The sequence below is a fragment of the Brachyistius frenatus genome, unplaced genomic scaffold (genome assembly GCF_029030835.1).
Source record: "Brachyistius frenatus isolate BFR_SWC_R1_liver_20210118 unplaced genomic scaffold, ASM2903083v1 Contig_108, whole genome shotgun sequence".
Classification (NCBI taxonomy): Eukaryota; Metazoa; Chordata; class Actinopteri; family Embiotocidae; genus Brachyistius; species Brachyistius frenatus.
Window position 1 is genome coordinate 1,099,673 of NW_027210707.1, and position 142,713 is coordinate 1,242,385.

At 40.4% G+C, this 142,713-nt stretch overlaps 9 protein-coding genes across 12 annotated transcripts; 5 read left to right on the forward strand and 4 right to left on the reverse strand.

The window, feature by feature from the left end:
* Positions 1-379: 379 nt before the first annotated feature.
* mtrf1l (mitochondrial translational release factor 1-like) lies at positions 380-5,099 on the forward strand. Its single transcript, XM_069712291.1, has 8 exons — positions 380-1,478; positions 1,779-1,858; positions 1,981-2,085; positions 2,268-2,346; positions 3,012-3,175; positions 3,554-3,671; positions 4,593-4,729; positions 4,871-5,099. The coding sequence occupies exons 1-8, from the start codon at positions 947-949 to the stop codon at positions 5,096-5,098; spliced, it is 1,443 nt and encodes a 480-aa protein (XP_069568392.1). The 5' UTR covers positions 380-946; the 3' UTR covers position 5,099.
* Positions 5,100-6,271: 1,172 nt separating this feature from the next.
* On the forward strand, positions 6,272-25,217 carry desi2 (desumoylating isopeptidase 2). Its single transcript, XM_069712217.1, has 5 exons — positions 6,272-6,674; positions 14,468-14,540; positions 14,745-14,838; positions 17,552-17,693; positions 21,189-25,217. The coding sequence occupies exons 1-5, from the start codon at positions 6,627-6,629 to the stop codon at positions 21,465-21,467; spliced, it is 636 nt and encodes a 211-aa protein (XP_069568318.1). The 5' UTR covers positions 6,272-6,626; the 3' UTR covers positions 21,468-25,217.
* A 208-nt stretch (positions 25,218-25,425) lies between these two features.
* LOC138628890 (cytochrome P450 3A56-like) lies at positions 25,426-32,911 on the reverse strand. The gene is made up of 13 exons (XM_069712215.1): positions 32,693-32,911; positions 32,494-32,587; positions 32,201-32,253; positions 31,248-31,347; positions 29,891-30,007; positions 28,991-29,076; positions 28,741-28,883; positions 28,517-28,641; positions 27,614-27,698; positions 27,133-27,293; positions 26,802-27,028; positions 26,031-26,193; positions 25,426-25,946 (listed from the first exon to the last, which is right to left on the reverse strand). The coding sequence occupies exons 1-13, from the start codon at positions 32,758-32,760 to the stop codon at positions 25,872-25,874; spliced, it is 1,497 nt and encodes a 498-aa protein (XP_069568316.1). The 5' UTR covers positions 32,761-32,911; the 3' UTR covers positions 25,426-25,871.
* A 330-nt stretch (positions 32,912-33,241) lies between these two features.
* Positions 33,242-36,713, forward strand: mrpl57 (mitochondrial ribosomal protein L57). Of its 2 annotated transcripts, none has more exons than XM_069712213.1 (2): positions 33,242-33,363; positions 34,689-36,711. In XM_069712213.1, the coding sequence occupies exon 2, from the start codon at positions 34,704-34,706 to the stop codon at positions 35,007-35,009; it is 306 nt and encodes a 101-aa protein (XP_069568314.1). In that variant the 5' UTR covers positions 33,242-33,363; positions 34,689-34,703; the 3' UTR covers positions 35,010-36,711. The 2 variants fall into 2 exon arrangements, with proteins under 2 accessions (XP_069568314.1, XP_069568315.1); XM_069712214.1 differs by lacking the exon at positions 33,242-33,363 and adding an exon at positions 33,920-34,140 and having other exon boundaries at positions 34,689-36,713.
* Positions 36,714-37,348: 635 nt separating this feature from the next.
* kcnh1a (potassium voltage-gated channel, subfamily H (eag-related), member 1a) lies at positions 37,349-79,787 on the forward strand. Of its 2 annotated transcripts, XM_069712211.1 has the most exons (13): positions 37,349-38,140; positions 41,063-41,089; positions 43,217-43,340; positions 48,169-48,275; positions 48,650-48,778; positions 50,434-50,552; positions 50,952-51,344; positions 58,699-58,856; positions 62,170-62,441; positions 66,192-66,391; positions 68,629-68,881; positions 72,778-72,974; positions 75,253-79,787. In XM_069712211.1, the coding sequence occupies exons 1-13, from the start codon at positions 38,068-38,070 to the stop codon at positions 76,114-76,116; spliced, it is 2,916 nt and encodes a 971-aa protein (XP_069568312.1). In that variant the 5' UTR covers positions 37,349-38,067; the 3' UTR covers positions 76,117-79,787. The 2 variants fall into 2 exon arrangements, with proteins under 2 accessions (XP_069568312.1, XP_069568313.1); XM_069712212.1 differs by lacking the exon at positions 41,063-41,089.
* Positions 79,788-84,535: 4,748 nt separating this feature from the next.
* On the reverse strand, positions 84,536-99,794 carry hhat (hedgehog acyltransferase). The gene is made up of 12 exons (XM_069712293.1): positions 99,681-99,794; positions 98,470-98,618; positions 98,309-98,373; positions 98,079-98,192; positions 97,776-97,970; positions 96,090-96,302; positions 95,547-95,724; positions 94,381-94,531; positions 92,577-92,612; positions 89,579-89,780; positions 88,957-89,101; positions 84,536-84,912 (listed from the first exon to the last, which is right to left on the reverse strand). Exons 2-12 carry the CDS (start codon positions 98,588-98,590, stop codon positions 84,764-84,766), a joined length of 1,569 nt encoding a protein of 522 aa, XP_069568394.1. The 5' UTR covers positions 98,591-98,618; positions 99,681-99,794; the 3' UTR covers positions 84,536-84,763.
* A 975-nt stretch (positions 99,795-100,769) lies between these two features.
* myoz1a (myozenin 1a) lies at positions 100,770-106,056 on the reverse strand. Its single transcript, XM_069712281.1, has 6 exons — positions 105,815-106,056; positions 104,147-104,233; positions 103,318-103,505; positions 102,586-102,847; positions 101,755-101,920; positions 100,770-101,673 (listed from the first exon to the last, which is right to left on the reverse strand). Exons 2-6 carry the CDS (start codon positions 104,229-104,231, stop codon positions 101,439-101,441), a joined length of 936 nt encoding a protein of 311 aa, XP_069568382.1. The 5' UTR covers positions 104,232-104,233; positions 105,815-106,056; the 3' UTR covers positions 100,770-101,438.
* A 3,739-nt stretch (positions 106,057-109,795) lies between these two features.
* Positions 109,796-121,082, reverse strand: synpo2la (synaptopodin 2-like a). The gene is made up of 4 exons (XM_069712261.1): positions 120,712-121,082; positions 117,036-117,187; positions 116,085-116,803; positions 109,796-114,291 (listed from the first exon to the last, which is right to left on the reverse strand). Exons 1-4 carry the CDS (start codon positions 120,811-120,813, stop codon positions 111,701-111,703), a joined length of 3,564 nt encoding a protein of 1,187 aa, XP_069568362.1. The 5' UTR covers positions 120,814-121,082; the 3' UTR covers positions 109,796-111,700.
* A 2,324-nt stretch (positions 121,083-123,406) lies between these two features.
* LOC138628912 (arylsulfatase I) lies at positions 123,407-134,397 on the forward strand. Of its 2 annotated transcripts, XM_069712285.1 has the most exons (4): positions 123,407-123,481; positions 124,940-125,105; positions 131,770-132,102; positions 132,191-134,397. In XM_069712285.1, exons 2-4 carry the CDS (start codon positions 125,053-125,055, stop codon positions 133,269-133,271), a joined length of 1,467 nt encoding a protein of 488 aa, XP_069568386.1. In that variant the 5' UTR covers positions 123,407-123,481; positions 124,940-125,052; the 3' UTR covers positions 133,272-134,397. The 2 variants fall into 2 exon arrangements, with proteins under 2 accessions (XP_069568386.1, XP_069568385.1); XM_069712284.1 differs by lacking the exons at positions 123,407-123,481; positions 124,940-125,105 and adding an exon at positions 130,117-131,002.
* Positions 134,398-142,713: the final 8,316 nt, after the last annotated feature.

Sequence of the window (142,713 nt, forward strand, 5' to 3'; positions counted from 1 at the left end):
TCTCCTTTCTCACAGTTTCTAAGACAAGCGGTCTCTTAGCAGGTGGGAGCCTGTCTTTCTAGTAGAGCACATTACTAGCAATGATATATGATATTTACGCCATGCTATTACCAGTCATATTATATTTCATATATATATATATATATATATATATATATATATATATATATATATATATATATATATATATATATATATATATATATATATATATATATATATATTCCACACAAAAAAAAGAAAAAAAGAAGACGTTTATTTAGGTTTTTGAAATCGACTGGACCAAACTGTAACAGAATTTGATCAGTAGTAGACAAGTAGAACCTAAAGGGGGCAGTAATGTGACTAAAAGGATGCAAACTACCGGAAAACTCTAGAAGAGAAGAAGACGTTCAACATGTCTGCGCCCCAACAGCAAGGTGGTAAAGGAACAATATATTTTTTTTATAACACACACGAATAGTCAGTTTAGACCGTTTTTTTAAACAATTCATGAGTGAAACCGTTTTCGTTGTAGCCACGTGGATGTTTCCGATAGCGGGGGAAAAAACTAAAATAGGTATTATTTGATTCTAAGATGACATATTAGCTCGCTGTTAAGCCCTCAGAGGTTGTTTTACTTTCTCAAATATTCTTATGTTTTGTAGGGTGAGCCCTAATTGTAACAACGCACCAAAGCAGTCACATGCTTTTTTAAATTACAACTTCAAATTTTGTAGTAGTCTCAACTTCCGACATGGTAAACACGGCGGATGGTAACTGCTGACGACGTGAACGTTTTTACAAAATTTAAAGTTTCATCGATATAAACATCTGCCTGTCGTGTGATACACACGCCGAATTCAACAACGCCTATATTGTGTGGAGATCCTGTCATCATATGGCATTTGCACGCCTTGTCTTTTTTGTAAGGAAATGAAAACATGTAAAATCATATAACTTTTGAATGAAGTTTGGCTCGAACATTCCTAGACTTAGAGAGGGGCATGTGCCAAAGCCAAGTCTTTTCAGGATCTGTTCGCTACAGGGCTACGAAGTGACTCTTCCAACCAAAGCTGAGTGTGCAATGGCCTGCAGAAGACTCGTAAACCTTCTTCCAAGAGGACGGGAGTGTCTGTGGATACCTCGTTTTCAACAAACACAACATGTCGTCAGCCACACTCTTAGATTTCATGCCAGTAAGCACTACGTCAGAGCCAAAAGAACTCTTCACACCAGTGCACCTCTGATGGTGAAGCTGCTGTCGGTGGACGAGCTGTTTGCCCGGAGGTCTCTGCGGGAGCACCTGAAGAAGATGGAGGCGGAGTACAGCGAATGTTTACGAGCAGTCAGCGGCAGCGAGCCGGAGGAGCAGTGCAGCGAGGACGAGCTGAGGGCCAAGAGGACCGAAGTGGCCCTGCTGGCTCCTCTCATCCAGAGCATCAGAGAGCTGGACACCAAACAGAAAGAGATGGCAGAGACCGAGATGCTCCTGAAAGGTGAGACAATGAGTAGTTTTCGAGTGAAGGTAAGTGGAGAAATAGCTCTAATCACTAAGTCACACTTATTTTGTGAGACAGCAAGAAAATTACTCTCAGATCTTTGAGTTAGTTTAGAAATACAGAAGCAATGATGGAGTTGGTAGATTGGATTCAAACACTGAAGTTTCAATAGATGTGGGCAGTTTACGCCTGGCAATATCCTGTGTGTCGGTGACCAAATAATGCCAGGTGTGCACAGGCTCAGAAATATTAAAGGAAAGACAACACAGTATAAAGATGGTCTGTTCTTCCTCCAAGATGAAGATCTAGCCCTGCGAGAGCTGGCAGAGCTGGAGAGAGAAGGCTTTTTGCAAGATATTCAAGATCTTAGACAAAAGGTAAATTGTCACATTATATTTTCACTACAAGATCCTGCAGCATTACCCTAATGATCTATTTTTGTTGCTGTACTTAATTGCACGACTGATATCACATTACATCTCTGTGTTCAACCAATCAGGTCCTCGATCTGTTGGTCCCCGAGGAGGAAGCTGATCTGAGTGACCTCGTCCTGGAGGTCACGGCCGGTGTTGGAGGTCAGGAGGCAATGCTGTTCACTGCTGAGGTTGGAACGTACTTATATTTACTATTTATTTTAAACTATTCTTTTTTTTTAATTTTTTTTTTATAAATGACTACATTTATTAACAGGTGAGACACACAGGAAGGGGCACCAAAAAAAAAAAAAAAATCAATAATATTTTCTGTGTATTTACATGCTGCTGTGCGGTCTCGCCTCCTCTGAAGGTGTTTGACATGTACCAGGGCTTCGCTCAGCACTACGGCTGGTCCTTCGACGTCCTGGAGCACATGACCAGTGAGATAGGTCAGTGGACGCTTTGATTACAGCCACATTAAAGCATCAGTTCTGCCAGAAACAGAGTGAATTCATTATCGTGGGGTGTTTTCATATGAGAAGGATGTTGAGTAATTGTGTTTCAGCTCGTGACTGTAACATAGAGCGTGGAAGGAAAGTTAATACAGCTTCATAACTCAGTGATAAAACACAAAGTCCTGCTGTTTCTACTTTGTTACATTACTGCATATATTGCAATAACAAGTAACAAACACAAGGGGGAGTCTGTGGTCAGCCACAGACATGGAGAATGGTCAGTGCCCTCAAATACTGCCAGGAAGAGAAACAGGGAAGAAATGTTTGAGAAAAGTTTTCATTGTTCATCCACAAAAAATTAATAAAGCAAAATCGTGAATTAAACACAAATTATTGCCATCTCTGTTTTATTGTGGTGACAACGTTATAGTGGTATCATAAAACTGAACCGTGTCTTTTTAACTTCAAGTAAACTGACCTTTCAAGACAATAGAATATTTATATAAAGTGAATTCAAGAAATTAAACATCTGGTCTTTGACATAAACTTTTTCAATAACAGTATTTCACCACACCATTTTACACTGACAGTGTAAAAATCACCCGCTTTATAAATCACTCACTACTGAGTGCTGATACTTACTGCTCCCTTCTGACCAGGTGGACTACGTCACGCCTCGGCCAGCATCAGCGGCCCGCAGAGCTACAAGAGGATGAAGTTTGAGGCCGGAGTTCATCGAGTTCAAAGGGTTCCCAAGACTGAAAAGCAGGGCCGAATGCACACCAGCACCATGACTGTGGCTGTGCTGCCGCAACCCACTGAGGTACGGCTGCACGAGCGAGATGGACGGCACGAACAACCTGCTAATCTGGGTTGTGCTCAGTCTTGCTGTCAAAACAACCCAGTTTCCCCACAAGAAACAGTGCAGATCAAGTAAAAGAAAGATTTGGAGATCATGTTGTTTCGTTAATATGTTGTACGTGCTCTTGAAATGGGATGTTGGAGGGAAAAAATTATGAAAATCAGAGATGAACTGCAGAAATATAAAAAAAAAAAAAAAATTGGCTTGACCCAATAGAGGTTTAGATAAAATCTTAAAATGTTAACACCTGCTTTGTCAATTTTTTTCATTAAGTAGGTTTGTTCTTCTAATATTGATCTAAATGTACATGATGACAGAGCGTTTGTGTGTTCTCGTCAGATCTCCTTCACAATAAACCCAAAGGACCTGAGGATAGACACGAAGAGAGCGAGTGGAGCTGGAGGTCAACATGTGAACACCACTGACAGCGCAGTCAGAATAGTTCATCTTCCAACAGGTAAAAAAACAAAAAAAACAACACCTGCTGCTGGAGAATAAACAAACTTCACAGTTTAGCTGAATAAACAGTAGAACGTGAGTCATCGTGGGCTGCAGGGCTGCTTTTAGTCCGTCCTCAAATAGAAGCTAAACTCAGCCTTTGTTGGACTTGTCTCTGCTGTGTTTACAAAAAAGTGACAAATTGCCCTTCATCTATCTTCTGAGTAAAAGTAATAAGTAAGAATAAGACAGATTAAACATGAGAATAGAAACACCAGTGCAGTGTAAGATATGAAGGAATTAACACAAATTTGATTTAATTATAGGCAACAGCAAACGAAACAAAAACTATCGACCCTTGATTCTAGAGAAAGGAGAGTTTTTTCTGGTAGTTTGTTCCAGATATTTGGTTCATAAAACCTGAATGCTTCTCTATATTTACTTGTCACTGTGAATTGTTTCAGCAGATTTGTCCCAGATGACCTGAGATGCCTGGATGGCTCATAATGAAGCAGCAGATCAGAAATATGTGGGAAAAACTGTCATTTAACACAACAGAAAACAAGTGTCAGGCCATTTGTACTCTGGATTTATCATTTTAAATATCTCCAACCCTGGAAAGACGACTTCCTCCTTCCCCCATGACATTTCCTGAAGTTTTACGCTTTACATAGCAACATTTTTGTATTTATATTCTTAGAAAATAGATACAGAAAGATTTGTGTATACGAACATAAATCCTTTCTGTTCCAGCAGGCTGGTCAGAGGCCATGTCTGAACTGAGCCCGATGCTTGATGTTGCCTACATCTGGGTCACTTTCAGCAAAACAAAAAAATTGTCTGAGGTCTGACTTTTACATAAGAGTAGTTATGAAATGAGCACCAGTCAGTGGGAAGTCCTCATTAAAGTCGTTCTCTAACGCCTCTGTGTGTTTGTCAGGCGTGGTCGCAGAGTGTCAGCAGGAGCGGTCTCAGCTGAAGAACAGGGAGAAAGCCATGAAGGCTCTGAGGGCAAAACTGTACAGCATGAAGCTGGAGGAGGAGACCAGCAAACGCTACAACCAGCGTAAAGTACAGGTGAGAGAGATGTTGGATTCAAGTGGGTGCAATTAACCAGTCAAAAAAAATAAAATGTTGTTGGCTAAAAAGAGGTGAAAAATGAAGAAAGGGGAGGGAAAAAGGATGCTGGGAAAATAAGAGCTTTCTTTTCCTCCTTAGATCGGCACCAAAGGCAGATCGGAGAAGATCCGAACTTACAACTTCGCCCAGGACCGCATAACAGACCATCGCATCGGCATGACGGTGCACGACGTGAAGAGCTTCCTGCTGGGGGAGGAGCTGCTGGACGAGATGAACTGCTCGCTGCAGGAGTTCTCCAACCAGGAGACGCTCGTGGAGCTGCTGGAAGAGAGCAGCCGGGAGGCCTCGCGACAAGTTCGACCTTGAAACTTCTGTGATAAACTCTGTAACGTTGGTCGTTCCTGCTCTGCCTTAAATTGTGCAGAGAAAACTGAGGAAAAACACCACGATGGACGACAAGGACGACTAGCCTTGATACTTCTGCTCATCCGGAGTCAACGCATTTTTTTTTTTTATTATTTCAATACACACGGAAAGAGATGATAAGGAATGTTAGCACACACACAGAAGTGGCCAATAAAAAGACTGAAGAATGGAGTGATCATAAAGTCTTTTGTTTTGATGACTCATTAGTGAAGAGAGTTAGATTCAGGCCACATTTATTCAACAGCAGTCACTCTCAGTTACTAAAATATTTCTTCTGCTACTCTGATGTTATGCACTTTATTTAGCTTTTTTTTTTTGCCTTTTTATTTTAATGCTGATGTAATACAACATTTTTGCTTGCGGGACCAGAAAAGTATATATCTATTTACATCACCACTTGATAATGATTTCTCAAACCCACATGTTCCCATCTAAAAATCATAATTAAATCAACATTCTTTCATTATATCTCTGAAATCCAGCCATTTGTATCAGATTAAATTTTACTATCATAAAAAAAAAAATTATAATAAATCCAGCAGATATTCACATTAAACAAACTGGAACCAGTCAAATCTTTAGCATTTTTTTTGTTTTTGTTTTAAAAATGACTCACTAAATTAAATTGATTGTTAAATTACTGCAGGTTAGTTTTCGTAACTATGGTTTCATAAATGTGTCCTAATTTTTTTTTTTTTTTTGTTTAGTTTCAAGCTCAAATAAGTTAAAACGGTTTGTTTGGCAACGTTCAGTTCACGAACTACATTACCCACAATGCCCAGAGCGCTGAGGTTTATTAATCGAGTGCGGACTCATCGTACCGCTCCACTCGCCCACTCTCACCGGGCAATTTTCTCACAGCAGCAGTCGCATCCAGCCAGCTACCGTTAGCTAGCCAATAAGGGAGTAGCAAGTCATTTTTTTTTTATTTAATTTTTTTTTTTTTTTTTTTTTTCCAGAGGAAATTGCGTCTTCGTATCTCAACATTATGTCATTTCACTGACTAGTTCTTTTGGGAAAATGAATTAGATTTTTTATTTATTTCCCCCCCCCTCTACCAATGCCAACACGTCTCCTGGAAGACGCATTTTCCTGTGTAAAGTCAGCTTTTTTTTGTTTTTTTCCCACTTCGACCTCGATAGCCGATCCGGGTTCGTTTTGACAAGCGAGAGGCTCGTCTGTCCGCCGCCGCCGCGTCGTCGCTCCGTCAAGCCGGGGAGGTTTGGACAAAGCCAGTCAGATGTTGGACGGTAAAAAACACCCTCGGAACTCTTGGGTTTTCACTCCGGGTCTCGAAATCAAACTATCGAGCTGATCATCCGTCGTGAAAGTGCCAGTAACGAAAGAGGGGAGGTCTGTTTCTGGGGAGGGCGAAGAGTTTTTGATCTCGCACCGGGGTGGAAGGAGGAGGAAGACCCGCAGAGAAGAAGGGACGCAGGGGGTGGAGGGGGGAGAAAAAAATCTCCTAATGCCAGCGATGGCAAACGAGCCGATCATCCTAAACGTCTATGATATGGTAAGTAGAAAAGGAAACGCTGGTTTTTTTTTTTCTTATTCATTTGCTGCTATTTTGTCTACAAACTGTGGCTTTGAGAGTGTTGTTTTGCCATGTCAACATAGCCAGGACGCCACGCCAAACTATATTCTGAAAAGGGCTTTTTAATGTTGCCTTAGTTATCAGAAAATATATAACGATTAAAGTAAAATACTTAGGACTTTTTTCACATGTTTAGGAACAACTCTTCAATTCGGCATATCTTTACAACAACAAGCTTAGCTAATTTTCATGCAAATTCCCCCTCTTTTGGTAAATTGTTCACCTGTTTCTCCTCACTTCCTTTCTTCCAAAATACACAACGGAACATGAGGCTGAATCAACTGCTGAAAGTTTACTTGACATACGGTGCCGTTAGAAAGGCCTTTCAGCTATATGTGTATATATATATATATTTTTTTTTAATCCAGAGCTTTGTAAGTGTACTCAGTGCAGTTATAATACACCTGCGTTTTCAAATGGGGCCATTTGAAGCACTGTGGAAAAGTTTTGAGTACTTGAAAGCCAAAGCTGACTCACATTTAATGCTCCCTTGCTCTGATAACATTTTATTTCCATATTAGGGCTGGAGCAAAAATGGTCTTAAGTGGACTTTTTTTTTTTTAAGCTACTGTTGCTCCATCACAATAGAGACACAAGTGAAATCAGGAGTCATTCTTTCTTCACGTTGTAAAGGCAGCATATTTTTTTAAAGAAAAGTAGATGGAAGAAAACTCCGGGATTCCCACTGGAGTGAAGGTAAACTACAAGCGTATGTGACCATTTACACTGGAAAGGAAGCATGTTTGTTGCAGAATGAGGTTGAATTTGAGTCACAATGTTGTCACCACTCAGGGGTGAGTCAGAGGGGAGGGAGGCCTGAAATTGACTTGATGATGAATCATTGATTGATATGGACTCCCTGAGGCGGACAGACTCCACTTAAAATGGGAATTGCCCTGTTATAAAACAGATGGGGGGGGAAAGTGATTTTTGGGACAACGTGAATGACCTACTGGCTTGAAAACCACAACTTCCTGCATATGTTCACAGGCCTTCGTTCCTCTCTGTACACCCAATGGTGTTTTTTTTTTGTTTAAATCTCCTTTTCCATCCCCTGTTTGTGTTCTCCATGCTCCTGCTTTTCTTCTGTTTATCGCTGTCCCCTTTTAGCTGATAGTCAATATATCATACGAGACCTGAGGTCACGTGTGTGTGAATGGATTAACACTGAGAGCGATAAAGTCATTAAGCAGGACCTTGGAGAATCTGTACAAAGATGATTTTCTTGTAGAGTAAATTAGTGCAGTGAACATTACCTACACTGTGTGAAATTGTTTAATCCTTTTAATCTCTCCATCTTCACCCCCCCTCCATTCGTTGAATCCCTCTCTTTCTTACTTCCTTCCCTCCTTATTTTCACCTCTCCTTCAGTCTATCCCTCATTATTTCCCCTTTCTTCTGTCCTCCCCCTCTCTTTCACTTCCTCTTTTTTTTTTTTCACTCGACTCGTCAACCACATTAGTTTCTTCTCGGTAAAGTCTTGGGAGAGCTTTTCATCTCCGTCTCACTTCCATTCATGTGAACGGCTGCGGGGTCTTCGTCACACTCTGACATGCAAAAGTTCACAGAAGCTACTCATACATATCTAACACGCACGCACACTTTTTTTTTTTTTTTTAAATATATTTGTGGGAGAGACAGAAGCAGTGTGCACACTTCATTCATTGAAGGAATTTTGTGGTTTGTGCTTGTGCATGCAGATCAACTCACACACCCATGCGTACATTTGGTGTCTGTATTTATTTGGGTGCTACTGTGGGAACATGATTTTGGCTCGTCTGCAGCAGTAAAGAATCACAGTGTGGCTGCGGTCCATTCATTCATCCCGGCACTTTTTAAAGGCGTCTTCTGTCTTTTAATTCGTCTGCTCAGACCCGAGTACATCAGGAGAAATGACGCTTCGGAAGCTTTAGATGGGGATATTTAGGAATTTGGGAGCAAGCCAAGCTGACGTTTCCCTCTACTTCCACTCTCTCTGCTAAACTAAGCTAATAATCTCCCTGATGTAGCTTCATACTTTGCTCGCTGAGTCAGGAGTGGTATTGATCTTCTCATGTAACTCCTGGCAAGAAAGTAAATGCTTTTATAGAGTTGCAACAGTTAGTTGATTCATTGATGAGTCGATAAAAAAAAAAAAAGTCATATCAACAGTTATTTGATAGCTCCAACTTCTGAAATGGGGGAAATGTGTTGATTTCTTGTCTTGCTATTACAGGAAAGGGGATATCTTTGGGTTTTGGACCATCGGTCAAACAAAACAATACGTTAGCTCGTCTTAAAAACAGTCCAAGATTGCAGGTATTCAGTTTATTCTCACACGGGTTAAAGAAAAGAATAAATTCTCACAGTTCCAATAGCTGGAGTCAGGAAGTCTTTGTGTTTTGCCTTGAACAGGGCCTTTCTTTGTTGGCATGTTAAGTGACTGGTAAGGTGACTGTCTATTTGCATGAGTGGAAGTCGGAGCTTTAAAGGTCAGAAAATGGCAGAAGTGAAGACGGTGGCATCTCGCTCTGCAGGATCACCGCCAGGTGTCCAGGCCGTTGCGGCGGCAGCGATTGCCACCACGGGAGTCGCGTGAATCTCTCTGCCATCTTGTGCACCTCTCTGAAAGACTCCGAGCATCCACTCAAACAGGACTGATGAAAAGTCCCCTCTCCATTTGAGGATCAATATTGTCATGTGACGTTCAGGAATATATGTGCAGACACAAGTCCAGGCGCCCCCACCCCCAATCCTCCACCCACCTCCCCTTTCTTCTTCCACAATTCCCTTTCTGTCATGGCCTCCCCGCCGTCCTACTCCCATCTCGGCTAAGTGGATTTCCCGGCCAGCTCTGAGTGCTTTAGTACGCCGCTCTAATGAGACGGCATTATCTGCACACCACCTGTCTGCCTGCCAGCCAGCACCGTGCGCTGCTTTATCTGCGAGTGCGATGGAAGGTGTGAGGATATTAGTTTCAACAGTGTCATGTAGCCGGATATTCAGCAGAGCAGGTTGTGTTACTCTGTGTTGGCTGCAGCGTCTTGCTGTGGATGCTGCTGTGGATCAATTAGCGTCATACAGCCGACACGATTCCTTCCTTCCTTCTTCTTTTTTGTACCGTCTAGTTCACAGGCTAACGTGGGCCCAGACAAAAGGAAGGAGTCGGGAGAATACACGGCTGCAGTGCTGCAAAATAGTCCAAAATATTTGACAACTTTCAGATATTTGTCGGTGCTGCTTATGCCGAGGTTATGCTGAGGTCAGTGAGCAGGACTTTTGTATTAATCGGTTAGTTTTTAGTGCTTTCGTTCACCAATTAGCCAACAACAATCAGGCCAAACTGGGGATTTTACTTTCTTACCGGAATGTACTGTAAGTTCGGTCAAATGACCGTCAGTTGTTCAGTGGAGGTGTGATAAGAGTTGCAGTGTGTTTGTAACATTTCCTTGTTTTAGTTGGCAACCAAAACTGTGGGATATGTACGGAAACAATCTCAAATTGGATCCAAAGTGGAAAAGTTAAACCTGCCTGACCATAACTTGGACTGGCAGCCAAATGTTTGACGACCAAAGGGAATTAAGGCTTTTTTCCTTCATGCCCCTGAAATGCCATCAAACAAACGTGGACACTGGGTATTTTGAGGTATCTTAATTTTTATGTTTATGTGTGTGAGCAGCTTATAGTGATTGTAGAGAGCCTTTGAGAAACCAGAAGTAACTCACCCGGGTTTTTGACTGTCTGAGCAGGAGCCGTTCAGCCAAGCGACGGCAACAACACTGACTTTCAAATCGATGGAAAAATTCAATTTAGCTCTTCTGTAATGAAGTAAATGAGTTAAATATGCTTTGAAATTTAGTTTAGAAAAGGAGAAAGTATTTAAATGCTTATCAATTCAAGTCGGAGGGTGCTGGTTTCCCAACACGTACAGTGGAAGAAGTTCAATTCATTTAATGTCAAGGGTTACAGGAATGTCAGATTAACCATTTCAGAATTGGTGTTCATAAACATCACAGACTAGTCAGTGACTGTGATAGTAATATTTATCTTACCATGCTACCACGTAGCCTAAATGTCATATCCTAAATATGATCCAAACCAGTATGATCAGGTCCATCTAACATTTTCGGATTCGTTCCACATCATTTCCACTTTTTCAGTCTACTTTCAGGAAGTCTGTGTGACTGCTGTAACACTTCAGTCAGGCATGTCTTCTTGATTTACATATTAAAAACAGGGCTGACTAAGAATATCTTTGCAGCTAAAAGCAGAAGTGACTTCTCAGTACACTCTTAATGTAGAAGCAGCAGAAATTCAGAATTTGTTTTGTGGCTGGCAGCCAGTTTCCTTCCCTCAACGTGTGTTTTCAGCTCGGTTCCAGTCAGCTCGTTGCCGCTATAGTTTTGAAGCGGCGATGAACACGCTTGGACTAAAAACAGAGCAAATTAGAGCAATAATCTAACTGCAGTTTCTCTTCATTCCTCTTCCACCTCTGTCTTTCTCTACCTTCTGTTGTCTGTCTTTAATTCATTAATAAACACTCCGGCTGCTCTCTGTGCTCTGCAGGATGCAGCTTTTAACGAGCTCTGAAGTAATGACGGCCAAGATAAGAGTCTTATTTCACCATCGAGGAGGAGGAGGAGGAGGAGGAGGAGGATCAGGATCATCTTTTTTTTGTAACTCCTGTGAATAGACAGGGAGGTAATCATTTTTGAATTTTCTCGCAGATTAGCTTTCTTGAAATATCGAGATTCATCCTACATGGAAGTTCTCTCTGCAGCAGCTGCTTTTGCAGTTAAGTGTTCAGGAATTAGGATTTAGATTTATTGTGCTAACTGTTCATGCTTTTTCTTTGTATAAAGTAAATTGCGGAGGCTTTTGGGGTACCAGACAGCTGCTGGTTTCTTCTTCAGCACATACGCATTTGCGGATTTTTAAGACTCTTCAGTTTTTCCGGACAGGATCTTCATAAAGCTCTCCACTCTTACAAAAAGCCCGGGAAAGAGAATCGAAGCAGTTAAGAAAAAGCCTGACACACCGACTTCCCATAAAGACCGTTTATAACCAGCAGGTTGTAGCAGCCAAGGTTTCTCCTCAGTCTGTGAGAACCAGCTGTTGTGGACACAGACGGCTGTTATTCCTGGACTCCAAGAAACAACTGCACCACTGATACGAACAGGATTTCGTATCCGATCAGCTGATGCGAGAAGTCTCTGGTGGTAAAAACTCTGCCGGTGGCAACGTCAGGAGTCACTGATTGAAGCTGATGCACATATTTTTAGATTCAGGGTGGTTTACACTTTCCATTTTGGATTTCTGTTATAAGAACATCCAAGAATATATTAAGAAGTCATTGAAAAATGTGCTTTTCTTTTTTAGTTTTCTTTACTGACAGAGTATTCCAGTGATTTTTTTTTTCCCCATCCATGAGTACATCGCAAGAGCCACTAAGCTTTTTCATTATGCCAATTTGCACTTGATTTTGTCAAAAGAGGCGTCCACAGCATCGAACGTTGACACCCCTTGGTTTAAATGATTACTCAATTATCAAGAGTGTTGCCTGTTTTTATGCCTCCTTGTTTTTGGGTTGTCCATGCGTCTGTCCTATTCTGGTGAATGGGACATCTCAATAACGATGAAATTTACTTCAAACTTGGCACAAATATTCTCTTGGTATAAAAGATAAACGTAATAGTTTTTCAGGGTCAAAGGTTCAAGTCATTGTGACCTCGCATCTATTCTAGGAAACTAAGTATTGGCTGGTTTCCTCTGTTTTATATCATTGTTAAAAGAATATCTTTGGAGATTTGGACTATGTAACCTCACCTTAGGTTTTGGGAACAGTATTGGAAATTGTTAGTTTTCTTATTCCCCCTTTTTTCTTTTTTTTACGTGTTGAAATAGCAGTTCCCATCAAGGAGCAGTCGGACCTGTTTTAAATCCAAATTAATCATTGCAAGATTGTCAAATCACGTCACTGTTAACGTTGTATCCACATTTGACGAGGGTTAAGCCCTTGCATTTGCCTGCAGCTGGTGGAAGAATACACTCTGGACTGAACACCAGTGATGTAGAACATTGTTTGTGTGACTAAATCTGCCAACTACAGTGACGATAATAAACACATTAGATTCAGCGGCCGGGGATGTCGCGTCAGCTTCCCACCCCTTCCCCTGCTGCACTGTCCTCTGTGATTAAACATCTTTCGCACACTAACGAACTCTGCCTAGCAACAGCCTGCCCAATCAGCTTGTAGCCCCTGGATGTCACACAGCCACTATTGAAGAGATGGGTAGTAATGTGAGAGATCTGGGCTGCTGCAGTTATTGATTTTGTGTGCTCCAGCTTATTGTCCGTGTGTGAAAGAGATCTTGTGTAAACATCAGGGGCTCAGACGTCGGACAGCGGCTATCAATTCTGCCCCTTCAGTTTCCGAATACATTTCTCTGCTTCAGGTGTATTTTATGCGATTCTTCTGATGTATCATGCTCGGATTCAGCATTTTGTGACTCTCCTCTGCGGAATTATGTACTGCAGTTATACTGTATATGCAGTATGTAGTTCAAAAAGTACAAAAAGGCAGTGACTCATTGAACACTACGGTATGCATTGCAGTACGGATATATTTCTTCTTCAGCTGCCCTCTGTGGTGTTAATGGAGTGAAGGGTACATTTAGAGACTGACCAATTTATCGGTTGGACGATTTTATTGGCGTATTATTGACCTCACACAGATATCTGTGTCGGCGTATATGAAGACTATTTTTTTTTAAAGAACATATTGCAGAACATGATGCTTGCGGTAATTTATACATTTTTCTTTTGGGGTTTTTAATTATTCATAGTTATTTATAATTAATGTTGTACAATTAATGGATGAGTTGATAAAACATTTATAACTGTAAACATTTTTGATTACAGAGTCATTGTTTAAGTAGGTCTGGGAAATATATTGGTATTATATTAAAATCTTGACATGAGACTCGATATTGTCAAACATTTTGAATATGGTATAAGTTTTGTCAATTCCTGGTTTTAAAGGCTCTATCACAGTGAAGTGATGTAATTGATGTAATTTTCTGAATTTACCAGACTGCTCAAACTTCATCCACTTAGTTATTATATCCATATTGCTGATGGTTATTAATAAAAAAAAATCTCTGTGTAAACATTTCGTGAAAGTACCAAATTGCTGCAATATCGATGTGAAGCTATTACATTTAAAATATTGTGGGGTTTGATTTTGTCAATACTGCCCAGTCTTAACTTGTATATCAAGGAAAAAGGCTTAAATATTTGCTGGTTCAGACTTGTTAAATATTATGATTTTCTGCTTGTTGGCTCTTTTATATCGTAATATATTTGCATTTGGGCCTCTTAGTTCGACAAAATACACATTTTCACAACATGATTTTGGCCTCTGGGGAAGTGTGATAAATGTTTTTCACTATTTTGACATTTTATAGACTAAACAATAAATGTATGTGTTAAAAAAAAATACATCTAAATTTCTTAAAGGAAAACGTGTACTGATTATACAGAAGTTTCTGTTGGTGTCGACCCATTACAGACAGACATTTTGTGGACGCCACACACATTATTATTCAGAGTGGAGTTAGTTAGAATAACTGTGAGTCTATTTTGAAAATACAGCTTGTTAAATCAGTTAAAAATGCAGCACTGAATGCACAGAAAGTCGTGTCTTATTCTGTGACTTTGTTTTCCGTCCTTAGTACTGGATCAATGAGTTCACCAGCTCTCTGGGCATCGGAGTCTTTCACTCAGGGATTGAGATCTATGGAAGAGGTAAGGTTACCCAGAAATATGACACCACCTACATCAGCTCATCTGCCCGAGGATGCAGTTTCAGAGAGGAGGCTGTTTTTATAGCTCACAATACATAATACACACGTCACTGTGTTTCCTCCCAAATATCGCTGTCTAAAAATATGTGTTTTATAACGTTACCGGCTCAATTGTGTGTTTTCTTCTTGTGTGTGTGTGTTTAAGAGTTTGCCTATGGCGGACACCCGTACCCATTCTCAGGGATCTTTGAGATTTCACCCAGCGATGCAACTGAACTCGGCGACACCTTTAAGTTCAAGTAAGTATGAGATGTTTGGTGCGTGTGCGTGTGTCCATTGCTGTCAGGGACTTTGCTGGATTTATTGAAAGTCAAACAGTCATTATCCAGTTCTTCAGTGAGTCAGTCACACAGTCAGTAATTCAGTCAGGTTGCAACTCCTGAGTCTGTCAGACCGTCTGCTAATTCACTTAATAGTGTGTGAATCAGCAAGAGAGTCAGTCACTCAGTCCACTGGGGCGGGGCGATATCGTGGTGATCCTGGTGATTTATTCGGGGAAAAAACAAAACCCTCAATAACAATGAAAAACGGATGACTAATTTATGAAAAATGTATTCGACCTGCACAATCACCCCATCGTATCGGAGAGATGCATCAGGCCAAAACAAGAAAGTAAACACACACATGATGTTGGAAAAAGTAAAAATGAGCAACCACAACTCTCCTTAATTGTTGTGGTCTGTTGAAATGAACTTTAACAAGCCTTTTCCAACTTGTAAAAAGGTCATGTTAGCATCCCATCGTGTGTTCACAAAGCTAAGTCTGCGCTGCGAAACCTGCCATCTCTACCAATAGGAACCGAGCTATTGTTGACATCCAACAGACATGTTGAATTCATTATTAAAGCAGATTACTGCAGTGTAATCTATGTTGTCCGGTTACATGGGTAGCCTGGTTTCTCTGAGTAACCTTGTGCATGTAAAGGTTAGCGAGTCAGCCAGCTATTTACCAAGTCATGAACTGCTGGATACACTCGGCACTTTAATGCTGGCACCGTAAGCTTGTGTCAGGTTTGGGTCAGAAGTTACCGACTGAATTTAATTTTTTTTTTTTTTTTAAAAAGCACCCATCAAATAAACATCATACAACGGTCGCTTTGTTCATGACTCATTGATCTGTTCACGAGATTACAGGCCTTGTCAGTGAATGCTGTTCACTGCTGCAGCTGGAAGAACAGACTCACGAAACACATGGGTAGAAAGTACAGCATGTGACAGACATTCTTTTTCTTTTCACACTTTTTCCTCGTGGTTCACAGCCGCTGACGCGTACAAAGTGAAAGAAAATGAAAGATTACGCAGCGAAAAAGTAGAAAATGTCCTCACTCATCATGCGCGTAGGATGTTGTGGGCAAGTTAAAAGAAGGAAACTGAGAATGAAACTGCTGCGGAATAATTTTCATTTCTTTGTACCTATAATGCAGTACAATACATCTTTCTACTGACCATGTGGTGTTTGCATATTGGACTGCAGTGTGTTGTACAGGCTCAGTGATATTTTTTTTGATCCTGCACACGATTAGATGAGGTGGAAAAGAACAAGCTGCATGAGCATCAGGACTGCAAAAGCCAACTGTGTAAAACCCAGCGTGTGCTCTCAAAAAACCAGAGGTGTCGGGGCTGAAAACAAGAAGCTTTCGCCGTGATTGTGGGACCTTTGTTTCACAAGAGTGCAGCGTAAATGCCGGATTTGTTAGATTTGTACTGCGGCTGAAGTAGAGTCGGTGAAACGGTAGAGAAACCAGTCGGTTCAATATGTTTGGTGCGATTCTGTCTATCCTGAGCTACTGTGCTGCGGAGTATTACTTCTGCTCTAGTTGATCTGCCCTGTGGCTTTAGACAGACTCTGCCCGTCACACACACACACACACACACACACACACACACACACACACACAAACACACACTTGCCGTCTCCATGCGGGCCACTAGACCATAAGTATGGATCATCTGGGACAAATGCCTGCATATTATCCCACTGTGACGTGTCCCAGCCAAGAGAATCCAACACCGTCAGACTAAAATCATGTGTTTTCCTGTCGGTAATGCAGGAAATGAGCAACAACTCTGATCATCCTAATCAACTCTAACCGTTCTTAAAGTATGAAAGAGAGACGGCGGATGTGAAGAATTGTCATAACTTTTTCCACAGCAATTTTTTCCATGTCTGAGTGGAGCTTTAGTTAACATTTAAACGATATCTACTTATGTCTGACTCGCTAAAATCCTTTCCTTTAGCAGGTAAAGTAGAAGCCAACATCCCATGTGTGAAAAGGCACAAACCCTTTCCAAGACTTATTATTGTACAGACATAATGTTTTTGTATTTTTCTCCTCCAACCGTTATTTCCGTGTCACTCTTGACAGATTCACCAAATTCTGTACAATGCAAAAACTTGTCATTAATTTCTCATTTGAACTTGAATGCCATGTGATAAGAGTTTTATCATTAGATAATCAAAACCTCTTAAATTACCACGTAAGGCGACCAGTTTGGAAATCCTTGGACAGAAGCACTGCTCACCAAATAGCAGAGTATTAAAGTTTTATGTTTGTTTGGGCCCGTCACAATTATTAAATAATCGTTGGATTGCAATTATTTGAACTGTCTGCGATCATTTTGCATAATCATCAGAATACATTTGATTCATGTGTATAACAAAAAGAATCCATAAAACTAGCAAAAATATCACATTTCTGTTTTCCCCGTTTGAGATTTGACTGCATTTTCTTCTTTTTTTTTTTAATGATGTCATCTTGCTGCGCCCCTTTTTTTGGCACGAGCGGAGAATTAGTGCCCCTTCTTTATTCTTCGAAGGGTGCATATGTATAATTAAACTATTATTAGGCTTATACTTACTTATACTAACTGTAGAATAAAATGAAACACAAATGACAAATTGTTAATTGCAGTTATTTTTTTGATAAATAATCGTCTCCCTCCGTCTTTGTAGAGAAGCCATCGTCCTGGGCAGCACAGACTTCACAGAGGAGGACGTGGAGCGGATCGTGGAGGAAATGGGGAAGGAGTACAAAGGCAACGCCTACCACCTCATGCACAAGAATTGCAACCACTTCTCCTCAGCACTGTCGGAGGTACGTACTTCGTAAACGCCCCCGCATCGCTGCGGAGGAACTCACGGCGACTTGTTTAGTTCTCCTCACCCGCACCTTCAACCGAGTCCTGAAATGTAATCCTTTACTTTGTGTGAAAAGAAGTAGAGTCCCCACAATGTGACGAATAATACAAGCTTGTGGACATACAGGCACATGTAGATGACCTGATATGAGGTGCAAAAAAACAACAACAGGCTCAGTTAAGTGTACATCTTGATTTTTTTTTTTGAATTTTTTTTGAATGCCTCCACAGCAGCGACAGCCTTCGCTAGAGAAATTATGTTTTTGGTATGTGTTGGCCTCACTAAACACGCTTGTGGCCCATAACGCCATAATTCATGAGCTAATTGTGACATCATTTCACACAAATGTCTAACGGGATGAAAAGACGAAGTGGTGACATTTAATATCCAAAAGGTCAAAGGTCAACTTTACAGGAACATTACAATTTTGCTGCAAAAGCATTCTTCTGGCCATTATTTAATACATAACTCAGGAAAAGAAGGAGCGATTGTGACTGTATTTCACATTTGGTGTGATACCATATTGGTGACACTAATCTTGGGTGTCGACCTTTAAATTTTTATGGCTCTTCCGTGTTGTCGGGTTAACGATGTGTGTGACTCAGCCACGTCGGTAGAATTTGTGTCACCTTGGCAGCAAACATCCATATGGAAAACTCTGTGTTCGATCAGAATCGGCTTTATTGGTGAAATTCTTTCAAAGTCTTCCCTTCGTATATTATAGGAGTCCAGACAGACATGAACGTAAACTGCAACTTTACTGGAGGCATAAAACAGAGGCCATAATTCTAGTTTCCGTCCTCTGTGTGTGTGTGTGTGTGTGTGTGTGTGTGTGTGTGTGTGTGTGTGTGTGTGTGTGTGTGTGTGTGTGTGTGTGTGTGTGTGTGTGTGTGTGTGTGTGTGTGTGTGTGTGTAGATGTGTGGTTCCAATCGGCTTATCCTGGTGTGACTAATGAGCAGAAGTCTTACAGTTAGCATCTAGCACTGAGATGGGGATTAGGACACTGATACAAGCCCAGACACGCCGAGCCATCTGGGAAACACACACGCACGCGCACACACGCACACGTATACAGTGATAAAACACACATCTAAATAAATGCGCCCTTTCAAATGCAGATATTGAAACCAGGCACACAAAACTGCATCACATCAATATAACATTGACACCAATTTAAACGTATGCGGTAGTGACACGTGGGCGCACACAGTTGCCATCGGGAGGCAGACTTTCCCTCTGGGTTTTATTTTCGTGTTTACTGTCACCTCATTACCATGACGTAAAGAGAGAGCGAGGAGGAAATGATTGGACGCGTTGACGGTTGTTGCAGTTTTGAAAGATCAAGCATAACAATGAATTCTCCAGAGAGAGCACGTTTGATGTGCGCGACTCTGACGTCAGTCCCCTTTCTGAGCAGCGAATCAACACACCGAACCCCGTCAACACTCCGGTTCTGTCTCATTATGCGAGTCCATTATCTGGAGACATCTGTGCACTGTTGTTCATCTGAGAGACGGACGGGGAGGCACAAAACCAAAACCAGGAACTCCAGGACATTTGAATGTAGGACGGTTTAATTGAAAATCAGTACACCTGCTGCAGTGGCGTCTCTACTGGGTCAGTTTTCCCCTTTTGGCTATTCAAAGTGGACATATTGAGCATCACAAAGGGATCTCAGGCTAGATACCGCTCTCCTGCTGTCACGTGTCATCAACTGCCAATCTTCTGCTCTAATAGCTATTTCTACTTAAACAGTGCATAAACCGACATGTGTAATCATGGTAAGTCATCAACTTAAACCCTTGCAGAACATTTTAGCATCTTTTGAGCGACTTGCTTTGGTTTTACATCCCATAACTTTACTGCTTTGGTTCACTCATACACACCGCTTTCACAGATCATACCTGTAACCTGCCCAGCAACAAACTGCAAACGGACGAAGTCAGCAAACAGCTTAAAATGCATATATTTTTCCTTGGGAGGTGGTAGAGACCGAAAACTGAGCAAAAAGTAGAGTATCTGATGGATGTGTTGACGAGCCACTGTTGGCTAACGTGCTCGGTGTAGCTTCAGACAAGACAATTCAAAAGTGCTTTACATGAGGCATAAAAGGCATAAAGACAAGACGTGAGACTGGATTGTGTAAAAAGATAAACCAAACGTAGGCTATAATTGAATAAAACAGATTAAGCGCAGAAAAAGCACCACGGCTGCAGTAAAGTGTAATATCGCCAGGAAGGAGGTAATATATGTCAGGGCTATTTACAGCTTGTTGTACTGCCTCCAAAGTGGCCAAAAGAGTGAATGCAGGTTTTAGGTGGCCTGAAAAAGATCCCCTGTTGCGTTTCCTTTTCCTGCCTCCTATTTTTCTCCTCTGTTGCCTCCTGGTTATTTATTTTTTTATTTTTTTTATCAGGAATCACACTCGCCACCTGCTATAAAGGGCAGCTTATCTGTCATGAGGAGGGCCTGTTGGCGATTTGAAAGCTAGTTTTGAGAGCATTTCTGCAAGCACATAACAACAGTTTGAATTGCTACAGTATTTCTGTGTCAGTCAAAACACTAATAAACAGGTGATTTTCACGGATTAGCTTTGTCTCTTTGCTGGATGTTGGCCTCCTCCTCCTCCTCCCTCAGGTTGTGAGATCATCAGTGATGTAGTCATAATACAGAGGAGGCGCTGGTGTTTTGCATTTTCTTCTTGTCAAAACATTCCTGAAGAAAGTGAGGAATCCTGTGGCTGCAGCACAAACAAACTGTTTAATCTCGTAGCTTCTGTTTGGCAGCGTTTGATGTGCACAACATGCAGAATCAGCTGCTTTGCAAGGCGAGTGTAGTTAAAAGCAAATCCACTGTCCCCCGTCTCGTCGTGCATCTTAAAAGGCCGCCTGTCAGCAGCTTCGGTAAATGTACTGATAAAAGCACAATTAAGCCCTTTGACTGGGAAAACACTTTGAGTTTCTTGGAAGCCACTTGATGATAATTATCCTTCATGCAGACGGAGTTGCTGCCTGTGCCGGCATGCTGGTATGTTAAGAGGCGAGAGAAATATCCAGCAGACCTTTCAAAAGGTCCAACCGGACCTGCTCATGTACAGTTGGATAAAGCACCAGTTTCTTTAAAACGGAGAAAGTCAGGAAATTCCAGGGAAGGGCAGGATGTATTTTCTGGTTATGCATTTATTGTTTCAGATTTATTTCTTCCACAACGAGCTCAGCCATACGGGCATACTTCTGACTTTATAAACACGTAATATGTTTACATATGTATGAAATTATTTCTAATGTCGTCTTACTCTCTGAAATATTGCATCCGAGAGCTATAAAGTGATGATTTACTTGGTGGAAGTTGGATTTTTGTTCATCCATTTGTTCCCACCATTTAAAGCCGTGTTAATGAACCCCTCTTTCTGTCTTTATTTTCCCTCTTCCTTTCTCCCTCTCTCCTCAGATCCTGTGCGGCAGGGAGATCCCTCGCTGGGTCAACCGCCTGGCCTACTTCAGCTCCTGCGTGCCATTTCTCCAGAGCTGCCTGCCCAAAGAGTGGCTGACCCCGGCTGCCTTACAGTCCAGCGTGAGCCAGGAGCTCCACGCCGGAGGAGAGCTGGAGGAGGCGGAGGACGCCGCGGCCACGGCCTCCCTGGCCTCCATGTCGCCCTGCTCACCTTCATCCTCCTCCAGCCCCTCCTCCTCTTTGCCTCGTCACTCTCGCCACCAGCCCCGGCGGTAGAGGTCTTGCTGGGAAACTATGGGCTGGACTCGGGGTCACAGAGACGGTCAGGGTAACGGAACACCTGCAGCAGCTGACACGGTCCAGCTGCAGCCAAAAGTCACGTCGGAGTTGTCCTCGAGCGAGGCGCTGAGCCGCCGCCTGCTCTGGGTGAGAATGTCAGCCAAACCTCTACAGCCATCCAGAGCACTGGAAGGGGGGGGTTCTCCTTCGCAGAGGAAAGGCGCTCACGCTGCTCACAAAGGCAGGAAACTCACTTTCATCTCTCCCACCCTGTTCGAAATCCAGACGAGTTCCCCTCGGGTCTCTTTCATTATTTTACCTGCCAAATTGCTGCGTGTTTGCCCAACCAGAGTGTTTCAGGATTTATCAGCCACGACCAGAGTTTACCAGCGTTTAGTTAGTGAATGGTGCTGATACCCACCTCGTTGTAACCGGTGAGAGCGGATACTGATAACGAAACACAGGTTTGCGTCGGTTTTATAACCACGAACTGGTGCTGAAAGTCTGACCTTCAAAACGCTGATTTGGCAAGAAATCAAGGTTTGTCTCTGGTTTCTTCTTGTGACTGTGTTTACATCAACCTCTGACTGGTTTCACTTTACCGCTCGTTGTTAATTTCTCAGTTGTTTGGAGGTGATTAATCAAACTCATCAGCCACATAGAGCTGATTCAGGACCTATGAAAAGCCGCCACAGCTGATTTTAATGGCCTGAGAGACCTGCCAGTTATCATGTCTCAGAGACACCATCAAGACACACCTCAGAACGTCCTCTGAACAATGCTGCATTCATTTTGTAGAGAGACTTGAAGGCAGGCAGGCAAAGGGTGAAAAGTCAAGCGTCATAGAGCGAGATGTGACGAACTTTAAATACTAAATTCTTCAAAAAAAAAGTGGCAGAAATAGTTGTGTGATGATTTAGAAACAAAACAAAAAAAACAAGCAGAAGAGTTCAGGAGTTAAAATTCCTGCTCCTTCTTCGCCTCTGCACAGCTGGTCAGCCACTGCGTGATTAGGTTGTGAGCGATGAGTTGTCCGTTTTGTAAAGTTGGAACATTTTAGGATTCAATACTGATGTTTAAAAAGTGCAGCAGGAGGTGACTTCTGAAGCTGTTGATCGATCTGAAAGATTACCACATGCTCGAAGAGACAAGAAAGAAAAATGTTCTGTTACATAAAATCCAAATTTTTATTTGTAACTTTTTATTTCTTTCGACCTCTAAAATCCTTTCAAATTAAACCCACTTGGAAGGAAGAAATTGAGGACATTTTTGTCACAATTTAAATAATGAGGGGTCCCAAGTAAACCTTATTTACTGCTATAAGTGTCTTTTCACGTTTAACATTCACATAAATGTAGGGGTTTTATTTTTTAATTTTTTTTTTATTGTTTTTGGAGAATGCAATCAACGTTAAAGCACTACTGTCCCGGTCAAGACAGTGAATCCTTAACGGAAGCAGAAGAAACCTTTCCAGGCTGCAACTTTTGACTGTTATCGTGGGTGTTAAATGTGCACAAGCCGAGCGCCGGTCCAACTTGATCTGTGGCTGGTAAATGTCCTGAACGTTTGGCTGCTAAAATCCTGAAAGTAGCAGGTTGAAGTTTTAAATCTCTACACTTTGCCTCAAAATGCTGTGTGTGCATCAGGACCTCAGCCTTTTTTTTTTTTAATTTATTTTTTTTATATATATTTCTATCAAAGCAGGCTGTAAGTCTGTGAGCAGCTCGAACTAGAACTACAATACGACCAGTTTTAGTTTCTAAGGATCCCTGGACGGGTTCAGCTGGGGGTTGTCTTTACTTCCCAGGTCCCCGTCTTTGTTCTTTGATGTCAAACCTGTAGCAGCTCTTCAAGTCCTCAGTCACATCCCGGAGTAACCGTGCATGATTTGATCAGATGGAAACCAATAAAGTGAATTTATCAGCCTGTAATCTCATAATCATGAAGTAGCCACAATTATTTCTTCCATCAATATTGTTTAGAAAAATGTTATAAATAATTTGAGAATTAGTGCAGGCAGTTTTGTAGAGATTAGACTCTTCTTTCTCAGTGAGCAGCTGCCAAGGTGCCTTTGAACAAGGCACTTCACCCACATGTGTTCCAGTGGGCAGCAATGGACAGCTGCCAGGAGTTTGTTGACAGCGAGCATCGAAACATTTCATTTTATGTGAGGACGAAACTCATAATTTCCTCAGACAAGTCTTTTCTTCTAAGTACAATTTTACACTTTTCACAAAGATGCTGCTTTTCCAAAATGATGAGCACCTCGTTTGAAACTCTACAGATGCTGTTAACAACAACACAAATGCTGCATAAAGTGTATTGTCCCAAACAAGAGCCATGGAAGCAGAAAACTTATTATGATGGAAGTAAATGGACAGTGAAATCTGACAAATCTTGTTTTTCTTTTTTTCTTAAGAAAAAAAAAAATCCTTATTGTATTTCTATGATATAAAGACTCTGGCCTTTTTTGTCTGTTTTGTTTATGTTCGATAAACTCAGGACTCTAAAAGGCTTTGTAATATAATCCTTAAAACTTTTTTACCCCACAACCTTACGTTTGCGTTGTCGTTGCTTTTTCTAATGCAGTAGTCACTCCATAGAGCTTTTCAACAGCGCACTGTGGCGGTGCACTTTTATACTCTTCTCTTTGATAAGAAAAAAACAAAACAAAATGCCCAGAGCTTTTGTTTACAACCTGTTTGTTTGTGAGCCTGTGCTGCTTTTTGTTATCCTGTTGTATGTGCATGAATGTGTGAGTATGAGTGCACACTTGTAATGTAGAAGATTTAGTATCAATGAGCTGTCAACTGGGCCAAAGTTCCCTACAAGACACACACACACACACACACACACAATCATATTCTGCGAAAAGGAAAACCACTATTTTTTTCTTATTTTCTTGGCATATTTCTCAAGATATTGCCACATCTTTACGAGATTTGACGTCTTCTTTGTGTCCTCATGCTAGTTCTGGGACGTCTTTAGTAATTTGGCACCGTGGCAACTATTTATGATCATAAAGTTATTTTCAGGATGTTATTTTCAAATGAATAAAACGGGATCAGTGCTACAGGAAACAGTGAAATATATTGATTCCTCTCGAACCAGCATATTTGTCTGATTTGGAGTGAAAGGATTTAACTCAGTTTATTGTCAGCTTAATGTTACTTTTCAGGTTTCAGTGACTGAGCTTTTATGTTTAATGCACAGACTGACACACACACACACTGGTACCACTGATGACGTCGCCCCCTGCTGGCTGTTATTAGTACTGTTACTGAGGTTTCCTGTAACCTTCATAGCTTCAGGTGGTGTTCTGCTGTTACACAATCATTTCGGTCCACTGACGAACACACAGTATCTCATCAAATCCCAATTATCCACCAGCTTAATTGTTACTTCATAATCATAGCACCACGTTTAAGATTTAAAACATTTAAATGACCAAAGATAGCTTTAACTTCACCACACTTTCCCCTTTTGTTTTTGTCAGCAGCCTTTGAATCATCATCACTTTTTCATTCTTTGTGTCCATTTATTTCATTTTAATCGTAAACATCCTATACAATTATTATTTGTGAGAAGCTTGCACCACTTGTAAATGTGCTATGACTGCAGACCGGGAAACCTCAAACCCCAGAAAAAATACTGACTCACTGTTTTACAGTGAACTTTCAGAGACTTCAGAAGAGCCGAATACATTTGTACCATGTTGGCAAGTTATTAAAGAAAGTATACAATCTGTGACTTCTCTTCAGTTTCATGACTGTTGTGATGTCTTAGTTTATTGGTCATGCTTCATTTACTTCTAGAAAATGACTAATGAAACCTCCTTTTTTATAACTGCATGAGAAATTTGTTGGGGTTAAGACATATGAGTCATTCAGTCACTTATTTGGCTTAAAAGAACTGACTTGACATGACATCATCTGACGCGAGATCATGACAAGACTTGCAAGTTGTGATTGTATTTATTAGATCATGAAGCTCAGATGGTTAAATATGTAAGTAGATAGACTTTGGCACCAAAATACCAAAAGATTACACGTTAGAAAAAATAAGACACTTAAAAAAAAGAAAAGGCAACTCTAATTTTAAAATGACAAAGAAAATATGGATGTTTGTATTTTTTTGGCAGTCACAAAACCACCATTAAAAGATAACTGATTTTTAAACCATAAGACACTCAAATTACACATTCAGACCAAATGTAAGTAGAATACATTAAATTCATCAACAGGTGAATCAAGGTGTATTGAGTTATTGAGTTTTTAGTTTCATTAGTGAAAAATTTTAAAGCGCGAAATATCCTGCCAGCAGCTTCCACACGTTATAAGGACGACTACAAAATACTCCGAACGATAGGAATGCAGAAGCAACACATTCTTCCTTCTTCAATTACGGTCGTCTGGGAACAAACTTGAGTGTTATAGGCTTAAGCGGCTGAAACTTCCAGTCAAACTGCAGCGGAATCTGAGGAAAATAAATTTGTGTAAAATCAGGGTAACGACAGGAGAGCGGTGTGACAGTCTGCACGCAGTGAAGTGAAACTCTTACCATTGTCTCTTTGCAAGTTTCCAAAGTGTAATTCTGCAGGAGACGGACCAGAACCACCTTCATGACGAGGACAGCGTAGCGCATTCCAACGCAGTTACGAGGGCCGGTGCCAAATGGCATGTAGGCGTACGGGTTTATCTCTTCCCCGCTGTCTTTACTGAACCTGCACATTAAGACCAAGTAGCAATTTGCCAAATTGAGTTAATTGTGGAGGAAGAGAAGGTTCTCTCTCATAGGTGCATGAACAGCCAGGTAATACACCCATCAGTCCACCAGAGTACTTCGTGTCAGTGTGTCCTTTTGTCTTGCCAAGGTATGAAAAATACACACATGCATGAGCAGGGTAAAGAATGAGATCACGTAACAGAGGTTATGTGACCAAGAACAAATACTGACAGTCCATGTGAGGATTAGGTCAGGGGTGGTAGGACGGAATAATCAGAAGCCTTTCATGTGATAGATGTATCTTTAAGTTCATGACCTCTTTTCTAATGCGAGCTTATGTTCATTATCTAACGTACGTCAAGTGTCTTGCGTGACATTGCTAATGAAAAATTATTTATTTGAACTCAAACATAGATCTTTTTCTAACCCTAACCAGGTGGTTTTTGGTGCGTAAATAGCAGGAGTGCACCTTTCACGCCTAGGTGAGTCAAAACGTGCCACTGACACGGTATCCCGTAATGGACTGACGGGTATATTACATGCTTTGGTGTGATACTGGATTGGCGTTAATGTAAAGAATGACAGGTTAGAATTGCGTGTATTTACCTCTCTGGTCTGAAAAACTCAGGTGAGCTCCAAAAGCGTGGGTCCATGTGTAACAAGTGCACAGGAATTGAGACCAAGGTTCCCTCAACGATGGTGAGGCCGTGAACCTGAATTGTTTTTTTGCATGTCCTTTCAAGTCGAGGCGCAGTGGGGATGAAACGCATTGACTCACAAATAACCTGGTCCAGGTACTGTAGATCGTTCAAATCGTCGTACGAAATGGGGTCCTGGAGGGAAAATTCAGTCAAAGGTAAACACAAAATAAAACGATAAGATTGGTGCCAGAAAATGGATCATAAATGGTAACAAGTCAAGTGCAGAATTACTGTACATCTTTCTGCAGCCTGGCATCGATCTCTTCGTGCAAGGTCTGCATCGTGTCCGGGTTTGTGGCCAGATTGTGCAGGATGTAGGAAAGTGTGGTTGAGGTGGTCTCATAGCCACCAAAGATGAAGATGATGGCCTGAGAAAGGATCTCGTGTTCAGTCAAACCTACAAAACAAAATAAAGCCAAACATCACCCATTTAAAAGATCTAGTTGGTGTTCAGTATTCAAAGTACTGCTGGTGTAATTAGTGGCTATTGATTTCAGCTCATCTCAGAATGACCAGTGGGGTTGAAACTAACGACCAGTTGAGTTATTGTCCAACAAAGAAGTATCACTTCATAAATGTATCATGAATGACTTGACTGAAGTGAAAAACACTTTGAATGTAAACTGAAAACGGAGTGATGATGACTTTTAGACGCAGAGCCTTTGATTGTTTGTGTTGCCTCAACTTTCACTCATCACTACTGTGGTGAAAACATACCTTTACTTGGCTGTTCCTCTGGGTTCTTTGTCTCCGTTTCTGGTATCTCGTTCTGAATCATCACCTGCAGGAAATCTGCTCGACTCTAGATCGGCACAGAGATCATTCAGCTTTAGGAGAAACGGCAGAAAACTGCCCATTCCTTTAAAATTGTATTACTTGAAAAAGAGGGAACAGAAGCATGTTGGCAAGTCTGTAATTTGTAATATTTGTAATATGCCCCTTTTCAAGCCCATTGTATGTGAGGGTCAGTTAAAAGACTAGTCAGACATTTTGGGTAATACACCTATTCCTTTTCTTGAGAGGGGTTCAGAAGAAAAGATTGGCACCACTCTCGTGTAGCTTTCCGCCAAATATAAAAGTAGGAGCAAGCGGTTAGATCAGCTTATCTTATTTGAGTTTAGTGTAAAGACTGGAAGTAGAGGGAAACAGCTAGCCTGGCTCCGCCCCCCAGAAAATCCACCTACCAGCAACTCTACTGATTATCACTGTATATCTGTCTGTTTAGAGTGTATAAAGTGTAAAAATTACAAATGGTTTCATTCGAGGTTCAGTCTATGTTATACCAAATTCTGCAACATATTTCTGTGACCTGACAAAGAAAAAAACGCAATCTCTCATTTTTACTCTACATGTTTTGTTTGAATTGAACAAACAAGTTAGGACTTTAATTTGTGGATAGAGCCAGTCTAGCTCCTTTCCTGTTTTAATGCTAAGCTAAGCTAAACTAATCAACTACTGGCCAAAGCATTAAAAATAGGCCTAAGAAACATCAGTGATATATGGATCTTCTCACCAAATGTTTCACCAAGTAAGAGAAAAAGGTACAATTCCAAATATGTTGAGCTCTTCCTTTAATTTGCTGCAACTTTATTTCTCACTTGGTGCAGATTAAACACTTACAGATTCGTCTTCAATATGCTGGTCTTTAAATCTCTTGATGATGTTGTAGAAAAAATCCACGCTGGGTCTGGGCATCACTTCAATATTGAGGAGTTTGATCAGAAAACCAGCAAAGGGAAATATCACTAAAAGGAGACAAAGAGGTGTCAACATGAAATGTGCATGCTGCTGATACTGTGTGGTCAAATGATCGTGTGCCTGAATTAGTCAAAAGGAAAATGTACTTGTTAAAATAAAAGGCCATAATCTGAAGTTAAGAATCTTCTGCATGTGAACATTAACGGGGTCCTCTGGATTGTTTATGGAGTCTGTGTCAACACTGAAAGATGCACTGGTTGTGACGTCCAAGCTGTAAGGTGCCACAAATCTGTGAGAAGAGGAAAAAGAAAGGTGGGTTAGGTTATAAGTGCTACCAAATTGATTTATTTTACAACAAACAATGCAAAGCTAGAATATAGCAGATTAACCACATACTTTTTAACATTGATGGGTTCATCCAAATTATTTTGTCCAAGTTTTTCAACAAGTCTGTCTGCGTAGCGAGCCACCATAGGAAAAACCTTGAAAAAGTTGGGAGAAAAAAAAAGAGACATTTATGGTAAAATGGTCAATAGGTATAGTCAGCAAAAACATGTTCGGACGTGGCTATTCTCGTTGGCACACTCGAAGCTCAATGAAACAACCCTCCATTTTTCCTGAAAATTGTTTTCAAGTGTCGGCATGTCTTTGGTTTGCCTCAGAATAAAACAAAGCCGCTGTAAAAATAGCGGATTTCTTGCCTATCCTACAAAGATCTTCTGAAATGCGCAGGACCGCTACCTCTTGGAAGTAGCGATAAATAAGTGGGTTGTTTTCATATTTCAAGCAGACTATTGTCTTCAGTTAGCATCACAAGCTTTCGTCAGTCTTGTACTCAGTGATTCAGCCTATTTAAAAGGAGAAAGGTACACATTGTGTGCACCAGAGTGCTTAAAGATGATGTGAGGCCATCAGTCAGAAAGTTAAAGTTTAACCGGAAGTGGACCTTTCACTTCAGTAGAATAACGAGCCTAAACACTTGAGCAAATCCACCAAGGAATGTCTCATAAAGAAGAAATGGTTACGGAGCAGCCGAGTCAAAGCCCAGATTTAAGTACCGATGAAATGTGAGGGGATTCGAAACAGGTAGTACTCGCACAAAAACCCTCAAACATCTTGCTACTGGAGGAATTTTGCATGGGAAGAAAATTCCAGCAAGTCGATGCCAGACAACTTTGGAAAACTCCTACAAGTTTTTTATGTTTAAAGGGGGCAACACTCTGATGCCAATGGTGTAGTTACTTTTTGCCCTGACAAATTGCAGAAGTGGTCATTGAACTCCGATATAACACCTACCTTTTTCAGTCTCCCACTGGTGAAGCACGGAGATAATGTGCTCCTAATTCGTTTCCACTTTTCATCTTTAACTGCTGTGATTGCATCATCCAAAGGACCTGTCATTACAACCGCTTCCTGTGAACAGAGGAAAAAACATTATAACACAGACATTATACAGTTAAAATTCCTCCGACATTTCTCAGTCTCAGATGACACAACTAATGAAGCCCGAGGCCAATAATGTAACTTCTTACACCACTAACACTTCTTGTTACATTTCCTTGCTCACAGGGGTCTCATCAAACTGTACAAATGCATACTGATTTTTACTACAGGTGGATTATTACACACTAATCCAAGGAATAATATGTTCATATATACAAATTTCCAACAAAGTGACTCAAGACGTGACAAATTTTTTTTTTTTTTTTAAAAATTATAGAGTAAATCTAATAAATATCGATGCAAAACCAATAAATATCCACATCAGTACACAAAAATACTACACAAACAGTTTGGAGAGGCTCACGTAAAAATGCATTCATAACCTGTTGCCTTCCGCCAACCATGTTTGATGTTTGATGATTAGACTTTGAGAGAGTTTCCCTGTTTCTGTTTTTTCTATTGAGGTCAGTTTGCCAGCTGTTGGCAGTAACATAACGGGAGTTTGTGTTGTGAATCTTCTAATCTAACTCACTCTCCAGCAAGAAGAAAACAAATTCAAACTATTCCTGCCTTCAAATGAGGGCCAATCAAATTAATTGTCACTCATTGTTTACCTTGAGCTGTACGGGCACAACATGAGTCTGAAGAGAAGCATTTCATAAATACACAACACAAGACAGGACGTGTCTGTTTCAGCAGAGTCACAGTGGATTTATATTTCCACTAAAACAAAAACACACGCCTTACTTCTCCGGTTTGTGTTTTGCTTGCAGTGAAGAAACTTTTTTTTTTTTTTTTTCTCCGGTTGTGTGTGACCCGGTGTGATTCATGACCTTAAATGTGCGAGTCAAACAGGACACGGCTACAAATCCAAACTACCCGACTTGAACTTTTCTTCACATGTATTTAAGCAAGTAAAAGTTTGAGATGTGACTTTGGTAGGTTCCTGTGGATTTCAAGCCCAAGAACATATGGTACTATACGGTAAGTAGTTGTATCTTTCCAATAAAACTAATATTTCGTCATTGCAGACAATTGTTCTGCCTTCAGTGTGAAGTGTTGCACAAGACTTCCCAGGGTTGTGTAATTTAACGAATGATGAAACTTAGGAGAAACCCGATTGCAAATCTTACCGTATCATTGAACATAATGTGATGAATTTTCATACTCTGATGGTGTAAAATGACGTGCAAAAAGATGAGTCTCTTACCCTGCGGTTGGTAAATGCTGAGTAGCACTCCTTCACCATCACAGCTTTAATAACTTCAGGATCTGACACAAATAACACTGGCAGGCGTGCATCAAACAACCTCCATAAAAAAACAACAACATCACAGCAATAAGTCTGAGCAATTGTCCAATATTTTTTAAAGCATCCATGTCAACGTGAAGTCAGACTTAAAAATTTGCTGATTTAAATTTTAGCCAATTCATACAAGGGGTGAAATTTCTATTGTTTTTTTAAAAAAATTATTATTATTATTTTTTTATCAGCATATATTTTAACAATAAACACTGCTAATAATTTGTGTTGTTACATATTGATGCTTGCTCTAATAAATGGTTTACAGGCAGTAAAAATACATAAAGTCACGTTTTCAAAGGTAATTTCTTCATCTTTGTATCCTGCATGTCAAGATAATATTTTATTTAAAATATGATACAATGTTAACATTTAAATTACGTATTATTTTGACTTGAGATCCCTGTTAATTTTGTTAAAAGTGCCATATTAGACTTGTAATCTTTCCATCATAAGAGATATTTGCCCTTTTAATGTCTCAGATCAGATTTCAAGTCCCAAAAAGAGGAACAATTATCCTGTATTTTATAGAAATAAAGTAACAATTGTGATAACAATAGAGATTTGCACTGATAAATTGTATTTATTCTCCTTTCCTGTTCCAATAATCACCTGCTCAGATTCATCTTTTTAACCCTAGGGACATATACAATAAAAATGTAAACTGTCTTTGCCACAATGAGCTACAAGAGTAAATACTGTTTGCACACTGATGCATCAGTAATCTGCAAAATGCTTCTATCTTTAATACACTACTTGGATTTTGCTGATCATATTTATGTCCATTTCACCGTGCATGGACATGAAGTACTGATATGTTAAAGGTTTTCTGCGGGCTAGTTTTTCAAGCAACAACTCACCCCCACATATCCCCAAACTTGGCCTGGCACTCACGGTCAAAAGCAAGTATTCCCTACAAGAAATGACAGAAAAATAAGATACGAACAGGCACTCTCAGACTGTATAGATAGCAGGTTACTGAGACTTATCAACTATGATTTAGGTTAAAAAAGAAAAAAGACTTGCACTATCTTTGAATATACACATAATAAGAACTTTATGAACACCATCATGTATAATTCTCAATAATCAGACCAACCAATTCTTCAAATAGTAGTCTCTAAACTTTGTTTGTTTGTTTGTTTGTCAATACCTTTCTCGCGCCCAGCATAGTACCAATAAAAGGCAGAGGCCTTGGTCCAGGTATCCCCAGCTTTTTAAAATGCTTGTATGGCCAAATTCCATACCTGTGATAGCAAAACGTAAGAGTTAAAAAAAAAAAAATAAATCAATATTACTACAACATAGCAATAAACAGTTATTGTAGGAGAAACAAGGTGCTGAATACTCACAGCAATAACAGAGTGAAACAGAGAGCCAGCAGAGCCCAGGTGGTTGCAGAAAACATGACGAAGAACATTTTGACTTCTCTTCGACACAGAACCAGACAACATGAGAAACGAGGAAGTGCGCTGGAGAACAAGCGGTCTTAAAGCCTTAGTAGGAGGAGTTGTTTATGTAATACACAGAGGATCAGAGACCGCTGGTGATTACGTCTACTTTTTATTTATTTATTTATTTTTTAAACTTTTGCTACGTGTTTTTGATGTCTTTAAAGAGACCACACTTTATCCATCGTCTCTAATCTGTCTTTTCTCACCAAGGAGATCCTCTTGGGGGAAAAAACAACAACAACAACAAAAAAACAACATAATATGAGCAAATTTTTCACCTTGCAATAAACAACAAACAAGTGCATATGAGTGTGCTTCTTGATGTTACATTTTGTATCCTACGCGCAGTTTTTATTTTTTTTTATTTATTTATTTATTTTTTACGCGAATAGTTTTAAGCGCGTACGAGCCTTCTCCCGCTCCGTAGATTATAACCCGGAACTAAAAACCGACGGGACCGCTGTTGCTCGCTAAAACGGTCTCTCACGTTTCCGCCGTTCTTGTCTATTTAAACGACTTTTCGGAGCGTGTTTTCATCGCGCCGTCGGAAAGTTTACTGCATTTAGAAGGTGAGTTCAAAAGCATTGATGTGATTTTTTATTATTTCTGCCGCGGGTATCAAATGAGCCTCGTTAAGCCGCCCTCGGTCACGCTGCGGTTAAAACTAGCTTCAGGCTAGCCCGTAAATTAGCCTTCTGCACGCACAGTTTGTTTTGTCCTTCCGGTGTCATAGTTTTAAATCGTTTAATTCAGCTTCAGAGGACTCCATCAATCCTATATAGGAACATCTAATCATACACTTTTATTTGCAAAAATCCAATTAAAAAATAAAAATAAAATAAATAAATTTGGAGATTCGCTGGTAATGAAAGTTATAAAACAAATTATAATCTTAAAAAGTTACTCCAAACTAAAGCTGCCAGACAAATGTTGTAAAAAAAAAGTGAATTTTTTTTTTCTGTGATGTAATATAAAACTGCAAAAAAAAAAAAAAAAAAATAATGGAAACACTCAATTATTTGAGTAAAAATGGTCATATTTCATCACAACTTAATGTACTAACCATTAAAAAAAAATAAAGCAGTCGGTTAAGTAGCTGCAGCAGCATTTTTCACCACATGACTGATAAACTTCTGGCCTTTTTCCCCCCCCCCTCAATTACCCAGAAAACCCAGCGGAGATTAAAGTCGTGGATGTGATATCATCTGTTATTAATCCATGACTCATCGGTGTAAATGCTCCGGGTTCAAGGATGGCAAACTAATGAATGACAGGGATGTAATTTGCAACCTCACAACAGAGTCGTCCGACATGCGCCCCGAGAAGAGTCCATTTCAATCCTTTAGGTTTGTGTTTGACCTAATGTGACTTTTTTTTTTTGCCAACATAGTTTCCACAACGGGAGCTTGAAGGAGTACCTGCATTTTATGACGCACAGATTAACGGGACCGAAAGGTCAAATTACTCTTCGGCTGTAGTTTAAAGACTTATGCCCACATAAGTTGTGTAAATGTCATTGCCACTTTGACCACACTTTAATTAGTGCACGGTAAACGTTGGTTACCTTGCGAGGGGTATCTCTGCAAACGGGTGTTTACTATCGCGGTGTCAGTGGGAAACCATCCGCCGCCGCCGTAAAATGGCTCTGACCAGGCATGAACGGACTCGGGAGCTGACGGGATAATGAACATTTTCTACTCACGACTTTTGTGCTTTCTGCAGTTTTAAGCACGAAAACGACTTGTCGTGTTTGTTCTCCTCAAAAGTTCGGAGTTGTTTTGGTTTGTCGTCCACCGCGTGCGCTTCACCATGACCACCTGACTGTACCCGGTGACACCGGTCGACCTGAATTCATTTGAACTTTTTTTAAATTTTTTTATTTTGACCTTTCCAGAGAGAATTCGCGGCCATGTTCCTCACCCTCACCCTGCTGCGGAAAGGGATCCCCGGGAAGCAGTGGATCGGGAAGTATCGACGTCCGCGGGCGATCACGTGGCAGATGAAACGCAACATGGTGAAGCACCTGGAGCGCGAGGCCGAGAACGAATACTGGATCAGCCGGCCGTACATGACGATGGAGGAGGAGCACGGCCACGCCACCGAGCGCAGGGCCCAGAGCTGGCTCAACATCAAGCAGGCCAAATTCGCTAATTTTCCCGAACACAAGCTCATCGCGGATCACCTGAATCATCTGAGAATCACCAAGACGTGGTGAAGTTCACGTGGAATGACATGCGAAGACCGTCTATATAATTTAACTGAACAACATGTTAAAGTGTGCAAAAGAAAAACAAAAAAAAAGTTCTGTTTGATTGTTAATGTGAAGCGGCCTTCGTTCGACAGCTGGAAAGCCTCCATAAAACGTCCGTTACAGACTGTTAACCGAACTCCTTCGGCCCGCGATGTGCGGTGAAACTGTAAAGTGTTTGTGGTTCTCGGTCACAGAAATCCCCTCGGCAACGGGACGTTCATCGCAGCCTCTTTTAGATAAAATCAGCTCAACATGCTACACCTGATTTGTGGGTCTTTTTTTTTTTTTTTTTTTTAATAGAGCTCATTTAACAAAATACACTTTCAAGTTAGTAAAACCCGTTTTCCCCACTGGTTCTAAGAATCTGTATAATTATATGAACTGCTGAGGTTTATTCCGTGAAGGAAACGTTGGAGGAATTATCGAAACTGTCTGGAGAGGTTTGGGCCAAATTATTCAGCCCACACAAAGTAATACTTGACAAAGTTCATAGTGGTGTAGCGTAGGGCGCCCGTGCCGTGCCTGATAACATTTATTGCCATTACACGGGCTTTTATGATTACAGCACTAATTCATATCTCCAGGAAGGGCCAACATGTGACCTGATATCCTTTTAAGGAAAGACCGAAGGAAGTTGTGCGCCATAAAACGCTGAGGCAGAAATCATTGAGCCACAAACTAATTTGTCTTTATTTGATAACGCTTTACGTCATCGCCCAGTTTGCTATTTAGAAACGGTGAAGTCACACATGCGACGAGGAGTGTTTATCAAAGTACATCATTGTGCGCATCAGCACTTTTATTTTGATAATGCTGTACGCCGCCTGTAAATGCGAGACGAGGGGTTAAAGCAAAGTGCAACCAACAATTATTTATAAAACTAGTGCGCGCACCACTCCGGCGTGGAAATACCACGGCTCGGCTCGGCTCGGCTGTTTTCAACCCTTTTCATTGGTTAAGCATGAAACGGCGATGCTCTCCGCAGCACCCCTGCCGGTTTCCATAGTAACCATCCAGTCTGATTTATACCTGCAACAACAGGTGCACCCAAAACTGCGAGGACAGACAACCCGCTGTCCTCCGGGCTCGCAGGTGTGAGGAGACCTTCTGTGACATTTCTTTGTTCGCACCGCGACCGGTTTTCAATCGTTTAATTTTGTTGGAAATGTTGGCAGCAGCAGGAGCAGCAGCGGGTTTTTTTTTTTTTGGAGCTCGGTCTGAGTTTTGGGCTCCGCAGGGTCCAAAATAATGAAACAAGATTAATGAGCCGGTGGGGAAATGTTGTCTTTGAAAAAGCCAGTTCTCCTGCAGGGAAAGAGAAAATCCACGTGGTTCAGTATTACTTTGAAAAACTAGCTAACCAAGGATCCTCCTGGGTAAAACCGCAGGAAGCTTTCCACCTGCCATTTTTCTTTATTTGGTAGCGGCCGTTGAACTCGGCTCACCGCTCTGATTGGCTAAATATTACCACCTTGATAGTAGAGATGGCTTTGATGACAGGGACAGTTAATTATTAACAGGACGAAAAATGAAGTCATAGGCCACCGTCTAATAATACGAGAAATGTTTTCAGCAAAATGTACTTTATTATTACTGTACTTGTTTATGTATTATTTCTATTACTGTCATAAAAAGCAAAAGGACTTGTCCTGCGGGGAAATTGTCTGGATGTCATATGTCGCGTTGTTATTACTACGACAGCAGATGTCGCTGAGATGATCTCGTGTTCTTTCAGCTCCAGTTGTATAGTTTCATCTGGTGGTTCCCAAACTGAGGAGTCACAAGACTCAAAAGAGTCACAAGATCAGTCTGAAGGGCCGTCGGATGATTCACGGGAGATTTCTGCTGCACGGGTCTTTTTGTTTTAAAGAGGGAAACGGTACATAATCATTAAAGAAGTGGTTTTCAGTAGCTCCCGACAGATTAACCCGTCCCTGTCTTTGAGAAGAAAAAAACCAAACAGATGTGGTTTGTGTCGTCGTGTGTTTTTAAATCAAGTCTCTTAGTGATGTTTGACTTTTGTCTTTATAGATATGTCTGCGTCTGCAGTGGTTTTCCGTCTATGTGTGTTCATATTGCATCAACAAAGACGGTTCTTTTTCCCATTTATTTGCATCTCTTTAAGATTGTTTAACATCTTCGTGTGTCTTTGCACTCATTTTGTCTGTTCGTAGACGTTTCTTGGGTTTTAGTTTTTGTTCTCTTTCTGGCAAATTTGCAGGTCTTCATAGTTGTTTAGTCTTTGTTGTTTAGAGTCTTTTTCCAATTGTTTCGAGTCTGCAGTTACTCTTTGCAGTCATTTTGTCCGTCTTTATTTGTCGTTTATCTCCTAGGTTTTAGGACTTTGCAGGGATTATTGTGTCCCTTCGTGTTCATTTCTCTTTCATCTCTTTGTGGTTGTTTATTTGTCCGTTTGTGGTCGTTTTTAGTTTCTTTGTCATTGTTTTGTTTCGGTCATTTTGCGTGTCTTGGTCGGTGGTTGGCTCTCTGTGGTTGGTTTGTATCTTTTTGTGCTCTTTAATGTCACTTTGTGGTCATTTGATTGACTTTATTTTCGGGGCCTCCTATACCCTGCAGCCCCTGGGCCTGTGCTTGTTTGGCCTGTTCAGTAGCCTAATCCCCCAATGACTCGAGTACATGCACTTCCTTCCACCACTGGAGTTGGTTGGAAGGCAGAAACCACTCTGAACTGTCGCATAGTGTTGTCCAGCAGATGGCGCTCCAGGTCCTGTTTTTGATGAGAGCGGAGGAGCCGAGCACGGCCCCTCCTGTGCGCTGAGCCCCGGCGTTGTTTCCCCCTCCTGGATGATGAGATGAGGTGCGTAAAGAGGCGCCAACGTAGCGCACCGGACTGAGAAGGTAGCTGATGAGCCGACCAGACAGGCAGCCAGCCACAGTCCAAAAAAAAAAAAAAAAAATCAAAAAAAAAAATCCACGCAGCATCTCAGAGCCGGGGACACCATGAAGACAGACAGATGGAGGAGTAAAGATTCACCTGCGGACGACTGAGCGAAGCGGCAGGATGGCGGGTGGTCGGAGGGGACTTGTGGCCCCCCAGAATACTTTTTTGGAGAATATTGTCAGACGGTCGAACGGTAAGGAAATCTAGTCGGTCCTAGAAAAGGCACCTAAATTGTCCCGACAGCCAATCAACTAATTCAGGAAATTAAAACGAATGAGGCTAATTTGTGAACCTTCACCCTTTTTGTGCGTTAAAAAGTTCATTTTTAGGGAGCCGCCGTGCATAAGATAAAATACAAATACATTTAAAAAAAAAAAAAAAACTACTGGAGTGTTAAACACTGGGTTTACAGATCTCACGATTTGTGTTGGCTCGATCCCATTAATTTAATGATTGAATGCCTGATTGGATTTCTAATCCTCCAGTTCCCATTTGATGCCTTTCGCTGTACGGAGATCAGAAAAGACAGCAGATTGCTATTGATTAAGACCAATGATACGGACCAGAAATGTTTATAGGGGCTAATTGTTTCTACACTTTCCAGTGTTTTCAAGCTTAAATATAACGATATCTAAAAGAACGTAAAGGTGCAGCTCAGATCGATATACGGTGCAGAAAACACACTCTTATGCTTTTGCTATTATTTACCGTAATTCAAACTACAGATTGGTTTCAAATATGAACTATTACGCTTTTGTTGCAAATGTCTGAAGCTTTAAAGAACATTCAGTGTCTAATATTAACCAGCAAAACCTTTTTGCTAAACCAAAACTCCAATTAAGACTTCTACGTCCATGTATTGTTGTTGTTATTATTATTTTTTTTTTTCCTGGAAGCCCCTAAAAATGTCTCACCATTGTCTGATTGAAAGTGCGGACTGCATGAGCACGACCAATCTTGTATCTTGATAAAAATCGATTGAAATCAATGATTCCTTTTCATGTGTGTACCACAGCTTTAATCTAATCCTGTTTCCAGACACACATTCCAGCCCTCTCAATCAAAACACGTTTGATATTACAGTCAGAAAGATTACCAGCAGTGATCTCTAAAATATGGACATTTCCTTTATCTTCTTACATGTCAACTTTTCTTCACAAAATTAAACTATTACTGGGTTAAATGAGCTTCATTTAGCCAATTCGAGTACAGCATTGATGTTCTGATGTGAAGACATTTAACCACATTTAAAAAGCCCTGATCAAAGTATTACTGTATTTTTGGACATTGGTGTCAGTAATGCTTTGGCCTTACTGTGTTATTAGATCCGATAGGAAGTGACAGGACGGACTGGAGAGTTATGACACTAGACAGCGAGCTGAGAAACAGAACCTGCAGCGTTTGTGTATGTGTTTGTCATGAGCCGCATTTATTAGCTATAATGACTTGTTTATTTAAATGGGATTTGGTGAAAGTTAGTTCAATAGTTTGTAATCAGTGCCTCCAGCTCTGCCAAACCAACATGTGTCTGTGCACATGTTGGACTGTCAGCCTGCCTCCGCTGCACATTTCTACAGCAAAGTGTGTTATGACAAAAAGGGAACAGCCTGCTCAGAAATGGTAACTTCATCTCTCCAGAGTGAGGCTTTCTTTACGGTGGGATATCTGGATATGTTTGAGATGTAGATCATGTCAGGAAAAGAGAAAGAAATGCACATGCATATGTTTTCTCATGACCTTGGGCGGTCCATGGATTAGTGAGCAGTAAATCTCTCCCAAGCTTGACACAAAAGAGCCAAGACTATAATCTGCGGGATGCCACCGAGACACAATGGTGGGTGGGCATTCACAAACAATGAAATATTCCATTTATGTACCAGTCATTCATAGTTGAACCAGCTCTGCGCTACACTTGGATGACAGTGTTCAAGATTATAGTGCTTACTTTTTGATTTCCATGTTCGTGCCCAGTGGTTTGCCACCTACATTTGACTCTAATTATAAGAAATAACATGCAGAAGTCTGCTGATAATATAACCGACATTTTCACTTGGGCAGGTGCAGACAACAACATTATTGATGGCTTTCTTCCATGTGTCAGTAAATGATGCCAGGAAGTAAACACGAAGAAAACCAGGGACTTGGAACGAGCTAATTAAATGTGGCCAGTGTGTGAAATGAGGGTGTTTTGGTCCACTTAATTAACCCTCCTCGAATCCTCAAAACTTTTTAATGCATCTCAGAAAAATAAGCTAGTTACTGTATATTGCAGAAGCAAAAGTACCTGCAGAGAATGAGGAGGCAACCGAGGCTCTTGCTGGTGAAGCAGCTGCTGGCATGAATATCAGATTGAGGCCGGATATGTTTGTGCATCAGCCTCTGCAATCCTGCTTCTCTGCTGCAGCTTCAGCTCATTTGAAGACTTTCAACCTGCAGTTGCTGATGCTTTTTTGAACCCTTTGTGAGGAGCAGAAACGAGCTGTGAACACAATGTCAACATGTCACTTTTTAAGTTGATTCAGTGAACTTGTTCGCAAATAGTTGCTGAATTTGACATCCAGCAGTTATGGCCACCTGTTGTCCAATATGCCTCCTTTTTTTAGCTCTGGTTTTGGTCTTGACTCGTCTTAAACTGATAACTGCTCCAAAACATTTCTCTCAGAAGCTGGTAGAGACTAAAACAAAGCTAAATGTAAAGTGAATGTTGGACATCTATTCATTTCGATGACCAAAACCAGGATTATTTAAGAGCGCCGGATGTGTAGGTAAGTGTATGCTCACAATATGCTACATTTCGTTAGTCGCCAGAACAAATATGTCGAGCTGTGTGTTTCTAAGCTTGTTTCTAAGTTTAGCTGCCCCTTTGTGGACAAAAATCTATTGACACATTTTTAATTAGCATAACTAGAAAGTGAGGGTAAAACATATTCCTGTAATTTAGTTAAATAACATATGTTTCAGACAATTGTGTGCAAACCAGATGTTTTTAGCCGGTAACAATCCTTCAGATTAGAGCTGTGTCTCTCTTGGTTGATGCGAGACACCTTTTGTCTGGCATTCAGCGAATGTTTCTCACTGTGTTTTCTTAACCCTCTTTTCTTTTCAATAATTTCAGTTTGGACACTGTCGCATAGACAGACAGGTACTATGAAGTTTAATTTGGCGTGCTGCTTATGTTTTCTTTACGGTATCTCTCTCTTTGTAGTGGACCACTAAATGTTCTATACCAAATGATGTTAATTTACAAAGCATTTGAGATTTTCATAATGTTTCTGAAATATTTGCTTAAATTAACAGATGGACTTTATGCCGATCCTTTTTCACAAGATTAACATTCGTGTGATCATTGTAAAATAACACGTTGGCATGGAACGTCTTGTGCGTCACATTCTGTCGGTGTTCTCATGCTTTCAGTTTTCATGTTTTATTTTGATGTGATCAAAGAAATGTTTTTCTCTGTGTGTGTGTGTGTGTGTGTGTGTGTGTTCATATTAACTTTTCTGTCTGTGTCTAATGGTGCGGTGCTTTCAATTCTTTCTCCTGCTCCTTCACAGCTGTGTCATCAGATGGTTGTAGTCTGTGTGTATAGCGGAGTGTTTTGTTTATGTTTATTTTTTTAGGTTTGATCTTCAGTTATCATGGCTTCTTCTGTAACCAATACATTTACCCCTTTTTGCCTTTTATCAAAATTATAGGCTACAGATAGATTTGAGATTGCTTTACTTTTTAATATATTTTTAATATTATGTCAAAAAGTAATCTAGAAAAAACCCACTGTAGACTGAATTGTTGATTGGAGTATTGTTTTTGATTCGTGCTATGAAACAAAGTTTTTCTTTTGCTGCTGTTTTTGTCATTTCCATCCAGCTGGCGAACAGTTTTTTTTTTTTTTTTTTTTTTTTTTTCAATTTTAAAATGTTAAATCACAGCTGCAACTCCTTAATTTTTTCCACAAAGTAAAAATGATCGTATGACACTTCAAATCAAAGTAAAAAATGTAATGGCTTGTTCATATTCACAATCCTCTCAACAGCCATCATTTATTTTTCTTACTTTTAATATGATTTGGTCAGGAATTTAAAACAAACATTCTGCATGTAGACATTTGTTTGAACTTTTCATAGTTTTCCAACACAGTCCCATCATGTACTTATCAATTTTAGTTTAAAAGCCAGCTGTTAAAAATAAAAACATTAATATTATCTTTTAATGCGTTATGACATGAGTTTGAGTAATGACACTGAGTAACAGCATGTGAATTAAATAACCCCCGACAGGTATGAAAAATAGGATGGAAGCAAAATAGGTCATTAAAATGTACATGCAACTCTGATTATTCAGGTTTAATAACATTTTGGTGAACCAATAAATTTTGCTCTGAGGCCTTGCTAACATTTGAATATGCAAAATTTGTGAATTAATGTGGTCTATTTTCCATAAAAGTTAGATGTTAGAATTTGTAGACTGTATTTGACAATAAGGAATACCTTCTCATAATAATCTTTTAAATTAATGACAACACTACTCACTGTTTCCCTCCCAAACACCTGTGAAACAGCTAAATAGGCCTGTCACAAACTCCATGTTAACAACACAGAAAGGCAACAGAAGCTGTTTGTACTAACAAGCAACTAAAAAGAAAAAAGTCTAGGAAACAAATATGTGGATGTTTTTTGTGTAATTAGAGAGTGTGTTTGGGCTGCCCTGTGTGGAGTGTGTAATGGGCCGTAGACCATCATGGACACTAATGAAGAGCTCGTTCTAGCCCTTAAAGGCAGAAATACTCCATCTTCTTAATGATAGGGGTAACATTACAAGATAAACACAAATTTCAAATGAGAAATTAGTTTCAAAGGACATTTTAATAATGCAATGTGAGGGGATAAATTACATAATTTTATCCCTAAAGTAGTCAGATTGCTACCTGATATTTAGATAGCCTGCCCAAAACAGTTAAACTTGTCAAATTAGAGGTGATAATTTATGACGTTTTTGCGTTTATATCTCTGAATGCAAATACTTGTTCATAGTTAGATGCTTAAAAGTTACATTCTACAGATGCTTTTGCTGTATCGTTTGCAGTTGTGTCTTTCTTTCAGTAACTCTTACTTCTTCTGAAAATATTTCAGCAGTTCGTCTGACTGATAGGCATCAACCTTTTCCCAACCCAAGCTATAGTTTAAGTATATGTACATATGCTGTTTTCACAAAATAGTGTCACCTGCAAATTATTTGCCCCTTTTATGTCCTTTTATTTCCTCTGAAACAGATACCAACTTTGTCCTGGGAAACGCTCAGATAGTCGACTGGCCCATCGTCTACAGCAACGATGGTTTCTGCAAGCTGTCGGGGTACCACAGAGCAGAGGTGATGCAGAAAAGCAGCACCTGCAGGTAGGCAAGAAGAGCTGTGTTACAATGTTAAAATGCAAAAGGCGGAAACTTCACCAATTGAAATTTATCAATAGAAGTTCAAGAACGTATCAAATGCTAACGTTTTTTTTGTTTTTGTTTACCTCCACCAGATTACAAAGTAGTTTAGAAGATATAACTGTATATAATTAGTAATTATTTTATCGTCTGCCCACTTTAAAGTTTTTGACGTATTTTGCAGTTTTAGATAAACAAGATTAGCCAGTGTAAAAAAACCTATTAAGACTGCAGCTGTTTTATTAATCTGGATGAGCTCCATTTTAAACTATGCTAAAATAATCACACTGCTGCTGTTGTACCACTAAAATAGAAAGAATGCATTTATCTGCAAGATTTGTTTTAATCAAGCCAGTTTAAATGGAGTAAAACGTTGTGTGGCGCTCTCGCTTAGATGTTTGCATCATATACGGCATTTCTCACAGTGACTATGGCAGAAGGTTTGTAATGAGCTGGCCTTGTTTTATCTGAAAATACAATCAATTTACTTTGTAGTTGTGTTGCACTAGGAGCTATTTTTTGATCTATGAATCTGTACATCTGTATTTGCACCTCCTACCACCAAGCAGAGCATGCTTCTGTTGTCAACTTTAAAACATATTTAAGATGAGTAATGTATTCAGGCATTTTGACGGAGATGTTCTTATGTGGTTTTATACCTTCTATGAAGATTTGGACTTGTTTTAAGTGAAAAGAGAACAATATATTATGCTGATTATAGTTCCTACATGTCACAACTGCCTATAGGCAGTGTTTTCAGGTTTGATTTCTTGACATAGTTTTTTTTTTTTTTTTATTATTAATTAGCAGGATGAGAGGAGGATTTAAGGCATTAGCAGTACAACAAAAACAGTTTAGCTGCCACTGTTTGTTCAGATTGTGAGTTTTGCTTCTGAGTTGGTGCGATGGCTGGTCTAACGGGGTCTGTTGAGGTTAAGAAAAAGACTACGAATTTACAGCGACGCTAGCGGCTTTGTGAAGCTGTATTTAGACACAGTGGTGCTTTGAGCTAAATGCTAATGGAAGCAGTTGAAGTTAACCAGTTTAGTTAGCATGCTCGATGAAAAGTTAAGGGATTACCAGGGTGATCCGATGGTTGTGAAGACATTTTGCTCAAAAACAAAAGGGTTTTTCAGGTTGTTCCAGAAGAGGAAAAGTAATGGGATCACAAAAGTGATCATGATTCATCCTCTGGGGAGCATGAAGGTCTATACCAAATTTAAACTTCCAGTAGTGGTGGACTGGAACAACTGAACGACACTGCCATCCGTTGAGCCAAGCCGATAGCAATGGCTAAAAGGCTGAGATATGTATGAGGAAGCTTTTAATGTACAGGTCGTTATTTCAATACCCCAAATACAATCGTTAGCTCGGGGTCATGAACTCAAAGATGAAAGTTTGGATATGCTCTTATACTAGATCTGGGAGGGGAACCTGGATCGACAACTCCATATTCCCTCCGGCAGAGCATTTCTGCATAGGAAGTAAAAATCACTATATATTCTGCTGTACTGAAGTGAATAAGAATACTGCTTAGTTAGAATTTGATATGATATTCCCATAGTTAAAGACATTGTCTTTCTCTTACAGAGCCAGAAACCAGATAACTGAGTAAACAAATCTGTGATGTAATCAGGTTGTAAGAGCTGAAACTGCTTCCACATCACTGTGAGTGTGGTGTCCTCTGGATGCTTTCTCCAAAACTGTACTCATAGAGGAATAAAAAGTTGTTCAAATGAATAGGATGCCTATTTGAGTGAACACTTTGTGGGCTTGTGTTTATTGTGCCCGTTATAGGCATGTCAGTAACCACCATAATAATAGGATCACTGTGAAACAGTTAGTGCTGCCAGATTTGAAAACTGTGGGAGATTTCATCTGTTGTGGGAGATGGTGTTTGACACAGCCAGCACTCCGGGTATTACTGATTTAGACCCTTGGGTCCCCAAACATAAGCTTCACAACTCTTGCCAATACAAATACTGAAGAGAGAGTGTGATGATTTGTTTTAGGTTTATTTACAGGTTGCTAGACAGAATGAAATCTTGTCTGTAAGTGGAAGGAAAACAAACCTAAAACCTCTCGACTGTATTTGAGAGCCGACAGAAAGCACTTTGCTAACACTTTATGATACAGCACACAAAACGATTGAGGGACTAGAGGACAGACTGGGAGACACTGTTTTCATTATAATTACTTCATCATTAGCTGCTCTTTTAGTGTAAAGTGACACATCATGATAAATACTAACAAGTTTCTGTAGAAGCAAGATAGGGAGTCCTGGCACAACTTCACCTCCTGCCAAGCTGCACGGAGAAGAAAAGGAATCAATAAGCGGTCAAAACTCTAGCAACACTTGCTGTATTTAGAACAACTTCAATGTTTTGGGCCAAAAATAAACACTTGGTGCATAATGGCCCTGCAAAAATAAACTTGAGTGCCATCTCATAGGTGCACTTCTCCAGTCTATGGACCAAATGGGTCAACCATTGGTGGACACTCCCCTTTCTCTCTGCCAAGCGGCAACCATAGACTGTAGCCTATATAAAAGTGGATAGCTTCCGGGCCTGTAAAATGAGGCAGATGTGGAAGTACCTTAGACTGCAGTACCACAAAGTGCCACTTGAAGTTGGCTCCAAAAATCCCCCGGCTCCATAGACTCCCATTCAAATTCTATCATGAAATACTAAGTCAATACATTTCTCCACAAGTTATCACGGTGTTGTTAGCCAAAGTCTCTCCATATTACTTTTCTGGCAGTCTATCCGAAATTACTTGTATCATTAATTTGAAAATATGCCTCAAAAGGTCATGGTTTGCTGGGCTTCCTGTTTGATTGACAGGCCTGTGATGTAGTCAGGTTTCCATTATTGGAGGGCTGAGCGTACTGCGCTTGGGTTTCCAATCAGACTGAGTCTGATCTACTGCTTGCTCCTCCCCAGATCGTCCAAATATGGTCATTCGTGGCTCAAAACCACTCCGAACTATAGCAAGATGGCAACGACCAAAATCTGAACTTGAGGCTCACCATCTTGCTATGTAGTCTATTTGGACGAGCTGGGGAGGAGCAAATGTTGGATCTGACTCGATCTCCGATGATGCCACACACCCCCACCTATAGTGGAAACCTGACTGCACCACAGGCCTGTCAATCAAACAGACACGCCCCCTAATAAGAAGAAGGGACTTTAGCTCACAACACCATAATCACATGTAGAAAATATTTATTGACTTTGTATTTCATGAGAGAAGTCTATGGAGCCAGAGCCTATTTGAAGCCATCCCCTAGTGTCCATCTGTGGTATTGCAGTTCATGGCACTTCTGCAATGGCCCCATTTTTCAGACCCGTAAGCTACGTCCACTTTTTTATACTGTCTATCTTTGCCAGTGGGCGAACAGTGATACTATAAAAATTAAATGGAAAGAAAGACAGAAACTCAGAATAATTTCAAACAGTTTTAATACTAAAATTGAAATGGTGTTTTAGTTTTGCCTCTAAATTAGGCTAAATAAAATGTGACAAAATAACCGAAATAGAATTCCATGTTACAGCGTTTTGGCTGATTAATATCCATCACTGTCACATTATGTTTTCCCAACATGATATAAATTTGATGTTGCTCTTCTGAAACATCAACAAAATACGCTTCACTATCAGTATCAACCCTTTTAAATACAGCATCTTTTAGTCCTCACTCTTCGTTATTTAATCTTGCACATTTCTCTCGCATCATATTGACCTTCTCTATTTTGAAATCCCTTTTCAGATAATTTTTTTTTTTTTTAATGTGCCATTTAAAAAAAATTGCATTTGTTGATTCTAGTTTTCCGTTAAGTGTCACTACCAATTTCTTTACTCTTTAGACATTTAGTTATACCTTCAACCATCATGGTCTTTCTGCTTTTAAAAAAAATGTTCTAACAAAAAACATCTTAATGAGGCCATAAAACATTCACACAGAGTGGATGTTTGATCTTTTTGAGGATGACTCAGACATAAAATGCATACTCACTTCCTCACAGTCTTAATACATTTGTTTGCCATAGATGTGTGCCATTCAAAGATGTTATTTACATCCTAACTGTTCTTTCTGTGTACCTTCAATTATGCATATGATATTTTTCCACACTGGATAAACATACAGCGGCAAACCTGTGGGAATTTTCATGCATGACGAGAAAGTAATTTGAGATATTGTTCTTTGAAGCAAGTCAGACTCCTCTCGGCTAAGAGAGGACATTAATCAGTGATATTTCATCAAGCACTGGTCTGAAAAGTCTCTGCAGCATCAGAATGTAGTCTCATTAAATTTAGCCTTCCTTTTGTATTTCATAACAAACGGAGTTATATTTAGATCATGCTGGAGTAGGCTGCTACTGAGGGTGGCAGTAATAAGTAAAGTGAGATGAATGTCTCTGCAGCGTCGTTAAAAGTGTTCATGGTTGCTTGACCCATCTTCAGGTATAATTTGTTTTTGAGAGGTACTTTACATTTGGCCAATTAGAGACCTGTCTTTGTTTATGCTTTCGGGCTCATCATCGTTTTAATCAACTTGTACTCTATATTTGATACACCCTGGTCTGCACAATTTAGGTGTAACTCTTAAATTAATGTCTGACTGAACAAACAGCACGAAATCCTATAATCTATTTTCGCCAGGGAATACACATTAAGATACTCACACATTCAAGCCTTCCCTCACCTCTCTTTAGTGCAAGAATGAGCATGCTTGCTCAATGTAGTGCTGTCCATTAAATATTCAAATTGTCATTTCCCTTTGTGTTTTCCAGCTTCATGTACGGGGAGCTCACGGTCAAGGACACGATGGAAAAAGTGCGACTAACATTCGAAAATTATGAGATGAATTCGTTTGAAATACTGATGTACAAGAAGAACAGTAAGTCGCGGCGCCACATGTGAGGAAAGAGAAAAAAGTGAACTTCTCTTCTCTTGTCATGAAATGTATTCAGAGCCAGTGTAACATACAGCATAGTTCAAAGGCAGAACATTTCTACCTCTCTACAAATGTGCTAATTGGTTGAGCGACAGACCAGAAAAATCCTCCTAAAAAGAAAATGTGGTGTTGTGTTTGTTTGGACTTGCAGTTGTAACCTTGCTGTGCTTGCACCTGTGCAGGAAAACAAAGTCCAGAACATCTCAGTTTACATTATGCAATCGAAATTCCTGCCATACAGTATGCACACTCTGAGTCATTTCCTCTAAAAATAAGGTGAAGCAGCTAAATATGTGTTGTTCTTTTTGTACTTCCAGGGACGCCCGTTTGGTTTTTTGTGAAGATTGCTCCCATTCGAAACGAACAAGAGAAAGTGGTCCTGTTTCTTTGCACATTCAGCGACATCACAGCCTTTAAACAGCCAATTGAAGATGACTCTTCAAAAGGTTAGAGTCCACAAATTTGATTTGTTCAACTTCATGCCTTTTATCAAACAGGATGCCTACATCAGAGATACTAGAAGAGGAAAAATTAATTTACATCCGTACTTGGGTGTCAAATGGCCCAGTAAAACCACGTTAATTTGTTTTTTTCACAATGCGTGACAGGCATGTGTGATCTACAACTTTTCATCCCGAGATAGAGGTAAAATTAGTCTGCCAGCCATCACCATTCAACCCTATCCATTGTGCATTTGCTCCGGACAGCACCCAGTCAGTCAAATACGCACCCCGTCATGATGGTTATCTGCACACAACACAAAAATGAAAAAAATTGGACTGTATAACTGTTGAAGACAGCCAAAATAGAGCATGAATTAGTGCAGGAGGGCAACTACATACGAGCAATAGAGATAAAAACAGGGATGTTCAATTATAATGAAACAGATTTTACTCCAGGTATGAGCAGCAACAAGTAGGACTTTAATGAAGACTTGAGACAGGCAACAGTAACAAGCAGAGGTTTCTGCTGTCTGAGTAGAGTGTAGACTGGACTTTCACAAAAAATGCAGTAGACCATAGGGCACATTTGTACAGTATTCAGTGGCAAATTAAAAGTGATACGATGGACTACTACAGCAGTTAAGGAGGAGGTCGTGATGGATCGATGCACCTCAATGCACACCAGCAACAGTTTTGTTTCTTTCAACCATCACCACAATCACTGTTTAATCTTGACAATAGTTTAAATTTACATGATTTTTTGGCCACATGGGGTCAGCAGAAACAGGCTGTTAACACAACATTGACCTATTAACACCTTTTTAAACAATTATTAGCAAATACTTGCCTGTTTGCACTTCCAGCAAAGACAGAACAGCATTGTCATTCTTTTGGAGTCATGTTTTTTTATCCACCGGGTGAACATAAGTCCAATGCTGACTCTCCTTGCAGCTCTGTTTTTGGTCTCCTCCAACTCAAATGATGTCTGGTTCCTGGTAAAAATTACTACTAGTTCAGCACACACACATCTGTAACCGAACTGTCTGTGATTAAGTTTTGATGTGTGTCCCAGGTTTTGATGATATCTGCTTTTGATCCTGTCTATCATGATTCGGACAGTTTTTTTAGGAGCACAATGCCAAATTGATTCAGTAATTTTTTATTTCGTGGTTAGATAATATATTTTACAGTTTTTTGTGAATCAGTACCAGACAGTTAAATGTTCTTCAGTTTGCTTTAGTTAAAAAGACAAAATTATTATTATTTTTTTAAACCCAGACAAAACACGTCCTTGCTAAAGGCTTATTTGGCTCACATGAGTCTGCTGGCCAATTTGTGTCAGAGACCTTGAAAATGTGTTTCTGAAATTGATCTTTTTCAGCTCTACATGACCAAATCTTCCAGATAAAATCAGTCAGATATTGCAAACACATCAAAATACAAACCTGGGGCTTGTTTAGGCCGATGATACCCTGCATGATCTACAATAATCGAGGTTTGATGAGCATAATTAGCAATTATTTAATCCTGAAAAAGGCATTTTTAGACCCTGATACTTACATGCTGGGAAAACTTGCTGTAGCCCCAGGAATTATACAGTACCAGGAAACATGATCATTTTAAAGATTGCGCATACTGTATGTGTATGTAATCCTCAGGCTGGGGAAAGTTTGCTCGACTCACTCGAGCTCTAACAAGCAGCAGAGGAGTCTTACAACAGCTGCAGCCCACGGTTCACAAAGGAGAGAATGTCCACAAGCACTCCCGCCTGGCTGAGGTAATGGTTATTCATGTGATTTTCATATCGGATTTTGTTCAGCTAAAATAGATTAAACAGTGGTACATTCGGAAGAAATTATCATGTTAATTATAGAAACTATCACTTTGCTTTGCTTTACTTTGCTTTGCTTAGGGTGCAACATTAAACGTTAAACGTTGGGAAAGCTGAAGTTTAATAAAAAACTTGAATGCTGTGTACAAAGTTTAGACACAGAGAAATTGTGAACAGGGGAATTTTTTTTTTTATTTCAGGCCAACAAAAAAGACTTACACCACTTTTTATGAGAGGCTGAGCTCTAGTCACCATCAGGATGACGTAATTTAAATCCTAAACTGCAGTATTTTTGGCCTCCAGCTGTATCTTTGTGTTTTGTCATGACACACTTTGTTTTGGCAGGTACTGCAGCTCGGCTCAGATATCCTACCTCAGTATAAGCAGGAGACCCCCAAAACCCCTCCTCACATCATCCTGCACTACTGCCTCTTCAAGACCACGTGGGACTGGGTCATCCTCATCCTCACCTTCTACACCGCCATCATGGTGCCCTACAACGTCTCCTTCAAGATGAAGCAGAACAACGTGACGTGGCTGGTGGTGGACAGCATCGTGGACGTCATCTTCCTGGTGGACATCGTTTTGAACTTCCACACCACGTTCGTGGGACCCGCTGGCGAGGTCATCTCGGATCCCAAACTCATTCGAATGAACTACCTGAAGACCTGGTTTGTTATCGACCTGCTGTCCTGCCTGCCGTACGACGTCATCAACGCTTTCGAGAATGTCGATGAGGTAAGTGTGACATTGTAAATAGAGCTGAAATGATTAGTTGATTAATAAGACAGTTGAGCAAAAGGAAATTCTTCAGATTTGGTTTTGGTAATCTTCAAACTTCAATGCCAAAATGCAAAAACGTCTGCTCGTTCCCGCTGCTCAAATGTGACCAGTTGCTGTTTGTCTTTAATGAGGAAAAGGTTTTGTGATGACTGGACCGGAAACCTGGGCAGAGAGCACACATCAAGTTTTGTGTCAAATTGTTAAGGAACAGAAAGAAGTCACAGGCAAGTTAAATTTGGCAAGTAGAGGTGGTAAGTGCATTGTGAAGTTGTTCACTTGACACAACAAGCTCATTATTCCAAATTATATTCAGGATAATCAGACAGCCACATTCACTGGTGTGAACAATAACAGCCGGACATAAAATGGAAACTGTACAAACAAATCAATCAGCAGGAAGTCAATAGCAAATAGTGGCTGTTTTTTGCCTCTAAATTGGAGCAAAGTTATAAAAATTATGTTTTCTAAGGTGACTGACAGGCTGTTAGGTTTCCAGGCACCACATTTAATAACCGCTGTTGATCAAGTTGTCATTGGTTGTTATTTTGGGCAGCAACAGTGAAAAAACAAGTTTGAACGAATGGCATAATAACATGCTTGTTTGTGAATTTATAAATGTTCTTCCAGTGTGATGAGTGTTTGCTGGAGAGCCATCACAGGATCTTGAGATAATTGGCACATTTTAATTGGGGAAAGAGCGTTATGTTGTTAAACTGGGGCACTTCTCCAGCGCTCTGCTGTGCGAATGATGCCCTAAAACCATTAACACCTTATGACAGCTGACAAAAGGGCCTGAATCAGGGGAAACATGTGGTTTGAACAAAAGCTTACTTAATATTTTACCAGACAAGTGCTTAGAGATGTAACTGGATGTATTGCAGATTTAACATCTTTTCATGTGGTATGTATGTGAATAAATTCGGGTATATGGTGGTGAATGAAGGTTTCCTGATAGTCTGTCTGTCTTTGGTCAGTCCTCTGGCTGTGATTTAAATTATCTTCATGGTTGTGACCACAGCTTCTGAATCTGGTCCAGTTCCTGGAGATCACTGTTGTTTTTTTCCAGCAGACACAGTCATACACATTGATTAAATGGAGCCACGGGCTTCTGCATTTGCCGGTTTTCATTATGTCAATGCATCATTGTGTGTGGCTGCGCGTGGTTTAATGTGTCACGTCTCATGATGTGTGTGTGTGTGTGTGTGTGTGTGTGTATGCGGCAACGTTGGTGTGTAAAATGCTGTGATAGCACTTAACAGCGCAGCGTGTCACGCAGCGAGCAGCCCAGTGCATGTCGGCTCTAGGGAACCGTCGGGCAGCACACGCAGTACACAGTAATATGAAATGCAGTGGTAAAGCTCGTCGGTGGACAGCGAGCTCGGAGTCGTATTTGCAGGTCCAGCGTTTTGGCCCTTTCTAGTCTTTCAATGCTTCAGCATCCTAAACGCTGACAAGTTCAAGAGGCCAGAGCAGAAGCAGTCAGAGGTCAGCAGGAGGGAAAAACAACAGCCTTATGTGGTTTAAAGGGTGGAGCTCGTGTCGAACTTGTGAGCAGTATCAGGAAGAAGAACAAAACAGAACCAAACTCTCTGAATAGCTTGTGTTTGTTGTCTGAGAAAACCTGTTAAAAACACATTAAAGAGCAGCACTGTTCCCTTTTGGAGACCTTTTTTTTTTTTTTGTCACTATGATGAACACAGGCTGTTTGAAATCTGAAATTAGTCATCAAATTGGCAACAATTTCCATAATTGACTCTCATTTTTTAAGCAAAGATGTCGCCAGTTCTCTGGTTCCACCTTCAAAATGTTCATTTTTGCTGGTTTCCTTTCTAATGTTTGATAGTAAACTGAAAATCTTTTGCATTTTGGACTGTTAGATGGACAAAATGATAAATTTAAAGATGTCCATCGGACCTCACGATGCGCGTCCCCATACATGAGTGGTTAGGGCACCTGCTACACGATCTTCAGCAGAGTCCCCCGTTGATTTGTTGATTACAGGTGCGCGTTGGAGATTTTTGTAAACAGCCAGGTTATGTTTACATTATGTTTACATTCATTCGCACATTATGTGTTTCCTTGAGGTACAACATTAGCAGAAATATGTGCTATGCCCCCTACACTATCAGTTTCCGCCCCCAATTTGTCAAAAGTCAGGTCGATTTGTACGAGCAGAACTCAACTTTGAGATCAGAGTTAACCTGAGAGAGTGTGTTTCCCGTCCAGCGCTCACCAAGCAGAAACTTTCTCTCTGGTCACGTGGTGGCTGCTTTGTGCGCTCGCTGCTTGGCTGCGTACTTGCAGGTGCCATTCTGTGCCTCTTCCTTTGTTTTGTTTCTTTCGAGCAGCTGCCTGTACAACTCTCGGTTGTTGAACATGTGTGTAAAGACTCGTGTTGCGCAAGTGGCAGGTAATATCTCTGCACCTGAAACAATATAATTTGTTGTAACCTGATTACGTGATTATAGTCTGGAACACTTGTTTGCATTAATGTTCCCTCAGCCACTCTTAGGGGAGGACCAATCAGCCACCAGTGTCGGTGGTTTAGTGCGATGACATTATAGTCAAGCGTCTTTTTCTAAATGTATTTGCAGTAGAGTTTCGGCACACTTGGTGTTTAGTGCTGACCGGCTGCGCCCATCGTTTCAAACTTAACTCGAGGTTTTGGTCATTTATTTGTGCAGTCAATTTGGGTCTGGTATCGCCATGTTAGTTTGTTGCACTCAGGACATGTGACATAAAAACGATATCATAGTTTTGTCCTTTTGCAGCTTATCATCCAGCCTGTTGTTACCATACCCAAATTCACCGTGTGAATCAGTGGGTCTGGCCAAGCTTCAGTGGGGACTGTTTCCTCTTGTTGCATCCTAATGGGCCTAGACCTTGACTTAATTTTAAAACTATTGGAGCCTTTAACCAATCAGCATTGACCACCATATATCACTTTTTTCTGCCCTGAAACGCTGCTGTGGAACTACTTTAAGGTCGTCACACACTTAGCCACACCCACTGGTCACTGATTGGTCCGTCATTTAGAGTAGCTGGCTGTGTGCAATAGTCGGGTGGAGCCAGGACAGGTGTCCCTTTGGTCTTTTGGGAAATTGTGATGAACATTTCTCACAATTTTCTACACATATTTTATGAATTTAACAGCAAAGAATTGAAGGAAATATCACTGTACACTTGCAGCCATGACGCAAAAATATTCAAAAACTGACGTTTCACAATGAGTCGTCTTCTGTGTTTTTATCACTGCGTACTCTGAAGAGGACTGTCCCGTCATAACTGTTTTCGTCGTAGTCAGCACCTCTTCAACACTGGTGTGCTTTCCTCTTCTCTGTTACAGACTTAACAGTGATCAGTTCACTGAAAAAACAAAAAAGCAAAACGCCTCTACACTCATGACAGTCATTTTTAGTTGCAGCTGTTTGCTTGACGGTGCAGCATTATGCTTTGGCTTCATGTACAGTGAGGATCGAATGTGATATGGTTATGGAGGCTGTAAATGGACATCAGAGCTGTGACCACACTTCCAGGATCGTCTTCCGCCGTGCCTCTGCAACAATTCAGCAACTCCAATTTGTTCCAGATTGCTTTGAGGCCATCCGTTGCAGGGGTAAATGAGAGCGAGTAAACAATTGCCTGCGTTATTAAGCCGGCGCCGAAACGTCTTGCCGCTGCTACAGACCTTAACGACTGACATGAATAACTTTGATGGCTGTTTTCCCAAACAGGTTTCCAAATAGGGAAGGGAGGATCATTAACAGGGAGCGGCTGTCAAAGTTATTCTTGGCAGCCTAAAAGCGCCGTATGTCACCTTGAGTCTGATGATTTCAATGACTGATAACCCACAATACATGAAGCCCGTCGTGCTTCAGAGTGATAAAGCTTTCAGTGCACGCTTTAGCCACTACGCACTCGCTTTACAACAAAGACGAGATGTTCTTTTATGTTTCATTTTGTTTGATTATTGAATATTGATTTTGCCATGTGTTTTGTTTTTTTTCATCGCTTACTAATGATCAAGTGTCTTTTCTCTTACTTGTGCTTCATTTTTGTTTTTGTTTTTTTTCCATCCCTCCATTCTGTTTGCATGGCCCTCCTCCCCCCCTCACGCCCTTCTTCCTCTTCTGCCTGTATTCATGCATGGGACGCGATGGGAAGAATTGGAACCACCGAGCTGTCACTCAAGTAGGCTTCAGTTTGATTAGAATATGATAATGAATTTGTGTTTTATTTATTTTACCTGTAGACGCACATGCACACTTGACAAACACGTTACATAAACTCTACATCAGGCTTCAACAATAATAACAGTCGCTCGCTCTCCACATTTCCCGTGACATTCACCCTCACACAAACATTTCAGCTGTAGTGCTCGATGAGAGTACGACAGCAGGCGCATCAACGCATGAAATAGATGTCAGAGAAAACAAGCTGAGATATGAGTTGCTTGTTGTTTTTCCTGCCACAGCTTTTTATCGCCGGGATCGCCTCCTACAATATTTTGGAAATGAACATCAGCATCTTTAAAGCATCATGAGAGAGGATTCAGTCCTCACATCAGAACTAATGTGACAGTTAGAACTGATTACAGCTGAAATTTCCAAATATAAGTCGTCCTGGCTTTGAAAATGTGCTCTAATATGGGAGTTTTGAACAGAATGTGCCGTGTATTGTAAGAATCTCTTCTTTTTATTGGCCATCTTTAACCATGTATTCTTGGTTTTCTTATTTAGCTAATTGAACCTTTTTGGGTGTCACAGGCTGAGATTTTCATCATAATTTTGGAGTTGTAATCATTGCTGCCAGCTGCATTTTACTGTGAACACCTTTGATATCTTGCATTGATTTTATTTACAGTGTTTTTGATTCAAATACAGACCCTCATTGGGCAGAATTCATTAGTGACCTACCTGATGAAGGTCTGATGACCTAAACTTTGTAAATACAGCGCAAAGGGATAATAAAAAATGAAACTTTAAATGATAAAAGGTTGCTAGTAATACATAATAGAGCAACTGCTGTTCAAACTTTGCTTCCCAGGAGAGATAGAATTTATTTTTCAGGAAGTTTTAAAGACCACTGTCTAACATAAATAAAAATTTTAACACGGTGATTGCTCCTGTTCAAAAAAAGCAGTCTGTCCACATCCACTTTGCATCTGCAGTGTACCACTGACAGCCTCAAAACACAGATTCAGACAGTCAGGGTTTTAGATGTTACAAATCTGGGCTTTCCATATCATCGAGCAGGCAGCTCAAACCGCAGGTGAGTAGTGGAGGGGCGGGTGGAGATGGCATATTCATAGAGTTGTGCATATTTAATGAAGGCAAAGATGTACAGTCACAACTCGGCCACTTCAAGGCATTAAGGGATTTTTTTTTTTTCTTGGAAAGATCTTTTAAATATATAATGTTGATGAACTGAGATGAGTTTTAGGGTTTTAATCAACGCCAGAAGAGGAACTTTAAAAACGATATCTTTAACATATTCCTTTGTAAAATATTTAACGAGTATGAGCTCTATCTTCTTTATTCACTGAGCCTTTGTTAGTGAAAAGGAGACGACTGCTGAGAGTTATTCCATCATGTTGTCTTCAATCTCAATAAAAGTCAGCTCCATCAAAAACACAAGCAGCTGTCTCATCTTCATTAACAGTACAGCCCCCAACAACAAACAAGACACGCTGTTTTAATTGATGAACTTTTAAAGAGCTGCTATGTATATTCTGTAACTGTTTCCACCTTTCTTTATGCTGAGCTAAGCTAATTTAGTGCACAAACGTGAGTCCCATAATAGCATCTTGGCAAAAAGGTAAAAGCACCATACTGTCAACTCCCAACCATTCTTTTATTTAAACCTCTTTTACACCCATTCACTGGTGAACTTTTCTTCCAACTTGTATTTGCAGAGTTTGCTGCAGACCTCAACAGCAAGATTGCCCTGATAATTGAATTGTGTCGGAGCTCAGAGAGCTGTAAAGGGATTTCAGAGAAGCTGAATCTGAGGTGTCTGGCAGGCAGCTAGATCAGATCAAGTGGCAGCGAGCGCTGCAGTTGTACTCGCATTGCAGACCACAGCACATTAGCAAAATCAATACCCCTGCCAGCACACACTCGCACGCACACACTCACACAAGCGCACACAGAATACCACCAGCATTGCAACTGCAAAGCAGACTGATGGGATTGCAGTTGTCTGTTTGAATCAGAGTGGGTGTTTTAGTGAACAATTGAGCTGAGTAGACATTTAGCTGCTGGTTATGCAACTGATAAAAGTTGTAAACTTTCATCAGGCTGTTCAGGATCGTGTTTAAGAATCTATACATTTTTCTCGTCGTCTTTCTGTATTCTGTGTTTGCTGTTATGTTGTGGTTCGTACACGTTCATATTGATTCTTTAAAATGCTTTTTTTTTCTCCCAGTGCTCTGAAATAATGTTTCACAGAGTTTTTTTTAATGTCTTATCTGGATGTCCGAGTTTATTTATTAGTATTATGTTCACAGTAAATTTCACTGCTACTTTTATATATTAGATAAGATAAGTAAAGAGTTAAAGATTTTTTTAGGGGAAGATTATTGTTACTGAGGTTTGTTTTCTGACATGAAAAGCTATTTTACCCAGCGAGCACTTTATTACTCCCAAACTGCAGCTTTACTGATGCCACATCACTCATGAATCACAAAGTGTAAAAACACACAGAGGTGGATAAGAAAATAAAATAATAAAATAATTTTTTTTACCAGCAACTGAACTAAAACAAAAAACTAGAATCATACTTTAAATATATATATATATATATATATATATATATAACAATAGCACAGTAATATGTATAAACAGCATTTATAAGCAATATATAAACATGTAATGAATGGATTGTAGTACAATATGCAGTTGTTAGCCGATATAAGTGATTATTCATTTATTTTTCAGAAACTATAACTGCATTATTAACACAAAATGAATGACAATATTGTCGGTATGATGATATAAATTAGCTCTTAAAACATTGGTAGTTATTATTGCGGACAAATACTGCACATTCATAAACACCTAAATGTCCTTATAGCTGCACACAAGTACAATGTAATGTTATAATGTGTATTAAATGTTAAAAAAGGTATACTATGTATTAGAGCAGCACATTTTTTGGTGTTATAAATACACTTTCAGGTGTTCGGTGTAGCATTCACAAAAGCGAAACTTAATTTCAACTTTATGAGTGCTACTTTTTATCCCCATTAAATAATGTTTCTAATCTCTTGCCTCTCCTTCTACGTCTCTCCTCTTTCATCCGGTTTTAGGGGATCAGCAGTCTGTTCAGCTCTCTGAAGGTGGTCCGGCTCCTCCGTCTGGGTCGGGTCGCCCGTAAACTGGATCACTACATCGAGTACGGGGCGGCTGTGCTGGTGCTGCTGGTGTGTGTTTTTGGGCTGGCCGCTCACTGGCTGGCCTGTATTTGGTACGTTCACGTCACCAGATAGCACTGAACAGTCTCCACCTATTCCCCAAACTTTTCTCTTCCACAGAGTACTCTGCACTCCAATCAGGATTTAATTAACATCCATGCAAATGACAAGCAGGGAATAAAATTAGATAGACCCGGAGTTACTGTACTTGCGCATATAAATTACATAACACACTCTGATCGACTGCTATATTCAGCCATCAGTGTGATGCATTAATAGCACAGTCAATTAATATAAATGAGGTCATTGATTAAGCTAATTAGTGTGTTAATTAGCAGTTCCCTTTTTTTTGTCAACACGCTTGTTTTCATGCATTAAATCGGTATGTTTTTCGTATCTTAAAGCCAGAAAGAGTTATAGTATTAATGAGAGAATTAGTTTTTCTCTCATTAATATGCAAATTTATGGAGCAAAGGGCCTCCAAAGTCGAATCAGATCATCTACTCTACAGGGGGCAAGTGTGATGGAAGCATTAGGTTTCCATCATGTGTTGTGCTTGATTTATCATGTTTATGAGACTGCCTACACACGCACACGCACACACACACACACACGCACACACACACACACACACACACACACACACACACACACACACACACACACACACACACACACACACACACACACACACACACACACACACACAGAGATACTGATGCTGATGGCATGACAAGTTGGAAGTCCTTCATGCATATAAAAACAGAGAGATTAAGGTTGATAGTTGATGATGAACACAAATTTTTCATGTGCAGGTTTCCTTTTATGTTTATAGTATTTTTTCAGCAATCCAAAATGATCACTTACAGTATATAAATATTTATACATTTCCATGCACACACCCAGTTCAGTCTTTTTCCGATATCCATAATTAAAAGAAAACATAAACTTTATTATGATGTCCAACTACAGGATTTATAATTACATATATTAATGTATAAGATTTTAAAGGGAGACTAACAAACGTCATAAATATTATCTACTGGTCTAGACAGCGGTCAAACTTGAATGAAAGAAACTGGTGTTGCTCCAAAAACCAGACTGCGATACCAGTAAAAATAGCTCCTGTATCGTTCCCCTCAGTGTGGTTTCTGTGGTTGCCATGGTCACACGTCGAGCCGAGTCGTTGGCTCGACAAAAGTTAAACCATCATCAACTCGGATGGCAGCAGCAGCAGCAACAGCGGCAGCAGCCTCCCTTTCTCCTTGCAGCTGTCTGGTTTTTTGGTTGGTTTTTTTTCACACAAAAACAAACAGAGGAGGTTGCAGCACCATATGAACCGCAGAAAATCATCAACCTGGTGTACAATCAAAATGCTGGTGAGTTTAACGTCCTCTGGGCTGTATATGAATTATTCAAATGATACAGTCGGGTGAGGGAAAACATGCTTACAGCTTAGAGACATGCATCCTGTAATGAAGGAAAGCCAAAACAGAAATGAGGATTGAAAACAACAAGGAAAGTAAACAGTTTTTGTTGCATCACCAGATTCATCTAATTTATATTCTGAAGATTTTGTTTCATCTTTGAGGCTTTCTGCAAGCATCCAGGTATCTCAAAGGTTTTACATGTAAATGCCAAACTCAGTCAGGTGACTTTTTCTCCACTTATCCTGTAAAATGTCTCGACAATTACTGTCATTGTTCCTTTGAGTTTTCTTGTTGCGCCATGAAGTTGTCAATTTTGAGTTTAAGAGAAAATTGCTAAACAATTGGATGGAATAAATTAAATTTAAAAATGTAAAATCTATCATGAATTGTAATATATTTGGTGATCCGTGGACCCTACACACTCGACATTCTTATCAACCTCGCTATACCCGCTCGACGTCGGCTGCATCTCAATTCACAGATTTCCAGTACACTCACATGTTGGTACACTTACTTGTGTATTGCGTGAACTTCGACAGTCGCACACGTACACAGTAAACATTCACATACTTGGTTTCAAAATAAACACTTGTAGTTATAGTGCGGTGCAGCTGAAGCTTCGTCTGCCGCCAAGTTCAGCAGTTTGAATCGGCCGGTCGTCCTCCCCTCCTGCTGCGTAGCCAACATAGAGACCATTTAGCAGTGCTTCAAACAACTTTTTTTTTTTCTGTTGTCCAGGTACTCATGTAGTGCACGACATGTTTCCCTACTTATCGGTATGAACGCACTTGTACACTCAAAAAAGCAAAGTGTAAGTACTCGAATTGAGACGGCCTTCATCATGTTAGCATTGTCATTGGGAAAGTCAAACAGCTGGATATCTTACTGGATGAAAATAGTTTTCGTGTTGGCTCAGCGGGAATATATCTGCAATATTTTTATATATGGATTCAATGATTTTATTTTTTTTGGTGTGGATTTTTGGAGCCAGAAACCGCTCAGTGACACAAGGGAGCCTGATGAATCATTACAGACACCATTAAATAGTTCACAACATGTAAACAGCAGGAGTTCTGTGAACTTTAAGCAGCTGTCAGTGGGGATTTCTCTTCACTTGTACACTAGAGAATCAAAAAATAGGCCCAAAGCGGACTGATATGTTTGATAGAAATCCAGTGATGTGTGCTCAGAGTCGGCAGAGCCTCACCAAAGCTAAAAAGAAATGTTGATATAACATGATAGTTGTGTCTATGTCAATTATTCATGTTCAATAATCATAAATGTATGACTTCTATTCATTTATAATAGTCATTGTTCATGAATGGACTCGGCGTTACACATATTCCAGTAAAACTAGTCAGGTTTAAAAGTATTGTTCGCTCCTCTTGCCTCAGCTTGCCCATAAAATAGTTCAGGTGCAGCCATTTCTCTTACCGTGTTAAACGGTCACCAGTGAGGCAGAGAACAACCCTGCTTCAGCTCTACAATCTACCACGGCACATATTATCCACTCCTTCTCGCTGCGGGTCGCGTCCTTCCCAGCTCGAGTGTGGTGATAATCACCGGATGATGACTGACCTAACCGGCTGGCTTGTTACATGTAGCGATAGCTGACAGGTTTTAAAGACCAGTAGAGTCTGTTTATAAGGACATAATGTGCTGACACCGAGAACTCTCTCCATGTATGACATGAACTTGAGCTGCTGCGTCAATTCAATGTAGACATATGTCACATTCAGAGGTCGCTGCCTTCTCAGGAACAGATTTCACCACTGAATGTCAAAAAGAGGCTTTTTATGTCAATTGGATTTAGTGTTGATTTAGACTTGATTTAATTTTCAGTTCTTCACTGCAACTGTTCACCCCTGCAGTCTAATAATCAATCATAAAGTGTGAAACGCAATGTTTAATCGGTGCCTGATTATTTTCACCTCAGGTACAGCATCGGTGATTATGAGGTTATCGACGAGGAAACCAACATCGTGCGAATGGACAGCTGGCTTTACATCCTGGCCGAGACGGTGGGCAGGCCGTACCGCTTCAACGCCAGCGGCTCAGGGAAGTGGGAGGGAGGGCCCAACAAGGACTCCGTCTACATCACTTCCTTGTACTTCACCATGACCAGCCTGACGAGCATCGGCTTCGGGAACATCGCCCCGACGACAGACGGGGAGAAAATCTTTGCCGTGGCCATGATGATGATTGGATGTGAGTGGGGGCGATTTATCTTCTCTTTAATGTCACGGATACATGATACATGAGATGTTCAGCTATGCTCTTTAAACTACAATCCACTGAGTTAGGTGAATAAATGAATTTTGAATAAAGCCATCGAAGTTCCGAAAATAGAACTTTACAGATGATTAGCTGAGCAATATTTCTAACTCTCCTGTAACCGTAACCGAGTATGCTGCTCAGGTTGAATATTTTTTACTTCCAGAACTCCCGACTGTAATCTTTTTTTGAATTTACATTAACATAAACCTGTGTCCTCAGTGGTGCTTTTACTGTCTGATCCCTACTGTGCAGTATATTGGTTTAACATCTAAAAACCTGGAGTCATTCTCAAACCACAGCCACTTTTACTGTTTTAGGTACTTTTAAACTTCCATTTAGGAGTAGAAATTTCTCCTGTAATGATATACAGTATGAACGTATTATTTCATTTCAAAATTTTATGTCTACAGACTGAAATGAATGTACATACTGTATGCTCATGGCGCATTCTCCGTCCAGCCGGTAGAGAGCTGTTTGAGGTGGCTGACGTCGTGTTGGCTGTCTGCACACATAAATGGGATAAAATACGATGATTATAGAAACCCTTTTAGACACATTTTCACATTTTCACCCATTATTTAGCTGAATGGATCAAATTATGATTATATAAAGAGCCATTTTGCCACTCCAAAAAAATGTACTCACCATTTTACAGCCTCTTTTCCTACCACTGTGTGTGTGTGTGTGTGTGTGTGTGTGTGTGTGTGTGTGTGTGTGTGTGTGTGTGTGTGTGTGTGTGTTGTGTGCAACGCGTTACGAAAATGAAAGTTGTACTAACAAGGTTTGTCCACGACACCAAACTCGGCGCACACTTCAGCACTGCTCCCTGGGGCTTTTCCTCAATCCTTCAAAACTCTGTCGCAGTGAATTGCTGGGAAATAAAATCAGAGATGTGGGCAGGTTTGAAACAGGCTACTGCATCCCTGTTGTAACTGGTGTTACGTAACAGCTTCTTGTGGAAGTAAAACTGAAAAAAAAAAGGCATTGGTACAGTCCATTATTATGTAAAATAAGAAAGCTCCAATGAGTTTCAAATTGTTATTTTTAGAACTCATCAGCACTGCTGTCAGCTCCAGTCAGTGCAATTCAATACAGTGACATATACAGTACAGTGTTATTGTTGTCCACACTAGACTCTTCACTTCGGTCTGCTGTGTGATATTGTGCTGATTATAGCGATCTTCTGGGGTGTATTTTGTGTCTTACTGGTGATTTTTAGACCTATAAATAAATATATGTTGTTACACTGAAAACACATTAATAGTAACAGTTTCAACAATGACTGTTTATGTCACCTTTTATGGTTTACTCAGCCAGTTTTTTTTCCAAACAAGTAACAACGACTGGATTAAAATTTAGTAGAATCATTTAATAAAGCATTTAATCTGCAGAGGAAGGAGGCAGATTTTTACAGAATGCCCTTCTTTCCGCATTTCAATATTTATAAGGTAACTCCTGCTTGTGTTGCTCATGAAAACGGCAAACAGCATGATGCCATTATGTGTGACTGCACGTGGGGAGCAACACCTTGCAGCAATAACTGACACTGCCAGATCAATTTAGCACAGCGCTCCCTCCGATCCCTCTGCAATCACTGCTCACCTCTGTTGTACTTTTTTCAGCCACAATCTCAAACCCTGATACGAGAGGGCAATCGTGCCCTCCTCGCTCGCTCTCTCTTTTTACCTTTTGGCTGTTCAGATATATGAATACAGTCTCGGGGGAACTGGCAAAAAGCTCATCTGCAGACTTGTCTTTGTAAAAAATGTTCATTGTGAGATACAAATCATCTTTAAAGCGTAAATATCTAAAAACCAGACAGCCTCGGGAGGATTCGGTTGTAGATGCAATCTAGTGTTCATGGCTGTTCTCTATGAAATATGGATGCCCTGATACTGTTCTATTTTTACCAGCAGCACTGGATCAGTGCTGGCAGTAGAAGATCACAGTGTGACGAGGAATTGCGGGGTGGCATGGGGAAGCAGCGGGGGGGGCATTATACATATGTCCTGTTTCTATAGCAACTGCTGGCCTGGGGCTTGAGTTTCTGAGAACTGTCTTTTAACTACCTTCAAACAAGCCAGCTGTTGGATGGCGAGCAACGTGCGATGAAGTTGCGTACGTCAGCATGTAAAGAGCGGCGTTGTGGACTGGAGGAAGCTCGGCTCTGCAGGGACCGATTGAGTTTCCTTTGTTACAGCATTTTCTGCTTATCAGAGGAGTGAGCATTGCCATCTGCACCCAACCTCGAGGTAGCAGTCATCCCAAAACTTTGGCAACTTCAAACGGAGACGGTTGTCAAATCATCTTTTTTTACAGATTTAATAGGCTCAGACGTCTTTTTGGTTTATCCGTTAACTCTGCTGATTTTGATGCTTCAAATGTTACGACACCGAGAATATGTGACGAAGAAAAACCTTTTCTTTGTGCTAAGGCGATAAAGAATCTCTTACTACACTGCAACGCTTGAAAACATAGCTGAACAACTGAGCGATGGTGATGAAAGGATGAAAGTTGCGGTTATCCTCGCCCTTGAGGAGTTTTGAGTGCTTCTTAATTAGTATTATTCCCTGTGCAGTTTTTCAACACTTTGATTGTGCGCCGCGAAATAAACAAACACACACAAACGCATGCACAGGTTACTGTCATCATCTGAGGATAATTGAAATGTGTGGCTGGCATGTTTCCTCTCTGTCCCTTCTAGCAGGGCTAATTAGGGCTCCATTGCCAGGAGAACACTGCACACACAGAGCAGACATCTGATGGCTTTGATCCACACACACACGCCAGCTGTTGCACCAGTTCAACCACCTCAGAGATGCTCTGCTCTTCTCTTCCTATCCCTTTTCTTTAATTCTTCTATTACAAGACACGTTCAGAGAGAAACATCCTCATTTAGTTGGATGTAGCTGCATGCAGATGGATGGTTACACACGCTCAAAATAATGCTGTAATTATAGTTTTCCCCTTTTGGCGCGAGTTTTGTTGATTATGTTTGGAGGCAATGACGGGTAGTAATTGTTCATTTCCCACGTGATTGATTAAAACTGTTCAAAACACCAAACAATGTTAGGTCTTAAGGCACAGTTTCTCTGATGCATCATGCGATGTAGTGTATTAATATTGAAACCAACAGTGTCAGTAGGAAACCTTCTATGTCCAGTAGGGGAACATTTTGTGTCCTTGTGAACCTTATTTGCGGATTTACAGTCTGTCCTTTTGAATGCACATCTTGGACATTTATGTTATATCTTTTTAAACCCTCTTTTTAAGTCCTTATTAACCAGGTTTACGAGATTGTTTTGTCCTTGTGAAGGCACCAGCTTTTTAAGACTCACCAAGAGTCAAGCTTTGGAGATCTTAATACCCTCCTGAAACCAGTTTACATTTTTATGTAAACCAGGGTTTGGAGATGTTCATGTCCTTGTAAACCAGTGTTTGATCACAGATCACACAGTTCACAGATGTTAAATCTTTCATCGTATAGTTTGCCTTTTCTCATAAGGTCATAACCCATATAAGCACCAGAAAACGTAATATTTACAGTATATGTAATATCAGCTTCAGCAGCAAACAGCAAGAACATTTTCTGAATCATTTTCAAGTCCCATAAATAATCATCAATTATGCCTCAGATTTTCTCTTAACTTCTCTTTTCACATCTTTTCTTCATTTCTCCAGCTCTGCTTTACGCCACCATCTTTGGTAACGTGACAACGATCTTCCAGCAAATGTACGCAAACACGAATCGTTACCATGAGATGCTGAACAGCGTCCGGGACTTCCTCAAGCTCTACCAGGTGCCCAAAGGCTTGAGTGAAAGAGTAATGGACTACATCGCCTCCACCTGGTCCATGTCGCGGGGTATAGACACTGAAAAGGTACATCAGCTTGTGATTACTGGCTGTTTCCTTGCTGTCTTGGTCTTTTTTGTCATTTCCAATAGAAATTCGCTATAATTACACTAATCTCTATAACAGCTTCCTCTTACTGTTAAACCACCACAAGCTACAGGAGATGAGCTCTGAGTTGATGGGATCATTTAGAGTGGGGAAAAAACAACTCATAAAACTCAGTTTTACAAACCAAATATCACTGTTAATTCAGTAGCTGTAGAGGTGGACTTTTGTTACCTTTAAATAGAGATAAACTAGCTGTTGCTCTTGTTTCCAGCCTTCATGCTAAACTAAACTAACTGGCTGTTGGCTGTAGCTTCTTAATTAATAGACTGGTACCCAACAAGAAAGCATGTCAACTGAATTCCCAAAATGTTGCACTATTCCTTTAATAATCCAGTAAGTAATGTAGTATGTTTAATGTTTTTCTCTGGGGATTAGGATTTTTTTTTGTATGTTATACTACCATTGCTGGGAAAAGGTTTTGATATAGTGCCTTAAAAGTGAGATGTTAACAATACACAAATGCCTTATAATTTACATAATGTCAATAATATATTATATAATAGCATTTGCATAATTTGTTTGGGGTTATTCTTAGAAGAACATATAAACCATGGATGCTGTTGATGCTGCCTAAACAACATTATGCATAAAATATAGTTTTACTAAAAACGGTCAGTCTACTCTAATTTAGCAGCTCGCTATCAAAAAGAGAAAGTGGTGGGTGGTGTTCATGGCCCAGTTATCAACAGTCACCACCAGTCATCTCCCTGAATTCAGATGACTCTAAAATGATCTGAGTGTGTGGAAAATAACCATTTAAACCTGGAAGCAGATACTGAACTGGTGCCACTGACTGATTTGAAGCCAGGAAACATTCCTATCACTGCATCCCATTTACATCCACCTGTCCAAAACCCAGTCACTGAAAAACTTGTATTATTTCTCTTCAAATTAGAAGCATAATTATTACCAGGAAAATGTTAATGGTTAATCTATAACCAAAACATAAGTTCATGTTTACTGTGTCCTCTTTCTATGTTGAGCTTGCACCGCATTTATGTATCATTTATTTGTCTGGCTCTTGGCAACACTAAAGGGTCTAAAAATGGCACATAATCCCTCTCCGCTTGACATTCATCTTCAAAGAGATTTGTTTTAAAGGAAGGGCCCTGTGACGGCCTGGCATCCTGTTGATTAGGTCTACTCGAACAACATGCTGTCACTCAGTGACACTCAACAGAGACCCTGCTGGACTCAGCTGGTTGCACCTTCCATGTTGTCCTCTTGTGAAAATAAAACAGGCTTCAATCATGTTGGACAATTTCAGTCCTGTTCGACTGATAATTTGACTCTGTGATGTAATTCTCAAAGAAAGAAGTACTTTTTTTTATCTGCTTTGTAAAAAAAATAAGTAGATTTTTTTTTCAGGAACAGTTAATTAATATTTTCTGAACAAAAACATGAACTTCTGAAAAACTTTGAAGTGAATACTTCAGAAATGAACCGGAGACTTTACAGTGGAATTGTTAAATTAACGTTCACAGTCATACACGTCATAACAACTACCTGCTGAGTGTTTACGTTCGGGCTGGATTTCACCTTGAAAAGATACTGATAATTTTAAAAAGTATTAAGTTGTTTTAAAAAAAAAAAAAAAACGTGTTAACATTATTTGCACGCATAACAGCTTCAATATATTTACTGATTTCCTCTTTATCACTGTAAAAATGTTCAGTGAAGATTACAAACATTTTTGTATATTTATTTTGTGCCAACTTAAGCATATTTTTTAAACTCTCAGTAAGTTTCTCTCTTCTTTACCTCAATACAGAAGCAAAGAATCTTTTCTGGATTTATTTTTCCACTGCAGATTGTACCCCCTCAATGTGGCGTCATTACCACAATGGCGGGTTTGTGACCAATCAGTGGTCTGGAGTGTTTTTGGTGTCAACTCAGCTCGTTTGGAACCTTGATACAGGTGATACCAAAAAAAAAAGAAGTTCCCAGTACTATCCACAACTTTTGCCCAATAAAAAAACAAAAAGAAGTCCAGTCGAGCCGTTACCAGTAGTGGAAAACGGGTTTCTTGTGACCTCATAATGTGACAGAATAACCATCTTCAAAAATCAAAGTACTGTAGAGGCTGTTCACTGTCTAACATCTAAAATCCTTCAGCCTTCTTTAATACCCAGCTCTTCTCTGGCTTTTTTTTCCAGGTGTTGCAGATTTGTCCGAAGGACATGAGAGCAGATATTTGTGTTCATCTCAACCGCAAGGTTTTTAAAGAGCACCCAGCTTTTCGGCTGGCCAGCGATGGGTGTCTCCGAGCGCTGGCCATGGAGTTTCAGACCATCCACTGCGCCCCCGGCGACCTGATCTACCACGCTGGTGAAAGCGTGGACAGCCTCTGTTTCGTGGTGTCAGGATCACTGGAGGTCATTCAGGATGACGAGGTGGTAGCCATTTTAGGTGAGTTTTATTTAAATATCCTGAAAGGTGAAAACAGTATTGTTTAAATGTGGAACTCAGAAAGTATGCTTTGATTAGAACTTAATTTAATTATTGTTCTTTTTCAAATCATTTTGACCCAAACAAATTTCTGCGCTAGTTTAAACAGTAATAAAAAAAAATTCTTTATATAGTTTTAGTTATTTTTATGAAACTGGGCACAGTATTTATCAATTCATGAGAATTGAGTTTTTGCTTTAAAGACTGAGCTCAAAGGCAAACAAGTTCTTTACTGACTCTGAAGAATAAGACACATTTATCCTCTACTTACAGTTAATTTCTTTCATATGATTCTTAGTATCTCTTGATAAAGAGATTTCATTTTGAAATACATTAATGAAGGAGTTTTACTTTCACCTAAATTCAAACGTTCACTGTTTAGCAAATTGATGAATACAGACAAATACAAACTTTTCAGACGTTTTAAAGATATTTGAAAATTACTGATTTGTTTTGTCTCCAAATGATTCTGGGTATAATACATAGTTAATGACAGAATTCACCACTTACAGTATGTTTATTTAATGAAATATGCAGTCAAGGCTTCCTGCTCACCCAAATGTCCAAGGACCTGCCCCAGATCTGCTCAAGTGTCTCATAATTTAAAGTTCTGGATGTCTTAAGCTGTGACACAGAAACAAAGGTTTTAAGATGCTGATGCTCAGCTACGAGTTTATTATCCTCGAGGCAGATCAACACCGAAACACAGGCATTGACAACAGAAGAAAGGTTAAAAAATGAAAGGTTTTTGCATCACAGCAACAACATCATTTTTTTCTTTTTCTTTTGGAAGACTTACTTAAAATCCTCCTTTTTGTCTTTCTGTGTAGCAGCACTTTACAAACTGTTTTTGACTGCAGTGAAAGCTGAGCTGTTTGGGGATCATTTTCTGCTGAGCGATGGATTTGGACAAGAATATATTTGTCACAGATACACAATCCCCTCAGTGACAATGTGAATAGAGTCTGATATTTTCAGCCTTATCTGAATCCTTTTCAGTAAGCTCACTTATTTTGGAGCTGTGGTCGATGTATTAATATCAAGTACATCAACTTATGACATTTAATTTTCCATGTGAGTGAGCAGAAGCCACAACCACAGCTGTGATCTCTAAGTCCTCAAAGAGTTAAGATCAATATCTGTGCCACACACAGTTGACAGGGACATGTTCAGAACATATGACTGTGGCTCTGGTCCAGTTTTCATAGATTTTTATTTTGTTTTCCTCACCTATTTGCTGTTGGTTAACTAAAATCTGTCAAATAGAGGATCTTTGAGGCTCTGAGCGGATTCTAATAAAGAAAAACCAACCATCTGCGGTTCAAATGACTTGTAATATGATGATAATGTACCCAGGATTAAGTTATGGAAACTAATTTGAAAAACAAATATTTGTAATAAGGCTTTTATGTTAATATATTTAAGACCAAAAATAAAACATTCTGTAGCAAACCAGGCTAGAAACAGGCCATGGTGATCTTCTCTTTTTAGATTCTTAAAAATTTTAGGTGGCAAAATTCTTTATTTTTGTCAAGTCAAGTCCAGACAGATTTATTTAAGAAGCACATTTAAACACAACAGAGCTTGATCAATGTGCTGCACACAATTAAATATAATTAAAACAGCCTGATAGACTTAATCATAAGAGGAAATAAGCAATAAAAAACTATTTAAAAAAAAAAAGCATGATTAAGCTAGTGTAAAACACAAATGAATGTAGAAACAGTGAATGATAAATTAAATGGTGGTTAATGTGGAAAAGCCATTGAAAATGTGACCTCATACATTTGATGCCCTGATATTGACTGAGGTTGATGTGTAGCCTACTTTACATCAGCTGTATTATCAGTGCAACAGTGTGAAATGGTTTGATTGTTGTGATGGGCCTGTGGTGAATTGATCACCTGAATGTGCGGTCCCGCTTCGCTTCACAGAGCGTCACAGCCAATGTTTCAGCTCAATGTTTTGCAGTCTGACAATGACTTTACCGTTTTGTTTTGGCACCAAACCGCAGAAGAACACCGCTACTAACTATCAGGTGAACATAGTGGAGCGTTTAGCTGTGAAAGAGCTTCATATTTCGAGGAGGAGACAAAAACCAGAGCTAAAAGAGGGTGAATATTGGACTTAACATATATTCAGTTGGCCATAAAATACATTATTATGTTGCCCTGTAATTGCTGAGTGTGTAAATAGGAAACTGTTGGTTAACAAGCTCAATCTATCAACTTGACAGTATGTCAATGTTAATTTCATAGTTTATTTAAACTGACCTCTCAGTGCAGACTCTCACTCAAATTACAAAAAGTGATCTTCCTTTAGTTATATGTATTTTTTGGTTTGTACTGATTTCCTAAAATATTTCCTCCCTCGGTGGTTATGACGTAGATCCATTCAGATATGTAGATAAATTGACTGCAGACCTGTGACAGTAACTGAGACCCTACTCAACCTAACAAGCACAGTATGGACCCTGTCCAGCCAACTGTAGTGATCCATGCCTAATGAATATTGATGACTGAAGCAATCACCAACTACTTTGACACTTTTAGTGTTTGTGAACTCGGTTCTTCTTCCATTGCAGTTACACATGTTCTTATTTATGCAAATTTAGAAAGACAAACCTTTTGCTTTGGCTCTGTTTGCCTGGTTAAATCCCAGTCTTTTTAAAAGTTTGTGCTTTACTTGGCCGAATGATGGATTCAGTGAATAAATAATGGATGGGCTGGACTGTGAGGTCCGGAGACAACATCTTGGCTGGGTTTTTTTTTGTGTCGATAACCTGGTATCGGTTCCTCTTTGTGTAAATCAATATACTGTCCGGGTGATTCCATTGACCAGGACGGAGACTGTAATGGAGCCTGAAGTGAAAAATAAGTTGCTGCTATGAATCAGATTCTCATTAGCTTAATGGCACTGTAGAGCAGAAACAACATATGAAGTACGTCTGCAAACAAGGCAGAGCATCTGGCCTTATCTACTTCCACTCCACAAATAGCTGCTGTACAGTGGCTCATCTTGATACCAGTGATGGTTTGATTAGTGCTCTAGCAGCATGAAGGGTTTATTTTTTCCTACCAGACAGCTCGCTGTTCAAGATGTCATCTGGTGTTTTAAGTCATGTAAAACCACATCTGTGAATCTTTTCTGTTGTCAGTCTTTGTGAGAAGTTGTTGATTTAAATGTTAGTTACACTGAGTCATGCTGCCTCATGATTAGCAGTTTTTTTTTTTTTTTATGGCCACATCAAGCATTTCAAACTTTAAATACTGCTGCACATGAGTCACTAATGACATTATATTGAGCGTTTATAAATACCTGATGTTGATCAAATGTGCTGAGGACTATACTCAGACATTAGATTGAACCTTTCAAAGCTGTAATGCATAGATTTATTCATTTTTAATAAACGACTGACGTACTGATGCTTTCGTGATTAGTTGTTAACTGGAACAACTTTCAGGTTGTGGGGGAAATCCTCTTCCAGTGTGACACCTTCTTTGTCTTTTATAGCTTTAAATCATCTCAAAAGGCTACTTAAAAATATTTAATTAAAATGTTAATGCAAGTACGTTGATCACAAAAGGGTCAAATATGGGACTTTTTAAATAAAAAAAAGCCCTAAAAACACACTACTTGCAAAAAAAGATGCAGAAAATACTAACTCCCAAGAATACCCTCTGACCCCATCTCAGAAAGAGACCTTCCCAACCTGGCAACCCAAAATGTGTTTTATTAGAGATGCTTTATTTGAAGATGATGCAGAATTGAAGAGTTGTTTATTTGTCTGCTTGTTTACCTTGAAGAGCAGATGTTGTAGAGGAGTGAGCGGCTTAAGCTGTGTCCTCTCTCTGCAGGTAAGGGAGACGTGTTCGGGGATGTTTTCTGGAAAGAGGTGACTTTGGCTCAGGCCTGCGCCAACGTCCGAGCCCTGACCTACTGCGACCTCCACGTCATTAAGCGTGACGCTCTGCAGAAGGTGCTGGAGTTCTACACAGCGTTCTCCAACCACTTCTCCAGAAACCTGCTGCTCACCTACAACCTGCGAAAGAGGGTGAGTGACTCGTCGGAAAGCACCGAAAAAGAACAACATACATTCAACTCTCGGCTTCACACAGTAGTTTTTATGTCCAAAGACTTCACATAACAGCTGCGTACATGTATAAAAAGCTCTTTAAATAAAAGTTTTTTTTGAAACCGTTTTAACTCTCATTTGGTATTTAACACTAAATACAAAAATATATGTAATTATTTACAAATTGCCATCGCTATGTCCTGTAGCTTCTTCACAATCATCACCAGCTGAAAGATTTTACTTTCAAGCAGCAGCATTAAATGTTGATTTTACATTAGCTGTAACTTAATTAGCAGAGTGATAATCAATGAGAATGGGCTACAGACTGTGACCCTGGATTACGTGTAGGCATCGTTTTCTTTTAAATCCCTCATGTGTTAAGGTAATTTGAATTTAACGGGTAAATGGGAAACTTCACTGCTAACAATGAACACTTACAACTGAATGTAAATACAATGGGATGTCACTACTGGTGAAAAAAAAACGTTACACCATTAATAATTTAAGCAGGATTTGGGCTCATTTTACATCAACAAAACCAAAGACTTTGAATAAAAAAAATGAAACAGAAGTTTTTCCACATTGTTTGTCTGCATCTTGAAATATGGGTAAGACTGGGTGAGAGTTTGAACATCCCAGAGATGTTAATAAAGGCTGCGCCTCCCAGAGATGAACCCGGTTACTCAGGCTGTTGTTCATCATATTAAAGGGAATCGTTTGACATTTAGATGCGTCTGTGCTGAGAGTCACGGGAGACGATTGATAACCACTGTCAGCTAAATATGAAAATACAAGTCAGGTTAGCACAGCACAACGACTGAAAACAGGCAAAAGCAGAAAATATGTTTAGAAAAATAGAAGGCTTTTGGCATTACTTGAAAACCAGGCTACTGAACCATCTCGGTACTTTCTGCCAAAGGAAATTAAATGTGTGTGAACTCATGACGTTTTTTCTCTTAATATTTCGTTATGTGTATATACAGTATATATCTGTTTTGTTTTAATTCTTGTTCCCTTATTAATTGTGGATAAATATCCCCCAAAATCTATAAATAAACTGATAAAACAAGCTAAATCCTGTTTGTAGTTTCATATCTACCAAGCGGATATGAGAGGGGTGTCAATCTTCACCAGTAACTCTCAGTAGGAAGGCCAATAAACACATTTTCCAAAATGTCCTTTTATTACCCTTCTTTTCATTCCCAGCTGCTGTTAATACTCCCAGAAACTTCACACCCAGAATTCCTTTACAAAATAAAGGCCAGGCAGGAACCTGTGCAGCCAGAGATCATCCATGTTACATGCTAAATAACATGTAGCCCACTTCATACAACAACAAAAAAACACAGTTCTATCAACCAGTCACCACATATTGAAACCACTCTCACATCCTCCATTCAGAAATGAGCAGCTGTGATCAACAACACAAGTGTAGCTACCGATCATTACCTCATTCATAATAAGGTTTGCCGGCCCAGGAGAGTGCAAGTAGGATTGAATTGCCTGCATATGAAGAGGCAATCTCATCCGCTGCATTAAAGTCACTATTACCAGGGTCCCGTACTTCCTGAATGTATGCAGCAGGGAAATCCAGAGATGAATAAGGGAGGAAACGCTGCCTTCGAATGGATCGCGTGATATTGTGTTTTTGACTGCAGATGATGTGCGTTTAAGTGCTTGACGTTATGAGCACGGTGTTGCTACGAAACAGAAGAAATACTGACGTTGTCTTACCTTTTCAAAAGTGAGATTCACCGTCAGGACCAGCGATGAGGGAGAGAGTAAATGATAAAAACTCCCAAAATAAACACAACACCTGGACTTTCTACTCTTCTTACGAACACGGTAAAAGACATAAACTACAATCTGCCGAAAACAGTTGCCCATTAGCAGCAGCCGGGTGGTAAGCTAACAGTATGTCTTCACCCACTGAAGCCAGAAGCTCCATATGAACTTTCCCTCTGTGTCGTGGGAATAGCCTCTTTAAGGTGACATTTACAAAGAACACACTTTCTGAAATTGACACTCCTCTTCGCACAAACTGTACCATCTGTAAGACACAGAGACACAAAATGATATTGATCTGGGTTTAAACTAGTATTTCTTCACTTTAAAAGTCTGAACTGACTTCGAGAAGACGCCTCGCGGTATCATTTTGCTTGTGTGCTGTCAAACACTGATATTTCTGATCTTTAAAATCTACCTGATGGTTGTTATGATGGTGTTTTAGTCATAAGAACTTTAAATTCTCTTGTAGATTGTCTTCCGAAAGATCAGTGATGTCAAACGGGAGGAGGAGGAGCGACAGAGACGTAAAAATGAAGCCCCTCTAAACTTACCACCGGATCACCCGGTGCGAAAGCTCTTCCAGCGCTTTCGGCAGCAGAAGGAAGCCCGCTTGGTGCCCGATAAACCGGAACTGGATGAGCTAGATATCGAAAAGGGTCCGGTCTATGTGGACGTCCCATTGGCCAAAGCGGCCATCACAGCTACCAGCGTCGTCACGGTAACAGAAAGCCCAGCAACGCCTTCGTCCTCAACGCCATCGTCTTCAACATCTCCCCACTGCACCCCGACAGACAAGGCGAAGCTGCAGGTGCCGACGCCTATTTCTTTGGTCGGAGGCCGGGCGGCTGAACCGGTCAAAGTCAAAGGCTGGGGTCGTTTCAAGGAGTCCATGACCAAACCCGACAACTGGAACAAAGTGTCTAAAGCTGAGTCCATGGAGACTTTAGCTGAACGGACGAAGGCGCACGAATCACAGACGTCTCTAAAGAAGACGGACTCGTGTGACAGCGGTATCACCAAAAGTGACCTGCGCCTGGACAAAGTGGGCGATTTCCGCATGACACCTCAGGACCGCAGTCCCGCCCAGCCTCCAGACGCCAGGCACGCCTTCTACCCCATCCCAGAGCAAACGCTTCAGGCCTCGCTTCAGGAGCTCAAGCTGGAGCTGAAGGACGACCTTAAGAACCTGAGCGTTCGAATGTCCGGCCTGGAGGAGCAGCTAACAGAAGCGCTTCAGCTCCTCAAAGCCAGGAAATCCAGCGCTGGCTCTCCTCTTTTTGACATTTCTAGACCTGCTTCGCCAGAAGTGGACAAAGAGGACATCTTCTCTTGAAGGATGGAAGAATCAGTGAACCGCAAATTCGGCTGAAATCCAGTAATATCCAGATTTACTCGGATAGGTGAGGCCGCACCGGGCGCACCATTTAGACTCGCCTTCAGTGCGGTTTGTGAGACGCACTGGCCTTCATCGAGGGGGTGTACCTGCTGCTTAAGAAGGGAACGTCGTGTTGGCGTGTCGAGGTCGTAGCTCAGATTTTTGCAGTCGTAACACTGAACGTTCCAAGGTTACATAGAAACTGACAGCTCTACGTTTGTACATAGGTTTGATTTATTTTTCCACTGCACTATGATGGAAAAATAGTTTGAGCGCTTCGATTTTATCCAAAATCTGTTCCGATTTCGAGTCTCAGCAGAAGAACTTACAGTGTATGTATCTGTGTTGGGAGGCTCCAATGGAACCAGCATGACCTTCTGGTTTGTTCCTGAATCATTTGTATGCGATTCTTTGCATGTCACATAAACTAGACGTGTGCCTCAAATTGCAGATATTTGATTAATTGAGGCTGCACGGGGAGTCATTTGCATTATTCCACGGTGACAGTGAAAGAGGACCGTCTTTGCAGATGTCGAAACAATCTCTTGATTAATTTCCTCAAACAATTCTCATATTATATCAGCCGCCAGGATCATTATGAATTATACAATAGATAACTGCGGCCAGGCAATCTAATTTTCAAAAACACGTTTGAGCAGATCTTCTAATTTCCATAAACCATAGATAGATGTGCTTGATGAAAAATTGAATAAAATGCAAAATAGTGAGGTAGCAGCGAGCAAGTTATCCATCTTTCCTAACGTCTAGTATTCGCTATTCTCATATGAAGACTACAGCCACACACGATACAGTTTTAGCTTCAATCATGCATACATTAATGACGTTATAGATAGTATGGATTATGGCTGTGCCCCTTACTTTATTTTGAAACTGTCATGAACATAGTAAGGAATGACCTTTTACATAATATTTCTGAAATCAAATTTATTTATGTAAAATAAAACAGGCTCTCGCAAAGTGGACTGAGTCATGGAACTGTTTATAGTGATGGTTTTTGCCTTTAACAGTCCCTGACGTACATGTTTACAATTTTAACCCTGCATGATTTAATGTCTCTGTCTGTCTTCACTTTCACTCTAAAAAAAAAAAAAAAAAAAAAAAAGATCACCCCGTGACATCAGACATGAGTTCACTATAAAAGAGGCAAAGATCACAAATGTGAACATCCTTTTGGTGCACATAGTCAGGTTGAGTGTTTGAAATGCAGATGATCTCTTCCAGGGATTATTACTTTTATTTTAGGTCAATATTTGGAGAAAATATCAAACTGCTTCTGACACACACATGATCCTTAAACACACGTTCAAACTGGGAGACGACCGGGAGACATTGACTGCGGACACAGTAGATGATCAAAATGTTTGAAATTATGAATGAAATTATTATCAGAAAAAAGTAAAAACCCTCTGAGTTAGACATTTACATGTACTTCTATTATATTTAATACACAAAATGAACCCCTTTCAGCGGTGCCCGTTTTGAACCTCCTTCCACTGATGTTGCATTTTTACATTACATTACATTTATTTACATACTTCTGTTTAATGCTTAAATTTCTCATCACAGAACCATAGGACATGGCTGAAGTAGACCCTTGCACCAGTGAATGCAAAAGCATTATTTAGTTTATATGAAACTATAGGACATTAAATACAAAAAATTCTTGGCAGAAAAAGTCACACTTAATTCTTAAAAAAAAATTTTTTTACAGTGAACTAATCCATCACTACTAAAGCATTTTTTTGGAACATTTTCTAATGTCTATAAAATAATAAAGATGGCATTTGCATTCAGAAACATAATTTGACATATTTGTAACTTGCAGGGGCTAAACAATTTAACACCTGCATTTATATGATGCAGGCCTTTAATTTATGTTAATTACCAACTTGTTTTACAGTCATGTACACAAATGGTACATACCGGCCTCCACACACCAGGGGGCGCTGCAGAAAGGGATTAATCAAATTTGTTGTATTTTTAAGTTTGCAAAATATTATGAATTTGTTCTAAAAAGGAATTGAACAGCAGCGTCAGGCAGAGTAAGTCATACAAAATAAATAACATTGTTCAAGAACGAGCAAAGTGTTTTAAAATGTTATGACTTTAAATTTTGTTGCGCATTTTAACGCAATTTCAGTTTCAGCAAAAACAAACTCATTTAAATTCTCTTCATTGTAATGAGGATTGTTTCAGCTGTCACACTAAAAATTATCTCCAAATAAAACTACTGTTATCCAAAGTAAATCTGTGTAAATAGATGCACTTTATTTGTATTGTGCTGGAAATATATAAGAAAATAGACATCAGTGTGGAGGACAGGCAATTACAATTGCTCATTCATTCTTTATGGAGGTCCACAGAAAAATATGCATTGAACATCAAGTAAAGCACAGCAATGACTTCTGGTATAAAGCAATATAAAGGCACTTTTAACTGTTTAAGTACAACTTTCTAAAACATTGAATGACGCATTTCAATACACCACAAATAATGCAGGCGAGTTTAATAATATTCAGTGAATGTGACTAATTTTTTGAAAAAAATGTCTGTTTTTGCAGATTGCAGGTGAAGAAGTCCAGAATAGATTGATTGCAATCAGCAAAAATATTGTATTTATAGCACTAATAATGAAGTGTATTTTTAAAACATGTGATAATAGACCAGAGCTCAAAAGTGATGTTGGGTTTACCTCTGGTAGAAGCTGGAGCTTTACAGTATACAGTCACAGTATTCCTTTACGGGACAAAAAACAACAACATTACTCTATATTATTTATTATTCATATGGATAATTTATGTTTCCTGCATGCCTTCTCTCTGATCAAGACAAAAGACAAGCGGAGACGGACGCAGCTGAGAGGAAAAATAGACGCTGGGGTTTTTACTCTTAATACTCTCCGTGGCCTCCATTTCCATCAAAAATTCAACTTGCTAAAAATAAATGGGCATGTCATCACAGAAGTGAGAACTCATTTGGTTTAGAGCCAGTGTTTGTGTCTTTATGGGTCTGCATTCGCAAAGAATTTTGAGTTCAGAACAGAAAGCACTAAAAATCGCCTTGCTGTGCCTCATCACTGCAGATAATTCACAAGGTTGCTGCTCCTGAGCGAAAAGAGTTCACAAATCAAAGGGAGAGAAAAAGAGGTCAGATGGCGTCGCGGAGGAATTTAGTCACTCCTCTGAAAGAAAGGATCTAAAAAAAAAATGATGTATTGTCACAAAGTTATCTTAGCAGTAAAAATCAATCTTCAAATGTTTTGAAAGTTTTAAGACTACAAATTCGGTGAAAAGTTATTACACATTATTATTGCATGACCTCTTCCCGAGTTATAATAACTGAAACTGGCAGAGTTCAGTACAAAGTGAGGGATAACTACCGACTTTCAGTTTATTAACCTGCAACTTCTTCAAATTATTCATCTGTCTAAAAGTCACAGATGTTAAAATGATGACTTATAACGTATCCAAAAGCCTTGGATAACCACAAAACAGGAGGTGCTGTCCTTTATCAAATAAAAATAAGTTATAGTATTGCAGTAAACTGTATAATATTGTCTGGACAAAAAAAACAACTTCTATTGGTCAAATCAGTCAAGCCTGAATCTGTTACATACAGAATGTATTCAACCAGGTTATTAAGTACCAGTTGGCATCAGTTTTTAGAACAATTTCAAGGAATAGTTTGACATATTTGGAAAGTAGGTTTATTTGTTTCTTTCCAGGGAAGATTGATACCTCTCATCTCTCCACATTAACTGCAGATTTATGGCTCGTTCAAACAGACTCTAAAAGCTGCAGAAGCGACGGGCTCCCCTGTGCCGACTGCTGAGCTACAAAGATTCAAGCTCAGCTTTATGTAAATGATCCAACAACAACCAGGCGAGAGCCGAGGTTAGGCTCATTTTAATGCCTGTAAAAAACGAAGCCAAGTCGTTCACTGCTCTGCTCCACAAGGTCGCTCCAAGTGCAGATGCAGGACTGAAATGTCGATCAGTCTCGTCATTGTCGTGCAAAAATATTTTCCACAACGTGTTAAAAACTGCGAAACGGTAACTGAAGTGCGCCGTGCAGCAGCGTCAGAAAACAACTGTATGTAAAAAATACAAAACACACAGAGCTGCAGGTTTATGAGAGGATTACTACTTTGTGTCTGTTCGGACCGGCATCACACCTAAGTGTGTAATACACCGGCCAGTCCATTATGAGATGATACAAAAAAATGAAGTGACAAAGTAAACGGTCTTAAGTTCTATCAAACCAAGAACTTTTTTGGGAGAAAACGATATGGTTTTATATTAATCAACCTTTCCCTATCCCTAACCGTGTGGTTCTTAAGCTTCGCAGCGGGGAAACAACTGGCTTGGCTCTTCTCAAAAGTTTGAAATCTGCAGCCAATCCAAAGTCCACCAGTTAGCACAACATATTGCTTGTTTTAGTTGTACCAAATCTGAAATGTAAAACCAACAACTTGAAGTTTTACAGGGATGTTTTTTTTTTGTTTTTTTTTAACTGGAAGCTGTTCTCAGTCTCCTGCAGCCGTTTGACAGAGACAGCATTTTGCTGGTTACTAAATTTTCTGCTCGGTTGGACGTCTGCAGGCAGCTCGCTTTCTCAGCAGGTGTAACCATCAGCCAGCTGACTGAGTTACTCCACCGGGTCCATTCTGAGTCGCTCTAATCTGACAGCATTCTCCAGACTTTCTCTTTTTAGCTCAACGTTTGTGATGGCTGTCATTCATGGCTGTTTGTTCTATTTAAATTTTCTCCTCGATTCATTTTAGCAGTAAAGACGTCGGGAGACTCGATGAGCTTGTTTTCACTAGTCATTAATTTATTTCCAACACTTCAGCAAAACACGTTGCGAAAGCCTTTTAGGTGCTGACTTTACGCTGCGGTTATTCACTGCACCATCTTGTGGCACAAAGTGGTATTACAAGACAGTCCCGGGCCGGGACTTTTTTTTTTTTTTTTTTTTTTTTTAATGCTTTCAATAAAACATCTTACAAAATGTTAAAAGCAACCTATAATGCAACACTCACTAGGGAGGACCCTTGATACAGCAAGGCTAGTTGTTTCCGCCAGCTTCCAGTCATGATGCTAAATTAAGCTAGTTGACTTCCAGCATTATGTCTGTATAATTCATCCAAGAGAGTGCCATGGATCTTTTCATTGAATTCTCAAAAACTCTTCCCTTAAATGATTATGTTAAGACTTTCTTTAACAAGTAAGTGAGTTTAAAAATAATTTTCTCAGAGAATAAAGTGTAGAAAGCCAGTTGAGGCTTTTAAACTTCCTGTGATGTTATGTGGAGGTCAAAACTGTAAATCTTTGAATGTCAGGCAGCAGTTTTAAATTGAATGAAAACAAATGAAACCCCCCCAAATGGACTTTAAGGTGCTGACTGTCATATATATATTATTTTTTTCTTCAAATTTTTATGAAAAATGTAAATTGTTTTCTTTGAAGTTACTTAAGGTGGAATATTTCCATTGAAGCCACAATAAGCTGCTGTTTCACTTCACCAATGACACAGATGAATGACAGAACTCACACAATTTTTTAATCATATTTAAAGCTTCTATTTTGAACCCAACCGATGACTTTAATGAGCTCAGTCTTTATTCTCTCGTTATGTGATTGGTTATATTTACACTGTAAATTTACTATTTTCTTTTCAAGTTTCTTTATATGTCAGTGTCCAACAGGAAGAGATCCAGATCTGCTTAATTTTAAAATAAAATCTGTGAAAAGAACAAATCAGTTCCGGAGAAAAATCTGGTTTTGTGTCGCTATTTGAACAACAAAGATATAGCATGCGGAGGGTACTTTCACCTACGCCTGTGTGAAGCCAGAAATATACGTTACTAAAATGGGATGTAGGCGCACTCTAAAACTCAGAGACAGAATCCTCGAAAGCAATATCTAGTTCTGTGCAGTGACATTTATAAACAAACCAAACAGGGACAGAAATATGGAAAACCTTAAGCGACCAGGTTATTAGATTACTGCACTACCACTTGATCACATTAACCCCGATATTAATAAAGTCATTACCTTTGATTGCTACTAAAAAGCATGCAAACACTGTGCCTTCGTGATTTTGCCCTATATGCTCTGTTTCCAGCCCTGCAGGGAGAAAGGCAGTGTTAAATATCCAAACTCCTGTTGCTCCTTTGAAACGTTTCGAGCACAGATCTATTTTTGTGGTCAGCCCTAGAAAGCTGCCTCGTTATAAAACCCCACACATGGATACAAATATATATATATATATATATATGCACAAGTTATACTGCAATGTTTAGATTCCTAAAAAGACCCAAGTTTGAATTCGGTGTATGGTTTATGTAATATGCACATGCCTCTATGTTCACACGTCATATAATGAGAAATGTAACTATTTCAAGCACAAACTCTTTGTTATGAACTGTGACATACTGTGCTATTCATAATAAATATTTTATACTTGCAGGACCCTGTCTGTTCTCTTCTGGGAACGCATGTCGTTCTCTGCCGGCGGTGAGGACGCATCTCTAAGAAGGTGTAACTCAGCAGGTTTATTCTCCCGCTGATCTTCTTATGTCAGATAAACCTCACAGTTTTGTGCTCATTTAAGAGGCTTCCTCGCTGACAACACCCCCCCCTCTCCTCCCGCTCACACTGATCCTACTTAGTGCCACAGATGTGATAATCCCAAAGACAGAATCAAACTAATGGGAACACTGGAGGCTCACCAGAACAACAGAGTCCAGATCATTATACTCACTGAGAGAAAAGCTCATTTTAAAAACTGTTTATTCAATAAATTGCAAACTTATGCAGGTGAAAAACTGAACGCTGAGGTATGATAATGAAAAAAAAAAAAACCAACAACAACAAAAAAACGGCAGACCAGAAGCGAAGCGATAGTTTTATTTTAATGAGGAACTTCAGCGATGACACTTCTGTTTTAAAATTCACTAATTCTCAAGCTAATCTTCCTGAATACACACCCTGAAGATGTTTGCTTCACTTATTGTGTGCCATGAATAGCAAGAGGATCAGATTGTTTTTGCTACTTTGCTAAACTACTAAACTCCCAAGGTACAAAAAAAAAAGCATAGATAAGTGTATGGCAGCAGTTTTCTATTAAACACAGTTTAGAAGTAACGAGCCACATGCTTTCAAGATGGGTCACATGTCTGCTTGTTGGTTTTTAAAGGTAAAAGCTTTTAACAGGTCATCTAAACCCGCTTCAATAGACAGCCACACATGATTCATTACAGACTAATCTGCAGATTATTTTCCAGGTTAATCCATCACCTGTCTGGCAAACGAGAATACAAAAAAATTAACCCTTCGTATTATTTACAATAATATAAAGTAGTGAAAAGATGAATCAGTTATCAAAATGATTGCATAATAATGAACCTATAGTCATGTGAAGACATCATTGACCTTGATTGAACCTTCCCATTAAACTCTCCATAGTTTGGTGATTGTCACTTGATGCTTTCCAATACTTTTGACAAATCTCTTTAAGGGCTAAACCGGAGGTTAGGCGGGTCACCCGACGGACGTCTCATGAGAGGATCGATGCCACTCACGTGTGATAGTTCGCATTCATCCAGAGCGGGAATGTCTCACCAGACACCAGATTTAAAAACTCTGTATACTGTGAAATACAGAGATATATCAAGCAGTTGATCAGCATTGGCAGAACTCATTTGGCGAGAGCTTGAATGTAACAGACGTTCATTTAACGTGTCCTCAAAGGATTCTGATATCCATTTTTTTGGGTAAGTAAATGTTTGTTTTCTTAGGCGTTTCCAATTTTGATGCCATGTCTAGGCCCTTTCAGTCTTCAGTAGAATAAGCAATGCAGCTGTTTGATTGTGGCACTGAAAAATTAAACTTTTTAGAGCTACAAGCTGATGGGCTCTGTTACACATTTGCCCAAAAACTTTTTTCCGCTCCATCACAGCAGTTAAATGTCAAACATTTTATTCTGTTTTGAATTCAAAGTTGGTGCGTAGGCGCTCTAAAGCTTTTTAGCACTACTTCCACTGATATTAGTGTCATTCGGCTTCACCCAAAATATTTCCGTAGGATAAAACAAAGCCATTGATCAGGTCCCAACTGCTCTGTTCAGTCTTCTTTGCCTTTGGTTTACCTCTGAATGAACAAACTGCTTTTTGTGGCTGGCTAGAGGAGGACAATAAATATAAAATGTGTCCAGTTTACCGCACCACTGAGCAATACCTTATCAGAGTCGTATAACCACGACAGATTCCGGGTCCACATTTTCTTTTACAGTTTCTTAGAATAACAGTGATTTGGTGTAGCTTACTGGGTAGAAAACACACCTCAAGACTTCCATTAGAGACTTCCTGAATGTACAACATTTTATTAAAGCTTGTGTGAACTTGTATTTTAAACAAAGTACAGACATTTCTCTCCGTTGGCTTATAGAGAGGTTTTGTGTGGTCCTGCAGGCTGAGGAAAGTGGCTGCTCAGCTGCACCTCAGCCAGGTTCGGACAGCTTCCGTGGCCGTCAGCCAGGTTCACCACAGAGGCTCTGAGCTGGTGAGGGACGAGGCGCTGGAGTCAGCAGGTTGTTCTGGTTGTCCGGTGGCAGGGATTCTCACTCCGAGACAAAGTCAAGGTGACTCGTGGTGGGTTAGAAGTCCGCTCAAGTCCAATCTGAGCAAAGCAGTAGAGGAAAGCTAGCATCGGTGGGAACATGGTGCACCAGCCTGAAATGAAAAGAAAACCGACATACTCATCAGTTTTAATCTGTGGGAAATATTTCGACAAAAAAAAATAAAAATAATAATAATCTGGATTCCTTTACAAATAGTGATAAAATTGATTTAAGCTGTTTTGGTCATTTCACTGCCGTACTGTGTTGTGTTACAGTTTTTCTCTTTTTTCTATTCATAGCAGCTTCTTCGAGGGTCAAGCAGGCAGGTAAGGGCAGCTGTCTGCACCTCCTCCTCGACTGGCCTGCCTCCAGATCATCTCAGGAGCCTGCACCTGCACCCACAATGCTTTTCACTGCTCTATTCTTTTCTATTCATGTCAAAATCTAATTCACGTACGCACTGGCTGCTTTATGCACAGCTGTATTGTCAGTTTCCTGTCAGCGGAAGAGAAAGGTTACATGAGCTACGGTTAGCAAAGCCATATTTTGGTAATAACATTTGATGTAATTCTGAAAATTTCCCCTTAAGGGCTCTTATGTAAATGCCAGCCAATTATTAATGTAGGTTTAATCACATTAGACACAATTTGAACCATTTTCATTGAAAGTATTATGATATTATTCATTTCTGACATATATATTTATCATCCAAAGCCTTTAAGCCCGGGGCCCTGCATGCATCATGAGCCAAGACATCCCAGTGTTCAGTCTTCGCAGGTATGTACATTTCATTAACGCCCTCAGTGTGAAATCCATTCTCCAGCCAGGCGTCCAACCTTTGCTGTTACTGAAACTAAAACTCTCAGAGTGAAAAGTCAAAGATAAAGGAGGCAAACACCACGAGCCAAATATGAGAAACATTTGGCCAAAACTCAGAAATTAGTTGGCTCTCCTTGCAATTTTGGAGCGTAGCCGACTTACTGGCAAGGAGACAGAGAGAGGAAACAAAAATAAATGAATAACCGGTTTTCCTTCAGCTGCATGTTACTATAGCTCCAATCAACCAATGCTGTGATTACACCGTAGTTTCATTTACCACTTGATTAACAATGTGCTTTGAGTTTAACTGAGGAGGAAGAAGCCACTTAGAGGCAACTAACAAACTAAACGTACAGTAAGGCCGGTAAATGAGAAAAAAGAAAAAGCGAAGGGCCCTCTCTAGAGCCAGTGTTTGGTTTGTCCCTTCTGGGCTACTGTAGAAACATGGCATAGCGGGCTCCATGAAGGAGGACCAGCTCCCTATGTAAATTACATGCGAATGAAAATATAATTATAAAAATAGTATTGTTTTTCTGCCAATACATCCTCCCAAGCCCAACACAGTGAAGCTCTGAATTAGTGATTTACTTCACAGGAAACGTTTTAGGACGTAATATTTCAAAGACTAAAAAGACACTTTCAATTAACCAGTACATTATGTGATGACCGATGGTTGTGAATGAATCATCAAGGAGGCCCATCTGCAGGTATAAACACAAACAAAGCTGCTCCTCAGTTGACAAGGTGTGAACAGCAAATTGGCTGTTGTTGTCACACTCACCTTAACCTGAGACCTTTTGTAGTGGAAACTGTTATTTCCATTCAGAATTGAAGTAGAACAAGATAAGAGCGGGATTAGGAATTTGTGTTTTGTGCATTTCACCAGAGAGGTCAGAGAGCAATTATGCTACTGCCTGCACCACTAAAAATCTCAGACAGGCTGATTTAAAAGCATTGATCTCATGTAAATGAAAGCACAGCTCACCCTCGATGATTTGTTATTCAGACACAAGAAACTGGCTCAGGCATTTCTGCTGGATTCATTATATCTCAATTTAGAGTACAACAAACACAGTGAAATCAGCAAATGCAGAACGATTGATAAATATATATTTTTTTAAACCATCTATTCCAAATTTTTTAGTCTTTATTTTTACTATTTAAAAAAAAAAATCTTACTAAATCACCATAAAAGCAAACTGAGATTCTTAGTTTGGTTTCCAGCTCTTGCTCTGAATAATTCACGAAAGAATAGTTTTTTCCAAACGGCCTGCTCTTATTTTTAGGTTTCTCTTCACTTATTTACACTGAGTCTACAGTATTGTGTGTGTGTGTGTGTGTGTGTGTGTGTGTGTGTGTGTGTGTGTGTGTGTGTGTGTGTGTGTGTGTGTGTGTGTGTGTGTGTGTGTGCCTGCAGACTGCGTGACATAATTGGAGGTGATGAAGTAATAAATGGCAATAAAGAAGAGGGAAAACAAAGATTGTGCAGGAGTCCAAAGTTTTGTAAATGTTGCGAAATCTGAGCCCATTGTTTTGTTTGTGTGTGTGTGTGTGTGTGTGTGTGTGTGTGTGTGTGTGTGTGTGTGTGTGTGTGTGTGTGTGTGTGTGTGTGTGTGTGTGTGTGTGTGTGTGTGTGTGTGTGTGTGTGTGTGTGTGTGTGTGTGAGAGAAGGGTGGACTGAAAGAAGCATAATGTTACGCATCATTTGCTTTGGGCATGCCAGGCTTCCAACAAATTTTTACTGTCACAATAAAGCTTAACAATTGACTGGAATATGACCTTTGTGAGGCTGCTTAGGCTCAACTTTAAGAGGCCCGCAGACTGTGTGACATAATTAGAGGTGATGAAGTAATAGATGGCAATAAAGAAGAAGGAAAACAAAGATTGTGCAGGAGTCCAAAGTTTTGTAAATGTTGCGAAATCTGAGCCCGTTGTTTTCCGCTGCAGAGGAAGTCATCACAGAGCTGCCTTTAGTGTCGCACATCATTCAGGTTTTACACAAAGGGCAACCTCCGGGGCTGAAAAATTAAGTCAGTGCGGAAGAGCCAAAAACCGCAGTTCCTCAAATGGTCACTTGAGGCTGCCTCTAAAAGTGAGTCAATCCCCATTGACCGCCATGTTAAAATGCCCAATTACAGCAGATATAAACATCTTTACAGCCTGGTACAAAACACTGTTTTTGTCTCTGTAGCTGGTGTCATTTGCTAAAGTCATTTGTTCTTTTGAGTTTTCTGGCGGTTCATCTGAAAATAATCTCATCATTAATTAGATATTAGGCCTCAAAAAGCGGTAACAGTTCACATTACTTGACCTTTAACCCTGATCACAGCAAACCCTTCACATCAATACCAGCTATATACTGTTATTCTAAACTAAAGGTGCACATCAATATCTTTATATTAACAATGGGTCAAAAAAAACCTTGTATAATGCTCTGTGTAACATTGTAGCATCTTTTAGCTCATTGTTTTAGTTTTAGGGCCCCAGAATTTAATGTTTGGGTTCACTCTAATGATCTTCATGAACCTTATTTCCAGCAGACTGACACTGTTAGCGATTAACTGTGGAACACAGTAGCAGCTAAAGAGCTACATATTTCCCTCAGGAGGTGGTGGAGACAAAGAGAGCAACGATGAGAGAGATAAATAGGTGACTGTTTCCTAATGTGTATCACTTGTATCAACTCAACAAGGTAATAACATGTCATTATTTGTTTCCAGCTTCTTCCACTGCCCCAAACAAATATGTTAATGCCACTTTAAAATATGTGTAAACTATGTATTTCAATTCAGCATTAATAAACAAGTTTTAGTTAATAGATTATATGACGATGTATTGCCAGTGAGCTGCCAGCCCTGACTCTGCAGTCAGCCCAGCGGCGAGTGCAGCTCAGACTGCTTATCATAAGTAGGCAGGCTTCAGGAGGGCCTGCCATCTTGCTTTAGGTACCAAATGAGCCAAATAAAGACACAGAGAGCAAAACAGAGACTGGCACAACCATGAAGCAGATGTCTCTCTATTTGGGAGAGTTTGCCCGTGCAGATGCATAAAATAGCCTTGTTATCTAATACTGCTTGATATACAGACCAACTGAACAGAATAATTTTAATCATTTATTATATCTTATCTATGATTTTATTTTCTTCTCGATGTAAGCTGGCCTCCCTCTAACACACTTTAAACATACTAACCTTAGCTGCTGCCACTACCTAAAGGGAAAAAGTGATGTACTATACAACTAAACTGCCATATTAAAAGTCGGATACTAACAATCCTCTAAAATAAAGGCACACGTGCACATCCCCGTCGAGTGAGTTTTGTGGAAGGCAATTTTTACCTTGAAAGAAGACACGCTTCCAGAAGATTCTCCCCACATGTATGCCCCCAAGGAACACCAGATTAGAGAGGATGAGCATGGAAGTGGAGAAGGCAGAGAGAAGGGCAATGCAACGCCTTTTCATCCCCGTGGAGAAACTCCGCTCCTGGGAAATCAATAAATAAATAGGCAAAAGGAGAAGCACAAGAAATTTCCCTTGTAAATGTTAGAAAGAACACAGGAGCACCTGGCGCTAATGAACTGTGTGACCATAAACTCAGAGGATTACACAGTGTGCCATCAGAGTCTTGTACTATTTTGAGAACATGAACCGTCTCCCAAGGCTACAGGCCCAAGAAGCAGCCTGAGCATCTCTGTTGTGGTAAAGTATTGCAAACAGACTTTCACTCACATGGATATTATCTGTATGTGGCTATTAGATATGACAGGATCCAACCAGTTTTCGCCTAACTGTAGTTACCGTAGCCTCTTTAGGTGTTATCTCTTATTAAATCAGATTCTATGACCCTTTTGTTTTTTCTTGCTACAGGAAAGATTTAATTATGTCTGACTGAACATCCAATCTAACCAGGGAATATTTTGTATTCTAATGTTTTTAGACTACCAGAGGCCGGAAACTTACGACTATGGAGCGAACAACAGAAGAAGCCAAGAGAGACTTCAGTCCATTTTCCACCAGAACTCCAGCCCAGTTCATCAGGGCCCAGTACTGTAAGTAATCGTGACCACCGTGCCAGAGGCAGACGAATCCGAACGCGAGGCCAGTGGAGAACATTTTGTAAAGAAGACCGTGCTGTGAACCTCCCAGCGGCACGTAGATGTATCTGAAACACGAGTACATAACATGGAAACAATAAGCAATTCAATTCAACAATCCAGTAGGATGAATACAGTGTTAAAACTGAACAACAGTCATAGGACAGGACAGGAAATGGTGTACATGTAACACAAAAGATGGTTAAAAATGGCACCACAATGCACCGGTGAATTGCAAAGACCACCTGACACAGAAATGATCATGTTCATTGAATCGTTTTAAATCAAATAAACATGGCTCAGCTGTCCACTTTAGAAAATAGAGGCACTCCAGGGAATGTCAATCGTGCCAAGTTTTTAACAACTGCAACTGGGTTAATCGCTCCAAAGTGTTTTCTATGATTCCCACCAAACCCTTGACACCCTTAACTTTTCAGCAGGCTCGCCCTTGTTATTTTGTTTCGGTCTGATTTCGGCATTTTGGTTAATAAACTGATAAAAACTGCAAAAAAATGTCCCCTCGGGGATTAATAAAGTAACTACCTAACCTAACCTAACCTAACCTAACCTAACCTAACCTAACCTAACCTAACCTAACCTAACACACAGTTACATGAAGTAGACATATCTGTCATGAGGTAATTTATCAAACAGTAAATATGCAGTATATGTCATTGTGCAGTGGTATAAATGAGATTGCATTGTTTGCGGTACACAAATAGAAGCTGCACGTGATGGCCCACTTGATGTGAATAATGTCCCCCAAATCACTAACAAATGTGGCGCCTGTCGCGAAGAGAAATGGCCCCAGATACTGTGAGAACCTCGCCTGTCCCAGAGGCACCGAAAGCGTCTGAACACGCTACATCAGTCTAACACACTTAACAAACATCTCATTGTGTGTTGTGTTGCTGAGCTGGGAACTAATTATTTCAGCCACCCTGTGGCTAATCAATGTTCCTGAAAGATGAGCCAGCATTTTCTGAGCCTTAAATAGAGTGGCCGGCTCAGCCGTATTGGCGGATGAAAGTGGGTGCGAGAACAGATGGAGAGATACCAGAGCTTTAGAGCCAAAGCAAAGTGAGCACCTGAACTTACCGAGCATCTCTTCTTCCATTTAATTTATTTAGATGTAGATGTATTTGAAACAGATGTTAATCAAGATATGATCATTTTGAGATATACATTAATACCTGAATAAGCAATGAATTATGTAACACCCGATTTCTTCAAGCAGATGGTGCAACCAACATGCTGACAGGCTTTAAAAACTGTCAGTAGGAAATATTTTGTTTCCTGTGTGCTCATAGCGACACACAGAGTATCTGTTTTGCTTTAAATGCAATCGGAGCCAAAGTTAAATGCTGACCTCCCAACAATCCCAACCTATGCCCCAACTTAAACATTTACAGCTAATATTCCCCCAGACATGGGATCAAACTCTCCTCCTCATATGTAGCGGCAATAACTCAATCAATCGCCCAGTAAGAGCTCTTTTGTTGGCCGATAACTGAATGCGAGTGAAACAGAACCTGAGACGCGGCGGCACACAGGCAAGCAAGGCGTAATGGAATGGCGAAGAATGAGCCACTTAGCTGCCCAGGGAGACGGGGTGTCAGTGAGTCATGTAGAGCACATCATTTAACACCTACGCTCTCATCTAGCGCTCTTCAGACAATTTCCACAGAATTTCAGAACTGCATTAAAACCTCTTTAAAAGCACTTTTGAAAGAAGGAACGTAGGGGCATTGTGTCACGGGTATCATTTTGCATGTGCAGCAGGATAATTGCAAGTGATGCCATTAAGCAGCAGAAAAACCATTTCCAATGGACACGGATTAAAATGGAAACCTGCATTTGCAATTTAAATTCTGGGATCTTTAGCAAATAAATTGGAGCCACTTTAACTCTTTGATATGCATTTGTTTCACGAGATAAAAAAAAAGAAAAAAAAGAAGCAGATGCACACGTACACGTCATATTGTACTTGTCAGAGTAGTGGAGAAATAAAAACCTGCCAACCCAAACACTAATTAGCAAAATAATAACGAAGACAGGGAACACTTTCTCAGAATACCACAGTGTGTTCTCTGACAACCGTGCGACTGTAGTGTTGCCGTGATGTAGCAACCTGCGTCTACCAAGCAGACCATAAACTCCCGACAGGCCGCATTCAGCCGAGTGTGCATCATTAAAAAGCAAACAAACTAATAATGTGCGTTGTCCAAAGTACAAGTGAGCGAACACATAATGCTCCCATTACATATGCACATATTAAACAAGGAGGCATTTCTCCAGGGTACACGAGCAGTAACGCAACAGAGGAACTATTCAGCTACAACATGCAACCTCATAATCATAAGAAAGCCTCCATGCAAATGCGGCATCCTCGTCCATTATGATGAAACATGTGGACCGGCAGCCAGAGAATGGCACCTTTTTTTTTTTTAATTTTTTTTTTTTTTTAAGGTTATTCAGTTGGCAAGTTCAGTGCCCCACAGGAAATGAGCCCTTTAAGTGGGCAATAAATAACAAATAGAGTATGCAATTATTCCAAGTATGAGGGAATAGATAGAATAATAGAATGGACAGACAGACAGATAGATAGACAGGCAGATAGATAGATAGATAGATAGATAGATAGATAGATAGATAGATAGATAGATAGATAGATAGATAGATAGATAGATAGATAGATAGATAGATAGATAGATAGATAGATAGATAGATAGATAGATAGATAGATAGATAGATAGATAGATAGATAGACAGTGATTGATTTGATTTAGATGACATTACACATTTTTTTTTGTAAGCACCAACATCTGAATTAGTCAGTCCACTGCTCATGAAGGGCCTCTTACCTGATGAGCCATCGGTACAGCCCCTCATCAAAGTGCCTGAGAGTGACAAAATTGACATTTGAATGACAAATTTACATAATAATATAGCATTGAGTAAGAAACACCTGAGCACTGGGCCTCTGGTATAAACTGAGCAGCACCCATGATGCATGTGTGTGTATGTCTCTTTGTCATTAAGAAGATTAGATTTGGCACTGTCTATAAACTGGAGCTGTTTTTCCAATGATGTCAGTGGACAGCTTTATGCAATCCATCAATGTTGTCAACATTGGCCAGCTCAGCACACGCAGGCCGGGATTGGAGTGCATCAATGTCAGCATATTGGTTGGTTGAGCCCACAGCTGAAGAAATGTTTTTTTCTGTTGTTATTTATTTTTTTTTTTGCTGCAAAACCAAACATGTAGCTCTCCATTTGAAACTTTATGTGGTCTAAATTAAGGGTGCATTTCTCATTGCTAAACACATTTGGAAACAGGAATAATTGTGCTATTAAAAAGTGAAATAAACAGCCGGGATACTATGCGCCGCCTGGTAAATTTACAGTATTACGCTCCTTTTCTGCCAGATCCCAACACGTTTTTTTTTTAAATTGTATATTACAAAGATTTGCATTTAATTGCAGGTGTTTTCTGTTTGAATGTCTGTACACTCAGTTGTTAATTTATTAGGTGCACTAAGCTAAAACAGCCGTGCAGTAAAGAGTCCTTTCATGAAGGTTTTAGTGAGGTGTTATTCAACTTTATGATGATTATTAGTACTTTGGAGGATGTAGTTTGTGATGCTTTTGAACTGCAGTGCATTATATAGAGGTGTTTCTATTATTTAGCCCGCCCTCACTCATGTAAATGTGATGGACAGAACGGTAGAAACACCTGTCAGTGCAATACATTTCATACAAACAGTTGCACCTTTACATTAACTCGATTTTCTTTATTATTTAATGGAATTAAATGAATGTCTATATTTTGCAGTATATCAACAACACTTCAAGTCTTTTTATGAGGTGGTAAGTGATCAAAAATGAATAGCAGAGTGACACAAAATGTTTACCTGAATGTTCCAAAGCACTAAAAACTTTTTTCCTTTTTATATTTGAATATGTATTTGTATGCCTGTGTAGCCAGCACTGCACTGAGCGTTCATTAACTTGAGCAATTGTGACCCCTTCAGCAAAAAATGGGCATAATCTTTTTGGAGACAGTACTTTGTGTCATAAACAAGCTTGATTCCAGTTTTGTGGAGGTGGGTGTGACAGAAATAACTCAACATGAGGTGTTTGTGTGCATACAAACCCTTAATAAACCATCACCGAACCTGAAATCTGAAATGAACCTGAAAGATGAAAGCATCTTGGAACATGTATAATACTCATACTGGAAATAAAACGGACACATAGTTGTGATTAACCATCTATAACTTTTTGACTTTATCAGATTTTGTGTCATGACTTAGTTTGTTGCGTCAAGTTTACAGAGAGAAAAGCAAACTCATCTTTGGCCAGAAAATACAGAATCGGTCGCAGTGCACAAACCGTTTAAAGAATTATATAATGCTCTTGGTGTGGCGGTGACCAATTGTTCTGATTGCCAGTAATGACACAAGAAGAAACAATTTTCTGTGCTCAGTCTGAATCTGATTGCTAAAGCACAGTGAGTACTTTAAAGCACTACACATTAAATTGACCTTTTCCTCAAGGTAACCAGGGATGCTAGCTTTTCCAGTCATGGAAGTGTTCAGGAATGCTGTGAGACCAGTGTTATACTGTATTTATATCAGTGAAGTTGTTTCCACTGTCTGCTCTTACCTCCACATCCCCGTGAAACTGTACATGATGCTGACGCAGCGAGGAAGATTTGGGGGGACCAGTTTATCCAAAGTAGCGAGCATGGATGGAAGGCCAAAAAGTACCAGATACTTCACGTAGAAGAACTGGACGAGGGCCAGGGCCAGACCGCCTGTGAGAGGGGGTAGAGGACATCTTATAACTAATAGTTCTTATTGTAATGATTAAGAAAGGTTCTATAAATTTAAAAGGCGATCTTCCTCAGTTAAGTCGATATAATTTTATTTTGATGGCCAAAGTTCAGAGGAGCAACAGAGGAGGGATCAATAGATGCCGTTAGAACTTGGCCAACACGATTCACTGCTGCTATTAAAGAAATGCTGAATAAATGGTTATAAATCTGCCTTTTTATGATCTATGGACATTTTCCCACCTGTTTATGGTAACTAGGGGGGCAGGCAGGACATCCAAGAGTTAGAATGAATGACTTCATGATCCCAGAGGTGCTTTATGTTTAAAGATTTAGCAGCATGAAGCTGGGTATGCAGAGAATGTGCAGTACGCAACACAGTAGCTTACCTGTGTAGATAAATACACCTCCATGTGTCTTACAAAGACGTAAAGGGGCTGTCAGAGGGCAGAGGGCCTGGCTAACTTAAATTTATCTCACATTTAACTTGTGAAAATAAATGCAAAAGCAAATAAATTAATACATCAACTACAAACAAAAACACAACACTGATCAGAGTATGAGTTATGGATTATGCTCCAAGCCGCTGAAACAGCCTGAAAATATTGATATCTTTAATAATAATATCCGGCTTTTTATGTAGTATTCTGTGGTTTTAGTATCTATACTTTGTTGTTGATCATTCAAGGTTTTGATTGTTTTGGTCTGCATTCGTCTTTAGTGCATGTTTAACATCCTTCACTTGGTCAATTGCTTTTCAATAACTTTGAACTACATTGGACTTGTTTAAGAGGTTCTGTGCATGTAGATCAAGTGTGATTTATGTATGAGTAAGTCAGGAATCAACATATCTGATGGAGTTTAAGAAATCACAAAATCCTGTGGGGGAAACTTGTTTTTAAGTTCTTCATCTCAAAAACATGTTCGGCGCCTGTCTGAAGTGTCAGGGAGACATTAAAGCTGAGACTCCCAAAATAGAGACAGTTTGAAGACTTACCCAAAGCCCAAGGAGGGAGAATTTCAATGTAGGTCTCATTAGACTGGATGGAGTGCATGTACATAACGTGGATCATGTATTCTGCGATGCACCACCACAGTATGATCCGTCCTGATCTGAGCACCAAGTAACTGAGAGCAGATTCTTTCCCGTCGCTCTCCTCAGCAGGCCTCCGCATCTGTGAGCCGAGCAGAGGGCACTTTGTTAAGAGTTACTGGTTGAATCTTTACAACCAAAAAAAAAAAATCAAATAACATGCCGTTTAAATATTTATAAATCTACAATGAAAATAAACAAGTATAAATTTGACAGAGGTGATGTTGAAGACAATGTCAGACCAAATAAATGGTTTTAATTCCAGCCCCAGCCCCCATGTACTGTAAATACCTCACTACTGATGTCTTGTTTACTTTTTTTTAAAACTTTTTTTTTAAAGAGACCTGTATTTAGAAGCAGCAATCAGTCTCAGCCTCCTCCAGATAAAAACAGGAGAGAGACATGAAATCGCAGTTGAATTCAGGAGTCGCCCGTGCTGGGTCTTACCTGCTCGGTGTAGTCTTTGTACGTGATAATGGGTCCATTGTAGAAAAAAGGATGATAGAAGGTGTATGAAAACAACCAATAGAGGTGCACAACTCGGCCAAGGTCTGAAGGGCTCCAGCAATGATCTAGGCTGAAGCTGATGAAGCGCAGACCGCAGACAGCAATGCTGAAGAGCAGCAGATAGTACTCCTCCTCAGTCTTATACCAGCCTCTCTGTGTAATACAGAGGGAAGGCCAATTATTTCCAACACCTTCCTGGGGAATCCTGGTATTCATAGTAATGTTACATCATATTTACACAAGAAAATCTGGCAATATTCTTACCAGATATTGATAAAAAAAAAAAAAAAGGACTATTTTTGAAGTGATCTGCTTAGCAGCAATTGAAATATCATTACATGTAGGAAGATTTGAGGCAGATTTAAGTCAGTTTCACTTTACTTAACACAAATATTATAACTATTATAACTGAAGCTTAGTTGCCTCAGTTTAAGGGCTTGGTACCTCAGATATTGTGCAGTTCAAAGTGTTTTTAGAGATTGTTTTATAAGCAGAGAAAGTTAGACGATCCTAAATGAAGTGAAATATCTGAATCGTTAAATGTAATTGAGATCCTAAAATCGCATTAAGAACTGATTTGAAATATTCTTTGGTCTGTATTTTTGTTATGTTCATCACGGTGTTAATTGCGTTTCATAGCTTTTTTTCAAATGCATGTAGGTGGAAACTGAGATTGTTTTCCCCATCGACTAATCCTCAGGAAATACCGTAACTAACCTGCTTGAAACACATACTTTCCTATGAATTCACTCTGCTTATATCGAGTGGTATGGATACAGAATAAGGGAGCTGAACGGTCACATGGCCGTACATCTCCTTAGTATCTTGCGCCCTCTTGTGTTCTTTTCAAATACGACATTTGGTAACAATCACAATTTGTGAAACACTGAAAGAAATTCTTTAGAACATAAAAGAAATGTTAAATTCCTACAGTGTTGGTATGAACACAAACAATGTTTTTGAGTAGTATAGTTTACTTAATCCTATTTAGCTTGTTAGGAAGCAGGTGAGGAAACCAAATGGCTGTGCTCCGTTAATGGGAAGAGACGAGTACTTTTCTTTCATGTTTTTGCTTTCTGTGGGAGATTAATGGTCTTTGATCTTGTACAAATTGCATGTACAGCTAAATATAAGTCCAGTTTTGTTATAGTTTAAAGTGCTGTTTTTTTTTGTTTGTTTTTTAATCATTTTAAGAGTTTTTCTATTAACTGTGTGAGCAATACAGATGTTGAACAAATCAGAATTATGGCAAATATCGTAATGAAGTATTAAGTGTTTTTCTGTTCATGTGCTGTATGGTCCTTCCCTCTAACTCAAGATGATTTTATCAGTGTATAAATACAATAAGTTGTTACAGAAATTTGCCTGATTGATGCAGTGAATTGATCCGTTTTAGAACCACATTCACATATTCACCTGGTGTAAAGGAAAGGTGCACCCTTATTGATCACATTGACCTCAGACAAGATTTTAAGCCAACATCTAGACCCTCTTTCACTCTAAATCTTAATAAGGTTTGGTAACTCTGTACTTGCTTTTTTTTTTTTTTTTTAAGAAGTAAAAGGTTTTGTGATTTGAATGCAATATAAAAACATGCTATAGTAAAATCCAGGCAATACAACCCACCTGGATGTCTTGAAGTGTCTGGATGTGAAGTGTGGAGAGGAGCAGCAGGTTACATGCCCATGACAGAGCGGGCTTTCGCAGCTGGGCCACTGAAAAGGACAGGCCCAGATGTACCAGCAGCACGCTCACACCTTTAACCCCCAGCACACTGCAGGCTGCTAAGAGGCCGTATAGAGCAAGTGCAGGTATTCTAAACTGTAGGAGAAATATAAAAAAAAACTAAAAAAACACTGCGTTGGATTAAAATGTCTTCCAGCTAATAGCTATATTCCATTTACCAGTACTGTAGCAGCTGCTTCCTACCTTAGGGTAAAAGATGCTAGTCAATCTTGATATTACTCCATGACCAATAAGAGTCCACAGTAAAGACTTCTTGGCCCATTCAGTCCAGAAATTCCACTCAAAGTCTGATGGATCCTGACAAAAACAAGAATTAAGACTACTCTACAGGCTTAAAAGAAACTCTCAGTGAGACGTACCCTAATGTTGGTTTAGACTGGGCTTTAAATCAGCATATTCAGCATTGAACTTACCCTTTTAAAACCCTGAAGAAGGCCATTTTCCAACTGCGACTCTCTCTCTAATCCTGATTCATGCTCTGTGGGACAAAGCAGGAAATGGCAGCTTCATTTTTATTGACCCGTTCCTCTCGTTTCATCCATCTAACACACTGATATTGGTCTATCTACCTTACCTTTGGAGAACCTGTGCAGCTGGTAGAAAGAGTACAGATGAGAGCCAAAGGACAGCACCCAGTACGCAAGGATCTCTGTCTGTGGCAGAGTTGCCAACTGGGCCTTTGATTTAGATGTCATCAGGCAAAATCACTGCGCTGTAGTGCACCTAAAACAGAATAAGTCACACACACACACACACACACACACACACACACACACACACACACACACACACACACACACACACACACACACACACACACACACACACACACGGGCTTAATCAATTAACCTGATCCATAAGCACTAATATTATGCGCAGCATAGAAGGTGTCACATTGATGTGAAAAAAGCAAATCATGCAATTCCACAAATAAATTAAGAAACAACAAAAAAAGGATTTCTAGCTTTTTGTCGCTTTACAGCACGCAGGATGTGGGCTCCAACCTGCTGGTGGGCTGTTCAGTTTCTCATACTCCAAATTTACGCATATTATTATACTGCACATAAAAGAAGCTGCAAACTGTTACAGAAACAGATACCAGCAAGTGGAGATACTGACCGTGATTACCCCAAATCCTCACATAGTCTGGTGACTCGAAGTTTGTGCTTCTCATATATTAGCGTAAAATCAGAACTAAATAACTAATTTACTTTTAGAACAAACAGCTCTGTGACGTCAGTGTATGTCATCTCCCCCCCCACCCCGCCCCTTAGCAAACAACTTTTAAAAACGTATTCACATTTATAGGAAAAAAAAAAAAAAAAAGTTTTAATGCATCTTTTACCTCATCTGAAACAAGACAGAAATCTCTTGAAGCTTAACATCACGTATTATTATTATTATTATTATTATTATTTTTTATCTTACTGATTGAAATAACGCTTGACGAGATGTCACAACGTTGCCAGGCACTGCCGTTGCTAGGTAACGCTGCCCTCAGGTAGCTGGATATGACGCAACGCGTCCATTTGAACCAGGAGTAAAGTATCCCGTCTCCCGTGACCAAACAGGCTTAAGACGGCATCGTCTTCGTATCTTAAAAGTATGACGAAACCACCTCGGTGCCCGTGTTCGGGTTTTCGTGCTGAATTTAACCAGTTGTTTTTGTTTATTTCCCCCATTGCTAAAGTAAACAAGAAACTCCCTCCAGCTGTCCCTACTCAAAATGACCGTCGGCTAACGTTAGCCGAGCCAGCTAAGGGTTCGAGCAGGTTGCAGCGTTACCTCATACTTCTTGGCTGGTGTCCATTGCGTTGCTTTAAACTGCAGAACTGCACTGTGTGACCGGGCTTGGACCGTACATCCCGGCATCCAAAATTCAAAGGTACTGATTTCTTCTTCTTCGTTTTTTTTTATTTATTTATTTTTTTTTCCAGTGTAGCAAACAAACTTTTTAGCGCATGATCGCCGCCAGCTGTGCGGGAATGGCTCAGCCAGATGTGGATAGTGCTGTAATGAAAGTCGTATAGCTCCGGTGTTATGAAGATCAAGATCTCTTGAACAAAACATGCTTGAATTATGGGATAGGTTAGGTTAGGTAGTTACTTTATTAATCCCCAAGGGGATTTTTTTTTTTTTTTTTTTTGCTACAGCAGCATACAGGAAGCAATAAGATAATAAAAAGCAATAAAATAGCAGTAAAAAAAAAAATTTAAATATAAAATGCACAGTATATACAGTACAGTATATATCTATATATATTATATATATAATAATATATGTGGCATTCATTGGTTAAACTTAATATTGAGAATTGTACCTGTTTCTGCATACTTTTATCAATATCAGGTGCATATTGTAAATTAGTTTTTGTGTCTGTCTTTTTGTTGTTCATATTTTTTTTAATGAGACATTTTTTTGGGGGGGGGGGGATCCCTAAAGCCCTCACCAAACGTGTGCATTTAAGTCTTCCATATACTATAATGAAAACATTATGAATGCTCTTTAATATGGTAGTATTACTTTTACGTAATAAACATCTACTGCTGCCGGATAATTTGATACCCTAATAAATGAAAAATGATATGTAATCATTGATACTTATACTTTTTTTCATTTTGAGCTGATTCCTTTCAGAATCTACAATTACTAGCAAGACATCTCTATCATTTAAAAGGTCAGTTATTATGCCACATGCTGAGCTGCAAATAGCTGATGAGTAATTGATAGTGCACTAAAATAGTTTCAGATTTCAACTGAGGCTTTCCTCTCAGGCAACCTCAAAGCAATGCTGCAGACATTTGTATTATACGTGGTAGATATTTATATGGATTTCATTGGAAATTTAATTGAAGAATTATTAGATACACAAAATGTTTTTTCTTCACATTTTAATCACTCTACAATAGGAGAGTTACAGTTTGTTATGGAGAAACTGTGTTGGATCAGTAGGTTAAGGGATCAGCAGCAGACTCTATGCATGCATCCTGAATCAGACAGGGTCTTTTATAGCTCAACAAATAATCAGAGAATCTTAAGAGCAAAAAAGGCAATGGGAAATAACACATATGGTAACAAGTGGACATTAACACAGCATGCACAACAGTAACATAGCATAAATATATCCTTCATACGTTATTCATTCTTTCCTTTTTGACAAACTCTGCAACTTTTCTGACAAATTAAAGGAGTTTTTATACCAACCTTAAGATCTTAACAAATAAACGTTTGATGTTTCATTTCCCATAACATCCACTGCCTGTTTCTTTGACTTTACAACCAAATACAGCGCAAGATATGAACACTGACCACATTACAGATATACGCTTTCAGTTATTCACAATGAGATATTAAACTCATCGGGATAACAGTTAATTGTAAGCTCATCTAGTGTGTGTGTGTGTGTGTGTGTGTGTGTGTGTGTGTGTGTGTGTGTGTGTGTGTGTGTGTGTGCGCGTGCGTGCGTGCGCATGCTATTGTGTATGCATGCATTCATGCTGTGTGTATGTGCACAATGAGTGTAACCGCAGTATGAATGTGTTTTCACAGCTCGTCGGTCTCTCCGTCGAAAGGCACAGCGTCGGCCTCCATGTGAATGCTGCCGGGCTCGTTGCTGCTCATCCAGCCAATAGGAGTGCGGTTGAAGGACGGCCGGCAGCCAATGTCTTGTTGGTACACCACTACAGGCTCATGCTCCTGTTTGGTCGCCTCAGCTTCTGGCAGCTGGAATTTCATGAACTGGTTGGCCTTTTCAAAGCCACCGAAGGGCATGGCGCTCCTAGCCAAGCAGGGAGAGAGGTGAATTAAAGCTCCCGTTTGTTGCAAAGAAACCACAAAGTCGGACCTTCGAGGAACCTACCTGTTGAAACACTTGTAAAAGCGCAGTTCCTTTTGGTCAATGGGAGCAGCCATTGTGGTTTTCAGAGTGGCTACCAGAACCTCATCACCCTTCATGGCCTTCTCCCATGGCGACATGTACGTCTTCCCAAACATCATCTTCTTAGTTATGCCATCTTTTCCACCTCCTGTGAGGAAAAACATCCAGCGTGACAGCATGTGATGTTTGTGGGTCATTTATGCAGATAAAAATGTTTCATGGTTTGGGAAATATACCTTGAACGTTTGCTTAGAGTTAATTAAACAGATTGATGCCACTCTCATGTTTGTACTCTAAATAAAGATAGTTAGCTTAGCTTAGTTTAGCTAAGCGTAATTCATACAAAGACCAAAATGTAAAAACTACACGTTCTGGTGTTTTTATATGAATTCTGGGGCTTTTGGGCCTATATAGGCTTTTTAATCAGACGCAGTGACCCCCTGGTTTAAAAAATATATTATTTCAATGAGTGATAGATGTGGTGGTGGTTGTCCGATTTTGTTACTCTCAGACAGAGATGTTTCCTCTGTTTCTGGTATTTGAGCCAAACTAACTAGCTGCTGATGACTTGGTTCATGTTTACTGTACAAACATGAAACTGATACTTCAACAAACACTCTGCATTAATATATGGAATAGTTAAGTCTAAGAATGGTTGGATAAGACGGTGTACATTATATATTTATATCTTATGCGTGTTTGTTTATTTTATTATCTCCCTATGCACTTTGCATGATAAAGTTACCTCTCTTTTGTTTTTAAATCCATCTCAGGAGACGTGTTTTTTCGTGATTGCGTTTTCATCATACCAACCTTTTAGTGGAGACCACTCGCTGGTTCCATCTCCACCTTTATCGTCCCCACCCAGTCCTCCTGCTCCTCCTGCTCCTCCTGCTCCTCCTGCTCCTGCACCTCTGCTTCCGGGCTTCGGGGGAGGCACTGGGGCCCCTCCTGCTCCATGTACCCCTCCTAGATACAGATGTCCAGACTCGTTGCTCACACGATGCCCACCAATGTTTATCTTCTGAACCCTGATATGACCTCCTAGACCGGGAACAAACTTCTGGAGGTTGTCCTGAAAGAAATATGATCAATATTATCAACAAAATGCGACACAGCACATCGATTTGTATTACCTCTGAAATAAGAAGTTCCACCTGAAAAAAACATTACTGAGCGCTTAGAGCTGTGATTGTCCTCCAGGAGTCCTTACTTGCTTCCAGACAATTCAAAAAACTGCTAAGTAGCTGGTGTGATTGGTTGGTAATGAGCGAAGGATAAAAGGTTTAAGGTTTAAATGATCGAGCCATAATAATATTAGGTTTCTTTCAAATGGTCATAATAAGTAAAACAAGATTGTATAGGAATAATTACATTTCTTCAAACATGGCCAAAATTCTCCATTAAATTCGGAGATATATCAAGTTTCCTCCGTGGTGTTTATCATTGTACTCTTCACCCGGTATCAATAACGTCTGAGATCATTTCCTTTGAAATGACAGAAAAGTAACTGGGTTTTGTTTTCACTGTAGTCTAGGTTCTCACCATGGACTCATTGCTGAAGATGTCAGGGCTGTTCTCGTAGATGAACTTCTCCACCCTCTTCTGTCTCATCTTGAACATCTTGGAGCCCCGGTTCTTCATCAGGGAAAGCTCCTCCAGCATGATGTCTCTGGGAGTCCGAATCTTTGTTCCCAGGTCAAACTCAGATGCCTCCGGCTCCGACTCATACTCTAGGTAAGGGACATCCCATCAGTGGCCACAGCATTTGAAAATTTAAGAAAGGTAACTTGTAGCACTTATGATAACCTGTAGTAACATGCCAATGTGAAAAACTAGAAGAAAAATCACAAAAAACTTAAACCAGTCAGCCATCAGTCCTATCTGATTTCAGTTTGTTACGACATCGACACAATGACAACATGCATTCAAGAATGAAATACATTTAAAACTGCTTGTTTAAGTATGCCTATAACATTTCCTCATTCTTCTCCCTATGCATTTCTACGTATGGGATGAAATAGAACTTAATTAATCCCAAACGAAATTCTTGTGCCAGAGAGACACGTTTCCTTTGAAACCTGTTCAGAGAAAAAAAACAGATTACATGAACTAAAAAACTCAACCTAGAGTTATATATATTGTTGTTAGACTTATGTTTAGGGAAGTTTTTCAATCTGTTCTGAGTTACTATTTTATGCTTATTATGTAATTGTTTGGCATGTAATATCCATGCTTATCTTAAAGATTAGTACTCCACCCACAGTACCGACAACCTAACATCCTTCTATTTCTGTATAGTGTTTATATGGAAGAGTCGTACAGAGAAATGGTAGTGTGGTTTCATATCCATGTCATTTCATGTCAGCCTTACCATTCTGAGCGATATGTGATAGGTCGGTTATGATCTTGGAGGGTTTTTTCCGCTTGTTTAAGGGGGCAGGTGTTCCCAGAGGCATGACTGGAGGTGCCAGGAAAGAACATAGAACATTAATCCTGATTACAGAAAAACTAAATAAAATCCCTTCATTTGAAAATCTTTTGAAGAAACAAAGCGGTCGTAAAAGTGAAGGTCTTTCTCCCATGAGACAAAAGCACAAAGTCAAATTCAACATTAAAAACATTGCACATTGTTGAATGTTTGCTATAAAATAAAACTGAAAGCAAAAAGAGAAGTCAAAAGAAAAATAAAAGGATGCTTAATTTCACGAGTTATGATATTATATTTCACATTGAAGTGTGAAATAGTGTGAAAATGCATCATTCAAAGAAATGATCTGACAGTAATTTGAGTCTAAATGTTCAACTACACCGAGGACGTGTTTGCATTTCAATTTTCAAATTGATTCACACTAACTTCTCAAGCTCACCCTTCACCATCAACACCTACAGCCACCAACAACCCCTGACAGGGAACTCACAGGCCCTGAGCATTTCAGACAGCCTGTCACCACGGGGCCTCTCATTTTTCAAGGTTTGTTTGGGGACATGAGATCTGTACACAGAGTGAGTCAACATAAACAGAAGCATGCTGTTGTTTAGGCAGAAGTTGAATTCCTTTCGGTGATGGTCTGCTGCAGTTGCGGTGAAGGCCTCGGAATCATAAAGCCGCGTCGGCATTATTCATATCATATTCCCCAATCTTCTCCATGATAACACGTAGGTGGGCAAAGTGGGAGTGACACTTCTCTCTCTTTCTTGTGTTGAAATATCACTTACTGTTGAAATATATTTACATTAACAAACAACATTTTTACAACCTATGCATCTGGCTCTTACATGACGTTATGTGTTTCTGTTACACAGTTGTTTTGTACCCCTGCACAGATATCTGCACCTTCAGCTCTCAACAGTTTCTTCAAGGCCCAGTCAAGTGGCAAAACATCGCATCGCATCTACGGGCTGTAACTCAAGCCGCTGCAGCTATTTTTAAAAGCCATGTCAGGCCAAGACATTTTACCGACGTGTAATGACGTCATTCGACTATCAAATGGGCTCAACGCAGCTCCTAAGAACACAATACACACCCCCAGAAAACAATTCTCTGTGCGTTTCGCCTTCTCTTATTAAAGGAGCGAGAACTGGAGTCAGTAATGGATGTTAACGAGGAGGATTTTTGACACCCTTTCAATTCCCTTAAATAATTACAAGCAGGGAAGTCTGCGTCCAGATTTACCACCCCCCTCTGAGGATTTGGTAACACCATATAAAATCTCTGCAACACCCTCAGAGAGGGATGGTCAGCACATTCATCCATTCCTTTAGGCATTTTATGACGTACGGAAAACATTTTAAGCAGCAAAGCAACTTCCAGAGTCAGTTTACTTCTCTAAATCTTTTTAAATTCTTTCATGAAATCAAACTTCAAGGTAATATTTGCAGAACTGTTGAGGTCGTCTTCCATTATTTTCCCCTAAGATCAGCTGCGTGACCAGCAGACATGATGTTTGGGAACAAAATGCACATCTTCCCAGTTTTGTTTTATCCAGAAGCTGTTCGATGAGCAGAACAAAGCATAGTGATGGGATGTAGGTCCACTCACCGCGTTTTTGTTGTAATCCTGGGAGGAGAGACAAACCTATAAATACCAATCAGTGAAGAAGAGACCCAGGGCTCACAGTTGGTGATCCTGATCACAAGTTTACAAATCCCTCAGTGACTCCGACCCCAGGTATGGCTGGACCCCAGTCGTGGGAAGTGCAAAACCCACCCAACACTCAGATGGCAGATCTTCCAGAGGGCTGGGGGTGTGGGTGGCAGCAGTGTTGGTGTGAAGACGGGAGGAGGAGGAGGTTCAGGTTAGGAATATGAATAGTGATTGGGGAGGGGGGCGTTAAGATGTGGGGGACAAGTCTCTCTGTTGGCCAGCTAAATGTGCTGATGGTGATATTAAGGGAACAAAATCATTCTCGCAGATGGCTCAGAAGCCTATATTTAGTAGCACAGAATGAGGGGAACAGAAGTCAGCTATAAGATAACCTCAGAGGACTCAGAGGTGTGTTTGGGGTACGCAGAGAGGCTGGGAAAGTAGAGTACGCACAAGTGCTCAGTGCAAGTTGAAGGTTAAGTATATGTGTGTTTGTGTTTCAGTGCGACGGTCGGCTCGGTTACTCCCCGCTGTACTCTAACCTGACACTAGATTGTCACATTTTCAGTTTCTCTCAAGCAACACGTGACTAGACATGATTAACACGTGGTAACAAAGCTGTCAGATACTCAAGTAAACACATCTAAAAGTAGTGGAGAGGATGCAAACACCCCAAAAAAACGAACAAAACCAGCTCAATAAGTTTACACTGACTTACCTGTGATGAAAGAAAAGTAAAATAAAATACTGGCAACTTATTTAAAGTTAAATCAAAATAAACAATTCAACAAAAACGTTTTCTCACCGTTAAAGAGTTATCTGGACTGATCTTTTTATACTATTTACAATGTTTACAACATGGAGACAAGGACATCTCAGAGTTTGACTAGATGCACGGTCGATCGGACTGGAATCCATGAAAAAGACGAGTAACCAGCATCAGTGTAGGTATCCTTTAAAAGGCAGCGCCATCATCGCATGTCCAATCTGTTGCTTAACACACTGGTGACACAAAACAAAGTGGACAGCACCACCCTCAGGTATGAAGGGAGAACAGTGCTCCAAAAAAAAAAAAAATCACACAAATATCACACATTATTAAAGAAACCTGCGACTCAGGGTCATAACAGTGACTTTAAAGTGGAATTATTTGAAAGAGATTTTCTCTGAGATGCACACCCATAGGACAAAGTCTGGAAATACTGATTCCATGAGTCCACACCAAACCCAGTCGAAACCTATCCCTCTTCAAATGCAGGGCTTGTAGTATTGCTAGAGAAACAGTCGGGATCACCACACTGTGAATTTCTGCGGCAAATATTTGGCCAACCCAGAAAACTAAAACCTTTGACCTGCCGGTAGCTTGAGAGGGAATGTCACAGGAACTCTTTAGAATTCATACTCTGGGGTTCATGCATTCCTTTCCATTACAATTCATACCATACTTGTCAAGATATTTAAGTGATGGAAGTGGTGGACCCACCGACGGACAGACACGCAGACCAACATTGCCAGTGTGACCTTGACTAAGAACTCCCCACAGGTAATTTACATTTACTGTAGCTGTTGAATGTGAGCTCTTCTGGTTAGTAAAGCCCCCAAACAAGACCAAGAACATGTCCTTAGTTTCCTCAGCGTTAGCTCTGTTTTCTGCCATACTGAAGTAACTGCAACTTTCTGTGTATGTATCTTTATTGTTAAATATAAATAAATGCAAAATAACGATCAAAAACGTATGCATAAGTAGTCTTTCATCAGGGCTTAAAAATCATCTCATATCTTACTGTATACTGCTCAAATGTCATATTGCAGCATCTGGATTTGTACATTTTATTATAATTCACAGTTTTAAACATAAATAACATCTTGTAGTGCAAGTAGATGTGAAAATATAGAATAACATAACTGTAGACTATGCAAAGCTGTGCAAGCATATTTACTTGATCAGAGCAGCTTGGCAAGTTTTACTGAAGTTTAGTTGGAGACCGTCCTCTAAAAGATCTCTAGTGCAATTATTTTGACATTAAATGGCTTGCCGAGCAAATATTAGAGTAAAGAGAAGACATGAAGACACACTGCTGTTCTGTTTCTGTTACTTGAACATCCGTCCCATGGAAACTACTGTACATGATGATTGCAGTCTTGAAAGATTACATCTTGAAATAGAAACTTTCCATAAACTAGAAGCCAATTTTTTTTTTCATGTGATCTTTTTTTAGCAGTTAAATTAAGAACTAATTCTTAATTACAGTCGTGACCTGGGAAAATGTCACTTTCATGATACATAAATAGTCTCTGTTATATTAACAACCCTATATATAGGCTTCCTGTGAGTGTGGAGGTTGGAGACAACAAAATGCCCTTCTGACTGCTCAGAGAAAAGTCCAGCACACCACAGCACCATGCAGTGGCAAATGTTGAATTGAAATGTGACTTTTTACACTTTATTTCAACATAAAGCCAAACGTACTTTGATTAAGGGCGGCACGGTGGTGCAGTGGTTAGCACTGTCACCTCACAGCAAAAAAGGTTCTGGGTTCGAATCCGGTCCTGGGCCTTGCTGTGCGGAGTTTGCATGTTCTTCCTGTGCTTGCGTGGGTTCTCTCCGGGTTCTCCAGCTTCCTCCCATCATCCAAAAACATGCACCTCAGGTCAGGTCACCTGGCACCGCGCTAGTGGCAGCCTGCTACAGCATCTCCCCCCTGACAGCCCCCCTGCTGTAGTGAAGAAATTTCCCCTCGGGGATTAATAAAGTGTATAAAATAAAAAATTCACAAGACTTTAAAGATTACGAAATTAAACAATTAGCCTTCCCTCAGATGTTACTTTACATATGCACTTTTACTTTTAATTTAATAACTGAAAAAAATAAACAGTAATCAAGGCATGTGCAAAAGTTTAGGTACTACTGCACTTGTAAAATTCGTATAATTCTTCTTACTTGCGTCCTGTAGAGGTGAGCTGAAGGTTTTGGATTGGCCCTCACAGACTCTTGATTTGAACCACTCAAAATCTGTGGGGAGACTGACAATGTGGGCTACTTAGTGCTGACTCAGTAGGGTGCCCACACTTTTGAACATGCCACAAGTACTTTTTCTATGCTTTAGAAGTAACTGTAAATTAACATGTGTAGACACATTTTTATTGTACATTTCCTGCATGGCTTTTATTCACCTCTTTTCACTTCAAATATCAACAAAATATGCAATTTGCCAAGGTGCTTTTGCATACAACTAAAGGCCTACTGGCTATACAGGATACAAGATATTAATAAATGGTATTTTACTTATGCATTACCTCATTCTTTAAGTACTTTGCTGTAGGTGTTATGCAGAAACATTTCCAAAAGATGAAAATGCAAACATTTAGTGTTGTTGCTTATTCTCATTAGGCCATGGATAAATAATGAGCTCTGTCAGTTAACAGAAGAGTCACTAACTACGTCACCACCCTGTGACTGTGTGGATAAAACCAAGTTTAATTGATGATCTTACTGATGTGCTGAAACTCTTAAATTAGCTGTGTGTAAAACTCCTGAAACTGCCTTTTCTCAACTCAACTCAACAAAATATGTTCACAAAGAATCAGATGGGGTGCTAATATGAAGAAGATGTCTGTAGATGGACTTCCTCTGGTGTAAAACAACAGTGAGTGAAGAATCCAACCTGACTTTGTTATTTGACAAAAAAAAAATCCTTATGATTAAATAGTGTTTAATCATTCTGTTACATTTTGTGTTTTATTCTATTTGAAACCTGATCTGTATAGTTAAACTTGTATTAAAATTTTTTTATTATTAATATTTAGTTACCGTTACAGCACTTTATTATCATTATTACTAGCATGCATGTGTGTAAGGTGCCTGAAAAGAAAAGAGCAGGATCACACACTGGACAACAGGGGGCAGTGTAAAATCAGACATGTCACACACCTGGAGATCTTTCAATTCTAATTTTATTCCTCTCAAAATGTCTCGTCCCCTTGTTAGTATAAACTTCTACTCAGCATTAATAACAAACATTTTCACACTTATTATTTGATCCAACTACATTCAGAAACAGACATATCATATTTGAAACCTCAACATAAATATGCCAACAACCTAGTTTTTTTTTGTCACCATAATTTTATGAAAACAAGAAAAATAAATGCTTAAATAAATAAAGAATAAAAAAATAACAAAAGTAGCTCCTAAGAATTCCACAACTAAACACAACAGTCATTGTTTTGTTTCTTCTTCCCATTAACGTAACCAATCTTTCAAAGTACATAGCCAAGAAGCCATTAAATATATTTATCCTTACTTTTAAATAGCAAACAATGTGAATTGAAAGACACCAGCGAAACTTCTGTACTTTTTTCCATGAGCTTCTTTAACTTTCCCATCATGGCTCAAATCTCCCCATCCTTCAATTTCTAGAGGCTGTTGGACTTCAAACCATATATAACAAATCGGAAGTCACAGTTTTATTACATTTGATCATGACCATTTCTGGGAAATAGCAACTTAACTCAGACCCCTTTTTGGTAATCTGTTTTACATGCATATTACCCATATCCTCCCTCCACAGCCACTCTCATTCCTTGAACCCTTTTACAAATGCTGGTGCCTCTCCATCTCCCTCCATCAACTTCCCTTTGCATGCCTTCAGATTAAATCACAATTAAGCAAAACAAAATACACATTCCTTCATCTGCGTTATTTGTTTAATAAAAGTTAAAAATGTACATATATCTGCAAAGATCACACTGAATACTAAGGAGACTTTGGTGTGCCAAAGTGGCAATAGGAAGCTGTGCTATCCAGTGACAAGTGTACATCCAGTGACAGCCGGGGCACTTGTTGAATGTGACCTGTGCTAAAAAAGATAGCGTTTCTCTCTGGCTATAGTGAGCAGAGATATTTGGCACAACCTCACTAATACTTTGCAAGAGAAAACCTTGTCTTCAAATACAGCTCTACAGTGAGCTGAGGTGTCTAAAAACAGTTTACATTTTTCAACTGGTCATGCATCATTCGAACCTCCGGACAAGAAGACTAGATCACCATGGTTTCTCCTTGATAATGCTACAGACAGAGTGGGTAAAAAACAACAACACTGTGCACATCATTACGTAGGGCGGGCACTGAGAGTTACATGTTCAAAGATAAAAGCCTTTATCCACTTCCTCCTGTCAACATCACACAACATACATCTTCAGTGATTTATTCCTATGGACAGAACTGCAGCGATTAATTTTTTAGACATTTCAAGTTTCAAAGAATAATTCAGTACAGGCTCTGTTTTGATGTTTTTTTTTCTGCTAAGTTAGTAGAAGAGATCTCCAGAAGCCTTACACAAACCTCCCCCAGGACAGGCCTAATGTGGACTATACAGCATACAGTATACTGTAATATACTCTATTATTATTATTGTCCCTCAGTGAAATGAGTTGGCAGCTAAATAAATATGCAGGTAAGAAGGTGTTTATGATATTTAATTAATAAGTATGTGTTTTATGATACATTACCCATATTCAAGTTCTAACATATTAGAAAACATGGTTTCAGGATTTCAACTGAGTTGACATCTCAGCTCAAGATAATATCATATCAATGCTTTTTTTTAATCAACCGTCTAAAACCACAATATATTCCCATTAAAATGATGTAACGAGAGAAGCATAAAATCATTAAATATGAAGAACTGAAACTATTGGCAGTTTTGCTTGACTTAAACAATGAACCAATTAACCAAATTGTCATTGATAAATTTTCTGTCCATACTCGACCAGTGATTCAGCGCGAAGTCAATAGTGCATGAAGATGTCCCAGTGTGGTATTGACTGACTAATTGGTGTTCAGATTGCCCCAGGCCTCCAGACACGGGGCTGGACGCCTCCCTTGGTGGCAACAAAACGTGGTTTGGGAGCCTGAACTGGGTTGGACTTGAGTGGAGGCAAAGAGGCAAGGATACTGAGCTCAGGAGCACTCTGGAACTGCTTGGCCGTCTGGAGCCCAGTGGTGTACGATACTGGAGTGTATGGTGTTGGGACTGAAGGTGGCACAGGGTTTGGAAAAGGGGTAGCGGAGAATCTTGGGAGGGTGGGCAGTCCGGCTGGTTGGAAGGGAGGTGCACTGACTGGGGCTGGAGTTAGAGTGAAAGGAGCAGGAAGTGGGGAGGTCATGCCAGCATGAGTCAATCGTTCTCCAAGGGTAGTGGCTGAACGAGGTGCGATGACCTTTGGAGCAAGAGTAGGAGCTGACATGGGTGTGGGTGTGGAGAATCGCTTGATCTCATAGACACGAGCTGTTTTGAGGGGGATCTGCCGAGGTGAGGTCAATGAGCTGCCCACCATTGTTGCTGTATAGTTACCCTGCTGGGCCTGGTAGGAAGGCATAGCTGATACATTAGCAGCACTTCCCCCATAGTTGAACATAGCAGAGTTGAGCTGATAGGGCTGCCTTCTAATGAAATCCAAAGCCTTGATGCCTTCTTTTTGGGGACCTCCTCTAACCCTGTTTGTATCCCTCTGAGGCCCTGTAGGGATAGAGGGTGCCAAGAGTGGGTTGTATCCAATAGGTGGAGGTGCACGCACATTTGGGGAGTATTTCCATTGAGAGGAAAGGGAAGGGTTGGAAGAGTCAAGGGGTTGGGCTGCACCATGCAAGGCCACTTCCTGCTGGTAAGGGGTCTCGGGTGGGGTGTCCACTACATACATACCCATGCGGCTCTGTCTTCGAGCAAACAGTTGGGCCCCTTTACCCCCTGCTTGAAGAATCTGTGGGACCTCATGGATGACCCGAGGCTTGGGTGCCACAGGGGGTGGCACCCTCTCCATACCAGCCTCAGCACTTCTCTCTTCCTCGTCACCATCATAGATAACTTCAGCTGATTGTTGGCCATAATTGTATCGGGTGGACCTGTCATCCAGGTTCTGCACCATACACAACAGATCAGGATTGGGGGAGTTCTTTTTGACATCTGGCACATTGAACATAGGTTTTGGTTTTCCACTACGTCGTCGAGCTTCGAGTAGGATTCCTGTGCGACCTCCTGGACCAGGAACAGGGGTTGGAGCTACAGCTTCGGGCTGTGAGACCACTGACACTTGAGCTACAGGCGCCATGGAAAATTGCGGCGGTGGTGGCTGAGCAACTGGCCTTTGATGTGGATGCACTATGGCAACTGAGTCAACCGTGGCAGGAATTTGGCATACGGGAGGAACAGGGGCTGGAACCACTGGTGCTTGTGGGGCTGGCGGGATTGAAGGCAAAGTCATTGAATTCACAGTTGCAAATGGTGCCTGATGAACAGTAGTTATTGGTGGTGAAAACTGCATTGTCTGTGCAGAGGTAGACAGGGCTGGAGGGTGAAAGGTAGCAGGAGCTTCTGGTGTCAGGGCCATGGGAACTTGCGGTATGGAGGATGGTGGGAAGAGCATTGATGGAGGACCAGGGGGTTGCTGGGAACTTATTAATGAAGAATTCATGGCTAGATCAGTGGCAGTGGAAAATGGAGGTGGCACAACAGCCGCTGAGGCAGGACGTTGGGCCGTCTTTGTAACAGCTGGTCGAAACGTTACAGGGACAGTCGCAGATCTAACGCTGATGAAGCCAGGGGTGAAAGGGCGCGCCGTTCTGTTGAGAACGTTACTTGCAGGTAGTTCTGGTAATGGTGTTTCAGCTGGTGGTGCAGGACTGGTCAGAACAGTCACTGAGGCAGTAGCTGGTTTGGGTGCCACAGGTGGAGGTGACATCACAATGCTAGCTGAGCTAACTGCAGAGTAGGATAGGTTCCTGTTAGACATTCCATGGGCTGCAACAGCTACTGAGCCTGGAGCTTGAGATAGTAATGGCTGTGTTGACGTAGGGCCAGGTGGTATCATCTGCTGTGGCTGGAGGTTTGGTTGCATTTGTGGCTGTACTTCCGGATGGTACTGATACATCTGAGACTGATCCTGGACTTGAGATTGAAGTGGAGCCTGGGGTTGTGCTGCCTCTACCTTCTTGGCATGCTCAGCAGCCCTCTTCCTCTGCTGCTCAAACAACTGGGCGCCTTTTCCTGCCGTGTTACTCAAACCTGGACTTGGACCATCCTCTGCTCCATCCCCACGACCTTCAGTGCCTGCAGTTGCTCTCTTCTCCAGCATATCCAGGTAGTCACTATCCCAAGTTGGGTCAGGAACTGCAGAGAAACCATCCTCATCAAATTCAGATTCACTACCTGGGAAAACCCCATCCTCCTCTTGTGAATCGTGACATCTGTCTTCATCAACGCTACCAAAGCTTGTGAGAGTGTACTTCTTGGAGCGCTGTCTTCTCTTCTTGAACATCAACACCCCCTTAGAGTGAGGGTTGGGAGCATCTGTCAGTAGGGATGCAATTGTTCGACACTTGGTTTTGGCTTCCTTTACATGCTTGTCTTGCAGTGTATCCCCTCGGTTCAGTTCTGCAGGATATGAAAGTCGTAGCGATTAGGAATTATTGGACAGTACTGTAACATAAGTCCTATGGTCAGAGATTTCCAAATTAAAAGAACCTTTAACCCAAGAAATGACTCTGACATGAGTGTCTAAACCTGTCCTGACCGCCATGCCTTCTGCAGACATCCATCTCCTAACTTGCCAATGGAGCACTTCCGGGAAAATTCCAGGCAAACCTTCAGCTTCCCACATTAGCTGGGGTGAAGGATACATTTGCACATTATTAGGCTTATGTACTCTGACATTTGACTTGCATGAAAATATTTGCAAGCTGTTGGAAAGTTGCTTGTTGTAGGTGACTGGAAGAAGAACTTCAAAGGGCAGCCATAACATATCCTTTAACGTGTTATGGTATTAAGCAGATTATCATAGGCAACCTAATTCTGTTACCCTAATATGAAGTGCCATGTGAAGAGAGTTCTTAATTTGTCTAGGACAGGGTTCCTAAGTAGGACATTAGAATGTTAAACCTGCACTGGGTGGTGGCAAGGGGATATCTCAGAGTACATTTATTTAAGTTCTTTAAACAGCTCAATGATCTTAAATAGCTCAGCTCTGTCCTTTTCCTGGGCTTATTATGGCTGATGGACAGGAGGACAAGTTGTAGGAAAGAATGCTTGGTCAGTGTCCGTGCACTCTATCATTTGTTAAGTCGCTATTATACATTTTTTTTAACCTTTTTTCATTATAACAAACACTGTGAAAGCGCATCTGTTATTTTCGCAAAAAAAACATATGCCAGAGAAAGTGTTACAAAATACATCACACTTGTCATAAAGCTCTAAATGCTAGAGAAATATTTAGAGTGGAATGACTGAGATAGAGGAGGAGGGAAAATTAGTGTCCCTGCTTTGCTACTTGATACCTAAAAGCAGCTGCAGATGCTTTTCAGTGCTCACAGATTGATTGCTGAGGTTTTTACACTCATAACTAGAGGTAAATATAGTAAACCATACTGGCATGCTCTGTTTAACAGACTTAGGTTGAAACCTACTCACACTGATCTACTAACCTTAATGAAAACCTACAGATATCTGGTTAGTCTTGGTGGTTGAATGTCAGATTACATGATTTGGACACAGTGGAGTTCTTGATTAAGATTTTTATCAAGATTAAGACACAATACTCAAACATTATTACTGCTGGTACTTTACTGTATCGTAAATATTGGTATCAGTTTAGTATCTTAGGCATCAGTGGGCAAAAAAAGGAAATGAACAGCTTTAAAACTTGGCTCTGACTATCGATCTGTTTAAACTGCCTTAAGTGCTGTTTTAAACTAACAGCTGACTCTTGTGGAGTTTTTTTTTAGAGATGAAATTTGAAGAAAGAACCGAGTGTAGATGGCGGTATTATAAGACTTAAACTTACAAATAAACCTTCTGCATATATCTAGACTTTCCACACTGGCTTATAAAGCCATATTTTTTACAATGATCATATATCTTTCTGGGTACAGGAACGGAGTAGATCAGCTCATCTTTGCTTCAGTGATTATTTCTGTGCTGCAACACAGATGGCACATACAAATGATGTATTGAAAATATTATGAATAATGACATCATGAAATAAGTAAACATGATGCAAAGAACAGTAGCAAAAAGAGCATCCTTCAGAAAAAATATGAGGAATCTCTATCTACTGAGACAACTTAGCTTATATTTATTTGACTCTTTAACCAACCAGTGGCCTTGATCAGGAATGTGTATAGAACTGTGAAGCGCAGTCCATGCCAGTGGTCTGCCTCAGATGTACTTACTGGCTTGTTTGGCCTTTTCCATGTAGGTTGTTGTAAGCTCCTCATCAATGGGTTTATTCAGAGGACCCACCATGGGCACAAGCTGGCTGCGGGAGCCCAGCATCAGAGCCTCCTTTGCCCTCTCAGGGGACACCAGTGGCACTTTGGTTGTCTCCAGAAAGCCACTATCCTCCTCTTGCCCGCCATCCCGTAGCCCCTGATCGTCTGCTGAGGAGATGATGGAGGAAGTCTCAGTGGATGTCTGGGAGGACCACATTCCTGGACCTGGAGGCTGGTAAATCACCTCCCTTCTCGCCACCCCCGTTAGGCCCCCTCCTCCATCTCCACTTCCCCCACGTCCATCCAACAAACGGGGGTAAACATGTGCATCCGGAGCGCTGTCGTAGCCACTCATCTCCGATGTCTCCCCACCCTCAGGAGAGGTTCGTCCTGTTGGTTTCCCAGGGTTGGAGTTGCTGGGGCTGCGCCGTTTCTGCCGGCGCTGCCTCTCGTAGCCCGCCACGTCTGCATCACTGTCAGTCTCACCGTAATAAGCCTCACTGCCAGGTGGAGATGTTAAGCCACTGGCTAGAGAAGAGCGGCTGCGGTGGACCTCACGGACAGGTGCGTGGTGGGGGTTGGTGGGGGACATGGCTCGCAGAGCAGCGCGGTATTCTTTGTCTATACGTGGAGATGGGGCACGGGTCACCAGCACCACAGACTGAAAACCAGCAGGTGCCCTGCAAACAAGTTAAGAGTTTTAAATCATCATTGAATGTGATATTAGAGTTTAATCTCCTAAATCTACATTCGAACTGTCCTTTGCCCAAGCAGCAGAACCGTTTGTTTGTCCTGATGTTTTTTGGATTATTATAATACGCAGCATTATCAAGGGTGTAACCTGTGTATGATTTCTTACAATGGATTGAAGGTGCTTCATATGCAAGAGTGTAATTTTTTTGTTCCTCTGACCTTTTGACCCGGATATGTAATATCCCAGGGGAGCTGTCGATGAGGTTCATGGCCTGGGCATGGGAGAGCGTGCCACATGGCTGTTCGTTGATGGTCACGAGCTCATCAGCCTCCTGCAGCCCAGCCCTGCATGCCTTGCTGCGTTTACGCACCTGCACAAGAAAAGAAAAGTACAATTTCAGACACACACAGACAACAAAAAGTTACACAGATGTTGATCTTTGATGAGTTATATCAAAAAGTGCTTCCAAGACAGGTCTCTATCTCTGTCTCAAGGCTGTGTGGGTAAGTCCAGGAGGTCTTTCATCTCTCAGTGCTGACAGTGAAATGAAAGGTCATATGTGCATTTCTCTGTTTTGTGTTTCATGCTGCCAAGACAAAATCCCTTCACTGCACAATCCTGTGCATAGCCTGCATGCTAATGTCCCATTTATTGTTCCAGGGTTTCATCACGTCAAATATAGGCTTATAACTTAAGGACAAGTCTCAGCTTGGGTTTGAAGAGCTGTGATGTTCTGAATGCAGTGCAACATTTCTGTCTTTCTTTCCTTGCTCAAGTAAAAGTAGTTTCCTGTTGCCTGTTCAGCTTTTGTAATGACGGGAATAGAAAATTTAAAAAAAAAAGTCAGTGCTGTGCTTCTGTCTTGTCTTGGCTTGTGATAGTGACGGACACAGACAGTGAGCAGATTTTGTCCTGACAGCTCGATCTTGCTGCGGACCTATGCCACATATTACAGCTCAAGTGGAGCACTCATACACACTTTAACAGGGAAATGCCAGCCAGCAGCCATCTTCATTTGGTGCTTTGCTATTTGTGCCCGAGGTCTGTCAGGACCGTGGCATTTTGCCCAGACTAAATAGCCTCAGTTCTGTGCAAGCCATGTCAACACGTAAATTCAAAGCAGATGTTTGTAAATGTTTTAATTTCCAAAGACAGTGACTGAGTGTTGATTGTACCCCATGAAGGCATGTGTTGAATGAGTATTGTATGTTAGAGTTCAGAGATAAGGAAGTGTGGCTTTGATTGCCCTAATTAGTTTGCTTTCCCGCTATTCTGGTTTGCATGTAACGAAATCCCATGTCCCCATTTAGCTAAGCCTTTCAAAGTGGTCTGTGCCTGCCGGTGGCACAGGATGTCAGTTATTCATTCAGTCAGTCACCTCGTGGTTGCAAATCATAACAGTTATAATTCCCTTACATGCCCGCACACATAAACCACATAGATTGGAACAAAAATACACCTAAAGTCATATAAATAAACACACAAACACGCACACACAGGCACAAACCCAGCACTGACACACCGGCTCTTTCAGTGAAGACCCACACTGCTCCACCTGTTACGGACAATATAGCACGAGACCTGACAAACTTACACCTTCCTGCTCTCAGGGGTGAAGGAACACGCTGTTTTGGATGTTCAGACAGACACAGCTGTCCTCCACTGTAAAGGTGACTTAGTGTCCTTTGGCCCACTTGTGCACATATAAGTCTGCATGAGCCAACAGTGTAGGATTGTTGTTGATACGGTTAACTATCTTTAGATGCTGTCTACCGTCTCGAAGAAGTGGTTGTTTTATTAATTTATTTATTCATATGACAAATGTCTCAGTAAAATAATCTGGATGTACATAGCAAATTTTTTTTTCATAAAAACTAATAAAGGTTTTCCTTTGTTCGACAAAAGGAAATCCATGAGGGATTTATGCGGTCTTCAAACAGAAACATTTTCTTTACCCAATGAAAACTGTTGTCCCAATGCAATTATTTGAACATATTTGTGTATGATAACGAGGGAAATTATGGAAAATACATTGTTCGTCTTACATGTTTATGATATGTATGATAAGGGAGATGACAAGCTGCCGTATATGAATAAAGGTGCATGATCCAGTGCATAGTTCTCTGTTGAACAAGCATCTTTAATCCCATTGGCCAACTGGAGTGACATTGTCAAACTGTAATTTGGACAAACCCGCAAACATTTTTATTTTATTGAAGAGAACATTTTAAGACACTTTAAATACATAAAAATAAAAATATACTGCATGTGAGTTTGTCATGCCGTGTGGATAAAAGTAAAATACTAACTTTTTAAATCATGACATGGAGGATTTATGAGTTGGTTTCTCTCCCCTTATCATTAATACAGAGCTCATTCAGTACCTGTTTAGAAACAATATGGAGTACAAAAGAGTGCTAACAATCAGGATTTCCTTTCCATGTGAACGTGCATGAAAGAGTTGTACGTTTTTCCCTTCGGCAGCAAGAAACTGATTGACGCTTGTTCCAAAATAGTGTATGAGGCTAATTTTTTAGTACTGAGCTGAAACGCACACCTTGGCTGACCCCAAGACCTGCTGCTTCTCGACTATAAATAGCCTCTTGGAAAAGTACTTTGCTCAGTCAACAATATATTAAAAGTTTGTGTGAATGCGTGTGTGATATCTGTGTAAATGTATGCATGCATCATGTCTGTTTAAGTGTACTATGACATGAACAAATATATTCAGAAATAAGATTTCTCTATTTAAAAATGTCAGAGGAACAAAAAAGTTAGCCCACGTTTCTTTAACCAGGAGAAGCACATAAAAGAGCTACGACTGTGTCTCATGATTTTATGACTCAGATCAAGATGACATGAACTGATTTACTACAAACAGCAAACAACATTCATCATGAGGTCAGTAACAGTTTTAAGCCTGATCTTTTTGAGCAACTATCTTTTTCTGCTTGAAACCTAATTAATCCTTATATCCAGTATAGATTCCACTTCAGGTATCGTGTCAAACTTTGCTTTCTCAAATGAAAATCAAGACTGAAATATGGACTGCTTCAGTTGTGCCAAATGTGGGCTCCAAATTCTTGCTTATAGAGAATTGGCTCTTGGGGAGTAAAATGAGCTGAGTAGCTCCATGTGGTAATCCTAAGGTTCAACATTTCCTTTACTTTCAGTGAACATCTCAAGAAGATATAGATATTAATATCATAGTGCCATATAACGTTTTTGTTTTATATCACAGATACCAATGTGACTTGACACTTGCCGAACTAAAACTCTAAAAGAGATTTGTTTCTTACCTGTGTGGTTTTCAGTGTCACAATGTTTACACCTAAATCACAGGTAAACTGACCAAGCAGGGTCCAAACTGATAATGTAGTTCAATGGTGCAAATCAAACTGTGGTCACAGGTGAATGGTGTGTTGTACCCATAAACTCTTCACAATAAACAAATTAACAGCTTAGAAAACAACAACCTTAGTGTACAAAAAACATCGAGTACAATGTGCACATTTCAATGCTCAAAAAACCTCTAAAAAACAGGGTCAGTAACCAGAACCCAACGGAGACAAATTCCAATTTTTGGTTCAGTATCGCTCTAGTTTTAGTATATTGCTCAGTGGAAGATATGCAGCAGGGTTACATTCCCAGCTAGCTCTATTTGAAGTTTAAAATTCAGCCAATCAATCATCAGTACACCTCTGCATGATTATGACTCATATTCAGGACCCAAGCCAACCTGCATGGCAGCTAATATTCCATTTTATCGTCTGATAGATCTCAGCTGATGTTTCACTTCTGTTTAGTGAGGCTGTTGAATCTAACGCAGTTTACTTCTTTTCACAGTTCACTCAGCACACTGTGAAATGCTGGCTTCTGGCCATCCGGCCTTACCTTAGCCACCTGGAGCGGTCTCTGATGTTCCACGCCTCCCTGGAGACGAAACCCCCACGGCGCTCCACCGGACAATGTAATTATCACTTCCTCTGCAACCATTGTTCTGTTCTCTGTCTCTGTTTTAGCTTTTCTTCTTTTTTATCGGTTATTTTCCGTTCCTCTTTATGTTTCATCTGGGGGCCCCCCTCAGTGCATTGGCCCCATGGTCAGCCGTCAGGGCCCCCTCATAGAGCTCTGACCTGCTCTTCGCCTGCCACACTGTCCGGACGCCGACTTCTCTCTGAGCTCCAAGGCCGACACTCACACCTGAACACACACACACACACACACACACACACACACACACACACACACACACACACACACACACACACACACACACACACACACACACACACACACACACACACACACACACACACACACACACACACACACACACACTTCCATGCGCCCACCCATATCCAGGGCCAACCATCATAGCCAAAGGAAAGAGAGAGGGGAGAGAGAAATATGACGGGAGGGAGGGGGGGTCTGTGTCTGCTTACACTGAGGAATGCCTGCCCCAAATGAGCGAGGGGAGGGTCCAGCTCAACACTTGTCCTGTCACTCAGACCTATGCCACCAGGGTGCTGATAGCCCCTCCGAAAATAGGACACCACCACCACCATCGCTGCTTTGCCCGCTCCTCTGCAGACCGAGGCAAAGTTAACATTCAGAACATCCAAATGGCAGCATTTCAGATCTGGTACTGAGGTCATCAGTAACCTTTAGTGAGTCACAGCCAGACTCTTAAATCTCATGGATGAGACGTGCCATTATAAAACACATTACTCCTCATTAATTAAATTCAGACAGCCTTTAATTTTCACAGAGAGGAGCTGATGAAAATCAGCAACGTAGACAATGAGCAGACCGACTTCGGTGCTGGATAGTCGGTAACTGCTGAGGCTTCTGTGTATCCTGCCATCTCCTCTGGATCTGGAGACATTCCTGGCTGTCATCATGAAGTCTTTAGGGATAAATACTAATGCAAGCTCTGGATGAATAGTCTGCATAACTACATTAAACGTTTGACATTGAAAGGACAAATACTCAAAACCAAGTCTTTACTTGACCTTTTGAGGGGGGGACACTTTCATTTTGTTGAAAAAAAATTACAGAGATAACGTAATATCTTTTTTTGTAGACAGACATGAATCCCACCATACTTTTACATTTTTGCAAAGACATCTGTCACAAGCGGATCCCCACATTCTCACACCCAACCAAACTGGATGTGTTGACAGCTATGCAGAGTCTGAACAAAGACATTTAACCAAACTAAGAGTCTGCAGCTGTGCTAACAGCTCCGTGAAGCTGTACTTGAGCACAGTGATGCTTTGTGCTAAATGCTACTGTTGGTATGCTAACTGACGTTAGGCAGGTGCGATGTCCATCTTGTTCACCATCTTAGTTCGGTGCGTGAGCATGCATCTGTAAATGAGCAAAGACTACAAAATACAACTGAGGCTGATGGGACTGTTGTTATTTTTGGAAGGGTTTATACATTTTTAGGCATTCTTAGGTATTTTAGGTCCAATGTGATTTTCATTCAATTTTCACCGTTTCCATTTTTCATTTCTCGTCTCTTCTTCCCTCCTGGTCTCAAGTTAAACTCATAAAATTCCTTCTAATCTGAATGTAATTAAACTACTGAAAATAAACTATCTGAGAAACACAAGGAAAGTCTCAGTGGATCTGAACTTGCTTAGATAATGTTGTATTTTCCTTTGGGGCATCGACAGACCTTTAAACCTGTTGATAGAGGCTGAATGGTTCCCTTGGTAGAAAGGCAACGCTGCTACTATCAGTGCTGCGGGAGGTTACCAATGACAGCTGCTCCCTTTGGCAGTTCTGCTCTGCAGCTGTCTCCAGACCTCAGGATAGAAACCAAGATCAGTCCTGGGTCAGACGCTCAGAAAAAATGTCATCCTCTCTTTTTGTGGGCTGTTTCACATCTAACAGAACACCACAGTATAAGCAAGTCCTCAACAACACACAGATACAACAGAGCCGGTTTTTATACAGGGAAAGTGAGGTCTTGGATGGATATCTGAACAAACATGAAGTTTAAGAGTTGGAGTTCAGTTGTGCTGTTTACTCCCCCTAGTGGTTAAAACTAGGTCGGCTGTTGGTCTCCTGGAACTTATCTATTTAATTCTCAGTAATTTTATTATTTTAGTGGTTTCTGTCTCTTTTGTGGTTAAAAATTTAAAAATTAGATCCCTTCACACTACATTTTATGATATATTACAAACAGTTTTCAGGTGCACCTATACTAGTCATGTACAGTTCATATTTGCCTAAAATATTTTAGGATATTAAAAGCAATCCGCAACTGCTTTTAGCTATACTTAAAAAAATCACGAGTCAAGTTTGTTACAGAGATATTTCTTTTACCCTTGTTGGCAAATTCTCACCCATACGAGTCTAAAAAAACAAAAACCTGAAGATTTTCCCAATATAACTTTGTGAACTCATCTCAGCAATACGAGTAATAAATACATGAGTAGAAAAATAAATTAGTCATGTTCTTTAACAGATTTTTTTCAGTTGAACCAATAAAATATGCTGTTTGCTGACTGTGTCCCTGTCACACTAAACAAAAACTGCAATGCAGATAGTTGCGGCTTCAGCCAGAAAGGCCCACAACAAGTCATGAAGAGGTCTGCTCAGTCACTCTGGACAGGACAGAAGGTGGTTGTCTTTCAAGAACAGTAAAAAGGTCCGAATCCACATGCTCCATATGTTTTTTATTCTGTATGCTTTACATTGTGGCGTGGCAGCAGAATGAATTAAAGTGGTGCGTAGCAGTGCAGCAAACATATGGGTGTTGTTGCTTTAACTCAGGAAACAGAGGAAGCGCAGTGTTTTTTCCTGTGGACATGGGAGAACTGTTAAGTGAGGCAAAAGCTTTGTCCCTCTCATGTTCCCCCTCTTAATTAGTTTGTGTGTGCCCATCTCTCCTTTCAAGGTTTTCTCTTCCACTGTTCCATGGTTTGTCTTATTTTCTCCTCCTTTTTCAGACATTTTAATGTGAAGGAGCTTTAGACATTTTCTCTGTTCTCTTGCTATCGTTCTTATACTTAATGACTTGTCGGTTGGCCAACTCGCTTCCCTGGGAAGACTTTGACATACAGACTTGTTGAGTGGCAGCAGGCACAGACTTGGTGCCCTTTAATTGTGGCATCTGTGCCAGGATGGCAGACACTGCCAACCAGCCCTGCCAGCCCTGCCCCCCCGCCCACCCAGCTCAGATGAGATGAAAATGAGACTACCATACTAATAAACAAGATGTAAACTGAGCCTTCAGTAAAGGCAAAGTGAATACTATTATTTATTTAATCAAAATGAAAACACACTCAGAGATTGAGATTGGTGATTTGATATCAGTCTCTTTTCATATATTTACACTCTGCACATGAAACATTGAAGGAGATAGTGTGTGTTTTATAGAAGTGAATGAAAAATAAAAGGAATCTATAAACTTATCAAACCTTTTACTTTTAGAAATAGTATATATACTCATATAATGTGCATATAAAAAAAAAAACTATTTGCGGAAGAAGTTAGTTTTCACAGAGTGGCTTAGAAGAGCAGATTGTACTCTACATAATGCCGTACCCTTTTGGGAAACACGTTTCTTCTGACCCCGGAGAGCCTCACATTTTTAAAATGTCAAGTTAAAAAGGTTGGTTCTCCCTTTGAAGGAGGTGGAGTTCTGACATTTTGTAATATATTGTAAAACCTTTTTCGTAATTTATCTTATTTTCTTGGAATTTATTAGATTCTTTAAGCAGACTTTTGCTCAGATTTCGGTCCCATGATGCAACTTCTGTCTGTAGAAACAGGGCTAACGGCATGCTTAAGGATGTGAGACTAATTAAATGTGTTTATTTTATGTTAATTGTGATTTATCGTTATGTCTTATAAATATATATATATATGAAAAAAAAATGCACATATATATATATAATTATTTTTTTTTTTAACATTTTTGGATATATTTATATACTTATGGAATATTTAAATAGTATTCTGCTTGTGATTACATGATTTATGTTCTTTATGTCACATCCAAGTTAGTGGACATATTTTAATCTAATGGATATGTGTCAATAAAAACTAACAGCTCTTATTTCTTACCTTCCCACTAACGGACTCTTTCGTTCTGTGCCTCCAGCCTGTTTCCCCTTCAGATGCTGAACTCCTGACCCCAGTTTGGGACAGACTGCGCTGCACCTCTCTCAGGACTCCCGCTGTCCGGGGAAAGATGAGTCCTGTGTCATCTGCTTCATGACACAGATGCGTCGTTGCGGCAGGTGGCACCTCATAACCTGCTGTCACCAGTGAGTCACCCGCGCGCGCGCACGCACACACACACACACACACACACACACACACACACACACACACACACACACACACACACACACACACACACACACACACACACACACACACACACACACACACACACACACACACACACACACACACACACACCTCTAAACTCACACAAAACAATGGTGCAGACCATCTGTCTAAAAAATATGTTATACAACAGGTATCTCTTACCTGATTGGTCAAAGACAAAACCAGACTGATAGAGCTCTTCAATGGTTGCTATGCTGTTCATAACATGGTCCTTGACTGGGTTTCAGTTGGTAGCCCCATATTCATGATAACAAATGCCATTTTGGGTATTTGAGATTCCGTCACTCACTAGTACATTAATAATGTGCAATGCATTTTCCTGAAAGTCTTTTCTGGGATAGATTGTGTCTTTTTTGGCACCATTTTTCCTGCTTCGCTTGCACTGTACAGCGGCCAACAAATCAGACTGCGGTTGTTCTGGGCCGCTTCAGTGACCTGATGGTTTTAGCTGCGGTGGATGGTTAAGTGAAGGTTAAACAAAGCTGACAACCCACTGCTTTAGTAGCTGTGGGATGCTGAACTAAAGGCTAATGTCAGTCTGCTACATGTAAAGTGCTCGCAATGGCAATGCCAGCATGCTGATGTTTGCCGGGTTCAACATCTTCGTTTAGCATGTACAAAATGTTGACCCTGCAGGAAGGTCTGGACCAAAGTGGTGGACTGACACTGTTGTCCATGGAGCCCTGCTGATAGTGGGGTTCAAGTACTGAAAGGGAAAATTAGATGTAGTCCTGAAGCTCTACATTTTTGTATAAGAAAACATTTTGGCTACAAACATTGAGATCACATAATACAAACAGTTTACTGATGATGAGTTATATAGCCTGCTCTTTTTTCACATGGATTTTTTTTTTCCTGGCTAAGACCTTGATTTGTTGGTTTCCCTTACAAAATTACAAAAAATGTGAGTTATTTTTTACCTAATTGAAAACTTAAATACATAACCAAAACCTGTACATATCTGGTGTTTGGATTGAAAGAAAATCTGCATACTTGTTGGTCTGCGTGGCATTTTTGGGGTCCTTTATTCTTCTTCTTCTTCTGTCGTCTTTGCTATCAGTCTGCCTGCATTATTCCTTTAATCCTCACGGTGGCACTCTCCACTGACTGTATCACAACAGTCCAGACAGGCACGGTATACACACATTGAGCTTGCGTAATCCCTGTCATTTTTGATGAGTCAAAGCCAGCACTCACTCACCTCGGGGGAAATATCTGATAGGATGGAAGGGCCCGGCCGAGGAGGTGCTGTTAGGAGGAGGGGGAGGCAGAGAGAAAAGTTGACCCAAAGTTTGTGAATTTGCCATAAGGCCACCAGCGCTCTCTGTGTGGGTGGTTTGTTTGACGTGATGAGACTGAGTGGTCCGCCACCCCCTCAGCCTCATCTTGTCAATCCATCACCGAGCGAGGTGAGGAGAATAGAGAGTGGATTGAGTTTCTGCCGGCTGGAAGATGATCCTCGAGTATTTCAGGAGCTGCAGACCAGGGGGCTCCGTCAGTGTCACCTTCAGGGCCGGTCAAAGTGACGATGTTTATGTGACGTCTCCGAGCCCACGTCTGCCAGACAAATGTAACTCTGGACAGCCTAGGCTTATATTGTGTAAATATGTGTGTGTCTGTAGTGTATACTTTCAGTAATTTGTAGAGTCAAATTAACAATCAAAATTAACAAGCATAAATATGTATGACGCTGTGTTCTAAATATGCTTTGAATGAATGCTGGATTCTTGTCTTTATTGGTGGTTTTTGTTTTGATAGAAAGTTATTTATAATTACATGAAGCCAACATGAATTTCATTACAGACATCCGTTTTTCCATCAGGATAAATTGAAAAAACTTTGATGCAGCTGACTTATTCAAGTTTAATCATCTGGGATAAATTTGTAACTGTTCAGCACTTTGCTTTATGACCAACACATTCACCGATGGCAGCGAGCTACCACGCGAAGGGCTGGTCGGGCCATCGGGTTCAATGTGTTGGCCAACGACCAGGAGAAAATGGGAATCCAATTTACAACCCTGCAAATCGCTCTCCCATTTAGGTAGGTAGGTATTTACTTTATTAATCCCCGAGGGGAAATTTTTTCCGCTACAGCAGCATACAAAAAAGTTGCAAACATAATGCTGATATATCATCATCTTAAATTTGATATGATGATCAAGAGAACAGTTACCAGTTTACAAAAACAACAATGGTAACGTGTTTCATGTCATGTCTGGCCACGTGGTCTATTTTAGTCCAATATTCACCCATCTTTCAACTCTAGATTTGTCTCGACTAACTCCTGAGTAAGTAAATATCAAAAAGACAAAGATTATTTGCCAAATTAAGGCCAAATTAGCATTATTTTGCAATGCTAACTTATGCATTAGAAATGTGTTATCTTGCTAATATGGAGCTAGCCAATGTTAACTCATAGCTTGCTACTGGCTAAAACCTACTTTGTTTCAGATATTAGTATAATTGTGGGCACAATTTCAGCAGTTGTAAAAGAGCAAGAGCGTGTGTGAGCAAGTAAAATGGAATTTTTATGCTATCTGGATGCGCCACATTCCTGTGATAATTTCACAGCTTGATTGAGCCTGGTTGCAGCTCTTGATGTTTTGTTTCTTAATTTCATTTCTCCTGCAGAAAGCTGCATCTTTTAAGGTGCAATTTCAGTTTTCTGCAGTCTACCAATGATAATATGTTCATCTGTAACAAAATAATATTAAATTCAACATAGGCTGTCAAGTATTCCAAGTCTTAGTCGTGATTGTACAGATTGTACTACTCATACACAGTGCAGTGCAGTAGTAATACTTTCATATAGGTCATGGTCCTTCCTCTCGTTTGTACTATAGAGGACAGTGGGATGATACTTACTGGAACCACAGTGTTGGTCCACAATACAATTTAATGGCATGGACATTTTCACTTCCATGCTATGCTGCACCCTTGCTGGTTGATTTCCGAGTTTAATGTTTTATAAATAAAAAAAAACCTGTCGCTTTCATTCAGAGCTGTCAAAATACAACGTTGACATGTGTAGCTTTAAATGCATCTTTTTTCAGAAGATTTTGGAAAGCCAGTTCTCTGTAACAGTCATATTCCCTTTGGTAGGACTGACCCACACATACTGTACCATAAATCAATGCATACTGTAAAATGAATTTTGGATTTGCAATGCTAAAAAAAAAAGTCTCAGGTGGGAAACTTTTATTAGGGCTCTTAATGTTAAATGATGTCTAAAAAGTGAAAGTAACTTTCAGATGCAGTTTCACACACACACACACACACACACACACACACACACACACACACACACACACACACACACACACACACACACACACACACACACACACACACACACACACACACACACACACACACACTCCCCTACCTTAGCTCCAGCTCAACAGAGTGGCTCTACATCGAGTGAGTCATTTATTCGTCGTCATGAATAAATCACACCCAGTGCTACTCCTTTTGACTCTGCACCACTGGCTTTTCCAAACACGCACACGCACACGCACGCAGCACACACACACACACACACACACACACACACACACACACACACACACACACACACACACACACACACACACACACACACACACACACACACACACACACACACACACACACACACACACACACACACACACACAGTATGGGGTTACATTCTGTGTCCCTTTTACACCAATATCCCTTTTGTTGTCACGCAGAAAGTGTATTTTCCACAGTTTGGCGTTATTATTGAGTGTGTAGCACTGCACTTTATGTCCCGAAAATGTTGCAAAAAAAAAGTTGAACTTAAGGACGGAGTCCTCTTTAGATTATTTTTTAATGTTTAGTTTATTTTTGGACATACGCTTACTTCATTGTGGGCCTTTAAAACTCACCTCTGCAGACCACACAGTACATAAAAGAGAATCTGTAACATGAGTTATTGCTCGCACCGTCCGTTTGTATCCCCTCAGACAGTTAAGGAAAGAGCACAATCCCTTGCTCTCTCTACTCCTCAAGAAGACATTTGTCACTTTCCATTTTTACAGCCAGCCTCCCTGTCCTCCCTTCGCAGCGGTAAAGCAGAGTTCATGTCGCTCTGCATTTCCCTGAGGCAAACTGATGGCTACACCCAGAGACCCAGATGTACATACACAACAAGACAAAGTGACTGCTCCTTCTATGCCACTTTGTTTATGTTCTCCTCTCTCATCTTAGAGAAGCTCCGTTACCCATTATCCCTTTTTCTCCTCTTTCCAGCAGCCCTCTTGTTATTTAATTTAATGTTCTGTATTCCTTTTCTTATGTTCACATCTCCCACCAATTCTTTCATCTTCGCCAGCCTCGTTCTTACCTCAGCATCATCTTTTCCCCAAATCTCTCCAGCATGCGCTTCGCTCCCACCGTGGGCAAAAAGCCTGTCAAATTTCCCACTGGGTGAGGCAACATGAGTTTGCTTCTACGACGTAGGAAATGGACTTGTATCTGAGGCATTGATTTCCTCTCGGCACTGTGGGTAGGAGATGGCAGTGAGGTGAACGCTAAGAGCCCCCGCGGTCGATACACATTCTCATCAAAACGCCGGATGTTTCTCCGTTGTCGGGATTGGTTTCAAAGCCCCGGCACGGGCGGTAATTGTCATCAGGTGACTCTATTAATTGAGAAGCATCAAGAAAGAAAGAAAAATGTCAGGGATTATTTGATTATTTTTTATTACAGATTTATAATATAATTTGAAATACTGGCTGCATTACAGTGGAAAAACTAACTGTTGCAGTTGTAGTAGCACTTTAATAGGAGTGGCAGTCTGTAGAGAATAGCAGCAATGACACACTCAGCAAGAAAGGGGTCTAGCCCAAATGTTGTACTGTTCCTCTAAGGCATTGTTTTGTATGTTTATTCTTTTATGCACAACATTTTCCAAAACTCTTGTTCTTTTTATTTAATTTAAAGTTGTTGATTTTTACCCCAGTGAGTTCACTGTGATGTTTTCAATGAAAACAGCTCAAGTTTGTGTTTTCTACCTTTATGATCTTACATTTGTCCTGTTCATAACATGATTTGCAGAAGATTTGATCACAATATCCGTCAATAGCACAGTATACAGTGCATGCTTTCGCCAACTCCTTCAGTTTCCCATGTCTTTCCAGCCATGAGGCGCCTGAAAGTTCAGAGGAATGTAGCAAGGTACTGCAAAAAGGAAAACCTCTCTTTTTCCAACACAACTTCTTGCCCCTCTTAGAGACAGCAGTTTTTCTCCTCCCACCACAGCAACTGGCACCAACTCAGCTCCATCTCACAAAACCAAACATAAGCCCCAGAAAAAGACGACAACTCATACCTAATGGACTGATAAGACTTTTGGACGAGCTCTTCGGACCCACAGATCTGCCCATTTTCCTGCAAACCGTGATCCGGCTTGAGATTTATTGACTGCTGACTCAGTAGAACAGAAAATACAGACAAAATCAAACTTTAGTGGATATTAGTTACAGAGCATTGCTGGACATGAGGGGAGCAATCTGCTCCGTGTTTTTCCTGGTGACTGGTGTGACCTTGCTCAGTGGCCCTGGCTGCCTGGGTGAAAACAAGTCTATGAATGGCAGCGTGGGCACGGTGGAGGTGGAAAAGCCCAGGCAGCCTCACCTTATCTTCATCATGGTGGACGACCAGGGTTACGGAGACATTGGCTACCATGGCTCAGACATCCGCACTCCTGTGTTGGACCAACTCGCAGCAGAGGGGGTCAAACTTGAAAATTATTATGTCCAGCCTATCTGCTCACCCTCTCGCAGTCAACTCATGACAGGGAGGTGAGTTTCCTCAGTACGTCATTATTGAAATGGTATAATTATTCAGTTACAGCATCTCTTCTAATCTGATGTAATTAAGTATAGCACCATTAGGCTTTTTATCTTGTGGTATATTTATGGGGCAAGTTACAATACATAGAGTACAAGACGAGAAGAAGAAAATTAGGACGTAGTACCACCTGCATATACAGTATATAAAGAAGAGAAAATATAATTTTTCCTCTAAATCCCATTTCACTGGAATAAAATCCTAGTTTGAAAAAAGAACATTTGATTGTTCATGATATTGGCGACAAAAGCGGAAATGATTTGTTGAATGGCTTTCTGTCTTCAGTGTGTACTGTATGGTACTGTGCCACAGACAGTCTCACATCACAGCAATATCAAAACTGATCATCTACAAATGTCAAAAGGGCAAATTCCCCAAAAAACTGTAAAAAAAAAAATTCTGAGTCTATTCTATAGTTTGAAGCTGACTATTTACTACCACTGTGGATAACTATAGCTAGCTATAACTCCAAATGGAGACAAAGTGACCTGACACTGACATATTCCCAGTGCATATGAAACTGTTATCTGTTTGAACTATTGCTGGTTGACACAAACTGTATACAATAAAAATGTACAATTACAGCTCCATATGACAAAAAAAAAAAAAAAAAAAAAAAACCTTTAAAATACATGAAAACCTTGACTTCATAGTGTGTAAGAATGTAATAATATTCAATAATACAATGTTCAACTGTCCGTGAACTTTCCCATCCCAGCTACCAAATTCACACTGGACTCCAGCATTCCATCATCCGACCCCGTCAGCCCCTCTGCCTGCCCCCAGACCTTCCCACCCTACCAGAGCGGCTGGCTGGAGCTGGATACGCGACACACATGGTGGGTAAATGGCACCTGGGCTTCTGCAGGCCGAGCTGCCTCCCCACAGGTCGTGGCTTTCAGAGTTTCCTGGGCACATTGACCGGCAGTGGAGACCACTTCACCTATCAGAGCTGTGATGGGGCTGAAGCTTGTGGATTTGACCTGCATGACGGAGACAGACCTGCCTGGGAGATGACCGGAAACTACTCCACTCTGCTCTACATAGAGAGGTGAGCATCAAATCCAACAAATACATACATACAGAGACACTGAATTAAAATACCTTTAAAACTTACAATCTTCTATTTGTCCAACCAGAGTGAAGCAGATCCTGAGAAGCCACGACTCCCATACACCACTCTTCCTCTACCTGTCCCTTCAGGCCGCCCATACTCCCTTACAGGTACCAGACCATTTCCTGCACCACTATAATTCCCAGAGCAATCGTGTCAGGCGTCACTATGCAGCAATGCTGAGCTGCCTGGACGACGGGGTGGCACAAGTAGTCCAGGAGCTGAAGACTAGTGGGCTCTATCAAAACTCAGTGCTGGTCTACTCATCTGATAACGGAGGGCAGCCGCTCTCTGGGGGGAGCAACTGGCCTCTGAGAGGCGGCAAAGGCACCTACTGGGAAGGGGGCATTCGGGCTGTGGGTTTTGTGCATAGTCCCCTCCTGAAGAGGAAGGGTGTAGTAAGCAGATCACTGATCCATGTCTCCGATTGGTATCCCACATTACTGGGGCTTGCCGGGGCCCTACACTCCCTCCGTGGCCTTGATGGTCACGATGTGTGGGGGAGCATCAGCGAGGGCCAACCCTGTCCTCGCACTGAAATCCTTTTCAACATTGACCCAGTCTCCAGGAAACCTGGGGAGCCATATGACAAGGCGTTGGTAGTCAACGGCTTTGGGATCTGGGACACAGCCGTTAGGGCAGCGTTAAGGGCCGGTGACTGGAAGCTATTGACAGGAAATGTGGGTGACGGAGACTGGATACCACCGCAGGCTCTTCCCGACCGTCCAGAGCGGTGGCAGAAACTGGAGAAGCGACGCAACGAGCTGGGGAAGTCGGTGTGGCTGTTTAATATCAGCTTGGACCCCTACGAGAGGTTCGACCTGGCAGAAGCTCGTCCAGAGGTCGTGAAACATCTGCTGAGACGGCTGGCAGAGTACAATCAGACAGCTGTGATGGCTAAAAATCCAGCAGATGATCCCATGGCTGACCCGGAGCTCCATGGAGGCGTGTGGAGCCCCTGGCTGGGCCTGGATGGGCAGGAGGGCGCTGGTGGAGAGGATGCTGGCAGGAAAGGAAGGATGAAGGTTAAGCACTGCAAATTATGTAAATTAAAAGCCCTCTTCAAGAAGGTGGGGTCACGCCTGCAGAGGACCACCTTATTCTAAATGTCCCTTCTAGCAACAATGATTGGACTGAAAGGCTCAGGATGCTTCAGATGATCTCGGGAGTGTTGTCTAAATTTTAATAGCTCTTATGAATGACCACACTCAAAGGTTGACCAAAAGCTTGCCATTAAAAACAGAGATTTGATCAAATCATATAATGTCACTCAGTCAGGAGATAGTATCTTTACAAACGGTAGTCATGATGCTACAATTGGGTTTCATATGCAAATATATATGGATACATGCAGGAGGTGAAACAGTTGTGTGAATAGTGAGGATCTAGAGCTTTAGAGAGCAGTTTACACCCTGCATACGTTCACCTTAACATTCCCTGCAGGACATCGACACTCTTGTTATATCGCCAGTTTTAGGAAGTTGCAGAAATTAGCGGAGACAGCAAGTTCCAACATCAGACATTCGTTTGCGTACAGAGTCTCAGATGCTGTGCGATGATCTGACGAGGGCTTCATTTAGAGCATACTGACACCTTAACCAGGAGGAAATGAGCAGGCAAGAGAAATGAAAACAAACAAAAAAATACAGATCTGCAGGAAACCACGCCGGTCAGATAGTCAAGATAGATCCACAATGAAATCCTGAAGGCCGTCAGATAGACAGGCAGCCTGATAGACAAAGCAGACGAGGCTGCGCGGCTGGCTGAGCAAGCTGACTCACTCGCTGTCCTGCGGCCAAACGGCAGCAGGGCGTCTGTGGGCCGTCGCTGGACTGTGCAGGGAGCAGCGTGTGTGTCACTCCGCATGTATGCCTGTATTCGTGAATAATGTGATTAATACAGATAGAGATCGAGTGCGTACATGTGGAAGTGCAGGCCTACGGTGACCTCTCCTTGTCTCATCTCTTATTCATCGGAGAAGGCCCTTTAAGGATCACACAACGACACCCACAGGGTTGTTTTTGCCAAATGTCACCTTGTTCTTCGGTTCTTCGGGGTTATACAGATTCACTTCTGCTCAAAAACACTCCTTTGTCTTTGAAAGACCTCGGACAAAATGTCCAGTCCCTGCAGCAGTGATTATCCAACTAAGATTCAGTAGCTGATACTCTAAATGACCTCTAAATGTTACGTAACTCGTCTGCTGTGTTTAATAAAATGCTGACTAACTGATTTCATGGATCTAAATAAAATCATGAATGGAAAAAAAAAAAATCGATGTTAGCGAATTATTGATACACACAAGCTCTGCAGAAAGTTTGAAAATGAAAAAAGACTTGAGGGGAGCGGACCAGACCTTTGCAGCTCCGTCCTCGTGCCTGTTTGAGTCTCGCAGCTTGCCGCTACATTAGCAGCTCTCAGCACATGAATCAGTGACCCAACTGTTGGCGGTCAAATTGCATCATGGGTAACATACAACGACAAGGACAAAGACTGGCTGAAGTAAAAAACAAAAAAAAACAAAAAACAGGATTTCTCTGATTCTGCTGCATTGATCTTGATCATTTTTGAGTCCAACAACATTTTCAAGGACTCATGTAAAAAAAAGAAAAGCACTGAACAGAAAACACAACCAGTAATGGTAAAAAATAGTTTGGTGATTGGGCACTTTCACAAAATTCCATCTCACTACATATGGAGCAATTGGCAATGTCTTTTGAGGAGCAGCATCATGTAATATTGACATAATTTGTCTGGATACTGGAGTGGGGAAGTCACAGCTTCAGCCCCTGCTGTCTGATTCGGTGTGCCTGCTGGTGAGGCCGCTGCTGTGCGGTGATAGGAGCAGATCAGGGGTGGTACTGTTGCTCTCAAACCACCGTAAACAGCTCCAACATTGTTTAGTGCGCTGTAGCTCACTCCTTGACCCCAGCCTTCAGGTGTGTGTCTTAATCAGAGAGTGTGTGTGTGTGTGTGTGTGTGTGTGTGTGTGTGTGTGTGTGTGTGTGTGTGTGTGTGTGTGTGTGTGTGTGTGTGGATGTAGAAGTGTTTCTGGGTGTGAGTGTCAGCAGCAATCCCACACACAGCAGCAACAGGGCTGTAGATTTCTCCCTAGCGGCCCTAATAATGAATATTCAACTGTCCTTGTCCTCCACCGTCTCTTCCCCCTCCAGTCAACCCTCGCACTTGCCGCCTCCTCCTCCTCCCTTCCTCTGTCGCCCTCCCTCTTCCTTTTATCCTTCAGCTCTTTGCTCATTCCCTCTGCAAACCACCCCCTTTGTCTTTCTTTTTCATTTTGCGCCTCATCCTACTCACTTATTGGTACGCATTTGGAAGATCGAGTTAGAAGTATTAGCCGTGCTTTGCTCAGAGCTCTGTGGCGTTCAGTGAAATAAAACGAGTGGAGGAGGGAAGGGAGAGTTCCTTGGAGGCTGCAGGGGGCTGTCGTGTCTGATGTGCTTATAGATCAGATTAAAAAGTCTTGTTTCATGAAAAAGCCTCACTGCATACATAAAACTCGTTATAGTAAGAATAAAGGATAAGGCTGGATATACTCTGCATTTTATTACTGTTGACAAATTCATTCTGACTTCCCTCCCCCTGTCTGTGACTCTCAGCTCCGAGACCATTGTCTCCTACTGAAGATATAAATGTTAAATAAGGGTCACAATTATGAATATATATAGTTGCATTTAAATAATTTAAAAAAAGACTAAATAATTGACTAAAACAGCAAGGAACTAGTTTTTAAGCAAACATTACTGAAGCAGGAGTAATTAGCACACTAGCACTCTTTAGACCATTAGGACTTTATATTTGGAATAAACGAACTACAGTGCACATATTCATTGTAATCAGGGCACTGATTTGGCTTATCTGTGTGTTTTTAATGTCAGATATTAGCCATACACACAACAGTGGTTAGAAGCATTCATTTGTTGTTAGTTACGGTGGGATTTGTTGACAAAAAACCAACTAATCCTTAAAATATATTAGAACACTGAACTTGGTAGTTCACTGAGGAATTGCATGGGTCAGATGATTGTTGCAACTGTGCTTTATGAACCAAAACTGTCTGTAGGGAATGTTGATGATAAAAATAACTTTTAAGTTTAGTCAAACATTTTTATATGTTTCCTCATTCTATTATCTTATCTTATAATTACATCATATTTCAAGGAAAACTTTTTGAACATTTCACTTGAAAGAGTTCACTACTATTATTGCTACTGCTGTTAATAATAGTAACAATAAATACAAGTACGCTCTGTGGCTTTAACATTTATAATGACACGTATGGCACTTAAAAACCTGTTTTATCCAGGCACATCATATGCTGTGCACAAAACAATGGCAAAAACACATCTATGAATGAAAAAACAGAAAGTATAAACATGATGTCGATATGACTTTATGACCAAAGTGTTATTAATCTATGTCTTACAGTATGTGTTATGTCTTTTGTTGTTTGTGTAAAGAATCTTGAGTTTTGCCCTGCAAGGAGTCTGTGTGCAGTTCCAGGAGCCCCGTGCAGGTTGATGGTGATGGTTCATCTTTTGGGCTCGCTGTGTGACCATTTCAACCACAGAAACTGCAGGGAGAGACGATACAGAAGGTGATTGTACAGGTACTGACACACCTCTTCACCAGCAAGAGTATCTGTATTAGAGCATCAGTGTTTATGATACTAGTTTGCTAAAACTTTCTATATTAATTTGGTCATATTGCTGACCATTTCCTCTATTTTAAACTACAATGGACTCTATTTGGCTCCAAGATGACATTGTACAAGGTGGACAGTAGATAGCAGGTATAATTGGAGGTAGCTGTGAGTTATGGCAGCATTGTGCCAAAACAGAGAACCATAGACTGGCTATAAGAATAGACGAAGTCTCTTGGTCTGAAAAGAGAAGCCTGTGGGGAAATGACCTAAAGTGCAATACCACTGAGGGCCACCAAAAACGCTCTAAAAACCCACAGGATCTAATAGTCTCTTATTTAAAAAGTGCTAACTTCTCTCAAGAAATGCAAAGTTAGTCAATTTTTACCACGAGTCGTTATGGTGTCATAAACTAAATGCACTCCCTCTTTGCAGAGTTCTGGTTATCCTTCAGAAAATAATTCCATCATTAATTACACATTACGCCTTAAAGACAGGCATGTTTGGGGGTGTGCCTGGTTTGATTTACATGATTGATTGATCTCGCTCAGATCCACCTGTTGCTCCTCCCCAGCTCGCCCAAAGAGCCAGTTGACAAACCAATGGGTGACATCATGATTGGTTGCCGACTTTCATTGAAAAGACTTAGCAACAACCGCTCACTGTCTGAAAGCACATTGTAAATAAATAAAGACCTGTTGAGAAAGAAAATATCTGCAAGGCTGCCAGTCAGGAACTATTCTCCATACACACTATTGCTAACGCATGGAGAAACACAACCAATTGTGCCCTTCCTCTTTATGGGAACCAGTCGCCATCAAACCACTGGAGGCTTTCTATTCTTAAAGAATATCCATATGCATAGAGTTCATCACTTGTATGACGCCACCCGAAAGAGCATTGAAGCTGAAGGCGCTTCCTGTACATGTGCAGCCACCGATAAACCTTGAACACCATCAGAACTCCAGAGATAAGATTCTTTGATGAGCCCTGTATGCGTGTGAGACTCTGCTGAAGACAATGAAGCCCACACATGTGATTCCCAGTGTACTGTGATGGCCTGCAGAAATAAGGCACTGTCAGAGGATATAAATCATGGAGGAGGTGTCACGCCAACACACAAACATACACATATGAACACACAGTGCCATCCAGTACGTGGGAGGCAGCTGTCACGTCGGTTGGATAATCACTTGAATGTAAGGCTAACCACATCTTCAGAGTCTTTGTTGAAGTCGTGAAGTTAAACACAATAGGCTCATGATTTGGTTTTAAATAGAACTGGTGGTGGACTCACACTGAAAATAAATGCAGTACACTCACTCAGAGAGAGAGCGGTGTCAACGACTCAAACGGGACACATTGAAAAGAATCTCTGGCACCGTAATTTCCTGCACATTCATTAAGCACCAAAATGGCCTTGGTGTATTATTAAATGCTTACTTGGGACAATGTGACGATTTGGTAATTGGCAAAGACAGGTAATAGATCTGCTCTAATGTACTGTCCATGACAGATGAATCCCAAGGAAACCGTAAAGGTTCAAACTTTAAAAAAAAGATTCACTGAGCTGCAGCCAGAGAGCTTTTTCAGGGCAGCTCAGCGGCAGACAGGAAGGTTTGAACATGCAACACACGAACACACCTCAAAACCTTGTGATGTTACAGTATGAGGGAGAAGAGATACGTGCAGTAGCCATGAGAAAAGCTGAAAACATTCTTGTTGCATGAGTCACTCCCCTTTAGCCTCTGTGGCTCCACAACACTGCTGTTACAGTATCATGACTTTTAGAGCACGAAGAGCTGAGAACACACATGTCAAACACTGAAAGACCACTTTAAATGTCTCATTCGGTCATACTATGAACTGTAGGAACAAAGCACGTCTTCAGGATGGCATATTAAAACAGACATAATTAATCAGAAATCTTGTATTTAATTAAGCCTACTTTAGTTAAAGGTTACCAAAATCCAGATATTTTCAGAAAAAATACTAAGAACAAGACCTTAGCCCTCTCCCTTTTCACTCTCCTTTATCTGCTTCTTCCTCCCCACGTTTATCACATCAGGGGTTGCAATCGGTTAAAAGATAAATTGGAGAGGTTGAGAGATGACTATCAAAATAAAAAATGTCCTCAGTTCCACTACATTATATTCACTTTTTCTATTTTTTCTTTTTTTCTTTTGTACTACCAGATAGTTTGACATTTTCAGGCCTTTCACCAATTAGCCTACTAAAATGAAACAATCAGTTGAGATTTTTTTGGGAAATTTCTCCTAACTCTTACATATATGGAGCAAACGGTTTGCAAGCTTCGTTTTAAGATGTCACGACCCTGAAAGGTTGGTGACAACTCCTCCAGTGTTACCGCCCACCCTTCAACGTGCCACAGCACAACCTGTCCCGAGATCTGTCTGACAGCCACATCACAGAGAAACACAGCTATTCAGCAATTAATACGACTGCACCTCTGCACCCTCGCTAATTAGGCTGTCATATCACAGCGGCTCCCTTTAATTATGGCAGAAACTGGTCGCATTGCTCCTGTGCTCACTGCAAACATTCATTAATTGCCGGCAATGCTCTCTAAACACTATGCCAGATATTCTCTCACAGTTCAGAGGCAAGGCAGCAAGAAAAAAGAGGAGAAAGGAGATGCACATGTTTGCACGGGCTGAGCATGTGAAAAACATTGTATTGTGTGATTTAGCACACAGCTGGAGACATTATTCTGGGATTAAATAATATCAATTATTAAATTATTTTATGGTATTTTGCCTCGTGACTCAAACTGTCGACGTTGCAGTTTATATAATAATCCGAACACTTTCTTGTAGTTTAACAGATTTGTCTGTTTTATTACAAAAAAGCACTTTTGTCCATGTCATCATTATGTCATGCAGACAACAACACAGAACCAAACTACAGGTGCACTGGAAGAGAAGGACGTTTTTCTTGATAATTCATTGGGAGGAAGTTACTACTTGAACAATGGCAAGAACGCAACGGCTAAAGAGCAATAATAAGTATTTGGCAAACAAAAGAGGATGAAGAAGTGTCTAATTTTAGCAGAGAGATCTTGACTGAACTGAGAGCAGCTGTGGAAGAAGGTGGCTGATGATCAGGTGATCTGTGATTGGAAATGAACAGGGCGGTCAGGTGATAGGAAGTGGCAAAGTCCTGACTTCACGTAAAGAACCACAAAGGGAACCATATGGTTTAGCAATGATATTGCATATAATCAAGCATGTAAGTCGCACTGGTGATGAGAGAAACATGTCCTTCTCACTCTTTAAAATACTGTTTGTGCATCTCAGCTAACAGGCTGCAACTCCAGGTCCCAGTCAAAAGTCATTTTTTACAATATTGTTTTAAAAAAAATCCTGTCTAAACCGAATCTTTATTCCTGTATATGAACCCCGTCTAACCTGGAGGGGTCTGTTCTGTGACCAGGCTCGATCTGTTATTAAAACTCAAACTCTGATGCTATTTATAAAAGGGTACAGAGCGTGGCACATTCAGGCCTCCTGGTACAACTACAGTGTGAATACAATGGATGCAACATTGTTGTGCTTTATGGCTGTTGCCTCAAATTTGGTAGAGTTGCAATGGATATTTTTTGAGAGCAGGTTCAATATCATTGGTGCTGATTCATTGTCATTGTTCATTGGTGAGTGTTTATGTTTTAATTAAAGTTTTTTAAATCTCACTCTCACCTGCTGATTAGGAAACGTATTGTATTTCAAAACTCTTCCAAATCTCTTTTATCCACTGAGCTCAAGATTCACTTTGGCCTTGCAGTTTTGGAGCTGTTACTGACTGAATTTCCAGGTGTAAATTAAGCAGTTAAATATTTTAGGGGTGTTTAAGCAGCTTTGAAGAAAAACAGGAAAAATACACTTATATAAAAACTGGTTATCTTTGTGAAAGCCATGTGATATGATTGAAAGCTATAACAGCTACTAAATGTATCTTATATAGCTTTAAAGTAAACACACGAGTATCTAAACTCACACATGCTGTAGATCGATCAGTGATCAATCATCTAAATCAAACAGAAATGCTATTAGCTCATGAGCATCAAAACGTTTGTGGTAACATTGAGCTCGTCATGTTACCTCACAGGAGCATGTGCAGCTGTAATCACAGACACACTTAAACATGGTGCCAAGAGAATATATTAATACCCTTCATGAGATATTCATGAAAGCTCAGATAAACCTTTACAACCCAGTAGGCCATTACATAACACATATAATTCCCCGTCTCTTATACAATGATGCTCCAGCTCACAGTTAAAATCCGTAAAACTGCAAATGAGTCAGTATCAGTTAACTCCCTAAATTTCTCCTCTCTTTCGCTCCTGTTTATCTTGGGTGTAAATACATTATAGGGGGTGTTATAATAGTGATTACATTTGGGTAAAAGCTATCAATTCAGGTCAACTCAGTTCAAATTTTTGTCCACCCAATGAGACGAAATGGTTGTCAATAAAACGTGAAAAATGAACACGATGAAAAAAAAAACCAGACATATGCGTGGGATCAAATTAAAGAAAATGACAAAATTTACAATGAAGTGTGATTAAAAATCTGAGTAAAGTCTGTAAAATATCAATCAAAAAGATTTAACCTCCATTTAATATGTACCTTCCTGCATATTTTCAAAGTTGTCTCATTAAAGCTCAAAAACTGCACAAATGCTGGGAACAGTACAATGATGATGATGATGATGATGATGATGATGATGATGATGATGACAGTGGTGTTTTTGAAGGAGCTTTGTCAGCATTATGCTGGCAGACACATAAAAAAAAGCATTTAGTTGTGAAGGTGATCGCCTCTGCAAATGCACTGTTGTAATTAAAAGGGTGACATTAGTGGTGGTGGTGTCACAGTGACTGGACATTATAGGTGAATAAAAACAAACAATACATGCCAGATCATTAATGTATTATTTAAACATGCTAGGCTCGAGGTGTGACCTGTAATTAATCTGAGATAAATGTAATTATTTCTCATGAAAACCGAAGGACAAAATGTAAAATCTTAAAATAGCTTCAATCAAATAAATAAATCTGCAGTCGTTCTATTTCTAAATAAGATGTCATAAAATAATCAAAAACAGAAGCACATAATCACAGTTTATGCCAACTGTATTTGTGTTAAAAACTGCAGAACAAATTAATATTTGAACACAGATATATAGAACTGTTTTGGTAGTCTGTTGAATAAGAAGACTTTGATTCATCAAACTGGAGAAGGCATGAAACAAAATTAATCATGATTGTCTCCTGGAGCCATATTTTGAACGGAGACTGATTCCGGTTTTTTGGGGTTTTTTTGGAGACCCAGTTTAGAAAATGAAAACTGTAATTTTGTAGGCATGGAGCTCATTGCTTTGTGCCAATATTAAAATATTGCGGCATTACATCTCAGCGCATGACTTGATGGATGCTGCGTTTGTTAGCTGTTCTGGTGTCAGCTCTGCCTTTGTGCGCTTACATTGAAGATGGACGGGAGAGATTCGTAAAACTGATCCGCGATCTGTAGCTCTTGGTTCACCAGAAGAGATCTCGCGTGGCTTGCGTCCCACCTCTACCACTACTGCCAGAGAGGAGAGGGTGAGAAGAGGTCTCACTATGACGTTATCTCTGCTTTAAGAAAAGACCAAAACAAAACACAACAGGGAAACGTAAAGTGTCAACTTGCCACCTAAACTCATTGTTCATTTTCATTTTTCAAATACACTAAAAGCGACTGCTAAAATGTTGAAAAGGTGTTGGGCAATCAGACAGACTGTAAGATTTCAGACCTAACTTGTACAGACTGAAAATGTACAGTTATATTTTTTAACAGATTTCAGCTGATATCGCTTAAAATAGAGAC

What these genes read in the sequence shown, in the direction of transcription:
- hhat (XM_069712293.1), bottom strand. Translation starts at nt 98,590, where the DNA reads ATGACATCTAAATCAAAGGCCCAGTTGGCAACTCTGCCACAGACAGAG. An exon ending in AGACACTTCAAGACATCCAG is followed by an intron (nt 96,303 to 97,775) that starts GTGGGTTGTATT and finishes TGTATTACACAG; the next exon opens with AGAGGCTGGTATAAGACTGA. An exon ending in CTGTTGTTCGCTCCATAGTC is followed by an intron (nt 89,102 to 89,578) that starts GTAAGTTTCCGG and finishes TTGATTTCCCAG; the next exon opens with GAGCGGAGTTTCTCCACGGG.
- LOC138628890 (XM_069712215.1), bottom strand. Translation starts at nt 32,760, where the DNA reads ATGTTCTTCGTCATGTTTTCTGCAACCACCTGGGCTCTGCTGGCTCTC. An exon ending in CCAGTGGGAGACTGAAAAAG is followed by an intron (nt 29,077 to 29,890) that starts GTAGGTGTTATA and finishes AACTTTTTCAAG; the next exon opens with GTTTTTCCTATGGTGGCTCG. An exon ending in AGCATATTGAAGACGAATCT is followed by an intron (nt 27,699 to 28,516) that starts GTAAGTGTTTAA and finishes GTGCCGATCTAG; the next exon opens with AGTCGAGCAGATTTCCTGCA.
- synpo2la (XM_069712261.1), bottom strand. Translation starts at nt 120,813, where the DNA reads ATGGTTGCAGAGGAAGTGATAATTACATTGTCCGGTGGAGCGCCGTGG. An exon ending in GACCGCTCCAGGTGGCTAAG is followed by an intron (nt 117,188 to 120,711) that starts GTAAGGCCGGAT and finishes TTTCTTGTGCAG; the next exon opens with GTGCGTAAACGCAGCAAGGC. An exon ending in GGAAAAGGCCAAACAAGCCA is followed by an intron (nt 114,292 to 116,084) that starts GTAAGTACATCT and finishes CATATCCTGCAG; the next exon opens with AACTGAACCGAGGGGATACA.
- myoz1a (XM_069712281.1), bottom strand. Translation starts at nt 104,231, where the DNA reads ATGCCTCTGGGAACACCTGCCCCCTTAAACAAGCGGAAAAAACCCTCC. An exon ending in ATCACATATCGCTCAGAATG is followed by an intron (nt 103,506 to 104,146) that starts GTAAGGCTGACA and finishes TCCCTTACCTAG; the next exon opens with AGTATGAGTCGGAGCCGGAG. An exon ending in TTTTACAAGTGTTTCAACAG is followed by an intron (nt 101,674 to 101,754) that starts GTAGGTTCCTCG and finishes CTGCTTGGCTAG; the next exon opens with GAGCGCCATGCCCTTCGGTG.
- mtrf1l (XM_069712291.1), top strand. Translation starts at nt 947, where the DNA reads ATGAAGTTTGGCTCGAACATTCCTAGACTTAGAGAGGGGCATGTGCCA. An exon ending in AATAGTTCATCTTCCAACAG is followed by an intron (nt 3,672 to 4,592) that starts GTAAAAAAACAA and finishes TGTGTTTGTCAG; the next exon opens with GCGTGGTCGCAGAGTGTCAG. An exon ending in ACAACCAGCGTAAAGTACAG is followed by an intron (nt 4,730 to 4,870) that starts GTGAGAGAGATG and finishes TTTCCTCCTTAG; the next exon opens with ATCGGCACCAAAGGCAGATC.
- LOC138628912 (XM_069712284.1), top strand. Translation starts at nt 130,698, where the DNA reads ATGAGGGGAGCAATCTGCTCCGTGTTTTTCCTGGTGACTGGTGTGACC. An exon ending in AGTCAACTCATGACAGGGAG is followed by an intron (nt 131,003 to 131,769) that starts GTGAGTTTCCTC and finishes TTCCCATCCCAG; the next exon opens with CTACCAAATTCACACTGGAC. An exon ending in ACTCTGCTCTACATAGAGAG is followed by an intron (nt 132,103 to 132,190) that starts GTGAGCATCAAA and finishes TTGTCCAACCAG; the next exon opens with AGTGAAGCAGATCCTGAGAA.
- kcnh1a (XM_069712211.1), top strand. Translation starts at nt 38,068, where the DNA reads ATGGCGGGTGGTCGGAGGGGACTTGTGGCCCCCCAGAATACTTTTTTG. An exon ending in CACTGGCTGGCCTGTATTTG is followed by an intron (nt 58,857 to 62,169) that starts GTACGTTCACGT and finishes TTTTCACCTCAG; the next exon opens with GTACAGCATCGGTGATTATG. An exon ending in CCTACAACCTGCGAAAGAGG is followed by an intron (nt 72,975 to 75,252) that starts GTGAGTGACTCG and finishes ATTCTCTTGTAG; the next exon opens with ATTGTCTTCCGAAAGATCAG.
- desi2 (XM_069712217.1), top strand. Translation starts at nt 6,627, where the DNA reads ATGCCAGCGATGGCAAACGAGCCGATCATCCTAAACGTCTATGATATG. An exon ending in GGCGACACCTTTAAGTTCAA is followed by an intron (nt 14,839 to 17,551) that starts GTAAGTATGAGA and finishes CCGTCTTTGTAG; the next exon opens with AGAAGCCATCGTCCTGGGCA. An exon ending in TCTCCTCAGCACTGTCGGAG is followed by an intron (nt 17,694 to 21,188) that starts GTACGTACTTCG and finishes CTCTCTCCTCAG; the next exon opens with ATCCTGTGCGGCAGGGAGAT.
- mrpl57 (XM_069712213.1), top strand. Translation starts at nt 34,704, where the DNA reads ATGTTCCTCACCCTCACCCTGCTGCGGAAAGGGATCCCCGGGAAGCAG.